The sequence below is a fragment of the Leptodactylus fuscus genome, unplaced genomic scaffold (genome assembly GCF_031893055.1).
Source record: "Leptodactylus fuscus isolate aLepFus1 unplaced genomic scaffold, aLepFus1.hap2 HAP2_SCAFFOLD_145, whole genome shotgun sequence".
NCBI lineage: Eukaryota > Metazoa > Chordata > Amphibia > Anura > Leptodactylidae > Leptodactylus > Leptodactylus fuscus.
This window is the reverse complement of record NW_027440167.1, coordinates 63,406-207,584: the sequence shown is the minus strand read 5'-3', so window position 1 is coordinate 207,584 and position 144,179 is coordinate 63,406. Positions and strand designations below refer to the sequence as shown.

General features: G+C 49.8%; 4 protein-coding genes across 5 annotated transcripts; all 4 read right to left on the bottom strand.

Moving 5' to 3' along the window:
• Positions 1–52,003: 52,003 nt before the first annotated feature.
• ENTREP3 (endosomal transmembrane epsin interactor 3) lies at positions 52,004–70,447 on the bottom strand. Its single transcript, XM_075261491.1, has 12 exons — positions 69,822–70,447; positions 62,775–62,831; positions 62,376–62,486; positions 62,178–62,303; positions 61,785–61,892; positions 61,527–61,687; positions 61,341–61,440; positions 61,176–61,260; positions 59,677–60,225; positions 59,276–59,344; positions 58,216–58,457; positions 52,004–52,265 (listed from the first exon to the last, which is right to left on the bottom strand). The coding sequence occupies exons 1-12, from the start codon at positions 70,038–70,040 to the stop codon at positions 52,092–52,094; spliced, it is 2,001 nt and encodes a 666-aa protein (XP_075117592.1). The 5' UTR covers positions 70,041–70,447; the 3' UTR covers positions 52,004–52,091.
• A 1,321-nt stretch (positions 70,448–71,768) lies between these two features.
• SCAMP3 (secretory carrier membrane protein 3) lies at positions 71,769–89,880 on the bottom strand. The gene is made up of 9 exons (XM_075261482.1): positions 89,802–89,880; positions 79,307–79,384; positions 79,060–79,197; positions 78,839–78,959; positions 78,392–78,520; positions 78,143–78,302; positions 72,688–72,789; positions 72,480–72,600; positions 71,769–72,390 (listed from the first exon to the last, which is right to left on the bottom strand). Exons 1-9 carry the CDS (start codon positions 89,838–89,840, stop codon positions 72,247–72,249), a joined length of 1,032 nt encoding a protein of 343 aa, XP_075117583.1. The 5' UTR covers positions 89,841–89,880; the 3' UTR covers positions 71,769–72,246.
• A 12,041-nt stretch (positions 89,881–101,921) lies between these two features.
• On the bottom strand, positions 101,922–102,660 carry LOC142187223 (complexin-3-like). The gene is made up of 3 exons (XM_075261478.1): positions 102,460–102,660; positions 102,206–102,287; positions 101,922–102,129 (listed from the first exon to the last, which is right to left on the bottom strand). Exons 1-3 carry the CDS (start codon positions 102,624–102,626, stop codon positions 101,935–101,937), a joined length of 444 nt encoding a protein of 147 aa, XP_075117579.1. The 5' UTR covers positions 102,627–102,660; the 3' UTR covers positions 101,922–101,934.
• A 5,643-nt stretch (positions 102,661–108,303) lies between these two features.
• On the bottom strand, positions 108,304–119,518 carry CLK2 (CDC like kinase 2). 2 transcript variants are annotated; one of them, XM_075261479.1, is made up of 13 exons: positions 119,388–119,518; positions 112,369–112,544; positions 112,057–112,285; positions 110,897–110,990; positions 110,512–110,578; positions 110,315–110,431; positions 110,064–110,230; positions 109,898–109,992; positions 109,551–109,680; positions 109,357–109,439; positions 109,191–109,270; positions 109,021–109,111; positions 108,304–108,796 (listed from the first exon to the last, which is right to left on the bottom strand). In XM_075261479.1, the coding sequence occupies exons 2-13, from the start codon at positions 112,542–112,544 to the stop codon at positions 108,614–108,616; spliced, it is 1,512 nt and encodes a 503-aa protein (XP_075117580.1). In that variant the 5' UTR covers positions 119,388–119,518; the 3' UTR covers positions 108,304–108,613. The 2 variants fall into 2 exon arrangements, with proteins under 2 accessions (XP_075117580.1, XP_075117581.1); XM_075261480.1 differs by having other exon boundaries at positions 109,551–109,677.
• Between the last annotated feature and the right edge of the window lie 24,661 nt (positions 119,519–144,179).

Below are 144,179 nucleotides of genomic sequence, written 5' to 3'. Positions count from 1 at the left end.
GGAGTGTACATGTATACAGCCTGAGGAGAGGAGTGTACATGTATACAGTCTGAGGAGAGGAGTGTACCTGTATACAGCCTGAGGAGAGGAGTGTACATGTATACAGCCTGAGGAGAGGAGTGTACCTGTATACAGCCTGAGGAGAGGAGTGTACATGTATACAGCCTGAGGAGAGGAGTGTACCTGTATACAGCCTGAGGAGAGGAGTGTACATGTATACAGCCTGAGGAGAGGAGTGTACCTGTATACAGCCTGAGGAGAGGAGTGTACATGTATACAGCCTGAGGAGAAGAGTGTACCTGTATACAGAGAGGAGTGTACCTGTATACAGCCTGAGAAGAGGAGTGTACCTGTATACAGCCTGAGGAGAGGAGTGTACCTGTATACAGCCTGAGGAGAGGAGTGTACCTGTATACGGCCTGAGGAGAGGACAGTACATGTATACAGCCTGAGGAGAGGACAGTACATGTATACAGCCTGAGGAGAGGAGTGTACATGTATACAGCCTGAGAAGAGGAGTGTACCTGTATACAGCCTGAGGAGAGGAGTGTACCTGTATACAGCCTGAGGAGAGGAGTGTACCTGTATACAGCCTGAGGAGAGGAGTGTAGCTGTATACAGCCTGAGGAGAGGAGTGTACCTGTATACAGCCTGAGGAGAGGAGTGTACATGTATACAGCCTGAGGAGAGGAGTGTACATGTATACAGCCTAAGGAGAGGAGTGTACCTGTATACAGCCTGAGGAGAGGAGAGCACCTGTATACAGCCTGAGGAGAGGAGTGTACATGTATACAGCCTGAGGAGAGGAGTGTACCTGTATACAGCCTGAGGAGAGGAGTGTACCTGTATACAGCCTGAGAAGAGGAGTGTACCTGTATACAGCCTGAGAAGAGGAGTGAACCTGTATACAGCCTGAGGAGAGGACAGTACATGTATACAGTCTGAGGAGAGGAGTGTACCTGTATACAGCCTGAGGAGAGGAGTGAACCTGTATACAGCCTGAGGAGAGGACAGTACATGTATACAGCCTGAGGAGAGGAGTGTACCTGTATACAGCCTGAGGAGAGGAGTGTACCTGTGTACAGCCTGAGGAGAGGAGTGTACCTGTATACAGCCTGAGGAGAAGAGTGTACATGTATACAGCCTGAGGAGAGGAGAGCACCTGTATACAGCCTGAGGAGAGGAGTGTACCTGTGTACAGCCTGAGGAGAGGAGTGTACCTGTATACAGCCTGAGGAGTGGAGTGTACCTGTGTACAGCCTGAGGAGAGGAGTGTACATGTATACAGCCTGAGGAGAGGAGAGCACCTGTATACAGCCTGAGGAGAGGACAGTACATGTATACAGCCTGAGGAGAGGAGTGTACAAGTAAAAAGCCTGAGGAGAGGACAGTATATGTATACAGCGTGAGGAGAGGAGTGTACCTGTATACAGCCTGAGGAGAGGAGTGTACCTGTATACAGCCTGAGGAGAGGTGTGTACCTGTATACAGCCTGAGGAGAGGAGTGTACCTGTATACAGCCTGAGGAGAGGAGTGTACAAGTATACAGCCTGAGGAGAGGACAGTACATGTATACAGCCTGAGGAGAGGGCAGTACATGTATACAGCCTGAGGAGAGGAGTGTACATGTATACAGCCTGAGGAGAGGAGTGTACATGTATACAGCCTGAGGAGAGGAGTGTACCTGTATACAGCCTGAGGAAAGGAGTGTACCTGTATACAGCCTGAGGAGAGGAGTGTACCTGTATACAGCCTGAGGAGAGGAGTGTACCTGTATACAGCCTGAGGAGAGGAGTGTACCTGTATACAGCCTGAGGAGAGGAGTGTACCTGTATACAGCCTGAGGAGAAGAGTGTACATGTATACAGCCTGAGGACAGGAGTGTACCTGTATACAGCCTGAGGAGAGGACAGTACATGTATTCAGCCTGAGGAGAGGAGTGTACGTGTATACAGCCTGAGGAGAGGAGTGTACCTGTATACAGCCTGAGGAGAGGAGTGTACCTGTATACAGCCTGAGGAGAGGAGTGTACGTGTATACAGCCTAAGGAGAGGAGTGTACCTGTATACAGCCTGAGGAGAGGACAGTACATGTATACAGCCTGAGGAGAGGAGAGTACCTGTATACAGCCTGAGGAGAGGAGTGTACCTGTATACAGCCTGAGGAGAGGAGTGTACATGTATACAGCCTGAGGTGAGGAGTGTACATGTATACAGCCTGAGGAGAGCACAGTACCTGTATACAGCCTGAGGAGAGGAGTGTACAAGTATACAGCCTGAGGAGAGGACAGTACATGTATACAGCCTGAGGAGAGGAGTGTACCTGTATACAGCCTGAGGAGAGGAGTGTACCTGTATACAGCCTGAGGAGAGGAGTGTACCTGTATACAGCCTGAGGAGAAGAGTGTAACTGTATACAGCCTGAGGAGAGGAGTGTACATGTATACAGCCTGAGAAGAGGAGTGTACATGTATACAGCCTGAGGAGAGGAGTGTACATGTATACAGCCTGAGGAGAGGAGTGTACCTGTATACAGCCTGAGGAGAAGAGTGTACCTGTATACAGCCTGAGGAGAGGAGTGTACATGTATACAGCCTGAGAAGAGGAGTGTACATGTATACAGCCTGAGGAGAGGAGTGTACATGTATACAGCCTGAGGAGAGGAGTGTACCTGTATATAGCCTGAGGTGAGGAGTGTTCCTGTATACAGCCTGAGGAGAGAAGAGCACCTGTATACAGCCTGAGGAAAGGACAGTACATGTATACAGCCTGAAGAGAGGAGAGCACCTGTATACAGCCTGAGGAGAGGACAGTACATGTATACAGCCTGAGGAGAGGAGTGTACCTGTATACAGCCTGAGGAGAGGAGTGTACAAGTAAAAAGCCTGAGGAGAGTACAGTACATGTATACAGCCTGAGGAGAGGAGTGTACCTGTATACAGCCTGAGGAGAGGAGTGTACCTGTATACAGCCTGAGGAGAGGAGTGTACCTGTATACAGCCTGAGGAGAGGAGTGTACCTGTATACAGCCTGAGGAGAGGAGTGTACCTGTATACGGCCTGAGGAGAGGACAGTACATGTATACAGCCTGAGGAGAGGACAGTACATGTATACAGCCTGAGGAGAGGAGTGTACATGTATACAGCCTGAGAAGAGGAGTGTACCTGTATACAGCCTGAGGAGAGGAGTGTACCTGTATACAGCCTGAGGAGAGGAGTGTACCTGTATACAGCCTGAGGAGAGGAGTGTAGCTGTATACAGCCTGAGGAGAGGAGTGTACCTGTATACAGCCTGAGGAGAGGAGTGTACATGTATACAGCCTGAGGAGAGGAGTGTACATGTATACAGCCTAAGGAGAGGAGTGTACCTGTATACAGCCTGAGGAGAGGAGAGCACCTGTATACAGCCTGAGGAGAGGAGTGTACCTGTATACAGCCTGAGGAGAGGAGTGTACGTGTATACAGCCTGAGGAGAGGAGTGTAGCTGTATACAGACTGAGGAGAGGAGTATACCTGTATACAGCCTGAGGAGAGGAGTGTACATGTATACAGCCTGAGGAGAGGAGTGTACATGTATACAGCCTGAGGAGAGGACAGTACATGTATACAGCCTGAGGAGAGGAGTGTACATGTATACAGCCTGAGGAGAGGAGTGTACATGTATACAGCCTGAGGAGAGGACAGTACATGTATACAGCCTGAGGAGAGGAGTGTACCTGTATATAGCCTGAGGAGAGGAGTGTACATGTATACAGCCTGAGGAGAGGACAGTACATGTATACAGCCTGAGGAGAGGAGTGTACCTGTATACAGCCTGAGGAGAGGAGTGTACCTGTATACAGCCTGAGGAGTGTACCTGTATACAGCCTGAGGAGAGCAGTGTACTTGTATACAGCCTGAGGAGTGGAGTGTACATGTATACAGCCTGAGGAGAGGAGTGTACATGTATACAGAGAGGAGTGTACATGTATACAGCCTGAGGAGAGGAGTGTACATGTATACAGCCTGAGGAGAGGAGTGTACCTGTATACAGCCTGAGGAGAGGAGTGTACCTGTATACAGCCTGAGGAGAGGAGAGTACCTGTATACAGCCTGAGGAGTGTACCTGTATACAGCCTGAGGAGAGGAGTGTACATGTATACAGCCTGAGGAGAGGAGTGTACATGTATACAGTCTGAGGAGAGGAGTGTACATGCATACAGCCTGAGGAGAGGAGTGTACATGTATACAGCCTGAGGAGAGGAGTGTACCTGTATACAGCCTGAGGAGAGGAGTGTACATGTATACAGCCTGAGGAGAGGAGTGTACCTGTATACAGCCTGAGGAGAGGAGTGTACATGTATACAGCCTGAGGAGAGGAGTGTACCTGTATACAGCCTGAGGAGAGGAGTGTACATGTATACAGCCTGAGGAGAAGAGTGTACCTGTATACAGAGAGGAGTGTACCTGTATACAGCCTGAGAAGAGGAGTGTACCTGTATACAGCCTGAGGAGAGGAGTGTACCTGTATACAGCCTGAGGAGAGGAGTGTACCTGTATACGGCCTGAGGAGAGGACAGTACATGTATACAGCCTGAGGAGAGGACAGTACATGTATACAGCCTGAGGAGAGGAGTGTACATGTATACAGCCTGAGAAGAGGAGTGTACCTGTATACAGCCTGAGGAGAGGAGTGTACCTGTATACAGCCTGAGGAGAGGAGTGTACCTGTATACAGCCTGAGGAGAGGAGTGTAGCTGTATACAGCCTGAGGAGAGGAGTGTACCTGTATACAGCCTGAGGAGAGGAGTGTACATGTATACAGCCTGAGGAGAGGAGTGTACATGTGTACAGCCTAAGGAGAGGAGTGTACCTGTATACAGCCTGAGGAGAGGAGAGCACCTGTATACAGCCTGAGGAGAGGAGTGTACATGTATACAGCCTGAGGAGAGGAGTGTACCTGTATACAGCCTGAGGAGAGGAGTGTACCTGTATACAGCCTGAGGAGAGGAGTGTACCTGTATACAGCCTGAGGAGAGGAGTGTACCTGTATACAGCCTGAGGAGAGGAGTGTACCTGTATACAGCCTGAGGAGAGGAGTGTACATGTATACAGCCTGAGGAGAGGAGTGTACCTGTATACAGCCTGAGGAGAGGAGTGAACCTGTATACAGCCTGAGGAGAGGAGTGTACCTGTATACAGCCTGAGGAGAGGAGTGTACCTGTATACAGCCTGAGAAGAGGAGTGTACCTGTATACAGCCTGAGGAGAGGAGTGAACCTGTATACAGCCTGAGGAGAGGACAGTACATGTATACAGTCTGAGGAGAGGAGTGTACCTGTATACAGCCTGAGGAGAGGAGTGAACCTGTATACAGCCTGAGGAGAGGACAGTACATGTATACAGCCTGAGGAGAGGAGTGTACCTGTATACAGCCTGAGGAGAGGAGTGTACCTGTGTACAGCCTGAGGAGAGGAGTGTACCTGTATACAGCCTGAGGAGAAGAGTGTACATGTATACAGCCTGAGGAGAGGAGAGCACCTGTATACAGCCTGAGGAGAGGACAGTACCTGTATACAGCCTGAGGAGAGGAGTGTACCTGTGTACAGCCTGAGGAGAGGAGTGTACCTGTATACAGCCTGAGGAGTGGAGTGTACCTGTGTACAGCCTGAGGAGAGGAGTGTACATGTATACAGCCTGAGGAGAGGAGAGCACCTGTATACAGCCTGAGGAGAGGACAGTACATTTATACAGCCTGAGGAGAGGAGTGTACAAGTAAAAAGCCTGAGGAGAGGACAGTATATGTATACAGCGTGAGGAGAGGAGTGTACCTGTATACAGCCTGAGGAGAGGAGTGTACCTGTATACAGCCTGAGGAGAGGTGTGTACCTGTATACAGCCTGAGGAGAGGAGTGTACCTGTATACAGCCTGAGGAGAGGAGTGTACAAGTATACAGCCTGAGGAGAGGACAGTACATGTATACAGCCTGAGGAGAGGGCAGTACATGTATACAGCCTGAGGAGAGGAGTGTACATGTATACAGCCTGAGGAGAGGAGTGTACATGTATACAGCCTGAGGAGAGGAGTGTACCTGTATACAGCCTGAGGAGAGGAGTGTGCCTGTATACAGCCTGAGGAAAGGAGTGTACCTGTATACAGCCTGAGGAGAGGAGTGTACGTGTATACAGTCTGAGGAGAGGAGTGTACCTGTATACAGCCTGAGGAGAGGAGTGTACCTGTATACAGCCTGAGGAGAGGAGTGTACCTGTATACAGCCTGAGGAGAGGAGTGTACCTGTATACAGCCTGAGGAGAAGAGTGTACATGTATACAGCCTGAGGACAGGAGTGTACCTGTATACAGCCTGAGGAGAGGACAGTACATGTATTCAGCCTGAGGAGAGGAGTGTACGTGTATACAGCCTGAGGAGAGGAGTGTACCTGTATACAGCCTGAGGAGAGGAGTGTACGTGTATACAGCCTAAGGAGAGGAGTGTACCTGTATACAGCCTGAGGAGAGGACAGTACATGTATACAGCCTGAGGAGAGGAGAGTACCTGTATACAGCCTGAGGAGAGGAGTGTACCTGTATACAGCCTGAGGAGAGGAGTGTACATGTATACAGCCTGAGGTGAGGAGTGTACATGTATACAGCCTGAGGAGAGCACAGTACCTGTATACAGCCTGAGGAGAGGAGTGTACAAGTATACAGCCTGAGGAGAGGACAGTACATGTATACAGCCTGAGGAGAGGAGTGTACCTGTATACAGCCTGAGGAGAGGAGTGTACCTGTATACAGCCTGAGGAGAGGAGTGTACCTGTATACAGCCTGAGGAGAAGAGTGTAACTGTATACAGCCTGAGGAGAGGAGTGTACATGTATACAGCCTGAGAAGAGGAGTGTACATGTATACAGCCTGAGGAGAGGAGTGTACATGTATACAGCCTGAGGAGAGGAGTGTACCTGTATACAGCCTGAGGAGAAGAGTGTACCTGTATACAGCCTGAGGAGAGGAGTGTACATGTATACAGCCTGAGAAGAGGAGTGTACATGTATATAGCCTGAGGAGAGGAGTGTACATGTATACAGCCTGAGGAGAGGAGTGTACCTGTATATAGCCTGAGGTGAGGAGTGTTCCTGTATACAGCCTGAGGAGAGAAGAGCACCTGTATACAGCCTGAGGAAAGGACAGTACATGTATACAGCCTGAAGAGAGGAGAGCACCTGTATACAGCCTGAGGAGAGGACAGTACATGTATACAGCCTGAGGAGAGGAGTGTACCTGTATACAGCCTGAGGAGAGGAGTGTACAAGTAAAAAGCCTGAGGAGAGTACAGTACATGTATACAGCCTGAGGAGAGGAGTGTACCTGTATACAGCCTGAGGAGAGGAGTGTACCTGTATACAGCCTGAGGAGAGGAGTGTACCTGTATACAGCCTGAGGAGAGGAGTGTACCTGTATACAGCCTGAGGAGAGGAGTGTACCTGTATACGGCCTGAGGAGAGGACAGTACATGTATACAGCCTGAGGAGAGGACAGTACATGTATACAGCCTGAGGAGAGGAGTGTACATGTATACAGCCTGAGAAGAGGAGTGTACCTGTATACAGCCTGAGGAGAGGAGTGTACCTGTATACAGCCTGAGGAGAGGAGTGTACCTGTATACAGCCTGAGGAGAGGAGTGTAGCTGTATACAGCCTGAGGAGAGGAGTGTACCTGTATACAGCCTGAGGAGAGGAGTGTACATGTATACAGCCTGAGGAGAGGAGTGTACATGTATACAGCCTAAGGAGAGGAGTGTACCTGTATACAGCCTGAGGAGAGGAGAGCACCTGTATACAGCCTGAGGAGAGGAGTGTACCTGTATACAGCCTGAGGAGAGGAGTGTACGTGTATACAGCCTGAGGAGAGGAGTGTAGCTGTATACAGACTGAGGAGAGGAGTATACCTGTATACAGCCTGAGGAGAGGAGTGTACATGTATACAGCCTGAGGAGAGGACAGTACATGTATACAGCCTGAGGAGAGGAGTGTACATGTATACAGCCTGAGGAGAGGAGTGTACCTGTATACAGCCTGAGGAGAGGAGTGTACATGCATACAGCCTGAGGAGAGGAGTGTACATGTATACAGCCTGAGGAGAGGAGTGTACCTGTATACAGCCTGAGGAGAGGACAGTACCTGTATACAGCCTGAGGAGAGGAGTGTACATGTATACAGCCTGAGGAGAGGAGTGTACATGTATACAGCCTGAGGAGAGGACAGTACATGTATACAGCCTGAGGAGAGGAGTGTACCTGTATATAGCCTGAGGAGAGGAGTGTACATGTATACAGCCTGAGGAGAGGACAGTACATGTATACAGCCTGAGGAGAGGAGTGTACCTGTATACAGCCTGAGGAGAGGAGTGTACCTGTATACAGCCTGAGGAGTGTACCTGTATACAGCCTGAGGAGAGCAGTGTACTTGTATACAGCCTGAGGAGTGGAGTGTACATGTATACAGCCTGAGGAGAGGAGTGTACATGTATACAGAGAGGAGTGTACATGTATACAGCCTGAGGAGAGGAGTGTACATGTATACAGCCTGAGGAGAGGAGTGTACCTGTATACAGCTGAGGAGAGGAGTGTACCTGTATACAGCCTGAGGAGAGGAGTGTACCTGTATACAGCCTGAGGAGAGGAGTGTACCTGTATACAGCCTGAGGAGAGGAGTGTACCTGTATACAGCCTGAGGAGAGGAGAGTACCTGTATACAGCTTGAGGAGTGTACCTGTATACAGCCTGAGGAGAGGAGTGTACATGTATCTAGCCTGAGGAGAGGAGTGTACATGTATACAGTCTGAGGAGAGGAGTGTACATGTATACAGCCTGAGGAGAGGAGTGTACCTGTATACAGCCTGAGGAGAGGAGTGTACCTGTATACAGCCTGAGGAGAGGAGTGTACATGTATACAGCCTGAGGAGAGGAGTGTACCTGTATACAGCCTGAGGAGAGGAGTGCACCTGTATACAGCCTGAGGAGAGGAGTGTACCTGTATACAGCCTGAGGAGAGGAGTGTACGTGTATACAGCCTGAGGAGAGGAGTGTACGTGTATACAGCCTGAGGAGAAGAGTGTACGTGTATACAGCCTGAGGAGAAGAGTGTACCTGTATATAGCCTGAGGAGAGGACAGTACATGTATACAGCCTGAGGAGAGGACAGTACCTGTATACAGCCTGAGGAGAGGAGTGTACGTGTATACAGCCTGAGGAGAGGAGTGTACGTGTATATAGCCTGAGGAGAGGAGTGTACGTGTATACAGCCTGAGGAGAGGACAGTACGTGTATACAGCCTGAGGAGAGGAGTGTACGTGTATACAGCCTGAGGAGAGGAGAGCACCTGTATACAGCCTGAGGAGAGGACAGTACGTGTATACAGCCTGAGGAGAGGAGTGTACGTGTATACAGCCTGAGGAGAGGAGTGTACCTGTATACAGCCTGAGGAGAGGACAGTACCTGTATACAGCCTGAGGAGAGGACAGTACCTGTATACAGCCTGAGGAGAGGACAGTACCTGTATACAGCCTGAGGAGAGGAGTGTACGTGTATACAGCCTGAGGAGAGGACAGTACGTGTATACAGCCTGAGGAGAGGAGTGTACCTGTATACAGCCTGAGGAGAGGACAGTACCTGTATACAGCCTGAGGAGAGGACAGTACCTGTATACAGCCTGAGGAGAGGAGTGTACCTGTATACAGCCTGAGGAGAGGAGTGTACCTGTATACAGCCTGAGGAGAGGAGTGTACCTGTATACAGCCTGAGGAGAGGAGTGTACCTGTATACAGCCTGAGGAGAGGAGTGTACATGTATACAGCCTGAGGAGAGGAGTGTACATGTATACAGCCTGAGGAGAGGAGTGTACATGTATACAGCCTGAGGAGAGGAGTGTACATGTATACAGCCTGAGGAGAGGAGTGTACCTGTACACAGCCTGAGGAGAGGAGTGTACATGTATACAGCCTGAGGAGAAGAGTGTACCTGTATACAGAGAGGAGTGTACCTGTATACAGCCTGAGAAGAGGAGTGTACCTGTATACAGCCTGAGGAGAGGAGTGTACCTGTATACAGCCTGAGGAGAGGACAGTACATGTATACAGCCTGAGGAGAGGAGTGTACCTGTATACGGCCTGAGGAGAGGACAGTACATGTATACAGCCTGAGGAGAGGACAGTACATGTATACAGCCTGAGGAGAGGAGTGTACATGTATACAGCCTGAGAAGAGGAGTGTACCTGTATACAGCCTGAGGAGAGGAGTGTACCTGTATACAGCCTGAGGAGAGGAGTGTACCTCTATACAGCCTGAGGAGAGGAGTGTAGCTGTATACAGCCTGAGGAGAGGAGTGTACCTGTATACAGCCTGAGGAGAGGAGTGTACATGTATACAGCCTGAGGAGAGGAGTGTACATGTATACAGCCTAAGGAGAGGAGTGTACCTGTATACAGCCTGAGGAGAGGAGAGCACCTGTATACAGCCTGAGGAGAGGAGTGTACATGTATACAGCCTGAGGAGAGGAGTGTACCTGTATACAGCCTGAGGAGAGGAGTGTACCTGTATACAGCCTGAGGAGAGGAGTGTACCTGTATATAGCCTGAGGAGAGGAGTGTACCTGTATACAGCCTGAGGAGAGGAGTGTACCTGTATACAGCCTGAGGAGAGGAGTGTACATGTATACAGCCTGAGGAGAGGAGTGTACCTGTATACAGCCTGAGGAGAGGAGTGAACCTGTATACAGCCTGAGGAGAGGAGTGTACCTGTATACAGCCTGAGGAGAGGAGTGTACCTGTATACAGCCTGAGAAGAGGAGTGTACCTGTATACAGCCTGAGGAGAGGAGTGAAACTGTATACAGCCGGAGGAGAGGACAGTACATGTATACAGTCTGAGGAGAGGAGTGTACCTGTATACAGCCTGAGGAGAGGAGTGAACCTGTATACAGCCTGAGGAGAGGAGTGTACCTGTATACAGCCTGAGGAGAGGAGTGTACCTGTATACAGTCTGAGGAGAGGATTGTACCTGTATACAGCCTGAGGAGAGGAGTGAACCTGTATACAGCCTGAGGAGAGGACAGTACATGTATACAGCCTGAGGAGAGGAGTGTACATGTATACAGCCTGAGGAGAGGAGTGTACATGTATACAGCCTGAGGAGAGGAGTGTACCTGTATACAGCCTGAGGAGAGGAGTGTACCTGTGTACAGCCTGAGGAGAGGAGTGTACCTGTATACAGCCTGAGGAGATGAGTGTACATGTATACAGCCTGAGGAGAGGAGAGCACCTGTATACAGCCTGAGGAGAGGACAGTACCTGTATACAGCCTGAGGAGAGGAGTGTACCTGTGTACAGCCTGAGGAGAGGAGTGTACCTGTATACAGCCTGAGGAGAGGAGTGTACCTGTGTAGAGCCTGAGGAGAGGAGTGTACATGTATACAGCCTGAGGAGAGGAGAGCACCTGTATACAGCCTGAGGAGAGGACAGTACATGTATACAGCCTGAGGAGAGGAGTGTACAAGTAAAAAGCCTGAGGAGAGGACAGTATATGTATACAGCGTGAGGAGAGGAGTGTACCTGTATACAGCCTGAGGAGAGGAGTGTACCTGTATACAGCCTGAGGAGAGGAGTGTACCTGTATACAGCCTGAGGAGAGGAGTGTACAAGTATACAGCCTGAGGAGAGGAGTGTACAAGTATACAGCCTGAGGAGAGGACAGTACATGTATACAGCCTGAGGAGAGGGCAGTACATGTATACAGCCTGAGGAGAGGAGTGTACATGTATACAGCCTGAGGAGAGGAGTGTACATGTATACAGCCTGAGGAGAGGAGTGTACCTGTATACAGCCTGAGGAGAGGAGTGTGCCTGTATACAGCCTGAGGAAAGGAGTGTACCTGTATACAGCCTGAGGAGAGGAGTGTACCTGTATACAGCCTGAGGAGAGGAGTGTACCTGTATACAGCCTGAGGAGAGGAGTGTACCTGTATACAGCCTGAGGAGAGGAGTGTACCTGTATACAGCCTGAGGAGAAGAGTGTACATGTATACAGCCTGAGGACAGGAGTGTACCTGTATACAGCCTGAGGAGAGGACAGTACATGTATTCAGCCGGAGGAGAGGAGTGTACCTGTATACAGCCTGAGGAGAGGAGTGTACCTGTATACAGCCTGAGGAGAGGAGTGTACCTGTATACAGCCTGAGGAGAGGAGTGTACGTGTATACAGCCTAAGGAGAGGAGTGTACCTGTATACAGCCTGAGGAGAGGACAGTACATGTATACAGCCTGAGGAGAGGAGTGTACCTGTATACAGCCTGAGGAGAGGAGTGTACCTGTATACAGCCTGAGGAGAGGAGTGTACATGTATACAGCCTGAGGTGAGGAGTGTACATGTATACAGCCTGAGGAGAGCACAGTACCTGTATACAGCCTGAGGAGAGGAGTGTACAAGTATACAGCCTGAGGAGAGGACAGTACATGTATACAGCCTGAGGAGAGGAGTGTACCTGTATACAGCCTGAGGAGAGGAGTGTACCTGTATACAGCCTGAGGAGAGGAGTGTACCTGTATACAGCCTGAGGAGAAGAGTGTAACTGTATACAGCCTGAGGAGAGGAGTGTACATGTATACAGCCTGAGAAGAGGAGTGTACATGTATACAGCCTGAGGAGAGGAGTGTACATGTATACAGCCTGAGGAGAGGAGTGTACCTGTATACAGCCTGAGGAGAAGAGTGTACCTGTATACAGCCTGAGGAGAGGAGTGTACATGTATACAGCCTGAGAAGAGGAGTGTACATGTATACAGCCTGAGGAGAGAAGTGTACATGTATACAGCCTGAGGAGAGGAGTGTACCTGTATATAGCCTGAGGTGAGGAGTGTTCCTGTATACAGCCTGAGGAGAGAAGAGCACCTGTATACAGCCTGAGGAAAGGACAGTACATGTATACAGCCTGAAGAGAGGAGAGCACCTGTATACAGCCTGAGGAGAGGACAGTACATGTATACAGCCTGAGGAGAGGAGTGTACCTGTATACAGCCTGAGGAGAGGAGTGTACAAGTAAAAAGCCTGAGGAGAGTACAGTACATGTATACAGCCTGAGGAGAGGAGTGTACCTGTATACAGCCTGAGGAGAGGAGTGTACCTGTATACAGCCTGAGGAGAGGAGTGTACACGTATACAGCCTGAGGAGAGGAGTGTACACGTATACAGCCTGAGGAGAGGAGTGTACCTGTATACAGCCTGAGGAGAGGAGTGTACCTGTATACAGCCTGAGGAGAGGAGTGTACCTGTATACAGCCTGAGGAGAGGAGTGTACCTGTATACAGCCTGAGGAGAGGAGTGTACACGTATACAGCCTGAGGAGAGGAGTGTACCTGTATACAGCCTGAGGAGAGGAGTGTACATGTATACAGCCTGAGGAGAGGAGTGCACCTGTATACAGCCTGAGGAGAGGAGTGTACCTGTATACAGCCTGAGGAGAGGACAGTACATGTATATAGCCTGAGGAGAGGAGTGTACCTGTATACAGCCTGAGGAGAGGAGTGTAGCTGTATACAGCCTGAGGAGAGGAGTGTACCTGTATACAGTCTGAGGAGAGGATTGTACCTGTATACAGCCTGAGGAAAGAAGAGCACCTGTATACAGCCTGAGGAGAGGACAGTACATGTATACAGCCTGAGGAGAGGAGTGTAGCTGTATACAGCCTGAGGAGAGGAGTGTACATGTATACAGCCTGAGGAGAGGACAGTACATGTATACAGCCTGAGGAGAGGAGTGTACCTGTATACAGCGTGAGGAGAGGAGTGTACCTGTATACAGCCTGAGGAGAGGAGTGTACCTGTATACAGCCTGAGGAGAGGAGTGTACCTGTATACAGCCTGAGGAGAGGAGTGTACCTGTATACAGCCTGAGGAGAGGAGTGTACCTGTATACAGCCTGAGGAGAGGAGTGTACCTGTATACAGCCTGAGGAGAGGAGTGTACATGTATACAGCCTGAGGAGAGGAGTGTACATGTATACAGCCTGAGGAGAGGAGTGTACCTGTATACAGCCTGAGGAGAAGAGTGTACCTGTATACAGCCTGAGGAGAGGACAGTACATGTATACAGCCTGAGGAGAGGAGTGTACCTGTATACAGCCTGAGGAGAGGAGTGTACCTGTATACAGCCTGAGGAGAGGAGTGTACCTGTATACAGCCTGAGGAAAGGAGTGTACCTGTATACAGCCTGAGGAGAGGAGTGTACATGTATACAGCCTGAGGAGAGGAGTGTACCTGTATATAGCCTGAGGTGAGGAGTGTACCTGTATACAGCCTGAAGAGAGAAGAGCACCTGTATACAGCCTGAGGAGAGGACAGTACATGTATACAGCCTGAGGAGAGGAGTGTACCTGTATACAGCCTGAGGAGAGGAGTGTACCTGTATACAGCCTGAGGAGAGGAGTGTACATGTATACAGCCTGAGGAGAGAAGAGCACCTGTATACAGCCTGAGGAGAGGACAGTACATGTATACAGCCTGAGGAGAGGAGTGTACGTGTATACAGCCTGAGGAGAGGAGTGTACATGTATACAGCCTGAGGAGAGGAGTGTACCTGTATACAGCCTGAGGAGAGGACAGTACATGTATACAGCCTGAGGAGAGTTGTGTACCTGTATACAGCCTGAGGAGAGGACAGTACATGTATACAGCCTGAGGAGAGGAGTGTACCTGTATACAGCCTGAGGAGAGGAGTGTACCTGTATACAGCCTGAGGAGAGGAGTGTACCTGTACACAGCCTGAGGAGAGGAGTGTACCTGTATACAGCCTGAGGAGAGGAGTGTACCTGTATACAGCCTGAGGAGAGGACAGTACATGTATACAGCCTGAGGAGAGGAGTGTACCTGTATACAGCCTGAGGAGAGGAGTGTACCTGTATACAGCCTGAGGAGAGGAGTGTACCTGTATACAGTCTGAGGAGAGGATTGTACCTGTATACAGCCTGAGGAGAGAAGAGCACCTGTATACAGCCTGAGGAGAGGACAGTACATGTATACAGCCTGAGGAGAGGAGTGTACCTGTATACAGCGTGAGGAGAGGAGTGTACCTGTATACAGCCTGAGGAGAGGAGTGTACCTGTATACAGCCTGAGGAGAGGAGTGTACCTGTATACAGCCTGAGGAGAGGAGTGTACATGTATTCAGCCTGAGGAGAGAAGAGCACCTGTATACAGCCTGAGGAGAGGACAGTACATGTATACAGCCTGAGGAGAGGAGTGTACATGTATACAGCCTGAGGAGAGGAGTGTACCTGTATACAGCCTGAGGAGAGGAGTGTACATGTATTCAGCCTGAGGAGAGAAGAGCACCTGTATACAGCCTGAGGAGAGGACAGTACATGTATACAGCCTGAGGAGAGGACAGTACATGTATACAGCCTGAGGAGAGGAGTGTACCTGTATACAGCCTGAGGAAAGGAGTGTACATGTATACAGCCTGAGGAGAGGAGTGTACCTGTATACAGCCTGAGGAAAGGAGTGTACATGTATACAGCCTGAGGAGAGGAGTGTACATGTATACAGCCTGAGGAGAGGACAGTACATGTATACAGCCTGAGGAGAGGAGTGTACCTGTATACAGCCTGAGGAGAGGAGTGTACACGTATACAGCCTGAGGAGAGGAGTGTACACGTATACAGCCTGAGGAGAGGAGTGTACCTGTATACAGCCTGAGGAGAGGAGTGTACCTGTATACAGCCTGAGGAGAGGAGTGTACCTGTATACAGCCTGAGGAGAGGAGTGTACCTGTATACAGCCTGAGGAGAGGAGTGTACACGTATACAGCCTGAGGAGAGGAGTGTACACGTATACAGCCTGAGGAGAGGAGTGTACCTGTATACAGCCTTAGGAAAGGAGTGTACATGTATACAGCCTGAGGAGAGGAGTGTACATGTATACAGCCTGAGGAGAGGAGTGTACCTGTATACAGCCTGAGGAGAGGAGTGCACCTGTATACAGCCTGAGGAGAGGAGTGTACCTGTATACAGCCTGAGGAGAGGACAGTACATGTATATAGCCTGAGGAGAGGAGTGTACCTGTATACAGCCTGAGGAGAGGAGTGTACCTGTATACAGTCTGAGGAGAGGATTGTACCTGTATACAGCCTGAGGAAAGAAGATCACCTGTATACAGCCTGAGGAGAGGACAGTACATGTATACAGCCTGAGGAGAGGAGTGTACCTGTATACAGCGTGAGGAGAGGAGTGTACCTGTATACAGCCTGAGGAGAGGAGTGTACGTGTATACAGCCTGAGGAGAGGAGTGTACCTGTATACAGCCTGAGGAGAGGAGTGTACATGTATACAGACTAAGGAGGGGAGTGTACATGTATACAGCCTGAGGAGAGGAGTGTACATGTATACAGCCTGAGGAGAGGACAGTACATGTATACAGCCTGAGGAGAGGAGTGTACCTGTATACAGCCTGAGGAGAGGAGTGTACCTGTATACAGCCTGAGGAGAGGAGTGTACCTGTATACAGTCTGAGGAGAGGATTGTACCTGTATACAGCCTGAGGAGAGAAGAGCACCTGTATACAGCCTGAGGAGAGGACAGTACATGTATACAGCCTGAGGAGAGGAGTGTACCTGTATACAGCCTGAGGAGAGGAGTGTACCTGTATACAGCCTGAGGAGAGGAGTGTACCTGTATACAGCCTGAGGAGAGGAGTGTACCTGTATACAGCCTGAGGAGAGGAGTGTACACGTATACAGCCTGAGGAGAGGAGTGTACACGTATACAGCCTGAGGAGAGGAGTGTACCTGTATACAGCCTTAGGAAAGGAGTGTACATGTATACAGCCTGAGGAGAGGAGTGTACATGTATACAGCCTGAGGAGAGGAGTGTACCTGTATACAGCCTGAGGAGAGGAGTGCACCTGTATACAGCCTGAGGAGAGGAGTGTACATGTATACAGCCTGAGGAGAGGAGTGTACCTGTATACAGCGTGAGGAGAGGAGTGTACCTGTATACAGCCTGAGGAGAGGACAGTACATGTATATAGCCTGAGGAGAGGAGTGTACCTGTATACAGCCTGAGGAGAGGAGTGTACCTGTATACAGCCTGAGGAGAGGAGTGTACCTGTATACAGCCTGAGGAGAGGAGTGTACATGTATACAGCCTGAGGAGAGGAGTGTACCTGTATACAGCCTGAGGAGAGGAGTGTACATGTATACAGCCTGAGGAGAGAAGAGTACCTGTATACAGCCTGAGGAGAGGACAGTACATGTATACAGCCTGAGGAGAGGAGTGTACGTGTATACAGCCTGAGGAGAGGAGTGTACATGTATACAGCCTGAGGAGAGTTGTGTACCTGTATACAGCCTGAGGAGAGGACAGTACATGTATACAGCCTGAGGAGAGGAGTGTACCTGTATACAGCCTGAGGAGAGGAGTGTACCTGTATACAGCCTGAGGAGAGGAGTGTACCTGTACACAGCCTGAGGAGAGGAGTGTACCTGTATACAGCCTGAGGAGAGGAGTGTACCTGTATACAGCCTGAGGAGAGGACAGTACATGTATACAGCCTGAGGAGAGGAGTGTACCTGTATACAGCCTGAGGAGAGGAGTGTACCTGTATACAGCCTGAGGAGAGGAGTGTACCTGTATACAGTCTAAGGAGAGGATTGTACCTGTATACAGCCTGAGGAGAGAAGAGCACCTGTATACAGCCTGAGGAGAGGACAGTACATGTATACAGCCTGAGGAGAGGAGTGTACCTGTATACAGCGTGAGGAGAGGAGTGTACCTGTATACAGCCTGAGGAGAGGAGTGTACCTGTATACAGCCTGAGGAGAGGAGTGTACCTGTATACAGCCTGAGGAGAGGAGTGTACATGTATTCAGCCTGAGGAGAGAAGAGCACCTGTATACAGCCTGAGGAGAGGACAGTACATGTATACAGCCTGAGGAGAGGAGTGTACCTGTATACAGCCGGAGGAGAGGAGTGTACCTGTATACAGCCTGAGGAGAGGAGTGTACCTGTATACAGCCTGAGGAGAGGAGTGTACCTGTATACAGCCTGAGGAGAGGAGTGTACACGTATACAGCCTGAGGAGAGGAGTGTACACGTATACAGCCTGAGGAGAGGAGTGTACACGTATACAGCCTGAGGAGAGGAGTGTACACGTATACAGCCTGAGGAGAGGAGTGTACATGTATACAGCCTGAGGAGAGGACAGTACATGTATACATCCTGAGGAGAGGAGTGTACCTGTATACAGCCTGAGGAGAGGAGTGTACCTGTATACAGCCTGAGGAGAGGAGTGTACCTGTATACAGCCTGAGGAGAGGAGTGTACATGTATACAGCCTGAGGAGAGGAGTGTACCTGTATACAGCCTGAGGAAAGGAGTGTACATGTATACAGCCTGAGGAGAGGAGTGTACATGTATACAGCCTGAGGAGAGGACAGTACATGTATACAGCCTGAGGAGAGGAGTGTACCTGTATACAGCCTGAGGAGAGGAGTGTACCTGTATACAGCCTGAGGAGAGGAGTGTACCTGTATACAGTCTGAGGAGAGGATTGTACCTGTATACAGCCTGAGGAGAGAAGAGCACCTGTATACAGCCTGAGGAGAGGACAGTACACGTATACAGCCTGAGGAGAGGAGTGTACCTGTATACAGCGTGAGGAGAGGAGTGTACCTGTATACAGCCTGAGGAGAGGAGTGTACACGTATACAGCCTGAGGAGAGGAGTGTACACGTATACAGCCTGAGGAGAGGAGTGTACACGTATACAGCCTGAGGAGAGGAGTGTACATGTATACAGCCTGAGGAGAGGACAGTACATGTATACATCCTGAGGAGAGGAGTGTACCTGTATACAGCCTGAGGAGAGGAGTGTACCTGTATACAGCCTGAGGAGAGGAGTGTACCTGTATACAGCCTGAGGAGAGGAGTGTACATGTATACAGCCTGAGGAGAGGAGTGTACCTGTATACAGCCTGAGGAAAGGAGTGTACATGTATACAGCCTGAGGAGAGGAGTGTACATGTATACAGCCTGAGGAGAGGACAGTACATGTATACAGCCTGAGGAGAGGAGTGTACCTGTATACAGCCTGAGGAGAGGAGTGTACCTGTATACAGCCTGAGGAGAGGAGTGTACCTGTATACAGTCTGAGGAGAGGATTGTACCTGTATACAGCCTGAGGAGAGAAGAGCACCTGTATACAGCCTGAGGAGAGGACAGTACACGTATACAGCCTGAGGAGAGGAGTGTACCTGTATACAGCGTGAGGAGAGGAGTGTACCTGTATACAGCCTGAGGAGAGGAGTGTACCTGTATACAGCCTGAGGAGAGGAGTGTACCTGTATACAGCCTGAGGAGAGGAGTGTACATGTATACAGCCTGAGGAGAGAAGAGCACCTGTATACAGCCTGAGGAGAGGACAGTACATGTATACAGCCTGAGGAGAGGAGTGTACCTGTATACAGCCGGAGGAGAGGAGTGTACCTGTATACAGCCTGAGGAGAGGAGTGTACCTGTATACAGCCTGAGGAGAGGAGTGTACCTGTATACAGCCTGAGGAGAGGAGTGTACACGTATACAGCCTGAGGAGAGGAGTGTACACGTATACAGCCTGAGGAGAGGAGTGTACACGTATACAGCCTGAGGAGAGGAGTGTACATGTATACAGCCTGAGGAGAGGACAGTACATGTATACATCCTGAGGAGAGGAGTGTACCTGTATACAGCCTGAGGAGAGGAGTGTACCTGTATACAGCCTGAGGAGAGGAGTGTACATGTATACAGCCTGAGGAGAGGAGTGTACATGTATACAGCCTGAGGAGAGGAGTGTACATGTATACAGCCTGAGGAGAGGACAGTACATGTATACAGCCTGAGGAGAGGAGTGTACCTGTATACAGCCTGAGGAGAGGAGTGTACATGTATACAGCCTGAGGAAAGGAGTGTACCTGTATACAGCCTGAGGAGAGGAGTGTACCTGTATACAGCCTGAGGAAAGGAGTGTACCTGTATACAGCCTGAGGAGAGGAGTGTACATGTATACAGCCTGAGGAGAGGAGTGTACCTGTATATAGCCTGAGGTGAGGAGTGTACCTGTATACAGCCTGAGGAGAGAGGAGCACCTGTATACAGCCTGAGGAGAGAACAGTACATGTATACAGCCTGAGGAGAGGAGTGTACCTGTATACAGCCTGAGGAGATGAGTGTACCTGTATACAGTCTGAGGAGAGGAGTGTACCTGTATACAGCCTGAGGAGAGAAGAGCACCTGTATACAGCCTGAGGAGAGGACAGTACATGTATACAGCCTGAGGAGAGGAGTGTACCTGTATACAGCGTGAGGAGAGGAGTGTACCTGTATACAGCCTGAGGAGAGGAGTGTACCTGTATACAGCCTGAGGAGAGGAGTGTACCTGTATAAAGCCTGAGGAGAGGAGTGTACATGTATACAGCCTGAGGAGAGGAGTGTACCTGTATACAGCCTGAGGAAAGGAGTGTACATGTATACAGACTGAGGAGAGGAGTGTACATGTATACAGCCTGAGGAGAGGAGTGTACCTGTATACAGCCTGAGGAGAGGAGTGTACCTGTATACAGCCTGAGGAGAGGAGTGTACCTGTATATAGCCTGAGGTGAGGAGTGTACCTGTATACAGCCTGAGGAGAGGAGTGTACCTGTATACAGTCTGAGGAGAGGATTGTACCTGTATACAGCCTGAGGAGATGAGTGTACCTGTATACAGTCTGAGGAGAGGAGTGTACCTGTATACAGCCTGAGGAGAGAAGAGCACCTGTATACAGCCTGAGGAGAGGAGTGTACCTGTATACAGCCTGAGGAGACGAGTGTACCTGTATACAGCCTGAGGAGAGGAGTGTACCTGTATACAGCCTGAGGAGAGGAGTGTACACGTATACAGCCTGAGGAGAGGAGTGTACACGTATACAGCCTGAGGAGAGGAGTGTACCTGTATACAGCCTGAGGAGAGGACAGTACACGTATACAGCCTGAGGAGAGGAGTGTACCTGTATACAGCCTGAGGAGAGGAGTGTACCTGTATACAGCCTGAGGAGAGGAGTGTACCTGTATACAGCCTGAGGAGAGGAGTGTACATGTATACAGCCTGAGGAGAGGAGTGTACATGTATACAGCCTGAGGAGAGGAGTGTACCTGTATACAGCCTGAGGAGAAGAGTGTACCTGTATACAGCCTGAGGAGAGGACAGTACATGTATACAGCCTGAGGAGAGGAGTGTACCTGTATACAGCCTGAGGAGAGGAGTGTACATGTATACAGCCTGAGGAGAGAAGAGCACCTGTATACAGCCTGAGGAGAGGACAGTACATGTATACAGCCTGAGGAGAGGAGTGTACCTGTATACAGCCTGAGGAGAGGAGTGTACCTGTATACAGCCTGAGGAGAGGAGTGTACCTGTATACAGCCTGAGGAGAGGAGTGTACCTGTATAGAGCCTGAGGAGAGGAGTGTACATGTATACAGCCTGAGGAGAGGAGTGTACCTGTATACAGCCTGAGGAGAGGAAGGTACATGTATACAGCCTGAGGAGAGGACAGTACATGTATACAGCCTGACGAGAGGACAGTACATGTATACAGCCTGAGTAGAGGAGTGTACATGTATGTGAGGGGAGGAGTGTACATGTATGTGAGGGGAGGACTGTACATGTATGTGAGGGGAGGAGTGTACATGTATGTGAGGGGGGGAGTGTACATGTATGTGAGGGGAGGAGTGTACATGTATGTGAGGGGGCAGTGTACTTGTATGTGAGGGCAGGACTGTACATGTATGTGAGGGGAGGAGTGTACATGTATGTGAGGGGAGGAGTGTATGTGAGGGGGGGACTGTACATGTATGTGAGGGGGAGTGTACATGTATGTGAGGGGAGGAGTTTACATGTATGTGAGGGGAGGACTGTACATGTATGTGAGGGGAGGACTGTACATGTATGTGAGGGGAGTGTACATGTATGTGACGGGAGGAGTGTACATGTATGTGAGGGGGCAGTGTACATGTATGTGAGGGCAGGACTGTACATGTATGTGAGGGGAGGAGTGTATGTGAGGGGAGGAGTGTACATGTATGTGAGGGGAGGAGTGTATGTGAGGAGAGGAGTGTACATGTATGTGGGGGGGGGCTGTACATGTATTTGAGGGGAGGAGTGTACATGTATGTGAGGGGAGGAGTGCATGTGAGGGGAGGACTGTACTTGTATGTGAGGGGGGAGTGTATGTGAGGGGAGGACTGTACATGTATGTGAGGGTTGGACTGTACATGTATGTGAGGAGAGGACTGTATGTGAGGGGAGGAGTGTACATGTATGTGAGGGGAGGAGTGTATGTGAGGGGAGGACTGTACAAGTATGTGAGGGGAGGAGTGTACATGTATGTCAGGGGAGGACTGTACGTGTATGTGAGTAGAGGACTGTACATGTATGTGAGGGGAGGAGTGTATGTGAGGAGAGGAGTGTGCATGTATGTGAGGGGGGGCTGTACATGTATGTGAGGGGAGGAGTGTGCATGTATGTGAGGGGGGCTGTACATGTATGTGAGGGGAGGAGTGTACATGTATGTGAGGGGAGGAGTGTACGTGTATGTGAGGGGAGGACTACGTGTATGTGAGGGGAGGACTGTATGTGAGGGGAGGAGTGTATGTGAGGGGAGGACTTTACATGTATGTGAGGGGAGGAGTGTACATGTATGTGAGGGGGGCAGTGTACATGTATGTGAGGGGAGGAGGTTTTGTGAGGGGAGGACTGTACATGTATGTGAGGGGAGGACTCTTTGTGAGGGGAGGACTGTACATGTATGTGAGGGGAGGACTGTATATGTATGTGAGGGGAGGAGTGTACATGTATGTGAGGGGGGGTGTACATGTATGTGAGGGGAGAACAGGACATGTATGTGAGGGGAGAGTGTACATGTATGTGAGGGGAGGAGTATACGTGTATGTGAGGGGAGGTCTGTACGTGTATGTGAGGGGAGGACTGTACGTGTATGTGAGGGGAGGACTGTACGTGTATGTGAGGGGAGGACTGTACGTGTATGTGAGGGAAGGACTGTACGTGTATGTGAGGGGAGGACTGTACGTGTATGTGAGGGGAGGACTGTACGTGTATGTGAGGGGAGGACTGTACGTGTATGTGAGGGGAGGACTGTACGTGTATGTGAGGGGAGGACTGTATGTGTATGTGAGGGGAGGACTGTACGTGTATGTGAGGGGAGGACTGTACGTGTATGTGAGGGGAGGACTGTATGTGTATGTGAGGGGAGGAGTGTGCATGTATGTGAGGGGAGGAGTGTATGTGAGGGGGGAGTGTACTTGTATGTGAGGGGAGGAGTGTACATGTATGTGAGGGGAGGAGTGTACATGTATGTGAGGGGAGGACTGTACATGTATGTGAGGGGGGTGTACATGTATGTGAGGGGAAGAGTGTACATGTATGTGAGGGGAGGAGTGTACATATATGTGAGGGGAGGAGTGTATGTGAAAGGAGGAGTGTACATGTATGTGAGGGGAGGACTGTACATGTATGTGAGGGGAGGAGTGTATGTGAGGGGAGGACTGTACATGTATGTGAGGGGAGGAGTGTACATGTATGTGAGGGGAAGATTGTACATGTATGTGAGGGGAGGAGTATATTTGTGAGGGGAGGAGTGTATTTGAAGGGAGGAGTGTACATTTATGTGAGGGGAGGACTGGTCATGTATGTGAGGGGGGAGTGTACATATTTGTGAGGGGAGGAGTGTACATGTATGTGAGGGGAAGAGTGTACATGTATGTGAGGGGAGGAGTGTACATATATGTGAGGGGAGGAGTGTATGTGCGGGGAGGAGTATACATGTATGTGATGGGAGAACTGTACGTGTATGTGAGGGAAAGAGTGTACATGTATGTGAGGGGAGGACTGTACATGTATGTGAGGGGAGGACACAGGACTGTACATATATGTGAGGGGAGGAGTGTAGATGTATGTGAGAAGAGGACTTTACATGTATGTGAGGGGAGGACACAGGACTATACATGTATGTGAGGGGAGGAGTGTACATGTATGTGAGGAGTGTACATTTATGTGAGTGGAGTACTGTACATGTATTTGAGGGGAGGAGTGTATATGTATGTGAGGAGAGGACTTTACATGTATGTGAGGGGAGGACACAGGACTATACATGTATGTGAGGGGAGGAGTGTACATGTATGTGAGGAGTGTACATTTATGTGAGTGGAGTACTGTACATGTATTTGAGGGGAGGAGTGTATATGTATGTGAGGGGAGGACTGTACATGTATGTGAGGGAAGGAGTGTATGTGAGGGGAGGAGTGTATGTGAGGAGTGTACATTTATGTGAGTGGAGGAGTGTATGTGAGGGAAGAAGTGTATGTGAGGGGAGGAGTGTACATTTATGTGAGGGGAGGAGTGTACATGTATGTGAGGGGAGGAGTGTATGTGAGGGGAGGAGTGTACATGTATGTGAGGGGAGGAGTGTATATGTATGTGAGGGGAGGAGTGTACATGTATGTGAGGGGAGGACACAGGACTGTACATGTATGTGAGGGGAGGAGTGTACATGTATGTGAGGGGAGGAGTGTACATGTATGTGAGGGGAGGACTGTACATGTATGTGAGCGGAGCACTGTACATGTATGTGAGGGTGGACTGTAGATGTATGTGAGGGGAGGACTGTAGATGTATGTGAGGGGAGGACTGTACATGTATGTGAGGGGAGGACTGTACATGTATGTGAGGGGAGAACATGTGTTTATGACAGGACTGTACATGTATGTGAGGTGGAGGACCGATGTGTAGGACAGAACTGTATGTACATTTTAGTTACCACTGTCATATATGTGCCCAAACAGCAGTTTATAAAAGGTATGACATTAAGTACATGAGCTGCTGCTTGTGTGTCCGGTCACTGTCCTTCTATCACGTGGTCAGTGTATAAGCTGCCTCTGTGTGGTCAGTGTATGAGCTGCCTCTTGTGTGTCCAGTCACTGTCCTTCTATCACGTGGTCAGTGTATGAGCTGCCTCTTGTGTGTCCGGTCACTGTCCTTCTATCACGTGGTCAGTGTATGAGCTGCCTCTTGTGTGTCCGGTCACTGTCCATCTATCACGTGGTCAGTGTATGAGCTGCCTCTTGTGTGTCCGGTCACTGTCCATCTATCACGTGGTCAGTGTATGAGCTGCCTCTTGTGTGTGCGGTCACTGTCCATCTATCACGTGGTCAGTGTATGAGCTGCCTCTTGTGTGTCCGGTCACTGTCCATCTATCACGTGGTCAGTGTATGAGCTCCCTCTTGTGTGTCCGGTCACTGTCCATCTATCATGTGGTCAGTGTATGAGCTGCCTCTTGTGTGTGCGGTCACTGTCCATCTATCACGTGGTCAGTGTATGAGCTGCCTCTTGTGTGTCCGGTCACTGTCCATCTATCACGTGGTCAGTGTATGAGCTCCCTCTTGTGTGTCCGGTCACTGTCCATCTATCACGTGGTCAGTGTATGAGCTGCCTCTTGTGTGTGTGGTCACTGTCCATCTATCACGTGGTCAGTGTATGAGCTGCCTCTTGTGTGTCCGGTCACTGTCCATCTATCACGTGGTCAGTGTATGAGCTGCCTCTTGTGTGTCCAGTCACTGTCCATCTATCACGTGGTCAGTGTATGAGCTGCCTCTTGTGTGTCCGGTCACTGTCCTTTTATCACCTGGTCAGTGTATGAGCTCCCTCTTGTGTGTCCGGTCACTGTCCATCTATTACGTGGTCAGTGTATGAGCTCCCTCTTGTGTGTCCGGTCACTGTCCATCTATCACGTGGTCAGTGTATGAGCTCCCACTTGTGTGTCCGGTCACTGTCCATCTATTACGTGGTCAGTGTATGAGCTCCCTCTTGTGTGTCCGGTCACTGTCCTTCTATCACGTGGTCTGTGTATGAGCTGCCTCTTGTGTGTCCGGTCACTGTCCTTCTATCACGTGGTCTGTGTATGAGCTGCCTCTTGTGTGTCCGGTCACTGTCCTTCTATCACATGGTCAGTGTATGAGCTCCCTCTTGTGTGTCCGGTCACTGTCCATCTATCACGCTGTCAGTGTATGAGCTGCCTCTTCTGTGTCCGGTCACTGTCCATCTATCACGTGGTCAGTGTATGAGCTCCCTCTTGTGTGTCCGGTCACTGTCCATCTATCACGTGGTCAGTGTATGAGCTGCCTCTTGTGTGTCCGGATACTGTCCTTCTATCATGTGGTCAGTGTATGAGCTCCCTCTTGTGTGTCTGGTCACTGTCCATCTATCACGTGGTCAGTGTATGAGCTGCCTCTTGTGTGTCCGGTCACTGTCCTTCTATCATGTGGTCAGTGTATGAGCTCCTTCTTGTGTGTCCGGTCACTGTCCATCTATCACGTGGTCAGTGTATGAGCTGCCTCTTGTGTGTGCGGTCACTATCCTTCTATCACCTTGTCAGTGTATGAGCTGCCTCTTGTGTGTCCGGTCACTGTCCTTCAATCACGTGGTCAGTGTATGAGCTGCCTCTTGTGTGTCCGGTCACTGTCCTTCTATCACGTGGTCAGTGTATGAGCTCCCTCTTGTGTGTCCGGTCACTGTCCATCTATCACGTGGTCAGTGTATGAGCTGCCTCTTGTGTGTCCGGTCACTATCCTTCTATCACGTGGTCAGTGTATGAGCTGCCTCTTGTGTGTCCGGTCACTGTCCTTCAATCACGTGGTCAGTGTATGAGCTGCCTCTTGTGTGTCCGGTCACTATCCTTCTATCACGGGGTCAGTGTATGAGCTGCCTCTTGTGTGTCCGGTCACTGTCCTTATATCACGTGGTCAGTGTATGAGCTCCTTCTTGTGTGTCCAGTCACTGTCCTTCTATCACGTGGTCAGTGTATGAGCTGCCTCTTGTGTGTCCGGTCACTGTCCTTCTATCACGTGGTCAGTGTATGAGCTGCCTCTTGTGTGTCCGGTCACTGTCCATCTATCACGTGGTCAGTGTATGAGCTGCCTCTTGTGTGTCCGGTCACTGTCCTTCTATCACGTGGTCAGTGTATGAGCTGCCTCTTGTGTGTCTGGTCACTGTCCTTCTATCACATGGTCAGTGTATGAGCTGCCTCTTGTTTGTCCGGTCACTGTCCTTCTATAACGTGGTCAGTGTATGAGCTGCCCCTTGTGTGTGCGGTCACTGTCCATCTATCACGTGGTCAGTGTATGAGCTGCCTCTTGTGTGTCCGGTCACGTCACTGTTCTTCTATAACGTGGTCAGTGTATGAGCTGCCTCTTGTGTGTCCGGTCACTGTCCTTCTATCACGTTGTTTAGTGTATGAGCTGCCTCCTGTGTGCCCGGTCACTGTCCATCTATCATGTGGTCAGTGTATAAGCTGCCTCTTGTGTGTCCGGTCACTGTCCTTCTATTACGTGGTCAGTGTATGAGCTGCCTCTTGTGTGTCCAGTCACTGTCCTTTTATCACGTGGTCAGTGTATGAGCTGCCTCTTGTGTTTCCGGTCACTGTCCATCTATCACGTGGTCAGTGTATGAGCTGCCTCTTGTGTGTGCGGTCACTGTCCATCTATCACGTGGTCAGTGTATGAGCTGCCTCTTGTGTGTCCGGTCACTGTCCTTCAATCACGTGGTCAGTGTATGAGCTGCCTCTTGTGTGTCCGGTCACTGTCCTTCAATCACGTGGTCAGTGTATGAGCTGCCTCTTGTGTGTCCGGTCACTATCCTTCTATCACGAGGTCAGTGTATGAGCTGCCTCTTGTGTGTCCGGTCACTGTCCTTATATCACATGGTCAGTGTATGAGCTCCTTCTTGTGTGTCCAGTCACTGTCCTTCTATCACGTGGTCAGTGTATGAGCTGCCTCTTGTGTGTCCGGTCACTGTCCTTCTATCACGTGGTCAGTGTATGAGCTGCCTCTTGTGTGTCCGGTCACTGTCCTTCTATCATGTGGTCAGTGTATGAGCTGCCTCTTGTGTGTCCGGTCACTGTCCTTCTATCACGTGGTCAGTGTATGAGCTGCCTCTTGTGTGTCCGGTCACTGTCCTTCTATTACGTGGTCAGTGTATGAGCTGCCTCTTGTGTGTCCAGTCACTGTCTTTTTATCACGTGGTCAGTGTATGAGCTGCCTCTTGTGTGTCTGATCACTGTCCTTCTATCATGTGGTCAGTGTATGAGCTGCCTCTTGTGTTTCCGGTCACTGTCCATCTATCACGTGGTCAGTGTATGAGCTGCCTCTTGTGTGTGCGGTCACTATCCTTCTATCGCGTGGTCAGTGTATGAGCTGCCTCTTGTGTGTCCGGTCACTGTCCTTATATCACGTGGTCAGTGTATGAGCTCCTTCTTGTGTGTCCAGTCACTGTCCTTCTATCACGTTGTCAGTGTATGAGCTGCCTCTTGTGTGTCCGGTCACTGTCCTTCTATCACGTGGTCAGTGTATGAGCTGCCTCTTGTGTGTCCGGTCACTGTCCATCTATCACGTGGTCAGTGTATGAGCTGCCTCTTGTGTGTCCGGTCACTGTCCTTCTATCACGTGGTCAGTGTATGAGCTGCCTCTTGTGTGTCCGGTCACTGTCCTTCAATCACGTGGTCAGTGTATGAGCTGCCTCTTGTGTGTCCGGTCACTGTCCTTCAATCACGTGGTCAGTGTATGAGCTGCCTCTTGTGTGTGCGGTCACTGTCCATCTATCACGTGGTCAGTGTATGAGCTGCCTCTTGTGTGTCCGGTCACTATCCTTCTATCACGTGGTCAGTGTATGAGCTGCCTCTTGTGTGTCCGGTCACTGTCCTTATATCACGTGGTCAGTGTATGAGCTCCTTCTTGTGTGTCCAGTCACTGTCCTTCTATCACGTGGTCAGTGTATGAGCTGCCTCTTGTGTGTCCGGTCACTGTCCTTCTATCACGTGGTCAGTGTATGAGCTGCCTCTTGTGTGTCCGGTCACTGTCCATCTATCACGTGGTCAGTGTATGAGCTGCCCCTTGTGTGTGCGGTCACTGTCCATCTATCACGTGGTCAGTGTATGAGCTGCCTCTTGTGTGTCCGGTCACGTCACTGTCCTTCTATAACGTGGTCAGTGTATGAGCTGCCTCTTGTGTGTGCGGTCACTGTCCATCTATCACGTGGTCAGTGTATGAGCTGCCTCTTGTGTGTCCGGTCACTGTCCTTCAATCACGTGGTCAGTGTATGAGCTGCCTCTTGTGTGTCCGGTCACTATCCTTCTATCGCGTGGTCAGTGTATGAGCTGCCTCTTGTGTGTCCGGTCACTGTCCTTATATCACGTGGTCAGTGTATGAGCTCCTTCTTGTGTGTCCAGTCACTGTCCTTCTATCACGTTGTCAGTGTATGAGCTGCCTCTTGTGTGTCCGGTCACTGTCCTTCTATCACGTGGTCAGTGTATGAGCTGCCTCTTGTGTGTCCGGTCACTGTCCATCTATCACGTGGTCAGTGTATGAGCTGCCTCTTGTGTGTCCGGTCACTGTCCTTCTATCACGTGGTCAGTGTATGAGCTGCCTCTTGTGTGTCCGGTCACTGTCCTTCTATCACGTGGTCAGTGTATGAGCTGCCTCTTGTTTGTCCGGTCACTGTCCTTCTATAACGTGGTCAGTGTATGAGCTGCCCCTTGTGTGTGCGGTCACTGTCCATCTATCACGTGGTCAGTGTATGAGCTGCCTCTTGTGTGTCCGGTCACGTCACTGTCCTTCTATAACGTGGTCAGTGTATGAGCTGCCTCTTCTGTGTCCGGTCACTGTCCTTCTATCACGTTGTTTAGTGTATGAGCTGCCTCCTGTGTGCCCGGTCACTGTCCATCTATCATGTGGTCAGTGTATGAGCTGCCTCTTATGTGTCCGGTCACTGTCCTTCTATTACGTGGTCAGTGTATGAGCTACCTCTTGTGTGTCCAGTCACTGTCCTTTTATCACGTGGTCAGTGTATGAGCTGCCTCTTGTGTGTCCGATCACTGTCCTTCTATCATGTGGTCAGTGTATGAGCTCCCTCTTGTGTGTCCGGTCACTGTCCATCTATCACGTGGTCAGTGTATGAGCTGCCTCTTGTGTGTCCAGTCTCTGTCCTTTTATCACGTGGTCAGTGTATGAGCTGCCTCTTGTGTGTCCGGTCACTGTCCTTCTATAACGTGGTCAGTGTATGAGCTGCCTCTTGTGTGTCCGGTCACTGTCCTTCTATCAGGTGGTCAGTGTATGAGCTGCCTCTTGTGTGTCGGGTCACTGTCCTTCTATAACGTGGTCAGTGTATGAGCTGCCTCTTGTGTGTCCGGTCACTGTCCTTCTATCACGTGGTCAGTGTATGAGCTGCCTCTTGTGTGTCGGGTCACTGTCCTTGTATCACGTTGTCAGTGTATGAGCTGCCTCTTGTGTGTCGGGTCACTGTCCTTCTATCACGTGGTCAGTGTATGAGCTGCCTCTTGTGTGTCGGGTCACTGTCCTTCTATCACGTGGTCAGTGTATGAGCTGCCTCTTGTGTGTCGGGTCACTGTCCTTCTATCACGTGGTCAGTGTATGAGCTGCCTCTTCTGTGTCCGGTCACTGTCCTTCTATAACGTGGTCAGTGTATGAGCTGCCTCTTGTGTGTGCGGTCACTGTCCATCTATCACGTGATCAGTGTATGAGCTGCCTCTTGTGTGTCCGGTCACTGTCCTTCTATAACGTGGTCAGTGTATGAGCTGCCTCTTGTGTGTCCGGTCACTGTCCTTGTATCACGTTGTCAGTGTATGAGCTGCCTCTTCTGTTTCCGGTCACTGTCCTTCTATCACGTGGTCTGTGTATGAGCTGCCTCTTGTGTATGCAGTCACTGTCCATCTATCACGTGGTCAGTGTATGAGCTGCCTCTTGTGTGTCCGGTCACTGTCCTTCTATCACGTGGTCAGTGTATGAGCTGCCTCTTGTGTGTCCGGTCACTGTCCTTCTATCACGTGGTCAGTGTATGAGCTGCCTCTTCTGTTTCCGGTCACTATCCTTCTATCACGTGGTCTGTGTATGAGCTGCCTCTTGTGTATGCGGTCACTGTCCATCTATCACGTGGTCAGTGTATGAGCTGCCTCTTGTGTGTCCGGTCACTGTCCTTCTATCACGTGGTCAGTGTATGAGCTGCCTCTTGTGTGTCCGGTCACTGTCCTTCTATCACGTGGTCAGTGTATGAGCTGCCTCTTGTGTGTCGGGTCACTGTCCTTCTATCACGTGGTCAGTGTATGAGCTGCCTCTTGTGTGTCCGGTCACTGTCCTTCTATCACGTGGTCAGTGTATGAGCTGCCTCTTGTGTGTCCGGTCACTGTCCTTCTATCACGTGGTCAGTGTATGAGCTGCCTCTTGTGTGTCGGGTCACTGTCCTTCTATCACGTGGTCAGTGTATGAGCTCCCTCTTGTGTGTCCGGTCACTGTCCATCTATCACGTAGTCAGTGTATGAGCTTCCTCTTGTGTGTCCGGTCACTGTCTTTGTATCACGTTGTCAGTGTATGAGCTGCCTCTTCTGTGTCCGGTCACTGTCCTTCTATAACGTGGTCAGTGTATGAGCTGCCTCTTGTGTGTGCGGTCACCATCCATCTATCACGTGGTCAGTTTATGAGCTGCCTCTTGTGTGTCCGGTCACTGTCCTTGTATAACGTGGTCAGTGTATGAGCTGCCTCTTGTGTGTCCGGTCACTGTCCTTGTATCATGTTGTCAGTGTATGAGCTGCCTCTTGTGTGTCCGGTCACTGTCCTTGTATCACGTTGTCAGTGTATGAGCTGCCTCTTCTGTGTCCGGTCACTGTCCTTCTATGACGTGGTCAGTGTATGAGCTGCCTCTTGTGTGTCCGGTCACTGTCCATCTATCACGTGGTCAGTGTATGAGCTGTCTCTTGTGTGTCCGGTCACTGTCCATCTATCACGTGGTCAGTGTATGAGCTGCCTCTTGTGTGTGCGGTCACTGTCCATCTATCACGTTGTCAGTGTATGAGCTGCCTCTTGTGTGTCCGGTCACTGTCCATCTATCACGTGGTCAGTGTATGAGCTGCCTCTTGTGTGTCCGGTCACTGTCCATCTATCACGTGGTCAGTGTATGAGCTGCCTCTTGTGTGTCCGGTCACTGTCCTTCTATCACGTGGTCAGTGTATGAGCTGCCTCTTGTGTGTCCGGTCACTGTCCATCTATCACGTGGTCAGTGTATGAGCTGCCTCTTGTGTGTGCAGTCACTGTCCATCTATCATGTGGTCAGTGTATGAGCTGCCTCTTGTGTGTCCGGTCACTGTTTATCTATCACGTGGTCAGTGTATGAGCTGCCTCTTGTGTGTCCGTCACTGTCCATCTATTACGTGGTCAGTGTATGAGCTGCCTCTTGTGTGTCCGGTCACTGTCCTTCTATCACATGGTCAGTGTATGAGCTGCCTCTTGTGTGTCCGGTCACTGTCCATCTATTACGTGGTCAGTGTATGAGCTGCCTCTTGTGTGTCCGGTCACTGTCCTTCTATCACATGGTCAGTGTATGAGCTGCCTCTTGTGTGTCCGGTCACTGTCCATCTATCACGTGGTCAGTGTATGAGCTGCCTCTTCTGTGTCCGGTCACTGTCCTTCTATCACGTGGTCAGTGTATGAGCTGCCTCTTGTGTGTCCGGTCACTGTCCATCTATCACGTGGTCAGTGTATGAGCTGTCTCTTGTGTGTCCGGTCACTGTCCATCTATCACGTGGTCAGTGTATGAGCTGCCTCTTGTGTGTGCGGTCACTGTCCATCTATCACGTGGTCAGTGTATGAGCTGCCTCTTGTGTGTCCGGTCACTGTCCATCTATCACGTGGTCAGTGTATGAGCTGCCTCTTGTGTGTCTGGTCACTGTCCTTCTATCACGTGGTCAGTGTATGAGCTGCCTCTTGTGTGTCCGGTCACTGTCCATCTATCACGTGGTCAGTGTATGAGCTGCCTCTTGTGTGTCCGGTCACTGTCCATCTATCACATGGTCAGTGTATGAGCTGCCTCTTGTGTGTCCGGTCACTGTCCTTCTATCACGTGGTCAGTGTATGAGCTGCCTCTTGTGTGTCCAGTCACTGTCCTTTTATCACGTGGTCAGTGTATGAGCTGCCTCTTGTGTGTCCGGTCACTGTCCTTCTATAACGTGGTCAGTGTATGAGCTGCCTCTTGTGTGTCCGGTCACTGTCCTTCTATCAGGTGGTCAGTGTATGAGCTGCCTCTTGTGTGTGCGGTCACTGTCCATCTATCACGTGGTCAGTGTATGAGCTGCCTCTTGTGTGTCCGGTCACTGTCCTTCTATAACGTGGTCAGTGTATGAGCTGCCTCTTGTGTGTCCGGTCACTGTCCTTGTATCACGTTGTCAGTGTATGAGCTGCCTCTTCTGTTTCCGGTCACTGTCCTTCTATCACGTGGTCTGTGTATGAGCTGCCTCTTGTGTATGCGGTCACTGTCCATCTATCACGTGGTCAGTGTATGAGCTGCCTCTTGTGTGTCCGGTCACTGTCCTTCTATCACGTGGTCAGTGTATGAGCTGCCTCTTGTGTGTCCGGTCACTGTCCTTCTATCACGTGGTCAGTGTATGAGCTGCCTCTTCTGTTTCCGGTCACTGTCCTTCTATCACGTGGTCTGTGTATGAGCTGCCTCTTGTGTATGCGGTCACTGTCCATCTATCACGTGGTCAGTGTATGAGCTGCCTCTTGTGTGTCCGGTCACTGTCCTTCTATCACATGGTCAGTGTATGAGCTGCCTCTTGTGTGTCCGGTCACTGTCCTTCTATCACGTGGTCAGTGTATGAGCTGCCTCTTGTGTGTCGGGTCACTGTCCTTCTATCACGTGGTCAGTGTATGAGCTGCCTCTTGTGTGTGCGGTCACTGTCCATCTATCACGTTGTCAGTGTATGAGCTGCCTCTTGTGTGTCCGGTCACTGTCCATCTATCACGTGGTCAGTGTATGAGCTGCCTCTTGTGTGTCCGGTCACTGTCCATCTATCACGTGGTCAGTGTATGAGCTGCCTCTTGTGTGTCCGGTCACTGTCCTTCTATCACGTGGTCAGTGTATGAGCTGCCTCTTGTGTGTCCGGTCACTGTCCATCTATCACGTGGTCAGTGTATGAGCTGCCTCTTGTGTGTCCGTCACTGTCCATCTATTACGTGGTCAGTGTATGAGCTGCCTCTTGTGTGTCCGGTCACTGTCCTTCTATCACATGGTCAGTGTATGAGCTGCCTCTTGTGTGTCCGGTCACTGTCCATCTATTACGTGGTCAGTGTATGAGCTGCCTCTTGTGTGTCCGGTCACTGTCCTTCTATCACATGGTCAGTGTATGAGCTGCCTCTTGTGTGTCCGGTCACTGTCCATCTATCACGTGGTCAGTGTATGAGCTGCCTCTTCTGTGTCCGGTCACTGTCCTTCTATCACGTGGTCAGTGTATGAGCTGCCTCTTGTGTGTCCGGTCACTGTCCATCTATCACGTGGTCAGTGTATGAGCTGTCTCTTGTGTGTCCGGTCACTGTCCATCTATCACGTGGTCAGTGTATGAGCTGCCTCTTGTGTGTGCGGTCACTGTCCATCTATCACGTGGTCAGTGTATGAGCTGCCTCTTGTGTGTCCGGTCACTGTCCATCTATCACGTGGTCAGTGTATGAGCTGCCTCTTGTGTGTCTGGTCACTGTCCTTCTATCACGTGGTCAGTGTATGAGCTGCCTCTTGTGTGTCCGGTCACTGTCCATCTATCACATGGTCAGTGTATGAGCTGCCTCTTGTGTGTCCGGTCACTGTCCTTCTATCACGTGGTCAGTGTATGAGCTGCCTCTTGTGTGTCCAGTCACTGTCCTTTTATCACGTGGTCAGTGTATGAGCTGCCTCTTGTGTGTCCGGTCACTGTCCTTCTATAACGTGGTCAGTGTATGAGCTGCCTCTTGTGTGTCCGGTCACTGTCCTTCTATCAGGTGGTCAGTGTATGAGCTGCCTCTTGTGTGTCGGGTCACTGTCCTTCTATAACGTGGTCAGTGTATGAGCTGCCTCTTTTGTGTCCGGTCACTGTCCTTCTATCACGTGGTCAGTGTATGAGCTGCCTCTTGTGTGTCGGGTCACTGTCCTTGTATCACGTTGTCAGTGTATGAGCTGCCTCTTGTGTGTCGGGTCACTGTCCTTCTATAACGTGGTCAGTGTATGAGCTGCCTCTTGTGTGTCCGGTCACTGTCCTTCTATCACGTGGTCAGTGTATGAGCTGCCTCTTGTGTGTCCGGTCACTGTCCTTCTATCACGTGGTCAGTGTATGAGCTGCCTCTTGTGTGTCGGGTCACTGTCCTTCTATCACGTGGTCAGTGTATGAGCTGCCTCTTCTGTGTCCGGTCACTGTCCTTCTATAACGTGGTCAGTGTATGAGCTGCCTCTTGTGTGTGCGGTCACTGTCCATCTATCACGTGGTCAGTGTATGAGCTGCCTCTTGTGTGTCCGGTCACTGTCCTTCTATAACGTGGTCAGTGTATGAGCTGCCTCTTGTGTGTCCGGTCACTGTCCTTGTATCACGTTGTCAGTGTATGAGCTGCCTCTTCTGTTTCCGGTCACTGTCCTTCTATCACGTGGTCTGTGTATGAGCTGCCTCTTGTGTATGCGGTCACTGTCCATCTATCACGTGGTCAGTGTATGAGCTGCCTCTTGTGTGTCCGGTCACTGTCCTTCTATCACGTGGTCAGTGTATGAGCTGCCTCTTGTGTGTCCGGTCACTGTCCTTCTATCACGTGGTCAGTGTATGAGCTGCCTCTTGTGTGTCCGGTCACTGTCCATCTATCACGTGGTCAGTGTATGAGCTGCCTCTTGTGTGTGCAGTCACTGTCCATCTATCATGTGGTCAGTGTATGAGCTGCCTCTTGTGTGTCCGGTCACTGTTTATCTATCACGTGGTCAGTGTATGAGCTGCCTCTTGTGTGTCCGTCACTGTCCATCTATTACGTGGTCAGTGTATGAGCTGCCTCTTGTGTGTCCGGTCACTGTCCTTCTATCACATGGTCAGTGTATGAGCTGCCTCTTGTGTGTCCGGTCACTGTCCATCTATTACGTGGTCAGTGTATGAGCTGCCTCTTGTGTGTCCGGTCACTGTCCTTCTATCACATGGTCAGTGTATGAGCTGCCTCTTGTGTGTCCGGTCACTGTCCATCTATCACGTGGTCAGTGTATGAGCTGTCTCTTGTGTGTCCGGTCACTGTCCATCTATCACGTGGTCAGTGTATGAGCTGCCTCTTGTGTGTGCGGTCACTGTCCATCTATCACGTGGTCAGTGTATGAGCTGCCTCTTGTGTGTCCGGTCACTGTCCATCTATCACGTGGTCAGTGTATGAGCTGCCTCTTGTGTGTCTGGTCACTGTCCTTCTATCACGTGGTCAGTGTATGAGCTGCCTCTTGTGTGTCCGGTCACTGTCCATCTATCACGTGGTCAGTGTATGAGCTGCCTCTTGTGTGTCCGGTCACTGTCCATCTATCACATGGTCAGTGTATGAGCTGCCTCTTGTGTGTCCGGTCACTGTCCTTCTATCACGTGGTCAGTGTATGAGCTGCCTCTTGTGTGTCCAGTCACTGTCCTTTTATCACGTGGTCAGTGTATGAGCTGCCTCTTGTGTGTCCGGTCACTGTCCTTCTATAACGTGGTCAGTGTATGAGCTGCCTCTTGTGTGTCCGGTCACTGTCCTTCTATCAGGTGGTCAGTGTATGAGCTGCCTCTTGTGTGTCAGGTCACTGTCCTTCTATAACGTGGTCAGTGTATGAGCTGCCTCTTTTGTGTCCGGTCACTGTCCTTCTATCACGTGGTCAGTGTATGAGCTGCCTCTTGTGTGTCGGGTCACTGTCCTTGTATCACGTTGTCAGTGTATGAGCTGCCTCTTGTGTGTCGGGTCACTGTCCTTCTATAACGTGGTCAGTGTATGAGCTGCCTCTTGTGTGTCCGGTCACTGTCCTTCTATCACGTGGTCAGTGTATGAGCTGCCTCTTGTGTGTCCGGTCACTGTCCTTCTATCACGTGGTCAGTGTATGAGCTGCCTCTTGTGTGTCGGGTCACTGTCCTTCTATCACGTGGTCAGTGTATGAGCTGCCTCTTCTGTGTCCGGTCACTGTCCTTCTATAACGTGGTCAGTGTATGAGCTGCCTCTTGTGTGTGCGGTCACTGTCCATCTATCACGTGGTCAGTGTATGAGCTGCCTCTTGTGTGTCCGGTCACTGTCCTTCTATAACGTGGTCAGTGTATGAGCTGCCTCTTGTGTGTCCGGTCACTGTCCTTGTATCACGTTGTCAGTGTATGAGCTGCCTCTTCTGTTTCCGGTCACTGTCCTTCTATCACGTGGTCTGTGTATGAGCTGCCTCTTGTGTATGCGGTCACTGTCCATCTATCACGTGGTCAGTGTATGAGCTGCCTCTTGTGTGTCCGGTCACTGTCCTTCTATCACGTGGTCAGTGTATGAGCTGCCTCTTGTGTGTCCGGTCACTGTCCTTCTATCACGTGGTCAGTGTATGAGCTGCCTCTTCTGTTTCCGGTCACTGTCCTTCTATCACGTGGTCTGTGTATGAGCTGCCTCTTGTGTATGCGGTCACTGTCCATCTATCACGTGGTCAGTGTATGAGCTGCCTCTTGTGTGTCCGGTCACTGTCCTTCTATCACGTGGTCAGTGTATGAGCTGCCTCTTGTGTGTCCGGTCACTGTCCTTCTATCACGTGGTCAGTGTATGAGCTGCCTCTTGTGTGTCGGGTCACTGTCCTTCTATCACGTGGTCAGTGTATGAGCTGCCTCTTGTGTGTCCGGTCACTGTCCTTCTATCACGTGGTCAGTGTATGAGCTGCCTCTTGTGTGTCCGGTCACTGTCCTTCTATCACGTGGTCAGTGTATGAGCTGCCTCTTGTGTGTCGGGTCACTGTCCTTCTATCACGTGGTCAGTGTATGAGCTCCCTCTTGTGTGTCCGGTCACTGTCCATCTATCACGTGGTCAGTGTATGAGCTTCCTCTTGTGTGTCCGGTCACTGTCTTTGTATCACGTTGTCAGTGTATGAGCTGCCTCTTCTGTGTCCGGTCACTGTCCTTCTATAACGTGGTCAGTGTATGAGCTGCCTCTTGTGTGTGCGGTCACCATCCATCTATCACGTGGTCAGTTTATGAGCTGCCTCTTGTGTGTCCGGTCACTGTCCTTGTATAACGTGGTCAGTGTATGAGCTGCCTCTTGTGTGTCCGGTCACTGTCCTTGTATCATGTTGTCAGTGTATGAGCTGCCTCTTGTGTGTCCGGTCACTGTCCTTCTATCACGTGGTCAGTGTATGAGCTGCCTCTTCTGTGTCCGGTCACTGTCCTTCTATCACGTGGTCAGTGTATGAGCTGCCTCTTGGGTGTCCGGTCACTGTCCATCTATCACGTGGTCAGTGTATGAGCTGTCTCTTGTGTGTCCGGTCACTGTCCATCTATCACGTGGTCAGTGTATGAGCTGCCTCTTGTGTGTGCGGTCACTGTCCATCTATCACGTGGTCAGTGTATGAGCTGCCTCTTGTGTGTCTGGTCACTGTCCTTCTATCACGTGGTCAGTGTATGAGCTGGCTCTTGTGTGTCCGGTCACTGTCCATCTATCACGTGGTCAGTGTATGAGCTGCCTCTTGTGTGTCCGGTCACTGTCCTTCTATCACGTGGTCAGTGTATGAGCTGCCTCTTGTGTGTCCGGTCACTGTCCATCTATCACGTGGTCAGTGTATGAGCTGCCTCTTGTGTGTGCAGTCACTGTCCATCTATCATGTGGTCAGTGTATGAGCTGCCTCTTGTGTGTCCGGTCACTGTTTATCTATCACGTGGTCAGTGTATGAGCTGCCTCTTGTGTGTCCGTCACTGTCCATCTATTACGTGGTCAGTGTATGAGCTGCCTCTTGTGTGTCCGGTCACTGTCCTTCTATCACATGGTCAGTGTATGAGCTGCCTCTTGTGTGTCCGGTCACTGTCCATCTATTACGTGGTCAGTGTATGAGCTGCCTCTTGTGTGTCCGGTCACTGTCCTTCTATCACATGGTCAGTGTATGAGCTGCCTCTTGTGTGTCCGGTCACTGTCCATCTATCACGTGGTCAGTGTATGAGCTGCCTCTTCTGTGTCCGGTCACTGTCCTTCTATCACGTGGTCAGTGTATGAGCTGCCTCTTGTGTGTCCGGTCACTGTCCATCTATCACGTGGTCAGTGTATGAGCTGTCTCTTGTGTGTCCGGTCACTGTCCATCTATCACGTGGTCAGTGTATGAGCTGCCTCTTGTGTGTGCGGTCACTGTCCATCTATCACGTGGTCAGTGTATGAGCTGCCTCTTGTGTGTCCGGTCACTGTCCATCTATCACATGGTCAGTGTATGAGCTGCCCCTTGTGTGTCCGGTCACTGTCCTTCTATCACGTGGTCAGTGTATGAGCTGCCTCTTGTGTGTCCGGTCACTGTCCATCTATCACGTGGTCAGTGTATGAGCTGCCTCTTGTGTGTGCGGTCACTGTCCATCTATCATGTGGTCAGTGTATGAGCTGCCTCTTGTGTGTCCGGTCACTGTTTATCTATCACGTGGTCAGTGTATGAGCTGCCTCTTGTGTGTCCGTCACTGTCCATCTATCACGTGGTCAGTGTATGAGCTGCCTCTTGTGTGTGCGGTCACTATCCTTCTATCACGTGGTCAGTGTATGAGCTGCCTCTTGTGTGTCCGGTCACTGTCCTTGTATAACGTGGTCAGTGTATGAGCTGCCTCTTGTGTGTCCGGTCACTGTCCTTGTATCATGTTGTCAGTGTATGAGCTGCCTCTTGTGTGTCCGGTCACTGTCCTTTTATCACGTTGTCAGTGTATGAGCTGCCTCTTCTGTGTCCGGTCACTGTCCTTCTATCACGTGGTCAGTGTATGAGCTGCCTCTTGTGTGTCCGGTCACTGTCCATCTATCACGTGGTCAGTGTATGAGCTGCCTCTTGTGTGTCCGTCACTGTCCATCTATCACGTGGTCAGTGTATGAGCTGCCTCTTGTGTGTCCGGTCACTGTCCATCTATCATGTGGTCAGTGTATGAGCTGCCTCTTGTGTGTCCAGTCACTGTCCATCTATCATGTGGTCAGTGTATGAGCTCCCTCTTGTGTGTCCGGTCACTGTCCATCTATCACGTGGTCAGTGTATGAGCTTCCTCTTGTGTGTCCGGTCACTGTCTTTGTATCACGTTGTCAGTGTATGAGCTGCCTCTTCTGTGTCCGGTCACTGTCCTTCTATAACGTGGTCAGTGTATGAGCTGCCTCTTGTGTGTGCGGTCACCGTCCATCTATCACGTGGTCAGTTTATGAGCTGCCTCTTGTGTGTCCAGTCACTGTCCTTGTATAACGTGGTCAGTGTATGAGCTGCCTCTTGTGTGTCCGGTCACTGTCCTTGTATCATGTTGTCAGTGTATGAGCTGCCTCTTGTGTGTCCGGTCACTGTCCTTGTATCACGTTGTCAGTGTATGAGCTGCCTCTTCTGTGTCCGGTCACTGTCCTTCTATCACGTGGTCAGTGTATGAGCTGCCTCTTGTGTGTCCGGTCACTGTCCTTCTATCACGTGGTCAGTGTATGAGCTGCCTCTTGTGTGTCCGGTCACTGTCCATCTATCACGTGGTCAGTGTATGAGCTGCCTCTTGTGTGTCCGGTCGCTGTCCATCTATCACATGGTCAGTGTATGAGCTGCCTCTTGTGTGTCCGGTCACTGTCCTTCTATCACGTGGTCAGTGTATGAGCTGCCTCTTGTGTGTCCGGTCACTGTCCATCTATCACGTGGTCAGTGTATGAGCTGCCTCTTGTGTGTGCGGTCACTGTCCATCTATCATGTGGTCAGTGTATGAGCTGCCTCTTGTGTGTCCGGTCACTGTTTATCTATCACGTGGTCAGTGTATGAGCTGCCTCTTGTGTGTCCGTCACTGTCCATCTATCACGTGGTCAGTGTATGAGCTGCCTCTTGTGTGTGCGGTCACTATCCTTCTATCACGTGGTCAGTGTATGAGCTGCCTCTTGTGTGTCCGGTCACTGTCCTTGTATAACGTGGTCAGTGTATGAGCTGCCTCTTGTGTGTCCGGTCACTGTCCTTGTATCATGTTGTCAGTGTATGAGCTGCCTCTTGTGTGTCCGGTCACTGTCCTTTTATCACGTTGTCAGTGTATGAGCTGCCTCTTCTGTGTCCGGTCACTGTCCTTCTATCACGTGGTCAGTGTATGAGCTGCCTCTTGTGTGTCCGGTCACTGTCCATCTATCACGTGGTCAGTGTATGAGCTGCCTCTTGTGTGTCCGTCACTGTCCATCTATCACGTGGTCAGTGTATGAGCTGCCTCTTGTGTGTCCGGTCACTGTCCATCTATCATGTGGTCAGTGTATGAGCTGCCTCTTGTGTGTCCAGTCACTGTCCATCTATCATGTGGTCAGTGTATGAGCTCCCTCTTGTGTGTCCGGTCACTGTCCATCTATCACGTGGTCAGTGTATGAGCTTCCTCTTGTGTGTCCGGTCACTGTCTTTGTATCACGTTGTCAGTGTATGAGCTGCCTCTTCTGTGTCCGGTCACTGTCCTTCTATAACGTGGTCAGTGTATGAGCTGCCTCTTGTGTGTGCGGTCACCGTCCATCTATCACGTGGTCAGTTTATGAGCTGCCTCTTGTGTGTCCAGTCACTGTCCTTGTATAACGTGGTCAGTGTATGAGCTGCCTCTTGTGTGTCCGGTCACTGTCCTTGTATCATGTTGTCAGTGTATGAGCTGCCTCTTGTGTGTCCGGTCACTGTCCTTGTATCACGTTGTCAGTGTATGAGCTGCCTCTTCTGTGTCCGGTCACTGTCCTTCTATCACGTGGTCAGTGTATGAGCTGCCTCTTGTGTGTCCGGTCACTGTCCATCTATCACGTGGTCAGTGTATGAGCTGTCTCTTGTGTGTCCGGTCACTGTCCATCTATCACGTGGTCAGTGTATGAGCTGCCTCTTGTGTGTCCGGTCACTGTCCTTCTATCACGTGGTCAATGTATGAGCTGCCTCTTGTGTGTCCGGTCACTGTCCATCTATCACGTGGTCAGTGTATGAGCTGCCTCTTGTGTGTCCGGTCACTGTCCATCTATCACGTGGTCAGTGTATGAGCTGCCTCTTGTGTGTCTGGTCACTGTCCTTCTATCACATGGTCAGTGTATGAGCTGCCTCTTGTGTGTCCGGTCACTGTCCTTCTATCACGTGGTCAGTGTATGAGCTGCCTCTTGTGTGTCCGGTCACTGTCCATCTATCACGTGGTCAGTGTATGAGCTGCCTCTTGTGTGTGCGGTCTCTGTCCTTCTATCACGTGGTCAGTGTATGAGCTGCCTCTTGTGTGTCCGGTCACTGTCCTTCTATCACGTGGTCAGTGTATGAGCTGCCTCTTGTGTGTCCGGTCACTGTCCATCTATCACGTGGTCAGTGTATGAGCTGCCTCTTGTGTGTGCGGTCACTGTCCATCTATCATGTGGTCAGTGTATGAGCTGCCTCTTGTGTGTCCGGTCACTGTTTATCTATCACGTGGTCAGTGTATGAGCTGCCTCTTGTGTGTCCGGTCACTGTCCATCTATCACGTGGTCAGTGTATGAGCTGCCTCTTGTGTGTCCGGTCACTGTCCATCTATCACGTGGTCAGTGTATGAGCTGCCTCTTGTGTGTCCGGTCACTGTCCTTCTATCACGTGGTCAGTGTATGAGCTGCCTCTTGTGTGTCCGGTCACTGTCCATCTATCACGTGGTCAGTGTATGAGCTGCCTCTTGTGTGTGCGGTCACTGTCCATCTATCATGTGGTCAGTGTATGAGCTGCCTCTTGTGTGTCCGGTCACTGTTTATCTATCACGTGGTCAGTGTATGAGCTGCCTCTTGTGTGTCCGTCACTGTCCATCTATCACGTGGTCAGTGTATGAGCTGCCTCTTGTGTGTGCGGTCACTATCCTTCTATCACGTGGTCAGTGTATGAGCTGCCTCTTGTGTGTCCGGTCACTGTCCTTGTATAACGTGGTCAGTGTATGAGCTGCCTCTTGTGTGTTCGGTCACTGTCCTTGTATCATGTTGTCAGTGTATGAGCTGCCTCTTGTGTGTCCGGTCACTGTCCTTGTATCACGTTGTCAGTGTATGAGCTGCCTCTTCTGTGTCCGGTCACTGTCCTTCTATCACGTGGTCAGTGTATGAGCTGCCTCTTGTGTGTCCGTCACTGTCCATCTATCACGTGGTCAGTGTATGAGCTGCCTCTTGTGTGTCCAGTCACTGTCCATCTATCATGTGGTCAGTGTATGAGCTGCCTCTTGTGTGTCCGGTCACTGTCCATCTATCATGTGGTCAGTGTATGAGCTGCCTCTTGTGTGTCCGGTCACTGTCCATCTATCATGTGGTCAGTGTATGAGCTGCCTCTTGTGTGTCCGGTCACTGTCCATCTATCACGTGGTCAGTGTATGAGCTGCCTCTTGTGTGTCCGGTCACTGTCCATCTATCACGTGGTCAGTGTATGAGCTGCCTCTTGTGTGTCCGGTCACTGTCCTTCTATCATGTGGTCAGTGTATGAGCTGCCTCTTGTGTGTCCGGTCACTGTCCATCTATCACGTGGTCAGTGTATGAGCTGCCTCTTGTGTGTGCGGTCACTGTTTATCTATCACGTGGTCAGTGTATGAGCTGCCTCTTGTGTGTCCGGTCACTGTCCATCTATCACGTGGTCAGTGTATGAGCTGCCTCTTGTGTGTCCGGTCACTGTTTATCTATCACGTGGTCAGTGTATGAGCTGCCTCTTGTGTGTCCGGTCACTGTCCATCTATCACGTGGTCAGTGTATGAGCTGCCTCTTGTGTGTCCGGTCTCTGTCCTTCTATCACGTGGTCAGTGTATGAGCTGCCTCTTGTGTGTCCGGTCACTGTCCTTCTATCACGTGGTCAGTGTATGAGCTGCCTCTTGTGTGTCCGGTCACTGTCCATCTATCACGTGGTCAGTGTATGAGCTGCCTCTTGTGTGTGCGGTCACTGTCCATCTATCATGTGGTCAGTGTATGAGCTGCCTCTTGTGTGTCCGGTCACTGTTTATCTATCACGTGGTCAGTGTATGAGCTGCCTCTTGTGTGTCCGGTCACTGTCCATCTATCACGTGGTCAGTGTATGAGCTGCCTCTTGTGTGTCCGGTCACTGTCCATCTATCACGTGGTCAGTGTATGAGCTGCCTCTTGTGTGTCCGGTCACTGTCCTTCTATCACGTGGTCAGTGTATGAGCTGCCTCTTGTGTGTCCGGTCACTGTCCATCTATCACGTGGTCAGTGTATGAGCTGCCTCTTGTGTGTGCGGTCACTGTCCATCTATCATGTGGTCAGTGTATGAGCTGCCTCTTGTGTGTCCGGTCACTGTTTATCTATCACGTGGTCAGTGTATGAGCTGCCTCTTGTGTGTCCGTCACTGTCCATCTATCACGTGGTCAGTGTATGAGCTGCCTCTTGTGTGTGCGGTCACTATCCTTCTATCACGTGGTCAGTGTATGAGCTGCCTCTTGTGTGTCCGGTCACTGTCCTTGTATAACGTGGTCAGTGTATGAGCTGCCTCTTGTGTGTTCGGTCACTGTCCTTGTATCATGTTGTCAGTGTATGAGCTGCCTCTTGTGTGTCCGGTCACTGTCCTTGTATCACGTTGTCAGTGTATGAGCTGCCTCTTCTGTGTCCGGTCACTGTCCTTCTATCACGTGGTCAGTGTATGAGCTGCCTCTTGTGTGTCCGTCACTGTCCATCTATCACGTGGTCAGTGTATGAGCTGCCTCTTGTGTGTCCAGTCACTGTCCATCTATCATGTGGTCAGTGTATGAGCTGCCTCTTGTGTGTCCGGTCACTGTCCATCTATCATGTGGTCAGTGTATGAGCTGCCTCTTGTGTGTCCGGTCACTGTCCATCTATCATGTGGTCAGTGTATGAGCTGCCTCTTGTGTGTCCGGTCACTGTCCATCTATCACGTGGTCAGTGTATGAGCTGCCTCTTGTGTGTCCGGTCACTGTCCATCTATCACGTGGTCAGTGTATGAGCTGCCTCTTGTGTGTCCGGTCACTGTCCTTCTATCATGTGGTCAGTGTATGAGCTGCCTCTTGTGTGTCCGGTCACTGTCCATCTATCACGTGGTCAGTGTATGAGCTGCCTCTTGTGTGTGCGGTCACTGTCCATCTATCACGTGGTCAGTGTATGAGCTGCCTCTTGTGTGTCCGGTCACTGTCCATCTATCACGTGGTCAGTGTATGAGCTGCCTCTTGTGTGTCCGTCACTGTCCATCTATCACGTGGTCAGTGTATGAGCTGCCTCTTGTGTGTCCGGTCACTGTCCATCTATCACGTGGTCAGTGTATGAGCTCCCTCTTGTGTGTCCGGTCACTGTCCATCTATCATGTGGTCAGTGTATGAGCTGCCTCTTGTGTGTCCGGTCACTGTCCATCTATCACGTGGTCAGTGTATGAGCTGCCTCTTATGTGTCCGGTCTCTGTCCTTATATCACGTGGTCAGTGTATGTAACATGCGCTCATTGTTTTGGTCATGTTGTGATTCCGGAGCACAGTTTCACCTTCTCTGACGTTGCACCATTATATAGGTTCTAATGACATTTCCACCACCAGAAGTTCCCCCGACATACTCTAGATGTCAGTGTCTGCCTGTAGATCACACGCACCGCCGGCTGTATGTCCGCCCCGTGTGCACCGGCTCCCTCTGGATCCCACTTCCTCCATAATCATTTACTTTCATTTTCTGATGTTTCTAGGGTGATGGCCTGTGATGGGAGCATCTTCTGTGCCTGCCGCAACGTAACCAGCCTGCCGCAACGTAACCATCCCACTGTAATCATCCCGCCGCACCGTAACCATCCCACTGTAACCAGCCTTCCGCACCGTAACCATCCCACCGTAACCAGCCCTCCGCAACGTAACCATCCCACCGTAACCAGCCCTCCGCAACGTAACCATCCCACCGTAACCAGCCCTCCGCAACGTAACCATCCCACTGTAACCAGCCCGCCGCACCATAACCATCCCACTGTAATCATCCCTCCGCAACGTAACCATCCCACCGTAACCAGCCCTCCGCACCGTAACCATCCCACCGTAACCAGCCCTCCGCAACGTAACCAGCCCACCGCACTGTAACCATCCCACCGTAACCAGCCCTCCGCAACGTAACCATCCCACCGTAACCAGCCCTCCGCAACGTAACCATCCCACCGTAACCAGCCCTCCGCAACGTAACCATCCCACTGTAATCATCCCGCCGCACCATAACCATCCCACTGTAACCAGCCCTCCCGCCGCAACGTAACCATCCCACCGTAACCAGCCCTCCGCACCGTAACCATCCCACCGTAACCATCCCTCCGCAACGTAACCATCCCACCGTAACCAGCCCTCCGCAACGTAACCATCCCACTGTAATCATCCCGCCGCACCATAACCATCCCACTGTAACCAGCCCTCCCGCCGCAACGTAACCATCCCACCGTAACCAGCCCTCCGCACCGTAACCATCCCACCGTAACCATCCCTCCGCAACGTAACCATCCCACCGTAACCAGCCCTCCGCAACGTAACCATCCCACCGTAACCAGCCCTCCGCAACGTAACCATCCCACTGTAATCATCCCGCCGCACCATAACCATCCCACTGTAACCAGCCCTCCCGCCGCAACGTAACCATCCCACCGTAACCAGCCCTCCGCACCGTAACCATCCCACCGTAACCAGCCCTCCGCAACGTAACCATCCCACCGTAACCAGCCCTCCGCAACGTAACCAGCCCACTGTAATCATCCCTCCGCAACGTAACCATCCCACCGCACTGTAACCATCCCACCGTAACCAGCCCTCCACAACGTAACCATCCCACCGTAACCAGCCCTCCGCACCGTAACCATCCCACTGTAATCATCCCGCCGCACCGTAACCATCCCACTGTAACCAGCCCTCCCGCCGCAACGTAACCATCCCACCGTAACCAGCCCTCCGCAACGTAACCATCCCACCGTAACCAGCCCTCCGCAACGTAACCATCCCACCGTAACCAGCCCTCCGCAACGTAACCATCCCACCGTAACCAGCCCTCCGCAACGTAACCAGCCCACTGTAATCATCCCTCCGCAACGTAACCATCCCACCGCACTGTAACCATCCCACTGTAACCGGCCCTCCGCACCATAACTAGCCCATTCCATCTTAATCAGTCCTCCTTATTGTAACCAGTCCACACCACCATAACCAGCCCTATTCCTATTGTAACTAACCCACCTCACTGTAACGAGCCCACCCCACCGTAACCAGTATATCCCATTTAAACCAGCCTGCCATACCGTAACCAACCCATCCCACTGTAATCTGTCCACCCTACCATAACCAAACCGGCTCACCGTAACCAGTCCGGCCCACTGTAACCAACCCATCCCACTGTAATTAGTCCACCCCACTGTAATCAGTCCACCCCACCGTAACCAACCCATCGCACTGTAACCAACCCATCCCACTGTAATCAGTCCGCCCTACCATAACCAGTCCGGCTCACCGTAACCAGTCCGGCCCACTGTAACCAACCCATCCCACTGTAACCAACCCATCCCACTGTAACCAACCCATCCCACTGTAATTAGTCCACCCCACTGTAATCAGTCCACCCCACCGTAACCAACCCATCGCACTGTAACCAACCCATCCCACTGTGATCAGTCCGCCCTACCATAACCAGTCCGGCTCACCGTAATCAGTCCACCCCACCATAATCAGTACACCCCACTGTAACCAACCCATCCCACCGTAACCAACCCATCCCACTGTAATTAGTCTACCCCACTGTAATCAGTCCACCCTACCGTAACCAGTCCGGCCCACTGTAACCAACCCATCCCACTGTAATCAGTCCACCCCACCGTAACCAACCCACCCCACTGTAACCAACCCATCCCACTGTAATTAGTCTACCCCACTGTAATCAGTCCGCCCTCCGTAATCAGTCCACCCCACCGTAATCAGTACACCCCACTGTAACCAACCCATCCCACCGTAACCAACCCATCCCACTGTAATCAGTCCGCCCTACCGTAACCACTCCACCCCACTGTAACCAGCCCCATCCCAACCGTAACTAGCCCACCCCACTATAACCAGTCCACCCCATGCAGCCCATCCCACTGTAGCCCGTCCACCCTACCGTAACCAAACCCATCCCAACTGTAATTAGCCCACCTCACAGTAACCAGCCCTCCCCACCATAACCAGTCCACCCCACTGTAACAAGTCCTTCTCACCGTATCCATCCAATAATCAGTCCACCCTTACCATAACCAGTCCACAGAAGTATGGGCCCCAACTCCACCCTCCGAATAGTCCTTCTTACTGCTGCGTAATCTTCATGGATCCCGTACCTTCCGGTCATATTCCAGCCTTGCCGCCATTTGGGGTCCTCTCCGTGTCCGTTTCCGGCAGCCACGTGTCTGTTTTGCATCCGGTATTTACAAGCCACTGAATAAATGGGGGGATTTCATTGTTTTCTTTGACCCGAGCCATTTTTTTACAGATGTACCTCAGGTTTTATGTCCAATCACAATGTGTGAATACAACCTTAGAATGGAGCTCTGGTGTTTATGCTCTACTGCCACGTTACGCTCTACCGCCACACCATTCATCCTCCTGTGCTGTGTTTAGGAATAGGGGCCCTATCCTGTGGATGAATGATGACGGTGTACGCCTCTAGGGGGGGTCACACATGTCTGAGGCAGACCTAGGGTAGAATAGAGGGGCTTTTCTTCTGCCGGAGGGGCATTTTCTGACCACTATGTGTTGTGTTTTTCAGATACCCCTGGAATGGGACTTATCAGGGGGCTGAGGTAAGATAATCCTCCCTTATAGAAGTATCCACCAGATGGGGGGTAACTGCTGGATCGGTGGGGGTCTGACCAGTCACAAGAACCGGCACTCCAAGTTCCGACCTTGTTCGCTGCGGCTACATGCAGAGTCCATTGGACCACTAAACACAGTCACGTGTTTTACTTGGCAAGTGCCCGGCGGCCCTGTGATGGGGGACCCTGGACCATGGGGGTGCAATTCACGTATCTCAGGAACATCCCTTTAAATATTGTACTAGTATCCCTGAGGGTAAGTCCTCACAGCTGTGGATTCCACCGCCATGTTCTCTTACCCTTAAAGGGGATAGCCGCTGTTTATAGAAGATTGACTACTATGTGGGAGAAAGGGAGGTGTCCGGTTTATTCACAAGGTTAGCTAAGTTTCCTGATAGCCCCGACCCTCCCGCCCGCCGGTGGCAGGTTATGGGCCGACCCCTGACCATTTGTACTCTTCTGTAAGCTCCATAGAAACATTGCGCATGCGCTGGTTTTCTTGGTCGTAGGTTGTCGTCTGTGCCTGTTGTCCAGTTATTAGCACATGTGCAATACCTTCTATGGAGAATCCATGGGATTCATGGCACGGGGGGACATCACATGACCCACCCGTGGCGGCCATGTTATGGGTGGGAGTGGCGGGTAGCATTGATTGTCAGTGTGACCTGGTCGCGACGTTATATACAGAGGAGCCAGCATAGAAGCATTAAAGGGATACTATATATATGAAAGATACTCTAAATAGCTCGTGGGTCCCAAGGCCTGGAAATAAATGGCGGGGGGCCACGCATGCGCATGTCTATCCAGGCACTTGTACAGGAGTTGTGGACACAGCCAAGTGGGCAGCATCAGGTATTTCCGAAACTCCCGCATCCATGACTGCGATAGTAATGCCCCTTTAAGAAAACAGTGATGACCAAAACCTTCAGATCAAAGCCGAGAAAATTAGTGAGATGTCTGTGACCTGCCCACGTGAGTCAGCACTGTGGGGGGATGGGCACGGTGGTCGGCTGACCGATAGGACTCTGTGCACACTAGTTTGAGTGCACCGCTGTATTCCCATGTGACGTCCACCAGGGCTGAATACTGTGCTAATCTGTGTTGTAGCTGTAGGGGGAGCACTCACCACCAGGCCCTAAAGCCTCAGGGGGGGCCCATTGCTTTTGTATTATTCGCCTTGGACAGATTTCCTACTTTCGTAGGACATGGAGCAGAAAACTTGGCCCTGACATGATCTGCTAATGACTCAGGATTAGGGTTGAGCCAGGGGTGACCCCCCCCCCCCGAGGAGGGGCGGGGCTGAGGGGGCGGGATCACAAGAAAGGGGTGGGGCCGTGCGGAAAGGGGGCGTGGTCGAGCGGAGCGAGCGACGTTCGCAGGCAGAGAGCAGGCAAGGAGAGGACCTGCTCTCTGCCTGAGTGTGAGGGGCAGCCGCTGGAGCAGCGCTGCGTCCAGCAGGGCCGCCCCAATACACCGCTCGCTTCCCGTGTCGGGCTGCAGACACGGTGACGCTAAGCCAGTCCAGGACAGCTTGTCCTGGACTGGCTTAGGTCAGCAAAAATGCCGCCCTCCCGAGGCCCTGGCATAGCGCCGCCTGAAGCGGTCGCTTCAGGTCGCCTCATGGGAGGTGCAGCGCTGGGTTGAGCGATTGGGATCGGGGATCCCGATCTTTTCCGGCGGGATCGAGGTCAGAGGTTATTTCCCACAATGCTTGGTTATTGGCCAATCATTGTGGGACGAGTTATAGTATCAGATAAGCGAGCACACACACATAAGAATGAATGGAAGCGGCCGGCACGCAGACTTTGCCGGCGTCCGGCCGCTTAACCCTCTGCGTGGCAGCTGCGTCCATTCATTCCTATGGGAGCGTACTACTCTTCTGTTTCCTCCCTGCTGTGCCATATACTCGGCTCTGCTACATCTCAGATGTGGCAAAGCTGAGTTTACGGTAAAACAGGGACGAAGCGGAAGAGTGGCAGGCTGTGATAAATCACTCTGTGGCGCTCAACTTACCTGCACAGATCCGCTGCCGCTCCCTGTTCTTCTCGCTCCTCTTCTCTCTCATTCCCACGCCTTCAGAGCACCGTGCACGCCCCCGCCTCCCTAGACTAGTGTTAGAGATGCTGGGAGAAGGCGGGGCTTGTTGTGGCTCAGGAGAGTGTGGGCGGGTACTGAGAGGGGAGACGTGAGTGATGCAATCACAGTCTCCTAAGCCACAACAAGGTGCGCACGGCGCTCTGAAGGCGTGGGAATCGGAGAGAACCGGACCGAGAAGAACGGGGAGCGGCAGCAGATCTGTGCAGGTAAGTGGACACGGGGGGGACTAAGTAGCCAGGAGATTTTTTTTAATCACTACACAGTGTGGAGTCCAGAAATTGAAACAATTTTTGGACTCCATGCTGTGTAGTGAATAGGATCGTTTTTAAAATCAGATCTTTGATTATTAAAAAAAAAACATGGACTTGCATTGGGCTTGGGATCGAATGGAAAATGATTGTAAATCGACTCTCCAGCACTCTCTCAGGGTCGTCTTCCGGGCTTTGATTGGGCCACAGTGATTACATAGGGTGTCACCTCCGAGGTCCAATCACAGCCCGGAAGAGTGGTCCACTGGGACATGTGACATCAACCAAGAGTCTAGAAGGGGACCCCAAAGGAGCTGCCCAGGAGGGGTGGGGGAGGGGAGTATACTGGTTTATTATGTTTCCGCACCTCCCGGGACGCCACTTATTATACTCAGGGGTGTGCAGAGATCCCAACATATAATAGTGGTACATGGGTGACAACCTCCAGAGCTTAGGGTTCAATTTGACCCTGAAACTTTTGGAAAACTGCGCCCGAATCCAGTGTGACCCATATGGTATCCTCCACGGATCTCACACACCTGCCACAGTACAGTCTGCCCAGTCCCCTACACCCCAACCCTTACCCCATAGCACAGACACCTCACAAGGCTGGATTCATCAGATGGATTTAGTGAAAATACGACACGCTCCAACACAAAAACATATTCCTCATTGGAACCGATTGTGGTCGGGGCATGGAACATCTCGGTGTTAGCCCTTATACTGCAGAAGGTGCGGACTCTGAGCACAGCAAGAAATCAACATGCAAAGCAAATGGGTGAGACCCCAGACCGAACGGACGCAGCTGAGGACCAAACCAGTCCACGGTCCAGGGGGCTTGTGCTGTAAGGTCACTTCTTGTGCTTTTATGGAGGCATGGAGCCCACCACCCATGGTCTGTGAGTCTCTAGGTGAGCCGTCTCCTTACTCGGGGCTCTCTTTATACGTGCCGTTCATGCTGTGAGGACGTTGGCTCCCTCGCCGGCTAGTAGACAGAAGACGACGTAGAGAAGAAGTGGAGCTGAGGTCTCCGCAGCTCTGCATGGGCGTCCCAACCTGACGTCTCTCGTGATCAAAGGAAAGTGGACTTTTGGGAGCCTGGAAAATGACAGAATGACATGAAACAGACTCTACACGGGCAGAAGGAGCGCCATCATGATGTACGGAGGGAGATACAACTGTATACAGCGGTTATACCTCTTATAGATGTGAAAGCAGGACAACATGGGAGGACATTAAAAAGTCATGAAGACCAAGAAGATTGTGAAAGTCTCGTGAATAGTAAAGCAAATTGTGGTGAGACCGGCCGGGGAAGAAAGTACTTAGGGTGAGATGAAGGTGAATAGTCTATTGGCTCTAATGGATGGAGAGAAAACAGTGCTGTCTACTAAAGGAGGCTCCAGCCATGGAAATCCTCTCCTGCTATCACCACCCACTGAGATAACCATATACTGCTATAACCATATACTGCTATCACCATATACTGCTATCACCACCCACTGAGATAACCATATACTGCTATCACCATATACTGAGATAACCACCTACTGAGATAACCATATACTGCTCTCACCATGTACTGCTCTCACCACCTACTGAGATAACCATATACTGCTCTCACCATGTACTGCTATCACCATATACTGCTATCACCATATACTGCTCTCACCATGTACTGCTATCACCACCTACTGAGATAACCATATACTGCTATCACCATGTACTGCTATCACCACCCACTGAGATAACCATATACTGCTATCACCATGTACTGAGATAACCACCTACTGAGATAACCATATACTGCTCTCACCATGTATTGCTATCACCATATACTGCTATCACCACCTACTGAGATAACCATATACTGCTATAACCATATACTGCTATCACCATATACTGAGATAACCACCTACTGAGATAACCATATACTGCTATAACCATATACTGCTATCACCATGTACTGAGATAACCATATACTGCTATCACCATATACTGAGATAACCACCTACTGAGATAACCATATACTGCTATAACCATATACTGCTATCACCATGTACTGCTATCACCATATACTGCTATCACCACCTACTGAGATAACCATATACTGCTATAACCATATACTGCTATCACCATGTACTGAGATAACCATATACTGCTATCACCATATACTGCTATCACCATGTACTGAGATAACCATATACTGCTGTCACCATATACTGAGATAACCACCTACTGAGATAACCATATACTGCTATAACCATATACTGCTATCACCATGTACTGCTATCACCATATACTGCTATCACCACCTACTGAGATAACCATATACTGCTATAACCATATACTGCTATCACCATATACTGAGATAACCATATACTGCTATCACCATATACTGCTATCACCACCCACTGAGATAACCATATACTGCTATAACCATGTACTGAGATAACCACCTACTGAGATAACCATGTACTGCTCTCACCACCTACTGAGATAACCATATACTGCTATCACCATGTACTGCTATCACCACCTACTGAGATAACCATATACTGAGATAACCATATACTGCTATCACCATGTACTGCTATCACCATGTACTGGGATAACCATATACTGCTATCACCATGTACTGCGCTCACCATGTACTGCTATCACCATGTACTGCTATCACCACCCACTGAGATAACCATATACTGCTATCACCATATACTGAGATAACCATATACTGCTATCACCATGTACTGCTATCACCATGTACTGCTATCACCATATACTGCTCTCACCATGTACTGCTATCACCATATACTGAGATCACCATGTACTGCTATCACCATGTACTGCTATCACCATATACTGCTCTCACCATGTACTGCTATCACCACCCACTGAGATAACCATGTACTGCTATCACCACCCACTGAGATAACCATATACTGCTATAACCATATACTGCTATAACCATATACTGCTATCACCATATACTGAGATAACCATATACTGAGATAACCATATACTGAGATAACCATGTACTGCTATCACCATGTACTGAGATAACCATATACTGCTATCACCACACACTGAGATAACCATATACTGCTATAACCATATACTGCTATCACCATATACTGAGATAACCATATACTGCTATAACCACCCACTGAGATAACCATATACTACTATCACCATGTACTGCTATCACCATATACTGCTCTCACCATGTACTGCTATCACCATATACTGCTCTCACCATGTACTGCTATCACCACCCACTGAGATAACCATGTACTGCTATCACCACCCACTGAGATAACCATATACTGCTATAACCATATACTGCTATAACCATATACTGCTATCACCACCCACTGAGATAACCATGTACTGCTATCACCACCCACTGAGATAACCATATACTGCTATAACCATATACTGCTATAACCATATACTGCTATCACCATATACTGCTATCACCATATACTGCTATAACCATATACTGCTATCACCATATACTGAGATAACCATATACTGCTATAACCACCCACTGAGATAACCATATACTACTATCACCATGTACTGTTATCACCACCTACTGAGATAACCATATACTGCTATCATCATATACTGCTATCACCACCTACTGAGATAACCATATACTGCTATCACCATATACTGCTATCACCACCCACTGAGATAACCATATACTGCTATCACCATGTACTGCTATCACCACCTACTGAGATAACCATATACTGCTATCACCATATACTGAGATAACCATATACTGCTATCACCATATACTGAGATAACCATGTACTGCTATCACCATGTACTGCTATCACCATGTACTGCTATCACCATATACTGCTCTCACCATATACTGCTATCACAACCCACTGAGATAACCATGTACTGCTATCACCACCCACTGAGATAACCATATACTGCTATAACCATATACTGCTATAACCATATACTGCTATCACCATATACTGTTATCACCATATACTGAGATAACCATATACTGCTATAACCACCCACTGAGATAACCATATACTACTATCACCATATACTGCTATCACCACCTACTGAGATAACCATATACTGCTATCACCATGTACTGCTATCACCACCTACTGAGATAACCATATACTGCTATCACCATGTACTGCTATCACCACCTACTGAGATAACCATATACTGCTATCACCATGTACTGCTATAACCATGTACTGCTATCACCACCCACTGAGATAACCATATACTGCTATCACCATGTACTGCTATCACCACCTACTGAGATAACCATATACTGCTATCACCATGTACTGCTATCACCACCTACTGAGATAACCATATACTGCTATCACCATATACTGCTATCACCACCCACTGAGATAACCATATACTGCTATCACCATGTACTGCTATCACCATATACTGCTATCACCACCCACTGAGATAATCATATACTGCTATCACCACCCACTGAGATAACCATATACTGCTATAACCATATACTGCTATCACCATGTACTCATGTACTGCTATCACCATGTACTGCTATCACCACCCACTGAGATAACCATATACTGCTATAACCACCCACTGAGATAACCATATACTGCTATAACCATATACTGCTATCACCATATACTGCTATCACCATGTACTGCTATCACCACCCACTGAGAAAACCATATACTGCTATAACCACCCACTGAGATAACCATATACTGCTATAACCATATACTGCTATCACCATGTACTGCTATCACCATGTACTGCTATCACCATATACTGCTATCACCATATACTGCTATCACCATATACTGCTATCACCATATACTGAGATAACCATATACTGAGATAACCATGTACTGCTATCACCATGTACTGAGATAACCATATACTGCTATCACCACACACTGAGATAACCATATACTGCTATAACCATATACTGCTATCACCATATACTGAGATAACCATATACTGCTATAACCACCCACTGAGATAACCATATACTACTATCACCATGTACTGCTATCACCATATACTGCTCTCACCATGTACTGCTATCACCATATACTGCTCTCACCATGTACTGCTATCACCACCCACTGAGATAACCATGTACTGCTATCACCACCCACTGAGATAACCATATACTGCTATAACCATATACTGCTATCACCACCCACTGAGATAACCATGTACTGCTATCACCACCCACTGAGATAACCATATACTGCTATAACCATATACTGCTATAACCATATACTGCTATCACCATATACTGCTATCACCATATACTGCTATAACCATATACTGCTATCACCATATACTGAGATAACCATATACTGCTATAACCACCCACTGAGATAACCATATACTGCTATAACCATATACTACTATCACCATGTACTGCTATCACCACCTACTGAGATAACCATATACTGCTATCATCATATACTGCTATCACCACCTACTGAGATAACCATATACTGCTATCACCATATACTGCTATCACCACCCACTGAGATAACCATATACTGCTATCACCATGTACTGCTATCACCATATACTGCTATCACCACCTACTGAGATAACCATATACTGCTATCACCATATACTGCTATCACCACCCACTGAGATAACCATATACTGCTATAACCATATACTGCTATAACCATATACTGCTATAACCATATACTGAGATAACCATATACTGAGATAACCACCCACTGAGATAACCATATACTACTATCACCATGTACTGCTATCACCATATACTGCTCTCACCATGTACTGCTCTCACCATATACTGCTCTCACCATGTACTGCTATCACCACCCACTGAGATAACCATGTACTGCTATCACCACCCACTGAGATAACCATATACTGCTATAACCATATACTGCTATCACCACCCACTGAGATAACCATGTACTGCTATCACCACCCACTGAGATAACCATATACTGCTATAACCATATACTGCTATAACCATATACTGCTATCACCATATACTGCTATCACCATATACTGCTATAACCATATACTGCTATCACCATATACTGAGATAACCATATACTGCTATAACCACCCACTGAGATAACCATATACTGCTATAACCATATACTACTATCACCATGTACTGCTATCACCACCTACTGAGATAACCATATACTGCTATCACCATATACTGCTATCACCACCCACTGAGATAACCATATACTGCTATCACCATGTACTGCTATCACCATATACTGCTATCACCACCTACTGAGATAACCATATACTGCTATCACCATGTACTGCTATCACCATATACTGCTATCACCACCCACTGAGATAACCATATACTGCTATAACCATATACTGCTATAACCATATACTGAGATAACCATATACTGAGATAACCACCCACTGAGATAACCATATACTACTATCACCATGTACTGCTATCACCACCTACTGAGATAACCATATACTGCTATCACCATATACTGAGATAACCATATACTGCTATCACCATATACTGCTATCACCATGTATCACCACCTATTGCCCAGAACCTAGAGATAGAGACGGGGCGATACAGGCAGACGTACAAGCCACAGGAGAAGAGACTGTGCCAGCACTGTGACCAGGGGGCCCTAGAAGACCAGACCCACTTCCTGCTACACTGCACCAAATACTCAGCTGTGAGGGCCGTCTACTACCAAAGACTCTCTGCCCACATCCCAGACTGGGAGAAGAGGAAACTCTACATCCTACTGGGAGAAGAAGAGGCCACTGTGGAGATCGCTGCCCAATACGTGTCCAGCTGTCACCAAACCAGAGGAAGATGAGACTATTATATCCCACCACCCACCACCCAAAGACCTTTATACCCCACCACCCACCACCCAAAGACCTTTATACCCCACCACCCACCCTACCACCATCTCCACCTTCCTAGCTGGGACAAGGATCTCTCCACATGACCCTCTCCTCCCAGCGAGCACTGCCTTCTGACTCCAAGCCTGGACCCCATTACCGGCTTTGTGTTGTCTCCTCCATCTCTGAGACTCCTCCGAGATCTATTGAGGAATCTGGCCACAAGCACCCGGGTATTGCGCCCTCCCTTCAGGTCTCCCAAAGACAACGCTCCGCTTCTGGAAAGTCGCTGAACAGTTTTGCGTGTAAAATGGATTCTTCTCTTTCCATCTGAATTTGTGCGAAGAAGTGTTGGTGATCCGGGCGTGTGCAGTCTGTGTAATGCGGCTCCTTCATACAGACCTGCAGCATAAGAACCATCAATGACCCCACGTGCCATCACCCAAAGACAAAGCCCCAAATACTATCAGAACTGTGTCGCCCTCATGGAGTCTCAGTAACACTATAGCTATGGATCCAGCAGTCACGGGGGACCTTACCCTAATCTCTGAATCTTCATAGAACCAGGAGACCTTTGGTGAACATTAGGCGAGGTTCACACAATGTATCTGTAGCCGATTTTGAGACAGATTCCTCAACCTCAGCACAAAATTCTGTCCGGAATCTTCCTGCTATTGTTTCCAATGGGAAGTGGGGACAGGATGCGGAAATAAAAGCGTCCTGCGCGACCTTCCTGCTGATTCCATGACTGGTTCAGCCACCGAATCCATGGTGGAAGGCCAAGGTCTGAGGATAATCTCTGCCGCAACTTTCCGCCATTGGATTCCAAGGACCAGAAAACTGTTCCTTATTAGGGTTGAGCGATCAGGATCGGAAAAGATCAGATTCCGATCGGCGATCGAGTAGATTTCATGATCGCGATCGGGATTCCGATGCCGATCTTTTCCGGCAGGATCGAGGTCAGAGGTTATCTCAAGATCGACTCAACCCTAATCATATATATATATATATCATGAATAGGGTTAAGCGATCGGGTTCGGGAAAGAATGGATACCGATCGGCGATCGAGAAAATTTCATGATTGGGATCGGCTGGAAAATGATCCAAAATCAGATTTTAAAAACCATCCTGAAATTTCAAGATGGGCTCCACCCTGACCATTATCTCTGCTGGCGGGATTACAGATTACATTACTGACTACTCCGAATTATTGGTCTGACCTGTGTCCACAGATGAAATGGAGACACTGTCCTCCTCTAGAACCTTGGTGTAATCCGGAACTCCAAAATCTGAGAAATATGAAGAGAAATAGATGATAGCGAGATGGGGTCGTGGTGGCATGACATTATATGACATCGGGATGACCGGTGTCCACTAGCCAAGTGGGTGGTGCTTGACACCAGCACAGAGATACTGAAGCGTTACCACCCACTTGTCTAATAGACTCTAATTACATCAACACTAAAGGCCTATATCTTTGGAATGGCTGAACCCATTTGGAAAAAGAAGAATCAAAACTGCTCGGGGTGTTGGCGCCGATCAGATGACGGAAGACATATTGGACATTTCACCCCTGGTCCTCCTTAAAGAAGATGAAAGAAGAATGAGGTCTGCAGCTCACCTGTACCGAGCAGCAAGGAGATCCCCGGGTCGCTGTGTGAGCGGATGACAAGTCGTGGAGTCACGTCTACAGACAAAGCCTTGGGTCGGGTGTTCTCGCTGTACCTGCGGTGTGGACAGTCTGGAGTCTGGCAGGGAGAGCTGTGATGGAGAGAACACCCCGAACCTCTGTTCACTTCTCCTCCATGAGGAACCTTTCCTTTTACACGTAATTCTGGGAAACAGGGACCAATGGTGCACCCAATGGTCTCCAGCCTGTTACAGCTTCGCGTGGCACCACTCGCTACATGGGAAGAAGGCTCAGTGCAATCACTGGCCGTAGAACAGGAGAAAGAGCGCCCCCCTTTAACACGAGGAACCGCCACTTCCTCAAAAGGCCCCTGCAGGCTGATAGTCGGGCTCTGGAGGTGGTGTCCACACTGTCCACAGTCAGCGCTCAGACAGTAGTCGGCCCGGCTGCGCTTGATGAAACGATACTGGACATAACCCACAGATCCGGCAGAACCCTGCATCTCCAACAAGACCGAGTCTTCAGAGGGGCTGCTGTCCTCTGTAACGCAGAATGATTGAGGTCAGCGGAGAGGAGAGGACATCCATTCACAGTGCTACACCTAAACCGTCAGGTCAGACTGGATCGCACAGTATTGGTAACCAGAGCCGGCCTCTGGGTCAGATCCACAAAAATCCAAAGAGATAGTAGGCCCCAAGTACTTTAGTCAACAAATCAGCTGCTATGTCAACACTACCACCATGGCCACTGTCCTATCTCTACCAAATTACCATTACCACAATGGCCACTGTCCTATCTCTACCAAATTACCATTACCACCATGGCCACTGTCCTATCTCTACCAAATTACCATTACAACCATGGTCACTGTCCTATCTCTACCAAATTACCATTACAACCATGGCCACTGTCCTATCTCTACCAAATTACCATTACAACCATGGTCACTGTCCTATCTCTACCAAATTACCATTACAACCATGGCCACTGTCCTATCTCTACCAACTCCCAATTACCACCATGGCCACTGTCCTATCTCTACCAAATTACCGTTACCACAATGGCCACTGTCCTATCTCTACCAAATTACCGTTACCACCATGGTCACTGTCCTATCTCTACCAAATTACCGTTACCACCATGGCCACTGTCCTATCTCTACCAACTCCCAATTACCACCATGGTCACTGTCCTATCTCTACCAAATTACCATTACCACCATGGCCACTGCCCTATCTCTACCAAATTACCATTACCACCATGGCCACTGCCCTATCTCTACCAACTCCCAATTACCACCATGGCCACTGTCCTATCTCTACCAAATTACCATTACCACCATGGCCACTGTCCTATCTCTACCAAATTACCATTACCACCATGGTCACTGTCCTATCTCTACCAACTCCCAATTACCACCATGGCCACTGTCCTATCTCTGCCAACTCCCAATTACCACCATGGCCACTGTCCTATCTCTACCAACTCACCATTCCCACTATGGCCTGTAGAGTCGATTCGGTCTGATACACTGAGACATGAGACTTCATTGGCTTGGGCATCATATAATGTGGCCTGTAAAGAGGAAACACTTCAGGAGACAAATATCCAGCTAGCAAGGTGCAGGAGAATGGCTTGGTGACGATGAAGCCTACCTGGCTGTCTTCTCGGATCCCCATGACACTCTCGTATGATGGTGGGAAGTCTACTGGGTAGAGAGGGATGGGGCTGTCCATGGAGCCATTATATGTGATACTGTAACAATAAATGGACAATGTTGCAGCCACTAATGGAGAGTAAGTAGCATGATGGAGGTGCCATGGTGTATTGGGCAGCCGTACCTCTGGGCATCCGTCTCTGAGCTGCAGGTATACTCTGGAGGATAATATGGAGGTGGAGGAACCGGAGGCACAAACTCCTCACACTCCATCATACGCTGCAGGATGGTGTCCTGGGCAGAGAAGCACTCCAGGTTGACAGAAGTGGATCTCTGAGGGGCCAGCTGGGGACACAGAGAAGAATAGGTGACATACCCAACAGGGAAAGTGTCTGCACAAGTCATGTTTGTGCCTCCGTCTGCACACGGGTACAGAACTTACTACATGGGTGACATCCAATGAGAAAATCTGAATGCAGCAGATGACAGCGGACAAGGTGCAGATGATGGTGGAAAAGATGGTGAGGCCACAGACACTGAACAACAGGTCCTAGGACACACAGAGAGCCGTCAGTAAGAAAAGAACATACCACCTCCGGCAGCCGAAGACGACCTGCTCGCGGCAAAACTAGCCGGAAAGCCAAGTGGTGGAACCCAAGGTAGGAAGGCAAGACATGAAGATCGTGTAAGAAAACCAGAGACATAAAGCATGGCCCTACTAATAATGAGGCGCCCCTCAGGGGACACAAGGTCCCACCTACCTGGAGCTAAGGCTGAAGTGGTCTTCACTGCGTTCCCTACACCCAATACATGGAGCCGGTGAGGGGTCACTAACCTTCAGAGCGATGCGGATGCTGTCACATTGGTGGTTGGGGTACAGGGTCAGCTTCTCCAGCTCTCTGCAGTCAGGCAAGGCTTCCTGCTGCCCAACAGGGTGACAGCAAATGCACCAATTGTTCTCCTGAAGAAAGTAAGAGCCGCGTCAGATGAGAGCGGGGAAGGAATATACTCAGGGTATACAGTATACACTCACCTTCTTACAGGAATTAAAGGATTTCACCAGCTGCCCATTCTGACAGGAGAGGATGGAGCCGGCCAGACTGAGCATGACACTCAGGGCACTGACTAGTGTGAAGGCAGTCACCTGAAAGATGGAGTCACCATCACTGTCAGCACCCGCACCGCGCCGGGACAGTCACACACAGCTCCATGGCCTTCCCTCTAATCTATATACATCATTCTATGTCTCTGGTTCACCTTCCCCCTGTCTGTATACACCTTCTATATCTCCAGTTAACTCTATCACCTTCTCCCCCCCATCTGTATACATCATTGTACATCTCCGGTTCAGCTCTATGACCTCCCCTCCCACCCGTGTCTTCTCTTCATGGTCGGAGCAGTGACCCAGCCGTTGCCTCGTTCCTATACTTACCACCAGGGTGATCGGCTTCTTCCATGAGATGCAGCCAATAAGACCAGAAACAGCCAACTGAGCAGCAAGAAGAGAGAAAGGAGACAAGGAAAAGCAGGACATGAGCGAGAGAGGAGAGCGACGGGAGAGGGAAGAAGACCACAAGACAGGTGGAGAGGTGGGAGAAGAGCCGTGACAATGGGGCAATGGTGGGAGAAGACTTAGTCAATGATTTAGAACGTGGAAAGAGAAGGAAACGTGCTGTCGATTTCACGGATTTACACAGTCCATCTCACTTTGCAGTATTCGGGTCTCCATACATATGGACCATACCATCTGATTGTTTTTATTGGGCATCATAGTAGAGTAGCCTACAAGACCCAAACACCTCAGCTCTCCATATGGAGGCAAAGGAACAAAACATGTATAGGTTGGCCAGTTACCGCATGTATGGAGACTTCTGTAAAACTGGACAAGTCCTAAAGGTCAATAAGATGAGGCCGAAGAAGAAGAAGACAAGTCACCAATATGTCCTCCACCATAAGTACAACTCTCCTACTACTCTCTCCTAGGATACAGTCACTGGCCCTGGCTACACACCCGTCATACCCCGTCACGTCCTTCCTCCATTACCTGAGCTCAACCTTCCCAGACACGTCAGGTAGAAATCGGCTGAAACAGTTTTAGATGTTCGGTTTGAAATAGGACTTGTATGGTGAGGACAGACCTGAGCTCGGCCGAGGCTACCATTAATTTGGTCAGTCTTTGCAGATTTGCACAACCTGTCTATAGGATCTGTAACTCTCATAGGCCAGTTTGGTCACATTGCTGGTAGGACAGTTGTGCATGGCCCACTCCACACCGCTCTTGGCCTTCCATACTTGACTAGAGCTTGTCCACATGTCCATCCATTGAGTGTAATGTGAATGTGCAGACGTCCCTTCGGATCTCATGGACCAATGGTCCCTGTAATAAGAATGGTGACATGTTCTACTTCGGTCCATTCTGTGGAATACAGAGCTCCACTGACGTCACAGACAGTACACATGGTGACTATAGAGCTCAGGTAAGGACTCGTCTGACCTATAAGATATCCATGGTGAGGATAGAGCTCAGGTAAGGACTCGTCTGACCTATAAGATATCCATGGTGACTATAGAGCTCAGGTAAGGACTCGTCTGACCTATAAGATAACCACGGTGACTATAGAGCTCAGGTAAGGACTCGTCTGACCTATAAGATATCCATGGTGACTATAGAGCTCAGGTAAGGACTCGTCTGACCTATAAGATATCCATGGTGAGGATAGAGCTCAGGTAAGGACTCGTCTGACCTATAAGATATCCATGGTGAGGATAGAGCTCAGGTAAGGACTCGTCTGACCTATAAGATAACCATGGTGACTATAGAGCTCAGGTAAGGACTCGTCTGACCTATAAGATAACCATGGTGAGGATAGAGCTCAGGTAAGGACTCGTCTGACCTATAAGATATCCATGGTGACTATAGAGCTCAGGTAAGGACTCGTCTGACCTATAAGATAACCATGGTGAGGATAGAGCTCAGGTAAGGACTCGTCTGACCTATAAGATAACCATGGTGAGGATAGAGCTCAGGTAAGGACTCGTCTGACCTATAAGATATCCATGGTGAGGATAGAGCTCAGGTAAGGACTCGTCTGACCTATAAGATATCCATGGTGAGGATAGAGCTCAGGTAAGGACTCGTCTGACCTATAAGATATCCATGGTGACTATAGAGCTCAGGTAAGGACTCGTCTGACCTATAAGATATCCATGGTGAGGATAGAGCTCAGGTAAGGACTCGTCTGACCTATAAGATATCCATGGTGACTATAGAGCTCAGGTAAGGACTCGTCTGACCTATAAGATATCCATGGTGACTATAGAGCTCAGGTAAGGACTCGTCTGACCTATAAGATATCCATGGTGACTATAGAGCTCAGGTAAGGACTCGTCTGACCTATAAGATATCCATGGTGACTATAGAGCTCAGGTAAGGACTCGTCTGACCTATAAGATATCCATGGTGACTATAGAGCTCAGGTAAGGACTCGTCTGACCTATAAGATAACCATGGTGAGGATAGAGCTCAGGTAAGGACTCGTCTGACCTATAAGATATCCATGGTGAGGATAGAGCTCAGGTAAGGACTCGTCTGACCTATAAGATATCCATGGTGAGGATAGAGCTCAGGTAAGGACTCGTCTGACCTATAAGATATCCATGGTGAGGATAGAGCTCAGGTAAGGACTCGTCTGACCTATAAGATATCCATGGTGACTATAGAGCTCAGGTAAGGACTCGTCTGACCTATAAGATATCCATGGTGACTATAGAGCTCAGGTAAGGACTCGTCTGACCTATAAGATATCCATGGTGACTATAGAGCTCAGGTAAGGACTCGTCTGACCTATAAGATAACCATGGTGAGGATAGAGCTCAGGTAAGGACTCGTCTGACCTATAAGATATCCATGGTGAGGATAGAGCTCAGGTAAGGACTCGTCTGACCTATAAGATATCCATGGTGAGGATAGAGCTCAGGTAAGGACTCGTCTGACCTATAAGATATCCATGGTGAGGATAGAGCTCAGGTAAGGACTCGTCTGACCTATAAGATATCTATGGTGAGGATAGAGCTCAGGTAAGGACTCGTCTGACCTATAAGATATCCATGGTGAGGATAGAGCTCAGGTAAGGACTCGTCTGACCTATAAGATATCCATGGTGACTATAGAGCTCAGGTAAGGACTCGTCTGACCTATAAGATATCCATGGTGAGGATAGAGCTCAGGTAAGGACTCGTCTGACCTATAAGATATCCATGGTGAGGATAGAGCTCAGGTAAGGACTCGTCTGACCTATAAGATAACCACGGTGAGGATAGAGCTCAGGTAAGGACTCGTCTGACCTATAAGATAACCATGGTGAGGATAGAGCTCAGGTAAGGACTCGTCTGACCTATAAGATAACCACGGTGAGGATAGAGCTCAGGTAAGGACTCGTCTGACCTATAAGATAACCACGGTGAGGATAGAGCTCAGGTAAGGACACGTCTGACCTATAAGATATCCATGGTGAGGATAGAGCTCAGGTAAGGACTCGTCTGACCTATAAGATATCCATGGTGAGGATAGAGCTCAGGTAAGGACTCGTCTGACCTATAAGATATCCATGGTGAGGATAGAGCACAGGTAAGGACTCGTCTGACCTATAAGATATCCATGGTGAGGATAGAGCTCAGGTAAGGACTCGTCTGACCTATAAGATATCCATGGTGACTATAGAGCTCAGGTAAGGACTCGTCTGACCTATAAGATATCCATGGTGAGGATAGAGCTCAGGTAAGGACTCGTCTGACCTATAAGATAACCATGGTGAGGATAGAGCTCAGGTAAGGACTCGTCTGACCTATAAGATATCCATGGTGAGGATAGAGCTCAGGTAAGGACTCGTCTGACCTATAAGATAACCATGGTGAGGATAGAGCTCAGGTAAGGACTCGTCTGACCTATAAGATATCCATGGTGACTATAGAGCTCAGGTAAGGACTCGTCTGACCTATAAGATATCCATGGTGAGGATAGAGCACAGGTAAGGACTCGTCTGACCTATAAGATATCCATGGTGAGGATAGAGCTCAGGTAAGGACTCGTCTGACCTATAAGATATCCACGGTGAGGATAGAGCTCAGGTAAGGACTCGTCTGACCTATAAGATAACCACGGTGACTATAGAGCTCAGGTAAGGACTCGTCTGACCTATAAGATATCCATGGTGAGGATAGAGCTCAGGTAAGGACTCGTCTGACCTATAAGATATCCATGGTGAGGATAGAGCTAAGGTAAGGACTCGTCTGACCTATAAGATAACCATGGTGAGGATAGAGCTCAGGTAAGGACTCGTCTGACCTATAAGATATCCATGGTGAGGATAGAGCACAGGTAAGGACTTGTCTGACCTATAAGATATCCATGGTGAGGATAGAGCTCAGGTAAGGACTCGTCTGACCTATAAGATAACCATGGTGAGGATAGAGCTCAGGTAAGGACTCGTCTGACCTATAAGATATCCATGGTGAGGATAGAGCTCAGGTAAGGACTCGTCTGACCTATAAGATATCCATGGTGAGGATAGAGCTCAGGTAAGGACTCGTCTGACCTATAAGATATCTATGGTGAGGATAGAGCTCAGGTAAGGACTCGTCTGACCTATAAGATATCCATGGTGAGGATAGAGCTCAGGTAAGGACTCGTCTGACCTATAAGATATCCATGGTGACTATAGAGCTCAGGTAAGGACTCGTCTGACCTATAAGATATCCATGGTGAGGATAGAGCTCAGGTAAGGACTCGTCTGACCTATAAGATAACCACGGTGAGGATAGAGCTCAGGTAAGGACTCGTCTGACCTATAAGATAACCACGGTGAGGATAGAGCTCAGGTAAGGACACGTCTGACCTATAAGATATCCATGGTGAGGATAGAGCTCAGGTAAGGACTCGTCTGACCTATAAGATATCCATGGTGACTATAGAGCTCAGGTAAGGACTCGTCTGACCTATAAGATAACCATGGTGAGGATAGAGCTCAGGTAAGGACTCGTCTGACCTATAAGATATCCATGGTGAGGATAGAGCTCAGGTAAGGACTCGTCTGACCTATAAGATAACCATGGTGACTATAGAGCTCAGGTAAGGACTCGTCTGACCTATAAGATAACCATGGTGAGGGTAGAGCTCAGGTAAGGACTCGTCTGACCTATAAGATAACCATGGTGAGGGTAGAGCTCAGGTAAGGACTCGTCTGACCTATAAGATATCCATGGTGACTATAGAGCTCAGGTAAGGACTCGTCTGACCTATAAGATAACCATGGTGAGGATAGAGCTCAGGTAAGGACTCGTCTGACCTATAAGATAACCATGGTGAGGGTAGAGCTCAGGTAAGGACTCGTCTGACCTATAAGATATCCATGGTGACTATAGAGCTCAGGTAAGGACTCGTCTGACCTATAAGATAACCATGGTGAGGATAGAGCTCAGGTAAGGACTCGTCTGACCTATAAGATAACCATGGTGAGGGTAGAGCTCAGGTAAGGACTCGTCTGACCTATAAGATAACCATGGTGACTATAGAGCTCAGGTAAGGACTCGTCTGACCTATAAGATATCCATGGTGAGGATAGAGCTCAGGTAAGGACTCGTCTGACCTATAAGATATCCATGGTGAGGATAGAGCTCAGGTAAGGACACGTCTGACCTATAAGATATCCATGGTGAGGATAGAGCTCAGGTAAGGACTCGTCTGACCTATAAGATATCCATGGTGAGGATAGAGCTCAGGTAAGGACTCGTCTGACCTATAAGATATCCATGGTGAGGATAGAGCTCAGGTAAGGACTCGTCTGACCTATAAGATAACCATGGTGAGGATAGAGCTCAGGTAAGGACTCGTCTGACCTATAAGATATCCATGGTGACTATAGAGCTCAGGTAAGGACTCGTCTGACCTATAAGATATCCATGGTGAGGATAGAGCTCAGGTAAGGACTCGTCTGACCTATAAGATATCCATGGTGACTATAGAGCTCAGGTAAGGACTCGTCTGACCTATAAGATATCCATGGTGACTATAGAGCTCAGGTAAGGACTCGTCTGACCTATAAGATAACCATGGTGAGGATAGAGCTCAGGTAAGGACTCGTCTGACCTATAAGATATCCATGGTGACTATAGAGCTCAGGTAAGGACTCGTCTGACCTATAAGATATCCATGGTGAGGATAGAGCTCAGGTAAGGACTCGTCTGACCTATAAGATATCTATGGTGACTATAGAGCTCAGGTAAGGACTCGTCTGACCTATAAGATATCCATGGTGAGGATAGAGCTCAGGTACGGACTCGTCTGACCTATAAGATATCCATGGTGACTATAGAGCTCAGGTAAGGACTCGTCTGACCTATAAGATATCCATGGTGAGGATAGAGCTCAGGTAAGGACTCGTCTGACCTATAAGATATCCATGGTGACTATAGAGCTCAGGTAAGGACTCGTCTGACCTATAAGATAACCATGGTGACTATAGAGCTCAGGTAAGGACTCGTCTGACCTATAAGATATCCATGGTGAGGATAGAGCTCAGGTAAGGACTCGTCTGACCTATAAGATAACCATGGTGAGGATAGAGCTCAGGTAAGGACTCGTCTGACCTATAAGATATCCATGGTGAGGATAGAGCTCAGGTAAGGACTCGTCTGACCTATAAGATAACCATGGTGAGGATAGAGCTCAGGTAAGGACTCGTCTGACCTATAAGATATCTATGGTGAGGATAGAGCTCAGGTAAGGACTCGTCTGACCTATAAGATAACCATGGTGAGGATAGAGCTCAGGTAAGGACTCGTCTGACCTATAAGATATCCACGGTGAGGATAGAGCTCAGGTAAGGACTCGTCTGACCTATAAGATAACCATGGTGACTATAGAGCTCAGGTAAGGACTCGTCTGACCTATAAGATATCCATGGTGACTATAGAGCTCAGGTAAGGACTCGTCTGAACTATAAGATAACCATGGTGAGGATAGAGCTCAGGTAAGGACTCGTCTGACCTATAAGATATCCATGGTGAGGATAGAGCTCAGGTAAGGACTCGTCTGACCTAAAGGATAACCATGGTGAGGATAGAGCTCAGGTAAGGACTCGTCTGACCTATAAGATATCCATGGTGAGGATAGAGCTCAGGTAAGGACTCGTCTGACCTATACGATATCCATGGTGAGGATAGAGCTCAGGTAAGGACTCGTCTGACCTATAAGATAACCATGGTGAGGATAGAGCTCAGGTAAGGACTCGTCTGACCTATAAGATATCCATGGTGAGGATAGAGCTCAGGTAAGGACTCGTCTGACCTATAAGATAACCACGGTGAGGATAGAGCTCAGGTAAGGACTCGTCTGACCTATAAGATAACCACGGTGAGGATAGAGCTCAGGTAAGGACTCGTCTGACCCATAAGACATACCCGGAGTAGAACCAGAACTTACAGAGAATCCAGCCCACGATGGACACGAGTGTTTGATTTTGGTGTTTGTGGTGATAGAGGCCGTTACCAGACTGAAGGTGACTATCAGGACCCCCAGAATCACCTGCACAAACCCCAGAGCCAGCAGCACATGTGTCCAAGCCCGGTGTAGCCTCAGCTGGGACAGACTGCGGGAGGTCCGACCAGTAAGAGAAAAACTGGAATCTGTTGGGGAGGGCATCTCTACACAGGGCTCCAATGACAGCGCTCATCGAGAGGACTCTCCCAGTCTACCATTACAGGGAGTTCAGTCAGGAGATGCCTAGTCTGCGTGGGTCAATGCCGGATCTGCAGTACGCAATTCCCATGGGACAGAAGACAAGAGATTAACCCTTAATGTTCAATTAAACTCAGTCACATTATACTCATTCCAGAGAGCATAAAAGATTCAGAAGGTTCCACTTCAAGGGTTTGTTGGGAATATTAAGCATGGTCATCAGAGAAGGCAGCAGGAGGGCGGCCATACAGACGACTCAGCAAGAATCACGGCCAAGCAATGCAGGACAGACGGGCGCAGACCCTGGTCAAGGTCGAAGTACAACACTGGTAATAAATAGGATGGAAGGAAACATCAGTCATCCACACGAAAACTAGATAGAAAACTCCACCAGAGGTCCCTTCTCCGATACAAGAGACTGGACGCCATAGGACCCTCCACACACTGGGGGATGTAGATGAGAGGATACAGCCAAGTCTCAGCATTGGGCAGATGTCATGAGTGTTGGGTGGTGGGCAGCCAGCCAGGTAGGCATCACTGCAGACGCTAGACGAATGGAGCACCACGGATGATGGAGAGATGATTGTGGATGATGCTAGGACTGGGTCAATGAGGCATGGAGGTAAAAGGGTTAAATGGCAGACCGGTGAAGATGCTCGGGATCCTGGAGGTAATGACACAAGCGTAACACTCCAGGCTGTGGTCACTCACATGGCGGCCGGGAGGCTGGTGGTCCTTGGATTGTCGGCATGCCAGAGGATGAAAGTCTATCAGCAGAGTACAGAAGTGTCAGTGACAGAAGACCATATGGCCACGTCCAAGATCCTGACAGCCGCAGGTGATCGACAGGACGACTGCAACGGGCACCCGAATACGACCAGCAAAACCTGCGCAAAGAATGTTCGGTCTCCTCCGGCATCTGGTCAGCATCTTGACAGCTGCAGTACTGCACAGCCCTCCTCCCTCCACACTGCAAGGTAGGCTGGGAAATGTAGTCTGCAGGGGGATGGGGCCCTGTGATGTCACAGATTTAAAGGGACAGCAAGTCTTAACCCTTCACTTGCTGTACCGATCAGGCCACTAATGTGCTAGGAAGCGAGTGATGCACTAGACCGCCAGGCTCGCTGCGAAGCTGGGACTCTTGTGGCGAGGACCACGTGCTGCGAAATGGTCGCTTTCTGGATAATAAGGGCTGGCTATATATAACTGTCGACTTGATGGTTTGGATAGAAGAGCTAGCACTCACCAACATAGTCACTTGTGGTGTAATAAGAGGGCTAGTACTGCTCCCATCCCCCACCCCATGTCCCTGCGGAGCGGCGCTCTAATGGAACCCTTTTATCTGGATCCTGTAGGTCTGCTCGGGTTTCAGTCAGCAGAAAGGAAATGAACGTCAAACTCATCTTTTATTAATGCCTCCTATTCCTAAACAGCTACTGCGCCAAATGCAGCCAGCAACGCCTCCCCCCCCCACGCCCCGCGCGCTCTGCAGGACTCTACCCAGCCCAAAGAGGCCATCGCTGCCAGGCCGATAGCCATGCTGGGTAATACCGTGATAGTGCGGGGATCCTCCGAAGTGACGACAGAACGCCTGACCGTCCACCGCTGCACCCCCAGATGTGTATATATATATCTCCACATCTCGGAGGTGCCCCCCCACCCCGACACAAATGAAAGAAGACAACGCAGACATCGGCTTAATAAAATGGTTTAATTTGGCATCAGCTGGTCAACAGACCCCAACCCAGGATCAGTCGGCGACTACATGCATTACCCCTTTAACAGAACGTAAACATGAGGCATGCATACCCCCCTCCCACCATCACAGGGACACCCGGCATTAACTGAAAAGAGCCCTCCACAGGCAGAGAAGGGTTAATCCTGAGTGGGAAGGTGTTATGGCCTGGCGGGTAGGGTTATACCCCTACTCACCTACCAAGGAAACGCGCATGACACAACCACAGACATGGCCTGACGCAGACAACGTGTCACTCGCCCCGGTACAGTGTCACACTCACAGCTCTGACCACATGGTGTTAATACAGACACACAAGCATTAATGAAGAGCGGCCGGCACGGAGCGTCAGGACAACGTCTGTACAAGCTGCCGCAATACACTCCCACAGTGCAGGGATGTTGCAGATAGATGGCGCTCTGGTCACGTCCCATCCTAAGGCTTGAATGCACCTTGTGCGGCCCCTGCTGCTACGTTGCCCGCTGCTGTACGCACGGCCGGGTTGGAAAAAACACCAGCGGCAAATTCTTCCTGCGCCTTCTGGAAACTGGCACCGGTGCGGCGGTAAATGGAGTGGATCTGCCGGAGGAATCGGAGGGGTTAATACAGAGGAACCCACAATAAAACACACTATACATAGGAATATACCGCCCCGCGTCACCACTCACCCTCTTAAGCATGATGATGCCCATAGTGGCGGTGGCCGTGAGAAGCAGCGCGACTAGAATCATCAACACGGACACCCCGACATGACCCTGCCTCAAGGCAGCGAGCGCCGTGACCCAGCCGCTAGAAAGGGAAAAGGTATGGAGAAGAGAGCATTATAATCCAGGCCTGCCATACACGCGGGGTAAGACCACCCACCCACAACTGTACCTGAAGCCCCAGCCAGGGATCCCCACCGCCTCCAGCACGTAGACAACGTCTTGGACAAAGTAGATGAAGAAGAAGACAAAGAAATTGAAGGAACTGTCACTCCTGAGGAGAGAGAATCAAAGAGAGTTACAGCGCGCCAGTGGAGGACTACAAACCCCCGGAACGGGCAACGTGAAAGTGTCAGATTGTGGCCCAAAGAGGAGAACTCCGGAGTGTTCAGGATACATGGGGTTAAGCCTAGAGGTCGTCTCCTGGAGTCAGGGGCTCAGTCTCAGGATTACTCGCTACCTGGGCTCATCCATAAAGGACATTAATATCTTCTACTTCTTCGGATACTTGGAGGTATCTCAGCCTCCCACATGGCAGACGCCCTCTCTGAAATACTCTGCGGGCGAGTGCTCAGGCGTACCCCGACTTATCTGAAACGACACCGGCCTACAGAGTAATCCTAAAAGAACGTGAGGAGCGCTGCACTGCAGAGTACAGGAAAGGGAATTCTGCCGAGAGCCCGGGAAGGACTGAGATCTGATCACGAGAAAATAACTTCAAAGCCTCTGAAACCGCTCAAAATCAATCAGAAACAGAGTCATTTACTGTGCTCCATCTAGTCTATGACGGAGCCCGTGTATGTGTGCGCTCCGGATATACTGGGAGCCCAAGCTAGAGACCAGACAGGCACTAGAGAAGAGGAGGAGGAGACCAGACAGGCACTAGAGAAGAGAAGGAGGAGACCAGACAGGCTCTAGAGAAGAGAAGGAGGAGACCAGACAGGCACTAAAGAAGAGAAGGAGGAGACCAGACAGGCACTAGAGAAGAGGAGGAGGAGACCAGACAGGCACTAGAGAAGAGAAGGAGGAGACCAGACAGGCTCTAGAGAAGAGGAGGAGGAGACCAGACAGGCTCTAGAGAAGAGAAGGAGGAGACCAGACAGGCACTAGAGAAGAGGAGGAGGAGACCAGACAGGCACTAGAGAAGAGAAGGAGGAGACCAGACAGGCTCTAGAGAAGAGAAGGAGGAGACCAGACAGGCACTAAAGAAGAGAAGGAGGAGACCAGACAGGCACTAGAGAAGAGGAGGAGGAGACCAGACAGGCACTAGAGAAGAGGAGGAGGAGACCAGACAGGCACTAGAGAAGAGGAGGAGGAGACCAGACAGGCACTAGAGAAGAGGAGGAGGAGACCAGACAGGCACTAGAGAAGAGAAGGAGGAGACCAGACAGGCACTAGAGAAGAGAAGGAGGAGACCAGACAGGCTCTAGAGAAGAGAAGGAGGAGACCAGACAGGCACTAGAGAAGAGGAGGAGGAGACCAGACAGGCTCTAGAGAAGAGAAGGAGGAGACCAGACAGACTCTAGAGAAGAGAAGGAGGAGACCCGACAGGCACTAGAGAAGAGAAGGAGGAGACCCGACAGGCACTAGAGAAGAGGAGGAGGAGACCCGACAGGCACTAGAGAAGAGGAGGAGGAGACCAGACAGGCTCTAGAGAAGAGAAGGAGGAGACCCGACAGGCACTAGAGAAGAGGAGGAGGAGACCAGACAGGCTCTAGAGAAGAGAAGGAGGAGACCAGACAGGCTCTAGAGAAGAGGAGGAGGAGACCCGACAGGCACTAGAGAAGAGGAGGAGGAGGAGGAGACCAGACAGGCTCTAGAGAAGAGAAGGAGGAGACCAGACAGGCACTAGAGAAGAGAAGGAGGAGACCAGACAGGCACTAGAGAAGAGAAGGAGGAGGAGGAGACCAGACAGGCTCTAGAGAAGAGAAGGAGGAGACCAGACAGACTCTAGAGAAGAGAAGGAGGAGACCCGACAGGCACTAGAGAAGAGGAGGAGGAGACCAGACAGGCACTAGAGAAGAGAAGGAGGAGACCAGACAGGCTCTAGAGAAGAGAAGGAGGAGACCAGACAGGCACTAGAGAAGAGGAGGAGGAGACCAGACAGGCACTAGAGAAGAGGAGGAGGAGACCAGACAGGCACTAGAGAAGAGGAGGAGGAGACCAGACAGGCACTAGAGAAGAGAAGGAGGAGACCAGACAGGCACTAGAGAAGAGGAGGAGGAGACCAGACAGGCACTAGAGAAGAGAAGGAGGAGACCAGACAGGCACTAGAGAAGAGGAGGAGACCAGACAGACTCTAGAGAAGAGGAGGAGGAGACCAGACAGGCACTAGAGAAGAGGAGGAGGAGACCCGACAGGCACTAGAGAAGAGGAGGAGGAGGAGACCAGACAGGCTCTAGAGAAGAGGAGGAGGAGACCAGACAGGCACTAGAGAAGAGGAGGAGGAGACCAGACAGGCACTAGAGAAGAGAAGGAGGAGGAGGAGGAAACCAGACAGGCACTAGAGAAGAGAAGGAGGAGGAGGAGACCCAACAGACTCTAGAGAAGAGGAGGAGGAGACCAGACAGGCTCTAGAGAAGAGGAGGAGGAGACCAGACAGGCACTAGAGAAGAGAAGGAGGAGACCAGACAGGCACTAGAGAAGAGAAGGAGGAGACCAGACAGGCACTAGAGAAGAGAAGGAGGAGACCAGACAGGCTCTAGAGAAGAGAAGGAGGAGGAGGAGACCCGACAGACTCTAGAGAAGAGGAGGAGGAGACCAGACAGGCTCTAGAGAAGAGGAGGAGGAGACCAGACAGGCACTAGAGAAGAGGAGGAGGAGACCAGACAGGCTCTAGAGAAGAGGAGGAGGAGGAGACCAGACAGGCACTAGAGAAGAGGAGAAGGAGACCAGACAGGCACTAGAGAAGAGGAGGAGGAGACCAGACAGGCACTAGAGAAGAGGAGGAGGAGACCAGACAGGCACTAGAGAAGAGGAGGAGGAGACCAGACAGGCACTAGAGAAGAGAAGGAGGAGACCAGACAGGCTCTAGAGAAGAGAAGGAGGAGACCAGACAGGCTCTAGAGAAGAGGAGGAGGAGACCCGACAGGCACTAGAGAAGAGGAGGAGGAGACCCGACAGGCACTAGAGAAGAGGAGGAGGAGGAGGAGACCAGACAGGCACTAGAGAAGAGGAGGAGGAGACCAGACAGGCACTAGAGAAGAGGAGGAGGAGACCAGACAGGCTCTAGAGAAGAGAAGGAGGAGACCAGACAGGCTCTAGAGAAGAGAAGGAGGAGACCAGACAGGCTCTAGAGAAGAGGAGGAGGAGACCCGACAGGCACTAGAGAAGAGGAGGAGGAGGAGGAGACCAGACAGGCTCTAGAGAAGAGAAGGAGGAGACCAGACAGGCACTAGAGAAGAGAAGGAGGAGACCAGACAGGCACTAGAGAAGAGAAGGAGGAGGAGGAGACCAGACAGGCTCTAGAGAAGAGAAGGAGGAGACCAGACAGACTCTAGAGAAGAGAAGGAGGAGACCCGACAGGCACTAGAGAAGAGGAGGAGGAGACCAGACAGGCACTAGAGAAGAGAAGGAGGAGACCAGACAGGCTCTAGAGAAGAGAAGGAGGAGACCAGACAGGCACTAGAGAAGAGGAGGAGGAGACCAGACAGGCACTAGAGAAGAGGAGGAGGAGACCAGACAGGCACTAGAGAAGAGGAGGAGGAGACCAGACAGGCACTAGAGAAGAGAAGGAGGAGACCAGACAGGCACTAGAGAAGAGGAGGAGGAGACCAGACAGGCACTAGAGAAGAGAAGGAGGAGACCAGACAGGCACTAGAGAAGAGGAGGAGACCAGACAGACTCTAGAGAAGAGGAGGAGGAGACCAGACAGGCACTAGAGAAGAGGAGGAGGAGACCCGACAGGCACTAGAGAAGAGGAGGAGGAGGAGACCAGACAGGCTCTAGAGAAGAGGAGGAGGAGACCAGACAGGCACTAGAGAAGAGGAGGAGGAGACCAGACAGGCACTAGAGAAGAGAAGGAGGAGGAGGAGGAAACCAGACAGGCACTAGAGAAGAGAAGGAGGAGGAGGAGACCCAACAGACTCTAGAGAAGAGGAGGAGGAGACCAGACAGGCTCTAGAGAAGAGGAGGAGGAGACCAGACAGGCACTAGAGAAGAGAAGGAGGAGACCAGACAGGCACTAGAGAAGAGAAGGAGGAGACCAGACAGGCACTAGAGAAGAGAAGGAGGAGACCAGACAGGCTCTAGAGAAGAGAAGGAGGAGGAGGAGACCCGACAGACTCTAGAGAAGAGGAGGAGGAGACCAGACAGGCTCTAGAGAAGAGGAGGAGGAGACCAGACAGGCACTAGAGAAGAGGAGGAGGAGACCAGACAGGCTCTAGAGAAGAGGAGGAGGAGGAGACCAGACAGGCACTAGAGAAGAGGAGAAGGAGACCAGACAGGCACTAGAGAAGAGGAGGAGGAGACCAGACAGGCACTAGAGAAGAGGAGGAGGAGACCAGACAGGCACTAGAGAAGAGGAGGAGGAGACCAGACAGGCACTAGAGAAGAGAAGGAGGAGACCAGACAGGCTCTAGAGAAGAGAAGGAGGAGACCAGACAGGCTCTAGAGAAGAGAAGGAGGAGACCCGACAGGCACTAGAGAAGAGAAGGAGGAGACCAGACAGGCTCTAGAGAAGAGAAGGAGGAGACCAGACAGGCTCTAGAGAAGAGAAGGAGGAGACCCGACAGGCAGTAGAGAAGAGAAGGAGGAGACCCGACAGGCACTAGAGAAGAGAAGGAGGAGACCCGACAGGCACTAGAGAAGAGAAGGAGGAGACCCGACAGACTCTAGAGAAGAGAAGGAGGAGACCAGACAGGCTCTAGAGAAGAGAAGGAGGAGACCAGACAGGCTCTAGAGAAGAGAAGGAGGAGACCAGACAGACTCTAGAGAAGAGGAGGAGGAGGAGACCAGACAGGCTCTAGAGAAGAGAAGGAGGAGACCCGACAGGCACTAGAGAAGAGAAGGAGGAGACCCGACAGGCACTAGAGAAGAGAAGGAGGAGACCCGACAGGCACTAGAGAAGAGAAGGAGGAGACCCGACAGACTCTAGAGAAGAGAAGGAGGAGACCAGACAGGCACTAGAGAAGAGGAGGAGACCCGACAGACTCTAGAGAAGAGAAGGAGGAGACCAGACAGACTCTAGAGAAGAGGAGGAGGAGACCAGACAGGCTCTAGAGAAGAGGAGGAGGAGACCAGACAGGCTCTAGAGAAGAGAAGGAGGAGACCCAACATAATCTAGAAAAGAGGAGCAGGAGACCAGGCAGGCACTAGAGAAGAGGAGCAGGAGACCCAATAGGCTCTAGAAAAGAGAAGGGGGTGGGGAGACCTGACAGGCACTACATAGCTAAAGAAGTTGGAGACTTGACAGACTCTAGAAAAGAGGAGCGGGAGACCCAACAGGCACTAGAAAAGAGGAGGAGAGCCAACACACACTACATATCTAGAAAAGGGAGACATCGAAGGAGATGTAGCAGGAGACTGTACATATCTAGAGAGATAAGCCATCTAGGGAGGAGGTGCAGGAGACACCTGGCTGTATTCTCTGTATAAGGGTCACATCAGGTCATCTGTGGACATCTTACCTGAAAGCCTTGTACAGTGGTCTGTACCAACATACAAATGAGCAAGGGGTAAAGAGGATAGCCCAGAGGATGGACATGCCAAAGCCAGAGCCTTGATTTCCATCTACACAGAACAAGGCCAGACAGGCCAGGAAATTCAGCAGCAGAGTTCCTGCACTAACTGGAAGAAGAACATGGAGAAACATCAATGGACCAAGCAGGAGCGGGCCGCACATATATATTAAACACAAAGAAGGTCTGTACACGCACCAAGCCACAGGTAGTACATGATGGACACCGTCTTCTGGAATTCTTGGGGAATGTCCACACCTATGTCCTGGTAGAAGCAAGGCTTGACCGGACAGAACGATGGCAGTGGCGGCCAGTTATTCTGTCTCGCTAGGACCATACAAGAGAAAGCAAGGATGAGTTGACAAATAAGCCCAGTTAGGGGTGAGAGATGTCTACGGCCAAACCTCAGCGTGATCCAGGAAAGCTACAAAACCTAACATGTCCTACAAGCCTTCCACCTACTAGACACGGAGATCTAACGCAACCCATGGAAGTCCCAATACCTACCAGCCCACATCAATCTAGTTCATCCCTCACATTGCCTGCCAATATTCATCCCTCTCACCCAGACCCTCGGGGTCCCCGTATCCTCCGTCTACCTGACCCATTACTGTCCTCCATTAGCCGAATAGTTAGAGTTCATACATGTGCCTCCACCAAGCGCAGCGTTCTGGAGCTCTCGTTCTCTCCGGTCCAACTCTTCTGCCTTGCGGTTCAGTTCCTCCTGGCGACGTAATAAATCTGCGGTGGCAGCCGCTGTAGATTCCTTCAAACGTTGCAAGAAGAATAAGCACAATAAGAGCAAAGTGCGTAGAAACATCACCACACAAGAAGATGCGCCGTCATGGGTCACGCTGGATCTCTACCTGTGTCCCGTAGGAGCCGTAGTTCTTGGGTTCGGTGGGACTTTGTTTCTTGACTGGTGGAGTAACAGTTGGCTGGATTGTAGCGGCAGGCATAGTGGCAGCTGGTTGGACTGATGGCTCGTGGTAAGGTGGAGGTACCTGAAACCAACAACACATCTTCAGAATTCGTGTAGCCCTAAGAAAACAACCAATGGGACCAGAGAGGGAGAGGAGATGGACGCTCTACACTGATTAACAGCATTCTCACCCCTAGGTTGTCGAATGGATTGTAGACATCCAGTGTGGCATACTGACTGGTGGGCCGATGCTCCATCACCGCAGGGTCCTGGGGGCAACAAAGAAACAGACTGGAATTAGTGAAGAATATATTAAGACTGCCAGCGGAAAAAATTGTGTACCGGAGAGTAGCGGACAGTCCCCGGTAATCCATGTACCGGAGAGTAGCAGACAGTCCCCGGTAATCCATGTACCGGAGAGTAGCAGACAGTCCCGAGAATCCATGTACCGGAGAGTAGCGGACAGTCCCCGGTAATCCATGTAACGGAGAGTAGCGGACAGTCCCGAGAATCCATGTACCGGAGAGTAGCGGACAGTCCAGAGAATCCATGTACCGGAGAGAAGCGGACAGTCCAGAGAATCCATGTACCGGAGAGTAGTGGACAGTCCCGAGAATCCATGTACTGGAGAGTAGCGTACAGTCCCCGGTAATCCATGTACCGGAGAGTAGCGGACAGTCCCCGGTAATCCATGTACCGGAGAGTAGCGGACAGTCCCCGGTAATCCATGTAGTGGACAGTCTCCGGTAATCCATGTACCGGAGAGTAGTGGACAGTCTCAGTAATCTCAATGTACCGGAGAGTAGCGGACAGTCCCCGGTAATCCATGTACCGGAGAGTAGTGGACAGTCCCTGGTAATCCATGTACCGGAGAGTAGCGGACAGTCCCCGGTAATCCATGTACCGGAGAGTAGTGGACAGTCCCCGGTAATCCATGTACCGGAGAGTAGTGGACAGTCCCCGGTAATCCATGTACCGGAGAGTAGCGGACAATCCAGAGAATCCATGTACCGGAGAGTAGCGGACAGTCCCCGGTAATCCATGTACCGGAGAGTAGCGGACAGTCCCCGGTAATCCATGTACCGGAGAGTAGCGGACAGTCCCCGGTAATCCATGTAACGGAGAGTAGCGGACAGTCCCCGGTAATCCATGTAACGGAGAGTAGCGGACAGTCCCCGGTAATCCATGTACCGGAGAGTAGTGGACAGTCCCCGGTAATCCATGTACCAGAGAGTAGTGGACAGTCCCGAGAATCCATGTACCGGAGAGTAGTGGACAGTCCCGAGAATCCATGTACCGGAGAGTAGTGGACAGTCCCTGGTAATCCATGTACCGGAGAGTAGCGGATAGTCCCCGGTAATCCATGTACCAGAGAGTAGCAGATAGTCCCGAGAATACATGTACCAGAGAGTAGTGGACAGTCCCCGGTAATCCATGTACCGGAGAGTAGTGGACAGCCCCCGGTAATCCATGTAACGGAGAGTGGTGGACAGTCCCGAGAATCCATGTACTGGAGAGTAGTGGACAGTCCCTGGTAATCCATGTACCGGAGAGTAGCGGATAGTCCCCGGTAATCCATGTACCAGAGAGTAGCAGATAGTCCCGAGAATACATGTACCAGAGAGTAGTGGACAGTCCCCGGTAATCCATGTACCGGAGAGTAGTGGACAGTCCCCGGTAATCCATGTACCGGAGAGTAGTGGACAGTCCCGAGAATCCATGTAGTGGACAGTCCCCGGTAATCCATGTACCGGAGAGTAGTGGACAGTCCCGAGAATCCATGTACTGGAGAGTAGCGGACAGTCCCCGGTAATCCATGTACTGGAGAGTAGCGGACAGTCCCCGGTAATCCATGTACAGGAGAGTAGCGGACAGTCCCCGGTAATCCATGTACCGGAGAGTAGCGGACAGTCCCCGGTAATCCATGTACCGGAGAGTAGCAGGACAGTCCCCGGTAATCTCCATGTACCCGGTAATTTGTGTAACGGAGAGTAGTGGAGAGTCCCCGGTAATCCATGTACCGGAGAGTAGTGGACAGTCCCCGGTAATCCATGTACCGGAGAGTAGCGGACAGTCCCCGGTAATCCATGTACCGGAGAGTAGCGGACAGTCCCCGGTAATCCATGTACCGGAGAGTAGCGGACAGTCCCCGGTAATCCATGTACCAGAGAGTAGCGGACAGTCCCCGGTAATCCATGTACCGGAGAGTAGCGGACAGTCTCAGTAATCTCAATGTACCGGAGAGTAGCGGACAGTCCCCGGTAATCCATGTACCGGAGAGTAGCGGACAGTCCCCGGTAATCCATGTACCGGAGAGTAGTGGACAGTCCCCGGTAATCCATGTACCGGAGAGTAGTGGACAGTCCCCGGTAATCCATGTACCGGAGAGTAGTGGACAGTCCCCGGTAATCCATGTACCGGAGAGTAGTGGACAGTCCCCGGTAATCCATGTACCGGAGAGTAGTGGACAGTCCCCGGTAATCCATGTACCGGAGAGTAGTGGACAGTCCCCGGTAATCCATGTACCGGAGAGTAGTGGACAGTCTCAGTAATCTCAATGTACCGGAGAGTAGCGGACAGTCCCCGGTAATCCATGTACCGGAGAGTAGTGGACAGTCCCTGGTAATCCATGTACCGGAGAGTAGCGGACAGTCTCAGTAATCTCAATGTACCGGAGAGTAGCGGACAGTCCCCGGTAATCCATGTACCGGAGAGTAGTGGACAGTCCCCGGTAATCCATGTACCGGAGAGTAGTGGACAGTCCCCGGTAATCCATGTACCGGAGAGTAGTGGACAGTCCCCGGTAATCCATGTACCAGAGAGTAGTGGACAGTCCCGAGAATCCATGTACCGGAGAGTAGCGGACAGTCCCCGGTAATCCATGTACCGGAGAGTAGCGGACAGTCCCCGGTAATCCATGTACCGGAGAGTAGTGGACAGTCCCCGGTAATCCATGTACCGGAGAGTAGTGGACAGTCCCGAGAATCCATGTACCGGAGAGTAGCGGACAGTCCCCGGTAATCCATGTACCGGAGAGTAGTGGACAGCCCCCGGTAATCCATGTAACGGAGAGTGGTGGACAGTCCCGAGAATCCATGTACTGGAGAGTAGTGGACAGTCCCTGGTAATCCATGTACCGGAGAGTAGCGGATAGTCCCCGGTAATCCATGTACCAGAGAGTAGCAGATAGTCCCGAGAATACATGTACCAGAGAGTAGTGGACAGTCCCCGGTAATCCATGTACCGGAGAGTAGTGGACAGTCCCCGGTAATCCATGTACCGGAGAGTAGTGGACAGTCCCGAGAATCCATGTAGTGGACAGTCCCCGGTAATCCATGTACCGGAGAGTAGTGGACAGTCCCGAGAATCCATGTACTGGAGAGTAGCGGACAGTCCCCGGTAATCCATGTACTGGAGAGTAGCGGACAGTCCCCGGTAATCCATGTACAGGAGAGTAGCGGACAGTCCCCGGTAATCCATGTACCGGAGAGTAGCGGACAGTCCCCGGTAATCCATGTACCGGAGAGTAGCAGGACAGTCCCCGGTAATCTCCATGTACCCGGTAATTTGTGTAACGGAGAGTAGTGGAGAGTCCCCGGTAATCCATGTACCGGAGAGTAGTGGACAGTCCCCGGTAATCCATGTACCGGAGAGTAGCGGACAGTCCCCGGTAATCCATGTACCGGAGAGTAGCGGACAGTCCCCGGTAATCCATGTACCGGAGAGTAGCGGACAGTCCCCGGTAATCCATGTACCAGAGAGTAGTGGACAGTCCCCGGTAATCCATGTACCGGAGAGTAGCGGACAGTCTCAGTAATCTCAATGTACCGGAGAGTAGCGGACAGTCCCCGGTAATCCATGTACCGGAGAGTAGTGGACAGTCCCCGGTAATCCATGTACCGGAGAGTAGTGGACAGTCCCCGGTAATCCATGTACCGGAGAGTAGTGGACAGTCCCCGGTAATCCATGTACCGGAGAGTAGTGGACAGTCCCCGGTAATCCATGTACCGGAGAGTAGTGGACAGTCCCCGGTAATCCATGTACCGGAGAGTAGTGGACAGTCCCCGGTAATCCATGTACCGGAGAGTAGTGGACAGTCCCCGGTAATCCATGTACCGGAGAGTAGTGGACAGTCTCAGTAATCTCAATGTACCGGAGAGTAGCGGACAGTCCCCGGTAATCCATGTACCGGAGAGTAGTGGACAGTCCCTGGTAATCCATGTACCGGAGAGTAGCGGACAGTCTCAGTAATCTCAATGTACCGGAGAGTAGCGGACAGTCCCCGGTAATCCATGTACCGGAGAGTAGTGGACAGTCCCCGGTAATCCATGTACCGGAGAGTAGTGGACAGTCCCCGGTAATCCATGTACCGGAGAGTAGTGGACAGTCCCCGGTAATCCATGTACCAGAGAGTAGTGGACAGTCCCGAGAATCCATGTACCGGAGAGTAGCGGACAGTCCCCGGTAATCCATGTACCGGAGAGTAGCGGACAGTCCCCGGTAATCCATGTACCGGAGAGTAGTGGACAGTCCCCGGTAATCCATGTACCGGAGAGTAGTGGACAGTCCCGAGAATCCATGTACCGGAGAGTAGCGGACAGTCCCCGGTAATCCATGTACCGGAGAGTAGTGGACAGCCCCCGGTAATCCATGTAACGGAGAGTGGTGGACAGTCCCGAGAATCCATGTACTGGAGAGTAGTGGACAGTCCCTGGTAATCCATGTACCGGAGAGTAGCGGATAGTCCCCGGTAATCCATGTACCAGAGAGTAGCAGATAGTCCCGAGAATACATGTACCAGAGAGTAGTGGACAGTCCCCGGTAATCCATGTACCGGAGAGTAGTGGACAGTCCCGAGAATCCATGTAGTGGACAGTCCCCGGTAATCCATGTACCAGAGAGTAGTGGACAGTCCCGAGAATCCATGTACTGGAGAGTAGCGGACAGTCCCCGGTAATCCATGTACTGGAGAGTAGCGGACAGTCCCCGGTAATCCATGTACCAGAGAGTAGTGGAGTGTCCACGGTAATCCATGTACTGGAGAGTAGTGGACAGTCCCCGGTAATCCTTGTACCGGAGAGTAGTGGACAGTCCCTGGTAATCCATGTACCGGACAGTAGTGGACAGTCCCCGGTAATCCATGTACCAGAGAGTAGTGGAGAGTCCACAGTAATCCATGTACCGGAGAGTAGTGGACAGTCCCCGGTAATCCATGTACCGGAGAGTAGCAGGACAGTCCCCGGTAATCTCCATGTACCCGGTAATTTGTGTAACGGAGAGTAGTGGAGAGTCCCCGGTAATCCATGTACCGGAGAGTAGTGGACAGTCCCCGGTAATCCATGTACCGGAGAGTAGCGGACAGTCCCCGGTAATCCATGTACCAGAGAGTAGTGGAGTGTCCACGGTAATCCATGTACTGGAGAGTAGCGGACAGTCCCCGGTAATCCATGTACCGGAGAGTAGTGGACAGTCCCCGGTAATCCATGTACCGGAGAGTAGTGGACAGTCCCCGGTAATCCATGTACCGGAGAGTAGCGGACAGTCCCCGGTAATCTCCATGTACCCGGTAATTCGTGTACCGGAGAGTAGTGGAGAGTCCCCGGTAATCCATGTACCGGAGAGTAGTGGACAGTCCCCGGTAATCCATGTACCGGAGAATAGCGGACAGTCTCAGTAATCTCAATGTACCGGAGAGTAGCGGACAGTCCCCGGTAATCCATGTAGTGGACAGTCCCCGGTAATCCATGTACCGGAGAGTAGCGGACAGTCCCCGGCAATCCGTGTACCGGAGAGTAGTGGACAGTCCCCGGTAATCTCCATGTACCCGGTAATTCGTGTACCGGAGAGTAGTGGAGAGTCCACGGTAATGCATGTACCAGAGAGTAGTGGACAGTCCCCGGTAATCCATGTACCGGAGAGTATCGGACAGTCTCAGTAATCTCAATGTACCGGAGAGTAGCGGACAGTCCCCGGTAATCCATGTAGTGGACAGTCCCCGGTAATCCATGTACCGGAGAGTAGCGGACACTCTCAGTAATCTCAATGTACCGGAGAGTAGCGGACAGTCCCCGGTAATCCATGTAGTGGACAGTCCCCGGTAATCCATGTACCGGAGAGTAGCGGACAGTCCCCGGTAATCCATGTACCGGAGAGTAGTGGACAGTCCCCGGTAATCTCCATGTACCCGGTTATTCGTGTACCGGAGAGTAGTGGAGAGTCCACGGTAATCCATGTACCGGAGAGTAGTGGACAGTCTCAGTAATCTCAATGTATCGGAGAGTAGTGGACAGGTCCCGGTAATCCATGTACCGGAGAGTAGTGGACAGTCCCCGGTAATCCATGTACCGGAGAGTAGTGGACAGTCCCCGGTAATCCATGTACCGGAGAGTAGTGGACAGTCCCCGGTAATCCATGTACCGGAGAGTAGTGGACAGTCCCCGGTAATTCATGTACCGGACAGTAGTGGAGAGTCCACGGTAATCCATGTACCGGAGAGTAGTGGACAGTCCCCGGTAATCCATGTACCGGAGAGTAGCGGACAGTCCCCGGTAATCCATGTACCGGAGAGTAGTGGACAGTCCCCGGTAATCTCCATGTACCCGGTTATTCGTGTACCGGAGAGTAGTGGAGAGTCCACGGTAATCCATGTACCGGAGAGTAGTGGACAGTCTCAGTAATCTCAATGTATCGGAGAGTAGTGGACAGGTCCCGGTAATCCATGTACCGGAGAGTAGCAGACAGTCCCTGGTAATCCATGTACCGGAGAGTAGTGGACAGTCCCCGGTAATCCATGTACCGGAGAGTAGTGGACAGTCCCCGGTAATTCGTGTACCGGACAGTAGTGGAGAGTCCACGGTAATCCATGTACCGGAGAGTAGTGGACAGTCCCCGGTAATCCATGTACCGGAGAGTAGCGGACAGTCTCAGTAATCTCAATGTACCGGAGAGTAGCGGACAGTCCCCGCTAATCCGTGTACCGGAGAGTAGTGGACAGTCCCCGGTAATCTCCATGTACCTGGTAATTCGTGTACCGGAGAGTAGTGGAGAGTCCACGGTAATCCATGTAGTGGACAGTCCCCAGTAATCCATGTACCGGAGAGTAGCGGACAGTCCCCGGTAATCCATGTAGTGGACAGTCCCCGGTAATCCATGTACCGGAGAGTAGCGGACAGTCCCCGGTAATCTCCATGTACCCGGTAATTCGTGTACCGGAGAGTAGTGGAGAGTCCACGGTAATCCATGTACCGGAGAGTAGTGGACAGTCCCTGGTAATCCATGTACCGGAGAGTAGCGGACAGTCCCCGGTAATCCATGTAGTGGACAGTCCCTGGTAATCCATGTACCGGAGAGTAGTGGACAATCCCGAGAATCCATGTACCGGAGAGTAGCGGACAGTCCCTGGTAATCCATGTACCGGAGAGTAGCGGACAGTCCCCGGTAATCTCCATGTACCCGGTAGTTCGTGTAGCGGAGAGTAGTGGACAATCCCGAGAATCCACGTACTAGACAGTGCAGAACAGTCCCTGGTAATCAACATACTGGATCGTTTGGTCTGGGGTCTATAGGAGATCTTTAGGGGGTTCTAGTTTAGGGTCTATGGGTGCATTCACACTACGTAACGCCGGGCGTGTATGAGAGCCGTACACGCCGGCGTTACAGCAGGGCTGCCGAGCACTTCCCATTCACTTCAATGGGAGCGCTCGTAACAGCGGCGTTTACGAGCGCTCCCATTGAAGTGAATGGGAAGTGTTCGGCAGTCTGCTGTAATGCCGGCGTGTACGGCTCTCATACACGCCCGGCGTTACGTAGTGTGAATGCACCCTATCAGAGATTCCTAAAGTGGTCCAGGTGGACTCCCAGTGGTCCACAAGAGACTCGACGGGGTCTATGTTGGATCTAAACTTCACACTTTTGGATGAGTTTTGGGAATATGGTAGAAATGTAGCAGCAGGGGGTCCACCCAAACCAGTAACACTGTGAAAGTGGTCTACAAGGGAAAAAAAGTTTGTGAATCTGTGGTCTGTATGAAGGCTTATTAGGCAGTCTAGTCTGGCATCTATAGGAGGTCCTTATTCAGGAGGTCTGGGGCTTATAGGAGGTCTGGTCTGGGGTCTGTAAGAGGTCTTTATTTTAGGGTTCTGGTCCTGGGTTGATAGGAGGTCTTTATTTTGGAGATATTTACTTAGACAATTTGGCTCTGGGTCTATAGGAGGTCTGGGGTCTATAGGAGGTCTGGGGTCTATAGGAGGTCTGGTCTGGGGTCTATAGGAGGTCTGGTCTGGGGTCTATAGGAGGTCTGGTCTGGGGTCTATAGGAGGTCTGGTCTGGGGTCTATAGGAGGTCTGGGGTCTATAGGAGGTCTGGTTTGGGGTCTATAGGAGGTCTGGTTTGGGGTCTATAGGAGGTCTGATCTGGGGTCTATAGGAGGTCTGGTTTGGGGTCTATAGGAGGTCTGATCTGGGGTCTATAGGAGGTCTGGTTTGGGGTCTATAGGAGGTCTGGTTTGGGGTCTATAGGAGGTCTGATCTGGGGTCTATAGGAGGTCTGGTCTGGGGTCTATAGGAGGTCTGGTCTGGGGTCTATAGGAGGTCTGGTCTGGGGTCTATAGGAGGTCTGGTCTGGGGTCTATAGGAGGTCTGATCTGGGGTCTATAGGAGGTCTGGTCTGGGGTCTATAGGAGGTCTGGTCTGGGGTCTATAGGAGGTCTGGTTTGGGGTCTATAGGAGGTCTGGGGTCTATAGGAGGTCTGGGGTCTATAGGAGGTCTGGTCTGGGGTCTATAGGAGGTCTGGTCTGGGGTCTAAAGGAGGTCTGATCTGGGGTCTATAGGAGGTCTGATCTGGGGTCTATAGGAGGTCTGATCTGGGGTCTATAGGAGGTCTGGGGTCTATAGGAGGTCTGGGGTCTATAGGAGGTCTGGGGTCTATAGGAGGTCTGGGGTCTATAGGAGGTCTGGGGTCTATAGGAGGTCTGGGGTCTATAGGAGGTCTGGGGTCTATAGGAGGTCTGGGGTCTATAGGAGGTCTGGGGTCTATAGGAGGTCTGGTCTGGGGTCTATAGGAGGTCTGGTCTGGGGTCTATAGGAGGTCTGGTCTGGGGTCTATAGGAGGTCTGGTCTGGGGTCTATAGGAGGTCTGGTCTGGGGTATAGAAGGAGGTCTGGTCTGGGGTATAGAAGGAGGTCTGGTCTGGGGTATAGAAGGAGGTCTGGTCTGGGGTATAGAAGGAGGTCTGGTCTGGGGTATAGAAGCAGGTCTGGTCTGGGGTATAGAAGGAGGTCTGGGGTCTATAGGAGGTCTGGGGTCTATAGGAGGTCTGGGGTCTATAGGAGGTCTGGGGTCTATAGGAGGTCTGGGGTCTATAGGAGGTCTGGGGTCTATAGGAGGTCTGGGGTCTATAGGAGGTCTGGGGTCTATAGGAGGTCTGGGGTCTATAGGAGGTCTGGGGTCTATAGGAGGTCTGGGGTCTATAGGAGGTCTGGGGTCTATAGGAGGTCTGGGGTCTATAGGAGGTCTGGGGTCTATAGGAGGTCTGGGGTCTATAGGAGGTCTGGGGTCTATAGGAGGTCTGGGGTCTATAGGAGGTCTGGGGTCTATAGGAGGTCTGGGGTCTATAGGAGGTCTGGGGTCTATAGGAGGTCTGGGGTCTATAGGAGGTCTGGGGTCTATAGGAGGTCTGGGGTCTATAGGAGGTCTGGGGTCTATAGGAGGTCTGGGGTCTATAGGAGGTCTGGGGTCTATAGGAGGTCTGGGGTCTATAGGAGGTCTGGGGTCTATAGGAGGTCTGGTCTGGGGTCTATAATTGGTCCTTTCTTAGTGGGTCTGGGGTCTATAGGAGGTCTGTACTTCAGGGATCTGGTCCTACATCTATAGGGGGGTCTGGTCCTGGGTCTATAGGGGGTTTTCTTATTTACAGGGTCTGGTCCTGGTCTGTACCAGGTGGTTATTTGGAGCAGGGTCTGGTTGGGGTCTCAGTTACGCCCCTTCTGTGTCCTGTGAGGTGGAGGAAGTGACTGAGCCCTGGAGCTGCGGAGATTACTGCTACCATAGTGTGAACACGGCCTTATACACGGGGTCTCCCCTCACATTACAGAGAAACAGGGAGACCCCGACATGTCTGACAATGCTCCCAATATCAGTGCTGGATAGCCAGCGCCGTTACGTTACCCCCGTCGGCCCCCAGCGCCGTTACGTTACCCCCGTTGGCCCCCAGCGCCGTTACGTTACGCCCCCCGTCGGCCCCCGGCGCCGTTACATTACCCCCGTTGGCCCCCAGCGCGGTTACATTACCCCAGTCGGCCCCCAGCGCCAATACGTTACCCCAGTCGGCCCCCAGCGCCATTACGTTACCCCCGTCGGCCCCCGGCGCCGTTACGTTACACCCGTCATCCCCCGGCGCCATTACGTTACCCCCGTCGGCCCCCAGCGCCGTTACGTTACCCCCCATCGGCCCCCAGCGCCGTTACGTTACCCCCGTCGGCCCCCAGCACCATTACGTTACCCCCCATCGGCCCCCATACATTACACATACAGCACTGCCATCATGTACAGCTCGGGTGGTCAGTGGCAGGATCTTATCGCATCTGTGCGGCCACTTCTCCCAGCACTAATACAATCCACTACAGGACAGACTGGAGATCACGAGACAGATCGGTCCCCATCGCCTGTACAATCACATCGTCTCACTACCTGGAAGGGGTTGTCGATCTCGCTGTACGGCGCCGCCATCTCTCTGCTCTGCTCTGATTGGCGGAAGAACAACCCGGAAGCGTCGGGAAAAGCCGGTCACATGCGGAACCCGTGACCGTGACGTCACCACACCCCGTGACAGCGGCGCAGCGGCTGGATGACGTCATCTGTGCCCGCCTCTGTATATAGTCAGATAAGCAGACTCCTCCCCCTAATCTGCATATATTATAGAATAAGCCTATAGGTGCATGAGGGGGAGGAGCTACAGAGGACCTATATATAACTACATCTGCATATACTCCTCCCCTCATGTATATACCTCACTGTACAGTATATATACTCCTCCCCTCATGTATACACCTTACTGTACAGTATATATACTCCTCCCCTCATGTATATACCTCCCTGTACAGTATATATACTCCTCCCCTCATGTATATACCTCCCTGTACAGTATATATACTCCTCCCCTCATGTATATACCTCCCTGTACAGTATATATACTCCTCCCCTCATGTATATACCTCCCTGTACAGTATATATACTCCTCCCCTCATGTATATACCTCCCTGTACAGTATATATACTCCTCCCCTCATGTATATACCTCCCTGTACAGTATATATACTCCTCCCCTCATGTATATACCTCCCTGTACAGTATATATACTCCTCCCCTCATGTATATACCTCCCTGTACAGTATATATACTCCTCCCCTCATGTATATACCTCCCTGTACAGTATATATACTCCTCCCCTCATGTATATACCTCACTGTACAGTATATATACTCCTCCCCTCATGTATATACCTCCCTGTACAGTATATATACTCCTCCCCTCGTGTATATACCTCCCTGTACAGTATATATACTCCTCCCCTCATGTATATACCTCACTGTACAGTATATATACTCCTCTCCTCATGTATATACCTCCCTGTACAGTATATATATATACTCCTCCCCTCATGTATATACCTCCCTGTACATATATACCTCCCTGTACAGTATATATACTCCTCCCCTCATGTATAAACCTCCCTGTACAGTATATATACTCCTCCCCTCATGTATATACCTCCCTGTACAGTATATATACTCCTCCCCTCGTGTATATACCTCACTGTACAGTATATATACTCCTCCCCTCATGTATATACCTCCCTGTACAGTATATATACTCCTCCCCTCATGTATATACCTCCCTGTACAGTATATATACTCCTCCCCTCGTGTATATACCTCCCTGTACAGTATATATACTCCTCCCCTCGTGTATATACCTCCCTGTACAGTATATATACTCCTCCCCTCATGTATACACCTCCCTGTACAGTATATATACTCCTCCCCTCATGTATACACCTCCCTGTACAGTATATATACTCCTCCCCTCATGTATATACCTCCCTGTACAGTATATATACTCCTCCCCTCGTGTATATACCTCCCTGTACAGTATATATACTCCTCCCCTCGTGTATATACCTCCCTGTACAGTATATATACTCCTCCCCTCATGTATATACCTCCCTGTACAGTATATATACTCCTCCCCTCATGTATACACCTCCCTGTACAGTATATATACTCCTCCCCTCATGTATATACCTCACTGTACAGTATATATACTCCTCCCCTCATGTATATACCTCACTGTACAGTATATATACTCCTCCCCTCATGTATACACCTCCCTGTACAGTATATATACTCCTCCCCTCATGTATATACCTCCCTGTACAGTATATATACTCCTCCCCTCATGTATATACCTCACTGTACAGTATATATACTCCTCCCCTCATGTATATACCTCCCTGTACAGTATATATACTCCTCTCCTCATGTATATACCTCCCTGTACAGTATATATACTCCTCCCCTCATGTATATACCTCACTGTACAGTATATATACTCCTCCCCTCATGTATATACCTCCCTGTACAGTATATATACTCCTCTCCTCATGTATATACCTCCCTGTACAGTATATATACTCCTCCCCTCATGTATATACCTCCCTGTACAGTATATATACTCCTCCCCTCATGTATACACCTCCCTGTACAGTATATATATATACTCCTCCCCTCATGTATACACCTCCCTGTACAGTATATATACTCCTCCCCTCATGTATATACCTCCCTGTACAGTATATATACTCCTCCCCTCATGTATATACCTCACTGTACAGTATATATACTCCTCCCCTCATGTATATACCTCACTGTACAGTATATATACTCCTCCCCTCATGTATATACCTCACTGTACAGTATATATACTCCTCTCCTCATGTATATACCTCCCTGTACAGTATATATACTCCTCCCCTCATGTATATACCTCACTGTACAGTATATATACTCCTCCCCTCATGTATATACCTCCCTGTACAGTATATATACTCCTCCCCTCATGTATACACCTCCCTGTACAGTATATATACTCCTCCCCTCATGTATACACCTCACTGTACAGTATATATACTCCTCCCCTCATGTATATACCTCCCTGTACAGTATATATACTCCTCCCCTCATGTATATACCTCACTGTACAGTATATATACTCCTCCCCTCATGTATACACCTCCCTGTACAGTATATATACTCCTCCCCTCATGTATACACCTCCCTGTACAGTATATATACTCCTCCCCTCATGTATATACCTCCCTGTACAGTATATATATACTCCTCCCATCATGTATACACCTCCCTGTACAGTATATATACTCCTCCCCTCATGTATATACCTCACTGTACAGTATATATACTCCTCTCCTCATGTATATACCTCACTGTACAGTATATATACTCCTCCCCTCATGTATATACCTCCCTGTACAGTATATATACTCCTCTCCTCATGTATATACCTCCCTGTACAGTATATATACTCCTCCCCTCATGTATATACCTCCCTGTACAGTATATATACTCCTCCCCTCATGTATATACCTCCCTGTACAGTATATATACTCCTCTCCTCATGTATATACCTCACTGTACAGTATATATACTCCTCCCCTCATGTATTCACCTCCCTGTACAGTATATATACTCCTCCCCTCATGTATATACCTCACTGTACAGTATATATACTCCTCCCCTCATGTATATACCTCCCTGTACAGTATATATACTCCTCCCCTCATGTATATACCTCACTGTACAGTATATATACTCCTCCCCTCATGTATATACCTCACTGTACAGTATATATACTCCTCCCCTCATGTATACACCTCCCTGTACAGTATATATACTCCTCCCCTCATGTATATACCTCCCTGTACAGTATATATATACTCCTCCCCTCATGTATATACCTCCCTGTACAGTATATATACTCCTCTCCTCATGTATATACCTCACTGTACAGTATATATACTCCTCCCCTCATGTATATACCTCCCTGTACAGTATATATACTCCTCCCCTCATGTATACACCTCCCTGTACAGTATATATACTCCTCCCCTCATGTATATACCTCACTGTACAGTATATATACTCCTCCCCTCATGTATATACCTCCCTGTACAGTATATATACTCCTCTCCTCATGTATATACCTCCCTGTACAGTATATATACTCCTCTCCTCATGTATATACCTCCCTGTACAGTATATATACTCCTCCCCTCATGTATATACCTCCCTGTACAGTATATATACTCCTCCCCTCATGTATACACCTCCCTGTACAGTATATATACTCCTCCCCTCATGTATATACCTCCCTGTACAGTATATATACTCCTCCCCTCATGTATATACCTCCCTGTACAGTATATATACTCCTCCCCTCATGTATATACCTCCCTGTACAGTATATATACTCCTCCCCTCATGTATATACCTCACTGTACAGTATATATACTCCTCCCCTCATGTATATACCTCCCTGTACAGTATATATACTCCTCCCCTCATGTATATACCTCCCTGTACAGTATATATACTCCTCCCCTCATGTATACACCTCCCTGTACAGTATATATACTCCTCCCCTCATGTATACACCTCCCTGTACAGTATATATACTCCTCCCCTCATGTATATACCTCCCTGTACAGTATATATACTCCTCCCCTCATGTATACACCTCCCTGTACAGTATATATACTCCTCCCCTCATGTATATACCTCCCTGTACAGTATATATACTCCTCCCCTCATGTATATACCTCACTGTACAGTATATATACTCCTCCCCTCATGTATACACCTCCCTGTACAGTATATATACTCCTCCCCTCATGTATATACCTCCCTGTACAGTATATATATACTCCTCCCCTCATGTATACAACTCACTGTACAGTATATATACTCCTCCCCTCATGTATATACCTCACTGTACAGTATATATACTCCTCCCCTCATGTATATACCTCCCTGTACAGTATATATACTCCTCCCCTCATGTATATACCTCACTGTACAGTATATATACTCCTCTCCTCATATATATACCTCACTGTACAGTATATATATACTCCTCCCCTCATGTATATACCTCACTGTACAGTATATATACTCCTCCCCTCATGTATATACCTCACTGTACAGTATATATACTCCTCCCATCATGTATATACCTCCCTGTACAGTATATATGCTCCTCCCCTCATGTATATACCTCCCTGTACAGTATATATACTCCTCCCCTCATGTATACACCTCCCTGTACAGTATATATACTCCTCCCATCATGTATATACCTCCCTGTACAGTATATATACTCCTCCCCTCATGTATATACCTCACTGTACAGTATATATACTCCTCCCCTCATGTATATACCTCCCTGTACAGTATATATACTCCTCCCCTCATGTATATACCTCCCTGTACAGTATATATACTCCTCCCCTCATGTATACACCTCCCTGTACTGTATATATACTCCTCCCCTCATGTATACACCTCCCTGTACAGTATATATACTCCTCTCCTCATGTATATACCTCCCTGTACAGTATATATACTCCTCCCCTCATGTATATACCTCCCTGTACAGTATATATACTCTTCCCCTCATGTATATACCTCCCTGTACAGTATATATATATACACTCCTCCCCTCATGTATATACCTCACTGTACAGTATATATACTCCTCCCCTCATGTATATACTTCACTGTACAGTATATATACTCCTCCTCTCATGTATATACCTCCCTGTACAGTATATATACTCCTGCCCTCATGTATATACCTCACTGTACAGTATATATACTCCTCCCCTCATGTATATACCTCCCTGTACAGTATATATACTCCTCCCCTCATGTATATACCTCCCTGTACAGTATATATACTCCTCCCCTCATGTATATACCTCCCTGTACAGTATATATACTCCTCCCCTCATGTATATACCTCCCTGTACAGTATATATACTCCTCCCCTCATGTATATACCTCACTGTACAGTATATATACTCCTCCCCTCATGTATATACCTCCCTGTACAGTATATATACTCCTCCCCTCATGTATATACCTCACTGTACAGTATATATACTCCTCCCCTCATGTATACACCTCCCTGTACAGTATATATACTCCTCCCCTCATGTATACACCTTACTGTACAGTATATATACTCCTCCCCTCATGTATATACCTCAATGTACAGTATATATACTCCTCCTCTCATGTATATACCTCCCTGTACAGTATATATACTCCTCCCCTCATGTATATACCTTCCTGTACAGTATATATATATATACTCCTCCCCTCATGTATATACCTCCCTGTACAGTATATATACTCCTCTCCTCATGTATATACCTCACTGTACAGTATATATACTCCTCCCCTCACGTATATACCTCACTGTATAGTATATATACTCCTCCCCTCACGTATATACCTCCCTGTACAGTATATATACTCCTCCCCTCATGTATATACCTCACTGTACAGTATATATACTCCTCCCCTCATGTATATACCTCACTGTACAGTATATATACTCCTCCCCTCATGTATATACCTCCCTGTACAGTATATATACTCCTCCCATCATGTATATACCTCACTGTACAGTATATATATATACTCCTCCCCTCATGTATACACCTCCCTGTACAGTATATATATATACTCCTCCCCTCATGTATATATCTCCCTGTACAGTATATATACTCCTCTCCTCATGTATATACCTCCCTGTACAGTATATATACTCCTCCCCTCATGTATATACCTCACTGTACAGTATATATACTCCTCCCCTCATGTATATACCTCACTGTACAGTATATATACTCCTCCCCTCATATATATACCTCACTGTACAGTATATATACTCCTCCCCTCATGTATAAACCTCCCTGTACAGTATAAATACTCCTCCCCTCATGTATATACCTCCCTGTACAGTATATATACTCCTCCCCTCATGTATACACCTCCCTGTACAGTATATATACTCCTCCCCTCATGTACATACCTCCCTGTACAGTATATATACTCCTCCCCTCATGTATATACCTCCCTGTACAGTATATATATACTCCTCCCCTCATGTATATACCTCCCTGTACAGTATATATATATACTCCTCCCCTCATGTATATACCTCCCTGTACAGTATATATACTCCTCCCCTCATGTATATACCTCCCTGTACAGTATATATACTCCTCCCCTCATGTATACACCTCCCTGTACAGTATATATATACTCCTCCCCTCATGTATACACCTCCCTGTACAGTATATATACTCCTCCCCTCATGTATATACCTCACTGTACAGTATATATACTCCTCCCCTCATGTATATACCTCACTGTACAGTATATATACTCCTCCCCTCATGTATATACCTCCCTGTACAGTATATATACTCCTCCCCTCATGTATATACCTCCCTGTACAGTATATATATACTCCTCCCCTCATGTATACACCTCACTGTACAGTATATATACTCCTCCCCTCATGTATATACCTCCCTGTACAGTATATATACTCCTCCCCTCATGTATACACCTCCCTGTACAGTATATATACTCCTCTCCTCATGTATATACCTCACTGTACAGTATATATATACTCCTCCCCTCATGTATATACCTCACTGTACAGTATATATACTCCTCCCCTCATGTATACACCTCCCTGTACAGTATATATACTCCTCCCCTCATGTATATACCTCCCTGTACAGTATATATATACTCCTCCCCTCATGTATACACCTCACTGTACAGTATATATACTCCTCCCCTCATGTATATACCTCCCTGTACAGTATATATACTCCTCTCCTCATGTATATACCTCACTGTACAGTATATATATACTCCTCCCCTCATGTATATACCTCACTGTACAGTATATATACTCCTCCCCTCATGTATATACCTCCCTGTACAGTATATATACTCCTCTCCTCATGTATATACCTCCCTGTACAGTATATATACTCCTCCCCTCATGTATATACCTCCCTGTACAGTATATATACTCCTCCCCTCATGTATATACCTCCCTGTACAGTATATATACTCCTCCCCTCATGTATATACCTCCCTGTACAGTATATATACTCCTCCCCTCATGTATACACCTCCCTGTACAGTATATATACTCCTCTCCTCATGTATATACCTCACTGTACAGAATATATATACTCCTCCCCTCATGTATACACCTCACTGTACAGTATATATACTCCTCCCCTCATGTATACACCTCCCTGTACAGTATATATACTCCTCCCCTCATGTATACACCTCCCTGTACAGTATATATACTCCTCCCCTCATGTATATACCTCACTGTACAGTATATATACTCCTCCCCTCATGTATATACCTCACTGTACAGTATATATACTCCTCCCCTCATGTATACACCTCCCTGTACAGTATATATACTCCTCTTCTCATGTATATACCTCCCTGTACAGTATATATACTCCTCTCCTCATGTATATACCTCACTGTACAGTATATATACTCCTCCCCTCGTGTATATACCTCCCTGTACAGTATATATACTCCTCCCCTCATGTATATACCTCCCTGTACAGTATATATACTCCTCCCCTCATGTATATACCTCCCTGTACAGTATATATACTCCTCCCCTCATGTATATACCTCCCTGTACAGTATATATACTCCTCTCCTCATGTATATACCTCACTGTACAGTATATATACTCCTCCCCTCACGTATATACCTCACTGTACAGTATATATACTCCTCCCCTCACGTATATACCTCCCTGTACAGTATATATACTCCTTCCATGTATATACTTCCCTGTACAGTATATATATATACTCCTCCCCTCATGTATATACCTCCCTGTACAGTATATATACTCCTCTCCTCATGTATATACCTCCCTGTACAGTATATATACTCCTCCCCTCATGTATATACCTCCCTGTACAGTATATATACTCCTCTCCTCATGTATATACCTCCCTGTACAGTATATATACTCCTCTCCTCATGTATATACCTCCCTGTACAGTATATATACTCCTCCCCTCATGTATATACCTCCCTGTACAGTATATATACTCCTCCCCTCATGTATATACCTCCCTGTACAGTATATATACTCCTCCCATCATGTATATACCTCCCTGTACAGTATATATACTCCTCCCCTCATGTATATACCTCACTGTACAGTATATATACTCCTCCCCTCATGTATATACCTCCCTGTACAGTATATATACTCCTCCCCTCATGTATATACCTCACTGTACAGTATATATACTCCTCCCCTCACGTATACACCTCCCTGTACAGTATATATACTCCTCCCCTCATGTATATACCTCCCTGTACAGTATATATACTCCTCTCCTCATGTATATACCTCCCTGTACAGTATATATACTCCTCCCCTCATGTATATACCTCCCTGTACAGTATATATACTCCTCCCCTCACGTATACACCTCCCTGTACAGTATATATACTCCTCCCCTCATGTATACACCTCCCTGTACAGTATATATACTCCTCCCCTCACGTATATACCTCCCTGTACAGTATATATACTCCTCCCCTCATGTATATACCTCCCTGTACAGTATATATATATACACTCCTCCCCTCATGTATATACCTCACTGTACAGTATATATACTCCTCTCCTCATGTATATACCTCCCTGTACAGTATATATACTCCTCCCCTCATGTATATACCTCCCTGTTCAGTATATATACTCCTCCCCTCATGTATATACCTCACTGTACAGTATATATACTCCTCCCCTCATGTATACACCTCCCTGTACTGTATATATACTCCTCCCCTCATGTATACACCTCCCTGTACAGTATATATACTCCTCCCCTCATGTATACACCTCCCTGTACAGTATATATATATACTCCTCCCCTCATGTATATACCTCCCTGTACAGTATATATACTCCTCTCCTCATGTATATACCTCACTGTACAGTATATATACTCCTCCCCTCACGTATATACCTCCCTGTACAGTATATATACTCCTCCCCTCATGTATATACCTCCCTGTACAGTATATATATATACTCCTCCCCTCATGTATATACCTCCCTGTACAGTATATATACTCCTCTCCTCATGTATATACCTCCCTGTACAGTATATATACTTCTCCCCTATATGTGTATACCTCCCTGTACAGTATATATACTTCTCCCCTATATGTGTATACCTCCCTGTACAGTATATATATATACTCCTCCCCTCATGTATATACCTCCCTGTACAGTATATATACTCCTCTCCTCATGTATATACCTCCCTGTACAGTATATATACTTCTCCCCTATATGTGTATTGACCCCATAAACCCAGGAGGCTGACAAGGCCATATATGTGAGGATTTATATTTAATAGTAGAAGAGCCTATAGAGTCATGTACCAGGTGGAGCAGTTCTGGGGGTTCTCTTGTATATTAGAGATAAGATAAGATAATCCTTTAATAGTCCCACATTGGGGAAATTTCAGCGTGTTACAGCAGCATAGTAATACAGATACAGGATAATACAGAGTAATATATTACAGACGTAGACACTGATAAGCTGAGAAGAGAAGATATACTAGGAGTCCATGGCAGCTAAGGAAAAACAGAAGAGAAAGAGGAAGACCTCATGGTCATCCTCATAATCATTAGTTCTCTGTGCGGAGAGCTCTTCGTTTGGTCTGATGTAGATTATACAGCCTGGTCGCGGTTGGAAGGAAGGACCTGCGATACCTCCTTCTCACACTTGGGGTGAAGCAGACGGTCACTTACAGTGCTGCCAAGTCCCATCAGGGTCCCATACATGGGGTGGGAGATGTTCTCCAGCATGGAGGTCACCACAGACAGTCTCCTTCTGTCACCCACCACCTGTACTGGGTCCAGGGGGCTCCCCAGGACAGAGCTGGCCCTCCTGATCAGCCTGTCAAGTCTATTTCTATCCCTGGCTGGTATACAGCGCCCCCAGCAGGCCACACCGAAAAAGATGGCTGAGGCAACCACAGAGTTGAAGAAGGCCCTAAGAAGTGTCCCCTGGACTCCGAAGGCCCTAAGAAGTGGCCCCTGGACTCCGAAGGCCCTAAGAAGTGTCCCCTGGACCCTCAGCCCTAAGAAGTGTCCCTTGGACCCCCGGCCCTAAGAAGTGGCCCCTGGACTCCGAAGGCCCTAAGAAGTGTCCCCTGGACTTCGAAGGCCCTAAGAAGTGGCCCCTGGACCCCCGCCCCTCAGCCTCCTGAGCAGGTAGAGTCTACTGTGGCCCTTTCTGTGCAGCGCCTCCAGGTGATCAGCCCAGTCTAGTTTATTATTGAGGAGCACGCCCAGATACTTATAGGTCCTGACTATCTCCATACATGTCCCCTGGATCTCCACCAGGGTCGGAGCACCTCTCCGCTTACTAAAGTCCACCACCATCTCCTTGGTCTTCCCAGCATTAATCCTGAGCTGGTTCTGCTGACCCCAGTCCACACAGTCCCGGTATAAGTCTCTGTATTCCCTATCGTCGCCATCAGTGATAAGGCCGACTATAGCAGAGACATCGGAGGACTTCTGTAAGTAACAGCTGGAGGAGTTGTGCCTAAAGTCAGCAGTGTACAGTGTGAAGAGGAATGGGGCAAGAGCTGGACCTTGTGGTGCCCCCGTACTACAGATCACAGTGTCAGACACACAGTCCTGGGCTCGCACATACTGAGGGCGGTTTGTCAGGTAGTCTAGGATCCAGTTGGACAGGTGATGGTCCGCACCACCAAGGTTCAGCTTCTCCCTCAGTAGTCCTGGCTGAATGGTGTTGAACGCACTGGAGAAATCAAAGAACATTATTCTCACAGTGTTCCCGGGTTTCTCCAGGTGAGAGAGAGCTCTATGAAGAAGGTGGATGATGGCGTCATCTACCCCAATGCCTGGCCGGTAGGCAAACTGGAGGGGGTCCAGAGCGGAGCTCACTAGGGGGCGTAGGTGTGTCAAGACCAGTCTCTCTAGGACCTTCATCAGGTGAGATGTCAGTGCTACAGGTCGGTAGTCATTGTAGTCCATCGGGTTGGGTTTCTTTGGGACTGGTACCACGCAAGATGTTTTCCACAGTTGAGGTCCCACTCCCAGCTTTAGACTCATATTGTACATGCGCGTAATAATGTCACACAGCTGGTCACTGCACATTGTAAGAACTCTTGCGCTTATACCATCAGGTCCGCCGGCCTTGTCTGCTTTGATCTTCTATATTTCCCGACACACTAGAGACTCCTTAAGGATCAGATAGTCATATTGCAGTTTACCACCGGTCAGTGGGGGTTGGTCTTGGTGTGTGAGGAGAGGGGGGTTGGCTGACATACTGATGGAGGGAGCATTGGCTTGGAGTCGAATCTATTGAAGAATAGATTAAGCTCGTTAAGCCACTTCCTGTCCCCTACTGTTCGATGCCCTGTATTTTATTGTGTCCTGATATTGCCTTAAGGCTGTCCCACACCTCCGAGATTCTACCCTCCCCCATCTGTAGCTCCATCTTCCGCCTGTAGTTGGCTTTCCCTTCTCTGATTACACAGTTCTGGGGGTCCTCTCAGAGCCCCGCTCCTCTAGTAGCTCTCTGTACAATGTAATTTGGTTAGTAGTAGTGAGTGGTCACATGACAAGGCAGCGGGCCCCTGGTTGTAGTGGCCCTGCTGTACTGGGGGCGCTTTTCTTTAGGTCAGCTAGTAAATCTGCAATGGAGTAGGCCTGGGTGTCTGTCTGCTCCTGTCGCACTACGACTCGCAGCTCCCGTGAGAGGCGGATGTTTCCTCCGGTCGCTTTCACTTGCTGTTGGTCGTGGGTGTTCTGCGGAGGAGACACAAGAAGTTAGGGGAGACCTTTACCTCTTATGGCCAGTTACCGGGCCCTCACTCACACTTACTTTAGCCAGATGGTATTTCTCTCGGAAGTGCTCCCTCATCAGCGCCCTCTCTGCTTTCTGCTGTGCATACAGCGTGTTCCTCCTGCTACAGACAAAATGGCAGACACGGTGAGCTGGGAACCTAGCCGTCAATTATCATCTGACCATACAGGATAATTGTGGGATATAGTGGAGGGACCTGGTGCAGGAGGTAATGGCGGGACGTGGTCAGTGCGGGATGTGGTGGTGATTACAAGATACCCCCCAAGGCTCACGTGTCTGGCTGCAGAACTCTTCGTTGCTGGTCGTCTGAGCTCCATCTTCTTATGATGTTTGGTCTGGACTCTGGCTGAGGCCACCGTTCCTGCGGGGCCCCTCCAGATGTACAGCAGGATATACTTTTCACTGGCCCTGCAAATAGCATCTTAGTAACAGAGGCCATGATTGGCTCCGAACTCAGGTCATAGAATACACAGCCTGAAACCACAAAAGGCAGGGAGAGCTGGTGAGCACATGATCTGCAGGGAGAGCTGGTGACTACACGATGAGCAGGGAGAGCTGGTGACTACACGATGAGCAGGGAGAGCCAGTGAGCACATGATCTGCAGGGAGAGCTGGTGACTACAGGAGGAGCAGTGAGAGCCGGTGAGCACATGATCTGCAAGGAGAGTCGGTGACTTCACGATGAGCAGGGAGAACCGGTGAGCACATGATCTGCAGGGAGAGCTGGTGACTACACGATGAGCAGGGAGAGCCAGTGAGCACATGATCTGCAGGGAGAGCTGGTGACTACAGGAGGAGCAGGGAGAGCTGGTGACCACATGATCTTCAGGGAGAGCTGGTGAGCACATGATCTGCAGGGAGAGCTGGTGACTACACGATGATCAGGGAGAGCCAGGAACCACATGATCTTCAGGGAGAGCTGGTGAGCACATGATCTGCAAGGAGAGCCGGTGACTACAGGAGGAGCAGGGAGAGCTGGTGACCACATGATCTTCAGGGAGAGCTGGTGAGCACATGATCTGCAGGGAGAGCTGGTGACTACACGATGATCAGGGAGAGCCAGGAACCACATGATCTTCAGGGAGAGCCAGTGAGCACATGATCTGCAGGGAGAGCAGGTGACTACACGATGATCAGGGAGAGCCAGGAACCACATGATCTTCAGGGAGAGCCGGTGACTACAGGAGGAGCAGGGAGAGCTGGTGAGCACATGATCTGCAAGGAGAGCCGGTGACTACAGGAGGAGCAGGGAGAGTCAGTGAGCACATGATCTGCAAGGAGAGCCGGTGACTACAGGAGGAGCAGGGAGAGCTGGTGAGCACATGATCTGCAGGGAGAGCCAGTGAGCACATGATCTGCAGGGAGAGCCGGTGAGCACATGATCTGCAGGGAGAGCCGGTGACCACATGATCTGCAGGGAGAGCCGGTGACTACAGGAGGAGCAGGGAGAGCTGGTGACTACACGATGAGCAGGGAGAGCTGGTGAGAACTTGATCTGCAAGGAGAGCCGGTGACTACAGGACGAGCAGGGAGAGCCAGTGACCACATGATCTGCAGGGAGAGCTGGTGACTACAGGAGGAGCAGGGAGAGCTGGTGACCACATGATCTTCAGGGAGAGCTGGTGAGCACATGATCTGCAGGGAGAGCTGGTGACTACACGATGATCAGGGAGAGCCAGGAACCACATGATCTTCAGGGAGAGCTGGTGAGCACATGATCTGCAAGGAGAGCCGGTGACTACAGGAGGAGCAGGGAGAGCTGGTGACCACATGATCTTCAGGGAGAGCTGGTGAGCACATGATCTGCAGGGAGAGCTGGTGACTACACGATGATCAGGGAGAGCCAGGAACCACATGATCTTCAGGGAGAGCCAGTGAGCACATGATCTGCAGGGAGAGCAGGTGACTACACGATGATCAAGGAGAGCCAGGAACCACATGATCTTCAGGGAGAGCCGGTGACTACAGGAGGAGCAGGGAGAGCTGGTGAGCACATGATCTGCAAGGAGAGCCGGTGACTACAGGAGGAGCAGGGAGAGTCAGTGAGCACATGATCTGCAAGGAGAGCCGGTGACTACAGGAGGAGCAGGGAGAGCTGGTGAGCACATGATCTGCAGGGAGAGCCAGTGAGCACATGATCTGCAGGGAGAGCCGGTGAGCACATGATCTGCAGGGAGAGCCGGTGACCACATGATCTGCAGGGAGAGCCGGTGACTACAGGAGGAGCAGGGAGAGCTGGTGACTACACGATGAGCAGGGAGAGCTGGTGAGAACTTGATCTGCAAGGAGAGCCGGTGACTACAGGACGAGCAGGGAGAGCCAGTGACCACATGATCTGCAGGGAGAGCCGGTGACTACAGGAGGAGCAGATGTGAACGAGCCCTGACCCGATTGCCTTTACTTGGCAGTGAGTTACATGCACCCTCCATCTCACTACTCCTCAGATGGTGGCATATGCTTACATTGTCATTACACATTGTCCATTGTCTTCACTGTACAGTGGGTTACACGCTCTCTCCATCTTACTACTCCTGTTTCCATTATACAGTCATGGCCAAAAGTTTTGAGAATGCTACAAATAGTAATCGTTACAAAGTCTACGGCTTCAGTTTTCCTAATGGCAATTTGCATATACTCCAGAATGTTATAAAGAGTGATCAGCTTAACAGCAATTACTTGTAAAGTCAATATTTGCCTAGAAAATGAACTTTATCCCCCAAAACACATTTCAACATCATTGCAGCCCTGCCTTAAAAGGACCAGCTAACATGGTTTCAGTGATTGCTCCAGTAACACAGGTGTGGGTGTTGATGAGGACAGGGCTTGAGATCAATCTGTCATGATTAAGTAAGAATGACACCACTGGACACTGTAAAAGGAGGCTGGTGCTTGGCATCATTGTTTCTCTTCTGTTAACCATGGTTATCTCTAAAGAAACACGTGCAGTCATCATTGCACTGCACAAAAATGGCCTAACAGGGAAGAGTATCGCAGCTAGAAAGATTGCACCTCAGTCACCAATCTATCGCATCATCAAGAACTTCAAAGGAGAGAGGTTCCATTGTTGGCAAAAAGGCTCCAGGGCGCCCAAGAAAGACCAGCAAGCGCCAGGACCGTCTCTTAAAAGTGTTTCAGCTGCGGGATCGGGCTACCAGCAGTGCAGAGCTTGCTCAGGAATGGCAGCAGGCAGGTGTGAGTGCATCTGCACGCACTGTGAGGCGGAGACTCTTGGAGCAAGGCCTGGTCTCAAGGAGGGCAGCAAAGAAGCCACTTCTCTCCAGAAAAAACATCAGGGACAGACTGATATTCTGCAGAAGGTCCAGGGAGTGGACTGCTGAGGACTGGGGGAAAGTCATTTTCTCTGATGAATCCCCTTTTCGATTGTTTGGGACATCTGGAAAACAGCTTATTGGGAGAAGAGGAGGTGAGCGCTACCACCAGTCTTGTCTCATGCAACTGTAAAGCATCCTGAAACCATTCATGTGTGGGGTGGCTTCTCAGCCAAGGGAATCGGCTCTCTCACAGTCTTGCCTAAAAACACAGCCATGAATAAAGAATGGGACCAGAATGTCCTCCAAGGCCAACTTCTCCCAACCGTCCAAGAGCAGTTTGGCCATCAACAATGCCTTCTCCAGCATGATGGAGCACCTTGCCATAAAGCAAAGGGGAGAACTAAATGGCTCAGGGAACAAAACAGAGAGATTTTGGGTCCATGGCCTAGAAACTCCCCAGATCTTAATCCCATTGAGAACTTGTGGTCAATCAGCAAGAGACTGGTGGACAAACAAAAACCTACAAATTCTGACAAAATGCAAGCATTGATTGTGCAAGAATGGACGGCTATCAGTCAGGATTTGTCCAGAAGGTGATTGAGAGCTGCCAGGGAGAATTGCAGAGGTCCTGAAGAAGAAGGGGCAACACTGCAAATATTACAACGCTGCAGTAACTCCTGTCACTATAAGCTTTTATTACTCAGAATATGATTGCAATTCTATTTCTGTATGTGATAAAAACATCTGACAAACACACAGAAACCAGAGGGAGCAGATCATGTGACAAGAGGAGATTTGTGGCAGTCTCTAAACTTTTGGCCATGACTGTACATTGCCTTCACTGTACAGTGGGTTACTCGCTCCCTCCATCTTACTACTCCCGCGTTTCCATTATACATTGCCCTCACTGTACAGTGGGTTACTCGCTCCCTCCATCTTACTACTAGGTTTCCATTATACATTGCCCTCACTGTACAGTGGGTTACTCGCTCCCTTCTTCTTACTACTCCCGTGTTTCCATTATACGTTGCCCTCACTGTACAGTGGGTTACTCGTTCCCTCCATCTTACTACTTCTGCGTTTCCATTATACGTTGCCTTCACTGTACAGTGGGTTACTCGCTCCCTCCATCTTACTACTCCTGCGTTTCCATTATATGTTGCCTTCACTGTACAGTGGGTTACTCGCTCCCTCCATCTTACTACTAGGTTTCCATTATACATTGCCCTCACTGTACAGAGGGTTACTGGCTCCCTCCATCTTACTACTCCCGCGTTTCCATTATACGTTGCCCTCACTGTACAGTGGGTTACTCGCTCCCTCCATCTTACTACTCCTGCGTTTCCATTATACGTTGCCTTCACTGTACAGTGGGTTACTCGCTCCCTCCATCTTACTACTAGGTTTCCATTATACATTGCCCTCACTGTACAGAGGGTTACTGGCTCCCTCCATCTTACTACTCCCGCGTTTCCATTATACGTTGCCCTCACTGTACAGTGGGTTACTCGCTCCCTCCATCTTACTACTCCCGCGTTTCCATTACACATTGCTTTTGCATGCTATACCCATTATCAGTAGAACTTCCTGTGTCCCCTGTTTTGTCTATGTACATTCAATGTTTTTTTCTAGAGCTGTTTTGGTTCTTCCAGGTAATCTCCATGTTTTCTGGTGTGCGGAATCAGATAACGGCCTCCATTTTGTCCTTGGACATCGCATTTCCTGACAATGATGTAGGTAACTGTGGTAAATAAGGCAAAACCGCAAAAAAATTTTTTATACCAAAAATATAAATTTTTGGTATATTTTTTATATTTTGGGTTTTTAACCAAAGTTAAAGTCTGCATTCCAATTAATGAAATAAGAAAAGACCTTCCAGAGAGCGAATAGATAAGACGTCAGAGACTCCAGACGCCGCTCACAGGTGTAACCGCACTGAGAGAACCAGGAAAGCCAAATAACCCCGATGGTCATGGCAAGGAATCACTTTGTACTACGATGCCTGTACTAGTGAGCACCACAACTACGCTGTATCCCAGTAGAGGACAAGCATTTCCCAGTAAGAGCTCACATCTCTGTATGGGGTCTAATGTATGAGCAGAGACCCCTGGACCTCGCTGCCACACTAGTCAGTCATGCCTGCAGGATGTGTTTTCCCGGACTTGTGTCGGACTGTGTGCGAGGCTCCGACACCGATCGGATCATAGTCATATATAAAGCAGGCAGCACACTAAGCTCCAGTGTGAACAAGCAAGAACACGTCCCTAGCAATGTGAGCGATCTCACGGACAAACCCTGTCCCAGAGGCTGCAAGTAGTCGGCGGAGAGTCTGGGACATGTCCCAAGCAGCTGGAGAAGGGACAGGCAGGAACCTGTGCAGTGCGGTCATATGGGAGAACTGGCAGGGACCAAAGGGCAAGCAGAAGAGAAGACAGGACCTGCCCCAAGTGGTACAAGCAGTCAGCGGAGGAACAAGCAGTCACTTATTGCCTTCATACAGAGGAAGGAGAAGCAGACAGACCCTCGAGACTATGCAGACTCCTACTCAGTGCCCACTCACAGACCCTTCCCTCGCCCCAGTGTATCACGTACCTGAAGAGTCGCCCGCAGTCCATGGTGTACCTGTGAGCGCAGCTCTGGCCAGATAAAGCTTCAACCTAATCCTTTAAGTTGGGATGAATCAGAGTCACAATCCTGACTTATCCGCAGTGACCGCGCTGCCTGGAGATTACAGCCACACAGCCCGCAATGTGACACCGGCCGCAGCGACCACATGGCTGGATATCAGGGGCTGCCATATGTCACCTGGCTCAGCAGGATACTTCACACGGTCACAGCATCACGTACAAACAGATTGTGTTTTATTTCTCACAAATCACTGTACAAAACGTTTTATATAAAAACACTGCGAAATGTAGCGCCCCGCCCGCTGCCGTAACACTGACATCATAAATAAAGGACAACTGTACAGGCGCAGTGTAACCCACCCACCACCGGCGAGCTCGTCTATGTACACGGCAGGCACCGCGCTCGCTCCTTTACACTATATATATATATATATTTATAGACTATTTCACATATCAACAGATGAAGCAAATCCCAAGCTTTCAGTTCATGGCAATAGAGAAAGCACCGAGATGTGGCGGCCCGGCCCTCATCGGCTGATGTCCCGGCCCATGTCCCAATTCTTGGTGCTGTGGTCGCTCCTCAGCGGGTTGAAGAAGGGGTGCTTCAGGGCCTGAGACAGCGTGTAGCGCTTGGACGGCTCATACGCCAACATGGCTTCAATCAGGTTGAACAATTGGCGATGCTCTTCTGTGTCACACAGCATGTATCTCTGTAGGGAAGAGACACGTCAGCGGGCTCTGGCCACACCCAGCACATGTATGTATGCAAGGCTCACAACACGCCTAGCTGTTCATGCAGTACATCATACAAACCACCCATGTACATGTAGTACATCATACAGACCACCCCCTGAACATGTAGTACATGATACAGACCACCCATGTACGTGTAGTAAGTCACACAGACCACCCCCTGTACTGCACCTCCCCTTACCCTCAATGGCTTGCAGTTGTCTCTCACGTATCTGCCTGCAGACGTGTTTTCATCCCAGTCGAGCTCGCTATGATAGAAGTATTTCTGTTTCCTGGACATAGAGAGAGATGCTGAGTAAGTATGTGATCCCCGAAGCAGGAGGGGGTGCCAGATAACGGCCATACACTCACCTGGTCTTCCTGATCATCCGAGATGGGATGGGGCCCAGAATTCGTTCCATCATGGCCAGGTGCTCTCTGTTGTCATGTGTCTGTGGGTGACAGGAGAAGAGCTCAGGGTTATAATGGATTGTCTGTGCTAAGAGGAGCCGCCATGGCAGACTAGAGAAGACCTCACCTGGAAGAGCGTGAAGCCCACGTAATACTCAAAGATAATGCAGCCGATGCTCCAGACGTCACAGGGCTGACTCCATCCAAGCTCTGCAGACAGAGGAGGACAAGGTCAGGAGACATGAGGTCAGAGGATGAGGTCAGGAGACGCGAGGTCAGGAATAGAAGATCATCCTCACCCCAAGCAGAGCAATCACTCACCTAGAATCACCTCCGGAGCCCGGTAGTGCCGCGTGGACACAATAGTGCTGTGATGTTCATGATCGAATGTGGCACTGCCGAAGTCCACGACCCGGATATCTGTGTTCTTTACACACCTTTCATCTCTCTTCTTGGGTGGAGCGAGGTCACAGGAAGAGACCATATAGGTACAAGCATTAGGCAAAGGCTGAAGGGCACCCACACGGGTGTACAACAACTAGTGACAGCTGAGGGGAACCCACACGGGTGTACAACAACTAGCGACTGCTACAGGGCACCCATATGGGTGTACAAAAACTAGTGACAACTGAAGGACATCCGATACCAGAGAAACACCAACCACCCACCTTTTCCATGTTGTAGGTCAGCTCAAAGTCCGAGTTCACAAAGAGAATATTCTCGGGCTTCAGGTCGGTGTGTGTCAGCTTATTGTCATGAAGAACTGCAAAGAGAAGTGTGAAGTTACCACCTGAGCCTGCCCCGACTCCCCCTCCCCCCAGGCCTGGGACTTACACTTCACCGCGTGGCACACTTGGTAGGCCATGTGCCGCACTTGATGAATTGGGTACGGAAGGTAATTGTTTTCCTTGAGAAAATCGAATGTGCTGAGACCGAGAAGCTCGAAGGAGATGCACATGTGTCCGTGGTAGTCGAACCAGTCAAACATGCGGACGCAGAGGCTGTAGAGAGCACAGGACATGTCAGAGCCAAGCACAGGCCCTCAGGCCGGAGTAGTGAGCACAGACCCCCGGGGGAGCACTTACTGCTTATTATCGGGATCCTTCTCATTGATCTTCTCCAGCACGTTAATCTCCAGCCGTGCCGCTTCCTTGTATTTTTCCACGTTTTTAATGATTTTTAAAGCCACTCTGGCACCTCCCCTGCAGAGCCACGACAGGAATTCGTTAGAGATTGGGGGGACAATGCTGACGGCCAGCGTCAGACCACCCCCATCACTTACCTGCGGTGGTCTACACACTGCACGACTCGGCCAAAAGTCCCTTCTCCCAGAGTACTGATAATCTCATCTGTGAGAGGAAGCAGAGAGAAGAGGGTAAGGCCACGCCAGGGACGCCCTGCAACCATAGCCAGTGTAGGAGCCATACAATATGTCAGGCTGGGCGTGGAGCCATAAAGAGTTACTCTAACTTCCTGCCCCAGAACACTATATAACATGGGAGCGTTAATGAGAATAAAGGAGGAAGAGGAGGAGGAGGAGGAGGGGCTGCTCTGTGTCTTTAAAATAAAAATCAAATGAACACAAAAAGACAAGACAGGTCTGCAGCGTCTCTGGGGAGGGGGAGCTTAGAACTAGAGAGCTAAATTATGTTACGATTTGGCTGTACATCTTTCTTGTAGCCAGTCGCCGCTGCGATAGATCAGGTGACCCTCCACGTCGTCTTCCACACTCTTGGCCTGCCTGCTGCTCTGGCGACTCCTCTGTTGGGACGGGCCCGTCAATTCCCGGCAAAACACCACCATTCACCAGCCAATCAGATTTTCAAACCAGCGGCACATAGGTTGGTTGGTTTGGAAATTCACATTGTAGTTTGAGGTAGGAGGGTGTGCAGTAGATTCCCAGCCAATTCATACGGCACATAGGAATATATAACGATAGGGATATTGCAAGGGAACAGGTCAAGATACAAATACACTAACTCAGAAATAAAGAAATAAAAACCAAAAGAAAAACAAAAACATTCTGCTAATTGTCTTATATTGTAGCAAAAGCAGGAAAACAGGAGCACAAAGTAACAAAAAGGTCAACAAGTCTGAGGGTTACACTACAGCCCCCCCTATCTGCAGTCCTGGGGGTTACACTACACTACAGCCCCCCCTATCTGCAGTCCTGGGAGTTACACTACAGCCCCCCCCTATCTGCAGTCCTGGGGGTTACACTACACTACAGCCCCCCCACACTCCACAAGACACCCACACTCACAGGCCTCATGATACTTCACGTGCCCCCCCCCCCAGTCTTCAGTGGCCATACACACTATAGACAATTCGGCCAACAACTCCTCCCCTATCCCCCCCCCCAATCTGCTAGACTTGGGACACCCACATAAACATCACAGAGTTACGGGCCCTGCTCCATCTGAGTTCGGCTGACATTCCTCTAATGCGTATGGCCACCTACACACCATGCAATAGACGTCATCCACTCCTCAGAGGGTTCCCCTTTATAGGATCACCCATCCATGCCGCCAATCGTACACAGCTCATGGTGAGTAGTAACAGGGTAGCAGCAGGACATCGGGCCGCTCAGAAACCCTTAGTCCTCTGTACAGCATGCATACACTATATAGGTGAGGGCATTACACTACAACAGCATCTAAGAAGCCAGACTTCTATACTGATCCATATACACCTCTACCAGGACCTGCAGCCAAACCCCACCACTAGCCCCTAATAAACACAGCGGGGTGGAAGGGGTACACTTACCAAATCTTGCATTAAGAAAGAAAAGAAGGAAGATACGGGACGAGCCACAGGGAATACTCACCGATGAGGACTGGCTATAAGACCTTGTTCTACGCTTCCTGCGCTTCTGCTTGCGCCGACTACTCTTGCAGCTCCGGTAGCTGTCATCTCGGGACCTGCGGTAGTCATAGGAGTGGCGGTATTCTGCTTCGTAGTAGACGTCTCCCCGCTCTCTGCTGTAGCCGTTCCTTCTGTAGTTCTCACAGTATCTGCGGTCATACGCCCGTCTGTCAGATGATCGAGCTTCATAGCTGTAGGGGAAAAAAAATGGACCCCCATCAAGCCCCTGACGGGAGTGACGTTTGTAGCGCCCAAGTCTGAGGCTGCCACTCACCTGCGGGACCTCTCGTGATAACTGTCTCCGTGTCTGTAGCGCCGGTCACGACCCCTGCCACTGCTGCTGGACCTTGACCTGCTCCTTCTCCGTCGATGCTTGCGGCTTCTGTAGCGTTCGTGGTAGCTCCCTCTGCTGCCCCTCTCGGATGAACGGTACCGTCTGGAGTGCGGCATCTGCGTGAGGGGGTAGAAATAAAGAACTGGTCACCAGCGGCTCTACTACACCGTGTCAGTCTATCCTTGTCATCCGAGCCATGTAACAGACCAGAGCAGGTGCAAGTAACATCACGGAGATCCAAGGTCAGCGCCATCCTAATAAGGCCTTGCCCCATAAATGAGGCCTCCAGTCAGCACCTGGGATTACATTCCTCAGACATACCTACCGCACGATGATCACTCACCGGAGCAGGCCGTGCGCCCCAGCAGAAGCAGCACTCCGACCCAGTGACTGGAGTACACATTAGTATCCTACTCGGAAAGGGCTATCCCCGAAGCATATCTGCCAGTACAGAGCAATAGGACTGTGTCCACACCAATCGAGTGGATCCTCCCAGGGCTGCAGAGTCAGAAACGTTACGTAGAATTAAAGGTATTGTACAGCGCCGTGGGCCAGGCTCACCCCTGCACCTGGTGCAAAAGACCCTAAGAAAAACGACGCCATCAGAACCATTCTATGATGCACGGAGCCCAAGGGGTCCCACTGACAACTGCGTCCGCTCCCATCCAAAGATTAGCGAGGCTTTAGGACTTCAGTCGCTGGTGTTATACTCAGAGGTAGAGGCGCTTTATGGATGGTGACTGACCGCTATTAGTCATTTATGAGGAAAGTTACGCCAAAGTAGTGTCACCGACTCCACCGCCCGGGCCTTAACAGTCTGCACGAGGCCTTAATAGCCCTGTATTCGCGCCCGTTCAGGATCTGATGGGGCTTCAGCACAGATTGTGCACCAAAATCAGAGACGTCCAACCCTCAATACATGGGAATGTAGGCTCTAACCACAGTAACACCCCTCCCCCAAAACGCCACCAATTACCCCAAAGAACAGGGCTAATCCTCCAGCAGACCCGCTGGCACCTCTACAGATTATCTCACAAATACACGTCAGCCTTGTCGTCGAGCCAGAAAACCACAAATAATCCAACAAGTAATAGTCGTGTCCGGTCTGTGACCTCCTCCTGAATAATCTCATACGTACGTCACCACTAGGGCCGAGCGATTCATCAAAAAACAACCTGACCCAAATATCCACCCAGATAACTCGTCAACATGGTATCTACAAGCTATGCAGCCAAAGCGGAGCTGGTATTATACTGCGGGTTCTCCTCAGTCCCTGGAGTATATCGGAATCCTTGGGGTGGTCACAAACGGTGGTACTCCTCTCTCCTGGACTCCAGCGCGCATCCCTTCTCTCTTTGGCCTGACCATCAGGGATTGAGGCCTGTGATTGGGCCTCAGCAAGTCATGCCGCATAGAGGCAAGCGTTACGATGCTGCATGACCCATGTGACCACTGAGGCCCAATGACAAGCCTCAGCGTCGAGGAGAAGAGGGATCTGCGCTGGAGCTCAAGGGACGGGAGTTATGTTCAGTTCACACTAGCGTTCTGGTCTGGTGGGAAACCAAACAGAGATGGGCCGCTAAAACAGCAGTAACATGCCGAAACCGGCAGACCTCTGACTATAATGGGGTCCAGCAGTTACACATGGCAACGGGCAGAGAGCGGTCCTCCGTGCAGGACTTTTGTCTCCGTCAATTTTTGGTAGTTTCCGTGAAAATCTCAGGTGCAGATGTTGACCCAGCCTAAGGGCTAGTTCACACGGGGGAAAAAACGGTCAGCATTTTGATGCAGATTCCACGTCAAAATCCTGCTCAAACAATGCCTCCTGGTGAAACCAATGGGAGCCGGTCATCTCCTTCATCCGCGAGCGGTTTGTTCCCGCATGTGGAGAAAAAAAGAAGCAGCAGCGAGCTGAACTTTCCGCAGGAGGATTCCGAGGCCGATTCAGCCGTGGCGTCCGCCTTGCGACACCACCCTACGAACTAGGCCCATTCATTTGGGCCTAATCTGGAGCAGAATGCCACGACGGGGTGCCAGTGTCACGGAATATGTACACGCGGAACGCCATGTGAACTAGCCCTAACACTGGTCTTCATGTCCCCTCACCTCCAATCATTAGGGCTAGTTCACACGGAGTTCCACGTGTACACATTCCGTCAGGTCTTTCCGCTCTGGATTAGGCCCAAATGAATGAGCCTAGTCCGGAGGGAGGTGTCAGCCCAAGTCACAACCACGATAATCTGTATACAGTGACCACCACCATATCAGGATAACCTGTATATAACCAGGGTAATCTGTATACAGTGACCACCACCATATAAGGATAACCTGTATATAACCAGGGTAATCTGTATACAGTGACCACCACCATATCAGGATAACCTGTATATAACCAGGGTAATCTGTATACAGTGACCACCACCATATAAGGATAACCTGTATATAACCAGGGTAATCTGTATACAGTGACCACCACCATATAAGGATAACCTGTATATAACCAGGGTAATCTGTATACAGTGACCACCACCATATAAGGATAACCTGTATATAACCAGGGTAATCTGTATACAGTGACCACCACCATATCAGGATAGCCTGTATATAACCAGGGTAATCTGTATACAGTAACCACCACCATGTCAGGATAGCCTGTATATAACCAGGGTAATCTGTATACAGTAACCACCACCATGTCAGGATAACCTGTATATAACCAGGGTAATCTGTATACAGTAACCACCACCATATCAGGATAGCCTGTATATAACCAGGGTAATCTGTATACAGTAACCACCACCATATAAGGATAGCCTGTATATAACCAGGATAATCTGTATACAGTAACCACCACCATATAAGGATAGCCTGTATATAACCAGGGTAATCTGTATACAGTAACCACCACCATATCAGGATAACCTGTATATAACCAGGGTAATCTGTATACAGTAACCACCACCATATCAGGATAGCCTGTATATAACCAGGATAATCTGTATACAGTAACCACCACCATATAAGGATAGCCTGTATATAACCAGGGTAATCTGTATACAGTAACCACCACCATATCAGGATAACCTGTATATAACCAGGGTAATCTGTATACAGTAACCACCATATAAGGATAGCCTGTATATAACCAGGATAATCTGTATACAGTAACCACCACCATATCAGGATAACCTGTATATAACCAGGATAATCTGTATACAGTAACCACCACCATATAAGGATAACCTGTATATAACCAGGGTAATCTGTATACAGTAACCACCACCATATAACGATAGCCTGTATATAACCAGGGTAATCTGTATACAGTAACCACCACCATATAAGGATAGCCTGTATATAACCAGGATAATCTGTATACAGTAACCACCACCATATAAGGATAACCTGTATATAACCAGGGTAATCTGTATACAGTGACCACCACCATATAAGGATAGCCTGTATATAACCAGGGTAATCTGTATACAGTAACCACCACCATATATGGATAGCCTGTATATAACCAGGGTAATCTGTATACAGTAACCACCACCATATAAGGATAACCTGTATATAACCAGGGTAATCTGTATACAGTGACCACCACCATATCAGGATAGCCTGTATATAACCAGGGTAATCTGTATACAGTAACCACCACCATGTCAGGATAGCCTGTATATAACCAGGGTAATCTGTATACAGTAACCACCACCATATCAGGATAGCCTGTATATAACCAGGGTAATCTGTATACAGTAACCACCACCATGTCAGGATAACCTGTATATAACCAGGGTAATCTGTATACAGTGACCACCACCATATAAGGATAACCGGTATATAACCAGGGTAATCTGTATACAGTAACCACCACCATATATGGATAGCCTGTATATAACCAGGATAATCTGTATACAGTAACCACCACCATATCAGGATAACCTGTATATAACCAGGGTAATCTGTATACAGTAACCACCACCATATAAGGATAGCCTGTATATAACCAGGGTAATCTGTATACAATAACCACCACCATATAAGGATAGCCTGTATATAACCAGGATAATCTGTATACAGTAACCACCACCATATAAGGATAGCCTGTATATAACCAGGGTAATCTGTATACAGTAACCACCACCATATAAGGATAACCTGTATATAACCAGGGTAATCTGTATACAGTAACCACATCAGGATAACCTGTATATAACCAGGATAATCTGTATACAGTGACCACCACCATGTCAGGATAGCCTGTATATAACCAGGGTAATCTGTATACAGTAACCACCACCATATAAGGATAGCCTGTATATAACCAGGGTAATCTGTATACAGTAACCACCACCATATAAGGATAGCCTGTATATAACCAGGATAATCTGTATACAGTAACCACCACCATATAAGGATAACCTGTATATAACCAGGGTAATCTGTATACAGTAACCACCACCATATAAGGATAGCCTGTATATAACCAGGATAATCTGTATACAGTAACCACCACCATATAAGGATAGCCTGTATATAACCAGGATAATCTGTATACAGTAACCACCACCATATAAGGATAACCTGTATATAACCAGGATAATCTGTATACAGTAACCACCACCATATAAGGATAGCCTGTATATAACCAGGATAATCTGTATACAGTAACCACCACCATATAAGGATAGCCTGTATATAACCAGGGTAATCTGTATACAGTAACCACCACCATATCAGGATAGCCTGTATATAACCAGGGTAATCTGTATACAATAACCACCACCATATAAGGATAACCTGTATATAACCAGGGTAATCTGTATACAGTAACCACCACATCAGGATAGCCTGTATATAACCAGGGTAATCTGTATACAGTAACCACCACCATGTCAGGATAACCTGTATATAACCAGGATAATCTGTATACAGTAACCACCACCATATAAGGATAACCTGTATATAACCAGGGTAATCTGTATACAGTAACCACCACCATGTCAGGATAGCCTGTATATAACCAGGGTAATCTGTATACAGTAACCACCACCATATAAGGATAACCTGTATATAACCAGGGTAATCTGTATACAGTAACCACCACCATATAAGGATAGCCTGTATATAACCAGGATAATCTGTATACAGTAACCACCACCATATAAGGATAACCTGTATATAACCAGGGTAATCTGTATACAGTAACCACCACCATGTCAGGATAGCCTGTATATAACCAGGGTAATCTGTATACAGTAACCACCACCATATAAGGATAACCTGTATATAACCAGGGTAATCTGTATACAGTAACCACCACCATATCAGGATAACCTGTATATAACCAGGGTAATCTGTATACAGTAACCACCACCATATCAGGATAACCTGTATATAACCAGGGTAATCTGTATACAGTAACCACCACCATATCAGGATAACCTATACATAACCAGTCTAATATCTCTATATGACCAGTATATAATCTCTATATGCCCAGTATATACTCTCCCATATAACCAGTATATACTCTCTATATAATCTCCCATATGCCCAGTATATACACTGTATATAATTTCTATATAGCCAGTATATAATCTCTATATAACCAGTATATACTCTATATAATCCCTATATAACCAGTATAATCTTCTGTATATACTCTCTATATAACCAGTATATAATCTCTATATAACCAGTATAAACTCTATATGCCCAGTATATAATCTCTATATGCCCAGTATATAATCTCTATATACTCTCCCATATAACCAGTATATACTCTCTATATAATCTCCCATATGCCCAGTATATACACTGTATATAATCTCCCATATGCCCAGTAGTATAATCCCTATATAACCAGTATAATCGTCTGTATATACTCTCTCTATATAATCCCTATATAAAACAGTATACAATCTCCCATATGCCCAGTATATAATCTCCCATCTAACCAGTATATAATCTCCCATATGCCCAGTATATAATCTCTCATCTAACCAGTATATCTCTATATGCCCAGTATATAATCTCCCATATGCCCAGTATATACTCTGTATATAATCCCTATATAACCAGTATATCATCTCTATATGACCAGTATATACTCTCTATATACTCTGTATATAATCTCCCATATGCCCAGTATATACTCTCTATATAATCCCTATATAACCAGTATAATCGTCTGTATATAATCAGTATATACTCTCTCTATATAATCCCTATATAAAACAGTATATAATCTCCCATATGCCCAGTATATAATCTCCCATCTAACCAGTATATAATCTCCCATATGCCCAGTATATACTCTGTATATAATCCCTATATAACCAGTATATCATCTCTATATGACCAGTATATACTCTCTATATACTCTGTATATAATCTCCCATATGCCCAGTATATACTCTGTATATAATCTCCCATATGCCCAGTATATACTCTGTATATAATCTCCCATATGCCCAGTATATACTCTGTATATAATCCCTATATAACCAGTATTTCATCTCTATATGACCAGTAGATACTCTCTATATACTCTGTATATAATCATCCATATGCCCAGTATATACTCTGTATATAATCCCTATATAACCAGTATATCATCTCTATATGACCAGTATATAATCTGTATAACCAGTAGATACTCTCTATATAGCCAGTATATTATCTCCCATATACCCAGTATATACTCTTTATATAATCTCAGTATATACTCTCCAGTATATAATCTCTATATCACCAGTATAATCTGTCCCAATAATCCGCCTCTTCCCTCCTATTCTTCTGCGGGCGGCCCGGAGACTTCTGGGATCGGCCGCCATTTTGTGCCCGTCTCCTACCTCAGCCGCCGCCATCTTACAGGTCCTTGTCCCCGTCGGCCTCGGCCTCCCTTGCTCCCCTCCCCCGGGGCCCCCCGCGGCTCTCCGGCGCCCTCTTACCGTCCTCGCAGCCAGGCCGGTTCTCTTGTCCCACAAGAAGTCCGTGTTTGCGGTGAGTCAGTGCGGGCCGCCCGTCGCCCTCTTCCCGCTCCTCTCTCCGACTAGTCTGCGTGTGCGCGCTCCCGACCAACGTTCACGAGCACGTCAGTATGCGCCCCTCCCACTGCGCCCGCTCTGATTTGTCAGTCAGCCGTCGGGGGCGTGGAGTGGGCGTGGCGAAGAGTGCCAGCTGAAAGCCGCTGTCACGTAGTGTGAGGGACAGAGCCGCCATCTTGTGTCCGCCATAGAGGTTGTGTGAGCGGGGCTGGATACCTGCCCCACCCCAATTATACTACCCCTGTGTGGTCACTGTATGGGGTAATGTCTCCTCAGTGACCCCACCCCAATTATACTACCCCTGTGTGGTCACTGTATGGGGTAATGTCTCCTCAGTGACCCCACCCCAATTATACTACCCCTGTGTGGTCACTGTATGGGGTAATGTCTCCTCAGTGACCCCACCCCAATTATACTACCCCTGTGTGGTCACTGTATGGGGTAATGTCTCCTCAGTGACCCCACCCCAATTATACTACCCCTGTGTGGTCACTGTATGGGGTAATGTCTCCTCAGTGACCCCACCCCAATTATACTACCCCTGTGTGGTCACTGTATGGGGTAATGTCTCCTCAGTGACCCCACCCCAATTATACTACCCCTGTGTGGTCACTGTATGGGGTAATGTCTCCTCAGTGACCCCACCCCAATTATAATACCCCAGTGTGGTCACTGTATGGGGTAATGTCTCCTCAGGGGTCCCCACATAGTATAATGTCCCCTCAGTGACCCCCATACACTATAATATCCCACATAGTATAATGCCCCCCCCCCCCCCTGGTCACTGTATAGTATAATGTCCCCTCAGTGACCCCACCCCAATTATAATACCCCTGTGTGGTCACTGTATAGTATAATGTCCCCTCACTGACCCCACCCCAATTATAATACCCCTGTGTGGTCACTGTATGGGGTAATGTCTCCTCAGTGACCCCACCCCAATTATATTACCCCTGTGTGGTCACTGTATGGGGTAATGTCTCCTCAGGGGTCCCCGCATAGTATAATGTCCCCTCAGTGACCCCCATACACTATAATATCCCACATAGTATAATGCCCCCCCCCCCCCCCCCCTGGTCACTGTATAGTATAATGTCCCCTCAGTGACCCCACCCCAATTATAATACCCCTGTGTGGTCACTGTATGGGGTAATGTCTCCTCAGTGACCCCACCCCAATTATAATACCCCAGTGTGGTCACTGTATGGGGTAATGTCTCCTCAGGGGTCCCCACATAGTATAATGTCCCCTCAGTGACCCCCATACACTATAATATCCCACATAGTATAATGCCCCCCCCCCCCTGGTCACTGTATAGTATAATGTCCCCTCAGTGACCCCACCCCAATTATAATACCCCTGTGTGGTCACTGTATAGTATAATGTCCCCTCAGTGACCCCACCCCAATTATAATACCCCTGTGTGGTCACTGTATGGGGTAATGTCTCCTCAGTGACCCCACCCCAATTATACTACCCCTGTGTGGTCACTGTATGGGGTAATGTCTCCTCAGGGGTCCCCGCATAGTATAATGTCCCCTCAGTGACCCCCATACACTATAATATCCCACATAGTATAATGCCCCTCCCCCTGGTCACTGTATAGTATAATGTCCCCTCAGTGACCCCACCCCAATTATAATACCCCAGTGTGGTCACTGTATGGGGTAATGTCTCCTCAGGGGTCCCCGCATAGTATAATGTCCCCTCAGTGACCCCCATACACTATAATATCCCACATAGTATAATGCCCCCCCCCCCCCTGGTCACTGTATAGTATAATGTCCCCTCAGTGACCCCACCCCAATTATAATACCCCAGTGTGGTCACTGTATGGGGTAATGTCTCCTCAGTGACCCCACCCCAATTATAATACCCCAGTGTGGTCACTGTATGGGGTAATGTCTCCTCAGTGACCCCACCCCAATTATAATACCCCAGTGTGGTCACTGTATGGGGTAATGTCTCCTCAGTGACCCCACCCCAATTATAATACCCCAGTGTGGTCACTGTATGGGGTAATGTGTCCTCAGGGGTCCCCGCATAGTATAATGTCCCCTCAGTGACCCCCATACACTATAATATCCCACATAGTATAATGCCCCCCCCTGGTCACTGTATAGTATAATGTCCCCTCAGTGACCCCACCCCAATTATAATACCCCTGTGTGGTCACTGTATGGGGTAATGTGTCCTCAGGGGTTCCCGCATAGTATAATGTCCCCTCAGTGACCCCCATACACTATAATATCCCACATAGTATAATGCCCCCCCCCCCTGGTCACTGTATAGTATAATGTCCCCTCAGTAACCCCACCCCAATTATAATACCCCTGTGTGGTCACTGTATAGTATAATGTCCCCTCAGTGACCCCACCCCAATTATAATACCCCTGTGTGGTCACTGTATGGGGTAATGTCTCCTCAGTGACCCCCATACACTATAATACCCCTGTGTGGTCACTGTATGGGGTAATGTCTCCTCAGGGGTCCCCGCATAGTATAATGTCCCCTCAGTGACCCCCATACACTATAATATCCCACATAGTATAATGCCCCCCCCCCCTGGTCACTGTATAGTATAATGTCCCCTCAGTGACCCCACCCCAATTATAATACCCCTGTGTGGTCACTGTATGGGGTAATGTCTCCTCAGTGACCCCCATACACTATAATACCCCTGTGTGGTTACTGTATGGGGTAATTTGTCCTCAGGGGTCCCCACATAGTATAATGCCCCCCCTCTGTGGTCACTATATAGTATAATGTGTCCTCAGTGACCCCCATACACTATAATACCCCTGTGTGGTCACTGTATAGTATAATGTCCCCTCAGTGGCCCCCACATAGTATAATGTCCCCTCTGTGGTCACTGTATAGTATAATGTCCCCTCAGGGGTCCCCATATAGTATAATGTGTCCTCAGGAGTCCCCACATAGTATAATGCCCCCCCTCTGTGGTCACTGTATAGTATAATGTCCCCTCAGGGGTCCCCATATAGTATAATGTGTCCTCAGGGGTCCCCACATAGTATAATGCCCCCCCTCTGTGGTCACTGTGTAGTATAATGTCCCCTCAGTGACCCCCACATAGTATAATGGCCCCTCAGTGACCCCCATACACTATACCTCCCCAGTGGTCCCAGAATACTATAATGTCTCCTCAGTGACCCCATACACTAAGCCAGGCCACAGAGAAATTATTAATTCATATATTGAAGCATCTTCTTCTGGAAGAAATTCTTCCTCATGTTCCACTGAACGAAGCTCTGGGTCATCTGCTGTGTAAAATGGTCAATGAGGATCCAGTTCAGCCCCTTCTACATTACCCTGTCTCACACATTTGGCAGGAGCTGAGGGATCTGCTGCATTATTTGATCATTCAATGTCCAAGTTCCCAGACATACAGCCGCCATCTGACGATGATGAAACACAAATTCCAGATGCGGCTCCTTCACCAGCGTCCAGGCCAGTCCATGCCATAGTGTGGAAGATTGTTCAGAAGAGCCAGTGGATGATGACTACGTGACAAAACTTGGTCTCCATGTGAAGAGGATCAGGGAACTACTTCTGAGGATGAGGTTCATGTTCCAGTGCCACCAAAACGTCCTCCAATTAATACACAAATCCCAGTTATAACACACAGACCAGTAAACACGACTCCCACCAGCATTGTGCAACCCAAAGCGCCTAAACGTGCTAATCCAAAAAAGAAAGGCTCCAAACGGTGTGGTTATATTTCACCAAGGATACAAATAACCCAACGAGGGTGATAGGCAAGACTTGTAAGCAGTCACTTAGCCGAGGCGAGGACACTGGGCACCTCCATACAAATGCTAGGCCTAGGCATCGGAAATCTGTACAAGAAAGTGAAGAGAGGGATGTGCCTGTGAATGTAGATTCACCACCAGCTTTGGCAAGTTCTTCCACCTACAGTGCCAGTACACACCAACGTCATGTGTGCCAGGCAGCAGTGCTGTCAAGCAATTGGCATAAAAGAATTACAGGAACCACTGGCCAAAGAGCCACGTCTGAATTTCGCATGCCAATTGCTCCAACATGTTCCTCTCTTTCTGGCTCTTAATATTCAGCCCACCCTCCAGCCACACATGAGCGTGCTAAGCGGCTTACCTCCAGCATCTCACAACTACTGGCCTTGGAAATGGTCCCTTTCCACTTTGTTCACTCCCTGATGGCCCATGCTGTGCCCCAATATGTTGTACCCAGTCGCCATTACTTTTCACGAAAGGCAGGAGCATGTCAAGCAACAGATCAAGCGTGCCCTAAAGCAACCTGTTAGTGGATGTGTGCATTTGACAACGGGCACATGGGCAGGGCCACTACCTATCTCTGACCACACATTGGGCCAACATGTTTGACCCTTGTCAGAGTGTTGAGGGCAGTTTGTCGTCTGTTCTTCCAACACCAAGAAGGGTCGTTCATAAGTCAATGAGAGTTCCAACTTCCCCTTCAAAAAATTCTGAAACTTCATTTCCTGAGAGTTCCGGGGACGGAATGACTTCCACACCAGAACCTCCATCACATCATGGGGCTGGAAATGCACCTAATTTGTACTAGCTAGCCGTGCTAGCAGGCGAAGGCAGCAAGCAGTACTGAAATTAATTAGTTTGGGGGAACTGAGTCACACTGCCGAAAACATCAAAGATGCTATAATTGCTGAAACTGAGTTATGGTTTGGTCCACTAGACCTCAAAATAGGCAACGTGGTCTGCAACAATGGTAGAAATTTGGTGGCGGCCCTGAATTTGTTCCCATTGGCACATATACCTTGCCTTGGGCATGTATTCAATTTGGTGTTGCAAGCGTTCCTGAAACACTATCCCGATCTTGCACCCCTGATTGACAAAGTACGAACATTGTGTGCCCATATACGGTGGTACAAGGTAGCTTCAGCTCTCAGGGCTCAGTTTCAGCGCAAACACCACTTGCCCCTTCACAGGCTCATATGTGATGTCCCCACCAGGTGGAATTCGACATTGAATATGTTGCAGAGGTTTGTTGAGCAGTAGCCAGCAATAATCAATCTTTTGATGACGAGAGGAGCCCGACGTACAAATGCTCCCCCGGTGGACCTCCATCTTATGGCTGTGGAGTGGGCACAGCTACATGACGTCTGTTTGGTTCTTCAGTGTCTGGAATACTGCACAAAAGTGGTTAGCGCAAACAACACCAGCGTCAGCATGACTGGGCCGCTGTTCTGCACATTGAAGGACAGCCTCATAACTTTGAGGGATCAGGCGCGTGCAACAGAGGAAGAGGAGATTTACTTTGAAGAGAGCCAGGACTTAGAAGACAACCATGGCCACCATGACTCCAGGGCTGGATGGATCAGGCAATGGTTGGAGACTGGGTCACAGACTCGTATAGCCTCTGTGGGTCCTTATTTAGAGGAGGAGGATTTGGATCAGTAGATTGATGTCACTGAGGAGGAGTCATTCCAGCAGTCCCAGTCAACAGACATTGTGCGTGGATGGGGGAATGCAGAAGAGACTATAGTCAGCTTAGATGAGTCGGACAGTCATGAATCGCCACCAGGTACATTGGCACACGTGTCATTTCATGCTATATTGTGTTCTGGAAGATAAACGTGTGAGAAACATCCTGGCAGATCCTGAATACTGGGTGGCAACCCTACTTGGTCCTCGCTTCAGGGATAAAGTTCCGGGCTTCATTTCCATCACACCACAGGCTTATGGGGATATCCATATGGACCATCAAAAACTGTTGGGACGACTTAATGGACACATTTCCTACAGAAAGCAGTGAGTCAAGATCATCTCCAACTCCTGCACACCTTTCACAACGCCATGGTGGTCCCAGAGACAGAAGCACAGTCCGTGGTGAGGGAAGTGTGGGCATAATGGCTAGTGCTTGGCTGTCTTTGTTGAGGCCACGACAGCAACATTAAATGTAGAGATATCAGACCAGAGACAGCATTTGTTGTTGCAGGTGAAAGACTATATGAAAACGGGTAAATAATATGCAAATTTGTTCTCCAGGATGTAATTAGGAGAACAGTGCCTCTGTATGCTGCCCTCTACCTAGATGCTGACATCTTACCACAAGATTCTTTCCTGCGGGACTACTGGGTGTCGAAGATGGAAATGTGGCCTGAACTTGCCCAGTCTGCTCTGGGGTTACATTCCTGTCCAGCAGCTCGTGTCTTCTCAGAACGACTGTTCAGCACTGCTGGTGGTGTCGCTGAGCTACGGACAAGACTCTCTGCTGACAATGTCCATCGCCTGAGTTTCATAAGGAACGAGTCCTGGATTGAGAAGGGCTATAACACACCGATGGCAGGTATGCAAAATGTCTCATCAATTTTCTGTAGCTCCTTCTGCACATAAAATTTTTTAGTATAGGTTACTATTTTTCAGAGGCTCATGTGCTTCAATTTTTGGAGTCCACGCTGTGTAGTCATGAAAATACTATATTTTACTGGCTATGCTTACAGTTGAAGAGGTCGTTCATGTGACTGAGGCTCATGTGCTTCAATTTTTGGACTCCACACTACTAAAAAAAATATATTTTAAGGCCTATGCTTCCTTAGGGAAAGGTCACTCCTATGACTGAGGCTCATGTGCTTAAATTTTTGGGCTCCACGCTGTGTAGTGATTAAAAAACAATGTTTTATGGCCATGTAAGTGTCCCTCGCTCTTTCTATGCATTCTAAGAACTTGCATGGATTTTTTGGTAACTTTTCATAGCTTTTGAAAACGATCTTAAAAAAAAAATTGACTTGCATTGGGATCGGCTGGAAAATGATTGGAAATCGGATTTTTAAAAACGATCCTGAAATTTCAAGATCGGCTCATCCCTACCCCTCAGTGGTCTCCACATAGCATAATGTGTCTTCAGGGACCCCATACACTATAATGCCCCATCAGTGGTCCCCACATAGTATAATGCTCCCTCAGTGGCCACCACATAGTATAATGCCCCCTCAGTGGTCCCCACATAGTATAATGTGTCCTCAGTGACTCCCATACACTATAATGCCCCCTCAGTGGTCCCCACATAGTATAATGTGTCCTCAGTGACTCCCATACACTATAATGTCCCCTCAGTGGTCCCCACATAGTATAATGTGTCCTCAGTGACTCCCATACACTATAATATCCCCTCAGTGGTCCCCACATAGTATAATGTGTCCTCAGTGACCCCATACACTATAATGCCCCCTCAGTGGTCCCCACATAGTATAATGTGTCCTCAGTGACCCCATACACTATAATGCCCCCTCAGTGGTCCCCACATAGTATAATGTGTCCTCAGTGACCCCATACACTATAATGCCCCCTCAGTGGTCCCCACATAGTATAATGTGTCCTCAGTGACTCCCATACACTATAATGTCCCCTCAGTGGTCCCCACATAGTATAATGTGTCCTCAGTGACTCCCATACACTATAATGTCCCCTCAGTGGTCCCCACATAGTATAATGTGTCCTCAGTGACTCCCATACACTATAATGTCCCCTCAGTGGTCCCCACATAGTATAATGTGTCCTCAGTGACTCCCATACACTATAATGTCCCCTCAGTGGTCCCCACATAGTATAATGTGTCCTCAGTGACTCCCATACACTATAATGTCCCCTCAGTGGTCCCCACATAGTATAATGTGTCCTCAGTGACTCCCATACACTATAATGTCCCCTCAGTGGTCCCCACATAGTATAATGTGTCCTCAGTGACTCCCATACACTATAATGTCCCCTCAGTGGTCCCCACATAGTATAATGTGTCCTCAGTGACTCCCATACACTATAATGTCCCCTCAGTGGTCCCCACATAGTATAATGTGTCCTCAGTGACTCCCATACACTATAATGTCCCCTCAGTGGTCCCCACATAGTATAATGTGTCCTCAGTGACTCCCATACACTATAATGTCCCCTCAGTGGTCCCCACATAGTATAATGTGTCCTCAGTGACTCCCATACACTATAATGTCCCCTCAGTGGTCCCCACATAGTATAATGTGTCCTCAGTGACTCCCATACACTATAATGTCCCCTCAGTGGTCCCCACATAGTATAATGTGTCCTCAGTGACTCCCATATACTATAATGCCCCCTCAGTGGTCCCCACATAGTATAATGTGTCCTCAGTGACCCCATACACTATAATGCCCCCTCAGTGGTCCCCACATAGTATAATGTCTCCTCAGTGACCTCATACATTATAATGCCCCCTCAGTGGTCCCCACATAGTATAATGTCTCCTCAGTGACCCAGCACTGATGCAACATAAAACTTAACATTTAATGAACATATGTTAAAAAAAGGCCCCTTAAAATAGCAAATATACGTAATGTCCTACAGTGATAGTCATCAACAACATAACCCCACCCAAGTAGGAAAAATACACCAATGATTATATACCTTAGGTATTCGCTGCAATACAGAAATATGGTAATAAGAACGGTCTTACCAGTTCTGAGGACGGGAGACACGCCATAGGGGCAAAGGACTCACCCTATTACCATCCTAGTGCCATAGAGGTTGTGTCAGCAGAGCTGGATACCTGCCCCAGTGGCGTAACTACCGGGGTAGCAGCTGCCACAGGGCCCGGGACATTAGGGGCCCGACGACAGCCGTTACTGCTATGTTTTTGTTTTTTTTTTAATAGGCCTTACTTACTTACGGATCCTGGCAAGGTTCTATTATAGGGGGTTACTGTTCTGGGGGATCAGAGGAAGGGCATAATAATCAGTGACATCACCACAAACTTACTGCTGACCCCTCTCCACTCTGTCAGGGGGGCGCTACTTGTATAAGCATTTACTAGAACAGGTTCTGTAGATATCTACAGTGGATTCGGAAAGTCTTCAGACCCCGTTACATGCAGCCATGTTATGTCTCAGTAATGGACACTCGGCCCCATCTTTACAGAAAAAAAAACAGAAATGTCAATATTTTTGCAAATTTATTAAAAAAGAAAAACTGAACTATCACATGGTCATAAGTATCTGGAGCCTTTGCTGTGACGCTCATATATAACTCACAGGTGTCCATTTCCTTCTGATCCTCCTTGAGATGGTTCTTCTCCTTCCTTGGAGTCCGGCTGTGTGTAATGAACCTGATTGGACGTGATTAGGAGGCGCAGACCTGTCTATATAAGAGCTCACAGCGCAGGTCACAGCAAAGGAGAAGGTCAAAGGAACTGCCCAAGGAGCTCAGAGACAGGATTGTGGCAAGGCCCAGATCTGGCCAAGGTTCCTCAGAGCACAGTGGTCTCCATAATTCTTGCATGGAAGAAGTTTGGGGTGACCAGGACTCTTCCTAGACCTGGCCGTCCAGCCAAACTGAGCAATGGTGGGAGAAGAGCCTTGGTGAGAAGTAAAGAAGAAGTCAAAGATCACTGTGGCCGAGCTCCTGAGATACAGGAGGGGGATGGGAGAACTTTCCACAAAGTCACCAATCACTGCGGCCTACACCAGTCAGGGCTTTATGACAGAGGGGCCCGAAGGAAGCCTCACCTCAGTGCAAGACATAGGAAAGCCAAAAATACATGAAGGACTCCCAGACTATGAGAAATAAGATTTTCTGCTCTGATGAGACCAAGATGGAACTTTTTGGCGTTAATTCTAAGCGGTCTGTGTGGAGACAACCAGGCCCGGGCTCTCACCCGCCCAATACAATCCCAACAGTGACACATGGCTTTGGCAGCATCAGGCTATGGGACAGGACAATGGAAGGAAAGATGAATGCGGCCAAGTACAGAGATATCCCTCAGCACACAGCGAAAATAACAAAGGAGCGGCTGCGGAACATCTCTGTGACTATTCCTGACCGGCCCAGCCAGAGCCCCGACCTCAACCCAATGGAGCATCTCTGGAGAGACCTGAAAATGGCTCCACCATTAACATCGACGTGTAAGGCTGAGTTCACACTTGAGTTATTTGGTCAGTTCTGGCCCCGTAAGTAGCCATATAAGTGAGGTGTGCCGCGGTTCTAAGAGCGAAGCCTGTCATGTGCGTGTCATACTGACTCACTGTATTGTATCACTACCCCAGCAGACTCTCCGTGTGTTACTACAAGGCCCGGCGTTCTCACCACTATACGAGCTCTCTGCAGCACAGCGGGAAATAGCGGGTTTTTAATGCAATTTGCTGCAAATTATTTCGGATCAAATCGTTTTGAAAAATTAGCTCATCTCTACATAGTATAATATCACCTTAGTGGCCCCATAGTATGCTAGCATTACAGATGCTGGGAGAAGGCGGGGCTTGTGGCTTAGGAGAGTGTCTAAACCACAACAAGCCCCTCCTACTCCCAACCTCCGTAACACTAGCCTGGGAGGCGGGGGCACGTACGGCGCTCTGCAGGTGTGTGAATTAGAGAGAAGAGGAGCGAGAACAACGTGGAGCGGCAGCGGTTCTCTGTGCGGGTAATAATAATAGGATTGTTTTTAAAATCCGATTTTCGATCATTAAAAAATCCCATTGACTTGCATTAGGATTGGAATCGGGATCGGATGGATTTTAAAAATGATCCTGAAATCTCAAGATCGCCCAACCCTAGTCCTGATCCTTAACATTAGCATCACTGTCCTCACCAAGGCCTTGTCGTATCACGGTTCTGAGGCCAAGCCAGAGCTCTATTCTCACCGAGGCCATGTCATACCACATAGAGATGAGCGAGTAGTGAAATATTCGAGATTCAATATTCGTTTCGAGTAGAGCCTCATTATTCGGCTACTCGATCCAATATCGAATCCCATTATAGTCTACACTCACCGGCCACTTTATTAGGTACACCTGTCCAACTGCTCGTTAACACTTAATTTCTAATCAGCCAATCACATGGCGGCAACTCAGTGCATTTAGGCATGTAGACATGGTCAAGACAATCTCCTGCAGTTCAAACCGAGCATCAGTATGGGGAAGAAAGGTGATTTGAGTGCCTTTGAACGTGGCATGGTTGTTGGTGCCAGAAGGGCTGGTCTGAGTATTTCAGAAACTGCTGATCTACTGGGATTTTCACGCACAACCATCTCTAGGGTTTACAGAGAATGGTCCGAAAAAGAAAAAACATCCAGTGAGCGGCAGTTCTGTGGGCGGAAATGCCTTGTTGATGCCAGAGGTCAGAGGAGAATGGCCAGACTGGTTCCAGCTGATAGAAAGGCAACAGTGACTCAAATAGCCACCCGTTACAACCAAGGTAGCCAGAAGAGCATCTCTGAACGCCGCACAGTACGTCCAACTTTGAGGCTACAGATGGGCTACAGCAGCAGAAGACCACACCGGGTGCCACTCCTTTCAGCTAAGAACAGGAAACTGAGGCTACAATTTGCACAAGCTCATCGAAATTGGACAATTGAAGATTGGAAAAACGTTGCCTGGTCTGATGAGTCTCGATTTCTGCTGCGACATTCGGATGGTAGGGTCAGAATTTGGCGTCAACAACATGAAAGCATGGATCCATCCTGCCTTGTATCGGTAACGGTTCAGGCTGGTGGTGGTGGTGTCATGGTGTGGGGAATATTTTCTTGGCACTCTTTGGGCCCCTTGGTACCAATTGAGCATCGTTGCAACGCCAAAGCCTACCTGAGTATTGTTGCTGACCATGTCCATCCCTTTATGACCACAATGTACCCAACATCTGATGGCTACTTTCAGCAGGATAATGCAATGCCATGTCATAAAGCTGGAATCATCTCAGACTGGTTTCTTGAACATGACAATGAGTTCACTGTACTCCAATGGCCTCCACAGTCACCAGATCTCAATCCAATAGAGGAGCATCTTTGGGATGTGGTGGAACGGGAGATTCGCATCATGGATGTGCAGCCGACAAATCTGCGACTGCAACTGTGTGATGCCATCATGTCAATATGGAGCAAAATCTCTGAGGAATGCTTCCAGCACCTTGTTGTATCTATGCCACGAAGAATGGAGGCAGTTCTGAAGGCAAAAGGGGGTCCAACCCGTTACTAGCATGGTCTACCTAATAAAGTGGCCGGTGAGTGTATGTGAAAAAATGCGCGTTTCAGAGGAAACCAGTATTCGACTAAAGAGAGTCACCAAGTCCACGAATAGCAGGAAGAGAGTGTTTAGGAGGAGCACTGTGCAGTTAAAGCGCACGGACCCCATAGACCAGTGATGGCGAACCTATGGCACGCGTGCCAGAGAGGGCACGCAGAGCCCCCTCTGCTGGCACGCGTGCTGTCGCCCTGATCGCTCACTAACGGCGAATCCGATGCAGGATTCCCCGTTAGTGAGCGATCGCTGCCTTCAGCTGGTTGTGCAAATGCGCATCCAGCTGAAAGCTGTCAGTGTAGCTCAGTGTAGGCCACGCGTACTACGCGGCCTACACTGACTACAGAGTGTGACCTCTGAACAAGTGCGGGCGTGATGACGTAAGTCATCAGCGCGCGCAGTGAACAGAAGAGAGAACACCCGGCAGCTCTTCAGGTAACTATATTGTGTTTGTTTGCACTGTCAGGGGAGGGGGGCAACGGTGGACATTTCATGTTGTGTAGGAGGGGGCTACTGTAGACTTTCATGCTGTGTGGGTAGGGGGCTACTGTGGACCATTTCATGTTGTGTGGGAGGGGGCTATTGTGGACCATTTCATGTGTGGGAGGGGGCTACTGTGGACCAGTTCATGTTGTGTGGGAGGGGGCTACTGTGGACCAGTTCATGTTGTGTGGGAGGGGGCTACTGTGGACCAGTTCATGCTGTGTGGGAGGGGGCTACTGTGGACCAGTTCATGCTGTGTGGGAGGGGGCTACTGTGGACCAGTTCATGCTGTGTGGGAGGGGGCTACTGTGGAGTATACAGGTATAATCCTGTGTGGGGGCCACTGTGGGCCAGATTGTACTGTGTGGGGGGCCACTGAGGGGCAGATTGTACTGTGTGGGGTCCCCTCACTATGTATATCACACAGTATTTGTTTTATAGCAGACGTGAAATTAGTACAGGATGTAATAACATTGCACGGTAACTATAAAACAGATCCTGTGCGATGTAAATAGTGAAAATTAATTGTTTAAAAGTACAGAATGCAGAGACCTTTACCTTTCAGTACAAGATCTGTAAAGCCCCAGTCACATGACTGTAATTTGTGGGTCCGCAATTGTGGACCCACAGAGTTTTAAGGTTAAATTGCCATGTTGGCACTCCGTGATAATTTATTTGGTTTTGGGTTGCAGTTTAGGCACTCGGTCTCAAAAAGGTTCGCCATCACTGCCATAGACTATAACGGGTCTGTGCACTTTAACTGCGCTGATATTCCATTCGGTGGGGTGTTCTCCTGCAGACTCCTTTCGGACGGGAGGCAAGCGCTAATGTGAACTTACTCCTCCTGCAGAACCAGCATTGATTGGCCGAATGCTATACAGTGTATATACCCCCACATATCGCAAGCTGACACCTCTCCCAACTAGCAAGGACAAGCCTGCTGCAGGCCTACTGATTAGTTATGATGAGAGGACCCCAGGTTACGTAATCTTCTTTGATACAAGTGTATATACAAATTCCCTAATCTTGATCGTCCTATACTGTGTTTACAACGTCGGTCAATTTGCTTCGGTGGTTTTATGTGTATATGAGTGGCAATTTGCCCTTTCTGGCTCCAGCCAAACAATTTTATTACCCCTGGACAAACAGATATCAAAGGAGGGAGGAAGAGCTACTGACCCAGAGCACTTTCCAGCAGTGGGGAGTGAATAGAATAGAGGTGGGTACCCTGGCAGGGAGGTATGGCTGGGCACAGAGAGGAAGCCCTAGATTCTTTGTCATACTTGTGGAGTCAGCTAAGAGCGCTGCGTGTGTCCACTACAGAAGACCTCCAAGCTTCCCGGACCCATAGACTTCAGTATTAGCGTGTTCTGGTTTATTCCTTTTTATAACTGTTTGTATTGTGTGTCATCCCTCTATGTCTGTAGCACTGAACCATCTGGGTATTAAAATGTTAAGGTTATTTTACGTACGCTCTATGAACCCATTATCTCTGTGAAAGTGTATATGTGCACAAGGTTTCTGCTGGAACGGAATCAGCAGTGGTGGCAGTGGTGTGTATTTGGGGTGTGTGGACTGTGTTGGGGCGCAGCTTGCACTCGCCCTTCACTCAGGCTGTAAATTGAGCGCGTTTGACTGAATGGAGTTAGCGACCACTGAGCCGCACCCACGTCCCGAGCTAGGAAGGCCCATACGTGACGTGATTTATCTCTAATATCGTAAGAGCCTCATTGTGCTATACAGATCGCTGCTGCTGCCTTAAGGTTATAGTGAAGCTTCTTCAGTTTTCGGATCCAATCAGCCACTGTGGAGGGATATCTAAGTTCTGTCCATCCAGGGGTTCGCGTTGGATTCCTAACTCTTGACCTTTACTAGAAATTCGCCTGTCTTCTGATTTTGGCTCTGACGATACCCATCACATTGACGTGAACACTTTCACTCTTCTGATTCGTCCCTCCGGTTCGATCTGTCTCGTAAATTTGTGGTGACTTCTGTGAAGTCTTTATTTCCTATACAAGTTTCTGTGGTGATAACTTAGGTTTTTGCTGAATTTGGACCCATCTGGTGGTTTAGGGGTCATTGTGTGAGATTTACATAAGTTATCTTATTACTCTCTGTTGTCAGCCAGATGTTTGATATTTGCGCCAGGGATAATTTCATAAGCGAAGGTTTCATCCACCTCTTTGGTAGATCTGACCGTTCCTATCATTGTGCAGTGTAAACCTGCCATGAGCTGCCACAACTTAGTCGTAGCCACTGATTCCATCATTTAGGTTGTATCTCCACGTTGTGACAACCCCACACTCAGCCACAGTGGCTGCACAATGTCACAGGTAATGTAGCAGGTTACTATCCGTTTACCCAGTACCCCATTGTTACCCTATAATCCATGTGACAAGGTCTCACCTCAGGGAACACGTGGGCTCAGCATTTATTAGATGCTACATATGTGAATACTTTGGGGCACATGTAATCTTCAGGTTCCATCGTTATTTTCCAGCAAGCAGTTCAAGGAATTTTTGAAGAGGCGCAAACACATGGGTGACCTCAGACTTCTGTCCTCCGCTCCAGGTCATCAGCCATAGAGGAGGCAGGGCCACTGCGCAGTTCAGCTCTTTGTCTGGCTAAACTTTCAATGTTCTCCATCCATGAGCACTGAAAGAAGACGACGGAAAAGGCTGTGAGGTGGGGAAAGGAGCGGACGACGGAAAAGGCTGTGAGGTGGGGAAAGGAGCGGACGACGGAAAAGGCTGTGAGGTGGGGAAAGGAGCGGACGACGGAAAAGGCTGTCAGGTGGGGAAAGGAGCGGACGACGGAAAAGGCTGTGAGGTGGGGAAAGGAGCGGACGACGGAAAAGGCTGTGAGGTGGGGAAAGGAGCGGACGACGGAAAAGGCTGTGAGGTGGGGAAAGGAGCGGACGACGGAAAAGGCTGTCAGGTGGGGAAAGGAGCGGACGACGGAAAAGGCTGTCAGGTGGGGAAAGGAGCGGACGACGGAAAAGGCTGTCAGGTGGGGAAAGGAGCGGACGACGGAAAAGGCTGTCAGGTGGGGAAAGGAGCGGACGACGGAAAAGGCTGTCAGGTGGGGAAAGGAGCGGACGACGGAAAAGGCTGTCAGGTGGGGAAAGGAGCGGACGACGGAAAAGGCTGTCAGGTGGGGAAAGGAGCGGACGACGGAAAAGGCTGTCAGGTGGGGAAAGGAGCGGACGACGGAAAAGGCTGTCAGGTGGGGAAAGGAGCGGACGACGGAAAAGGCTGTCAGGTGGGGAAAGGAGCGGACGACGGAAAAGGCTGTCAGGTGGGGAAAGGAGCGGACGACGGAAAAGGCTGTCAGGTGGGGAAAGGAGCGGACGACGGAAAAGGCTGTCAGGTGGGGAAAGGAGCGGACGACGGAAAAGGCTGTCAGGTGGGGAAAGGAGCGGACGACGGAAAAGGCTGTCAGGTGGGGAAAGGAGCGGACGACGGAAAAGGCTGTCAGGTGGGGAAAGGAGCGGACGACGGAAAAGGCTGTCAGGTGGGGAAAGGAGCGGACGACGGAAAAGGCTGTCAGGTGGGGAAAGGAGCGGACGACGGAAAAGGCTGTCAGGTGGGGAAAGGAGCGGACGACGGAAAAGGATGTCAGGTGGGGAAAGGAGCGGACGACGGAAAAGGCTGTCAGGTGGGGAAAGGAGCGGACGACGGAAAAGGATGTCAGGTGGGGAAAGGAGCGGACGACGGAAAAGGATGTCAGGTGGGGAAAGGAGCGGACGACGGAAAAGGATGTCAGGTGGGGAAAGGAGCGGACGACGGAAAAGGATGTCAGGTGGGGAAAGGAGCGGACGACGGAAAAGGATGTCAGGTGGGGAAAGGAGCGGACGACGGAAAAGGATGTCAGGTGGGGAAAGGAGCGGACGACGGAAAAGGATGTCAGGTGGGGAAAGGAGCGGACGACGGAAAAGGATGTCAGGTGGGGAAAGGAGCGGACGACGGAAAAGGATGTCAGGTGGGGAAAGGAGCGGACGACGGAAAAGGATGTCAGGTCGGGAAAGGAGCGGATGACGGAAGAGGCGAGGTCGGGAAAGGAGCAGAAGACGGAAGAGGCGAGGTCGGGAAAGGAGCAGAAGACGGAAGAGGCGAGGTCGGGAAAGGAGCAGAAGACGGAAGAGGCGAGGTCGGGAAAGGAGCCGAAGACGGAAGAGGCGAGGTCGGGAAAGGAGCAGAAGACGGAAGAGGCGAGGTCAGGAAAGGAGCGGATGACGGAAGAGGCGAGGTCAGGAATGCAGCAGATGATGGAAGAGGAGAGGTCGGAGTTATCGCTCCTGGAATTAGCAGCACTATTTTCTCGAGGGAGACTTACCAGCACTTTAGTGACTCTGAAGACCTGCGCCTGGTACTGGGTCACATCCCGGACATTGCAACTTAATCTTTCCAGTTCCACATTCAGCTCCTTCACAGTCTCCTCAAATTCTAGAGGATGGAACTACAATAAGATGATTGCTGTGCAAACTCCGCCTCCTACTGCCCATTAAACTCCACCCCGTAATCTCTTAGACAGTGACGAGGTGGAATAAACTGGATAACCATTATACCCCTTTACTACCCATCCAGTATAACCCCTTACCTACAACCCATAATAAACTCACCCCTTGTCCACCCCACACTCACCTACTAATCAGTATAGTTCATCCCCTAAGCCACTATACCCCACCCCCCCAATCCAGTATACCCTCTTACAGCTCATTAAATCCTGCCCACTTACCTACGACCCATAACAAACTCACCCCCTTTCCAGATTACCTCGCCCGCACCAACTAGTCTGTATACTCTATGCCCTATAGCCCACACCTCCTAGACAGTCTACCTCGCCCCCTCAATTCCTATCAAATGTAAGGTTGGTAGACCCGTGACAAGGGGACGTCCTCTACACCTAGACCAGTGACAGTGACAAGGGGACGTCCTCTACACCTAGACCAGTGACAGTGACAAGGGGACGTCCTCTACACCTAGACCGGTGACAAGGGGACGTCCTCTACACCTAGACCGGTGACAAGGGGACGTCCTCTACACCTAGACCGGTGACAAGGGGACGTCCTCTACACCTAGACCACTGACACGGGGACGTCCTCTACACCTAGACCACTGACACGGGGACGTCCTCTACACCTAGACCACTGACACGGGGACGTCCTCTACACCTAGACCACTGACACGGGGACGTCCTCTACACCTAGACCACTGACAAGGGGACGTCCTCTACACCTAGACCACTGACAAGGGGACGTCCTCTACACCTAGACCACTGACAAGGGGACGTCCTCTACACCTAGACCACTGACAAGGGGACGTCCTCTACACCTAGACCACTGACACGGGGACGTCCTCTACACCTAGACCACTGACAAGGGGACGTCCTCTACACCTAGACCACTGACAAGGGGACGTCCTCTACACCTAGACCACTGACAAGGGGACGTCCTCTACACCTAGACCACTGACAAGGGGACGTCCTCTACACCTAGGCCAGTGACAAGGAGACGTCCTCTACACCTAGACCGGTGACCGTGACAAGGAGACGTCCTCTACACCTAGACCGGTGACAAGGAGACGTCCTCTACACCTAGACCACTGACAAGGGGACGTCCTCTACACCTAGACCACTGACAAGGGGACGTCCTCTACACCTAGACCACTGACAAGGGGACGTCCTCTACACCTAGACCACTGACAAGGGGACGTCCTCCACACCTAGACCACTGACAAGGGGACGTCCTCCACACCTAGACCACTGACAAGGGGACGTCCACTACACCTAGACCACTGACAAGGGGACGTCTTCTACACCTAGACCAGTGACTAGGGGGCGTCCTCTACACCTAGACCACTGACAAGGGGACGTCCGCTACACCTAGACCACTGACAAGGGGACGTCCTCTACACCTACACCGGTAACAGCGACAAGGGGACGTCCTCTAAACCTAGTCCAGTGACAAGGGGACGCCCTCTACAGCTAGACCGGAAAAGTGACAAGGGGACCTTCTCTACACCTAGACCGGTGACAGTGACAAGGAGACGTTCTCTACACCTAGACCGGTCACAGTGACACGTTCTCTACACCTAGACCGGTGACAGCGACAAGGGGACTTCCTCTACACCTAGACCAGTGACAAGGGGACGCCCTCTACACCTAGACCGGTGACAGTGACAAGGGGACATCCTCTACACCTAGACCGGTGACAGTGACACGTCCTCTACACCTAGACCGGTGACAGCGACAAGGGGACGTCCTCTAAACCTAGTCCAGTGACAAGGGGACGTCCTCTACACCTAGACCAGTGACAAGGGGACGTCCTCTACACCTAGACCACTGACAAGGGGACGTCCACTACACAGAGACCACTGACAAGGGGACGTCCGCTACACCTAGACCACTGACAAGGGGACGTCCGCTACACCTAGACCACTGACAAGGGGGCGTCCTCTACACCTAGACCGGTGACAGTGACACGTCCTCTACACCTAGACCGGTGACAGCGACAAGGGGACGTCCTCTAAACCTAGTCCAGTGACAAGGGGACGTCCTCTACACCTAGACCAGTGACAAGGGGACGTCCTCTACACCTAGACCACTGACAAGGGGATGTCCACTACACAGAGACCACTGACAAGGGGACGTCCGCTACACCTAGACCACTGACAAGGGGACGTCCGCTACACCTAGACCACTGACAAGGGGGCATCCTCTACACCTAGACCGGTGACAGTGACACGTCCTCTACACCTAGACCGGTGACAGCGACAAGGGGACGTCCTCTAAACCTAGTCCAGTGACAAGGGGACGTCCTCTACACCTAGACCAGTGACAAGGGGACGTCCTCTACACCTAGACCACTGACGAGGGGACGTCCACTACACAGAGACCACTGACAAGGGGACGTCCGCTACACCTAGACCACTGACAAGGGGACGTCCGCTACACCTAGACCACTGACAAGGGGACGTCCTCTACACCTAGACCGGTGACAGTGACAAGGGGACGTCCTCTACACCTAGACCAGTGACAAGGGCACATCCTCTACACCTAGACCGGTGACAGCGACAAGGGGACGTCCTCTACACCTAGACCAGTGACAAGGGCACATCCTCTACACCTAGACCGGTGACAATGACAAGAGGACGTCCTCTACACCTAGACCGGTGACAAGGGGACGTCCTCTACACCTAGACCAATGACGAGGGGACGTCCACTACACAGAGACCACTGACAAGGGGACGTCCGCTACACCTAGACCAGTGACTAGGGGGCGTCCTCTACACCTAGACCAGTGACAAGGGGGCATCCTCTACACCTAGACCAGTGACAAGGGGGCATCCTCTACACCTAGACCAGTGACAAGGGGGCGTCCTCTACACCTAGACAGGTGACAATGACAAGAGGACGTCCTCTACACCTAGACCAGTGACAGTGACAAGGAGACGTCCTCTACACCTAGACCGGTGACAGCGACAAGGGGACGTCCTCTAAACCTAGTCTAGTGACAAGGGGACGTCCTCTACACCTAGACCAGTGACAAGGGGACGTCCTCTACAGCTAGATCGGTAACAGTGACAAGGGGACGTCCTCTACACCTAGACCGGTGACAGTGACAAGGGGTAGTCCTCTACACCTAGACCAGTCACAGTGACAAGGGGACGTCCTCTACACCTAGACCGGTGACAAGGGAGTGTTCTCTACACCTAGACCGGTGACCGTGACAAGGGGACGTCCTCTACACCTAGACCAGTGACATTGACAAGGGGACGTCCCCTACACCTAGACCGGTGACAAGCGGACGTCCTCTACACCTAGACCGGTGACAAGCGGACGTCCTCTACACCTAGACCGGTGACGTCCTCTACACCTAGACCAGTGACAGTGACAAGGGGACGTCCTCTACACCTAGACCGGTGACAGTGACAAGGGGACGTCCTCTATGTCTGGAGAAGAGAAAGTTTCACCAACAATATAGAAGGGAATTCTTTACAGTAAGAACAGTGAGGCGATGGAACTCTCTGCCCCAGGAAGTGGTGACAGTCTGGATGCCTTTCTTAAAGAGGACCTTTCATCAGATTGGGCACAGGCAGTTCTATATACTGCTGGAAAGTCGACAATGCGCTGAATTCATCGGCTTTCCCGATCTGTGCCCTGGGTAAAGCGCTATCGGTCCCAGTACCGTAGTGCTTTACAGTCAGAAGGGCGTTTCTGACAGTCAGTCAGGGACGCCCTCCTGCCCAGCAGCGCCTATCGCTTTGTACTGTGAGCGGGGAGGAACGCCCCCTCCCCTCCTGATAATACTCGTCTATGGACGAGCACTGTGAGCAGAGGGAGGGGGCGTTCCTCCCCACTCACACTGTACAGTGCGATAGGCGCTGCTGGGCAGAAGGGCGTCCCTGACTGACTGTCAGAAATACCCTTCTGACTGTAAAGCGGTACCGCTTTACTGGACATCGGGGGCGTCTTTTACAGTCCGTGTCTGTCCTTAACTGTCCGCTCCCAATGATGTACATGTAGGTTTTTGCTGTCCGCTTGAAAAATCGGACATCTTTGGGAACGGACAGTTATGGACAGTAAAAGACGCCCCCGATCTCCATTTATATCAATGCAGAATGTCACGGACATGGCAAGTGCTAATGCTGCACAAGATTGTTCACCGACGGTAGTGTGAACGCTCCCTTAGAGTGAAGTCTTCCTTCAAACCTCATCTGCTATGTATCTACACTCACCGGCCACTTTATTAGGTACACCTGTCCAACTGCTCGTTAACACTTAATTTCTAATCAGCCAATCACGTGGCGGCAACTCAGTGCATTTAGGCATGTAGACATGGTCAAGACAATCTCCTGCAGTTCAAACCGAGCATCAGTATGGGGGGGGAAGAAAGGGTGATTTGAGTGCCTTGAACGTGGCATGGTTGTTGGTGCCAGAAGGGCTGGTCTGAGTATTTCAGAAACTGCTGATCTACTGGGATTTTCACGCACAACCATCTCTAGGGTTTACAGAGAATGGTCCGAAAAAGAAAAAACATCCAGTGAGCGGCAGTTCTGTGGGGGGCGGAAATGCGTTGTTGATGCCAGAGGTCAGAGGAGAATGGCCAGACTGGTTTCAGCTGATAGAAAGGCAACAGTGACTCAAATAGCCACCAGTTACAACCAAGGTAGCCAGAAGAGCATCTCTGAACGCCGCACAGTACGTCCAACTTTGAGGCTACAGATGGGCTACAGCAGCAGAAGACCACACCGGGTGCCACTCCTTTCAGCTAAGAACAGGGAAAACTGAGGCTACAATTTGCACAAGCTCATCGAAATTGGACAATTGAAGATTGGAAAAACGTTGCCTGGTCTGATGAGTCTCGATTTCTGCTGCGACATTCGGATGGTAGGGTCAGAATTTGGCGTCAACAACATGAAAGCATGGATCCATCCTGCCTTGTATCGGTAACGGTTCAGGCTGGTGGTGGTGGTGTCATGGTGTGGGGAATATTTTCTTGGCACTCTTGGGCCCCTTGGTACCAATTGAGCATCGTTGCAACGCCAAAGCCTACCTGAGTATTGTTGCTGACCATGTCCATCCCTTTATGAGCACAATGTACCCAACATCTGATGGCTACTTTCAGCAGGATAATGCAATGCCATGTCATAAAGCTGAATCATCTCAGACTGGTTTCTTGAACATGACAATGAGTTCACTGGACTCCAATGGCCTCCACAGTCACCAGATCTCAATCCAATAGAGGAGCATCTTTGGGATGTGTGGAACGGGAGATTCGCATCATGGATGTGCAGCCGACAAATCTGCGACTGCAACTGTGTGATGCCATCATGTCAATATGGAGCAAAATCTCTGAGGAATGCTTCGCGCACCTTGTTGTATCTATGCCACGAAGAATTGAGGCAGTTCTGAAGGCAAAAGGGGGTCCAACCCGTTACTAGCATGGTCTACCTAATAAAGTGGCCGGTGAGTGTATGTCTATATGTTACAGTACAGCAGTGTTCCTCTTGTGTGGCGCCCCCTATACACTGAGCCCACTCCTCACTTCCCTTTATGTACTGCGCCCCCTATATACTGAGTCAGCTCCTCACCTCCCGCTGTGTGGCACCCCCTATACACTGAGCTCCCTCCTCACCTCCCCCTGTGTGGCGCCCCCTATGTACTGCGCCCTCTCCTCACCTCCCCCTGTGTGGCGGCCCCCTATGTACTGCGCCCTCTCCTCACCTCCCCCTGTGTGGCGCCCCCCTATGTACTGCGCCCTCTCCTCACCTCCCCCTGTGTAGCGCCCCCTATGTACTGCGCCCCTCTCCTCACCTCCCCCTGTGTGGCGCCCCCTATGTACTGCGCCCTCTCCTCACCTCCCCCTGTGTGGCGCCCCCTATGTACTGCGCCCTCTCCTCACCTCCCCCTGTGTAGCGCCCCCTATGTACTGCGCCCTCTCCTCACCTCCCCCCTGTGTGGCGCCCCCTATGTTCTGCGTCCGCTTCCTCATCTCCCTCTGTGTGGCGCCCCCTAAGTACTGAGCCCTCTCCTCACCTCCCCCTGTGTAGCGCCCCCTATGTACTGCGCCTCTCCTCACCTCCCCCGTGTGGCGCCCCCTATGTTCTGCGTCCGCTCCTCATCTCCCTCTGTGTGGGCGCCCCCTATGTACTGAGCCCTCTCCTCACCTCCCCCCTGTGTGGCGCCCCCTATGTACTGAGCCCTCTCCTCACCTCCCCGTGTGGCGCCCCCTATGTACTGAGCCCTCTCTCCTCACCTGCCCCCTGTGTGGCGCCCCCTATGTACTGAGCCCTCTCCTCACCTGCCCCCTGTGTGGCGCCCCCTATATACTGAGCCCTCTCCTCACCTCCCCCTGTGTGGCGCCCCCTATGTACTGCGCCCTCTCCTCACCTCCCCCTGTGTGGCGCCCCCTATGTACTGCGCCCTCTCCTCACCTCCTCCCTGTGTGGCGCCCCCTATATACTGAGCCCTCTCCTCACCTCCCCCCTGTGTGGCGCCCCCTATGTACTGAGCCCTCTCCTCACCTCCCCCTGTGTGGCGCCCCCTATGTACTGCGCCCTCTCCTCACCTGCCCCCTGTGTGGCGCCCCCTATATACTGAGCCCTCTCCTCACCTCCCCCTGTGTGGCGCCCCCTATGTACTGCGCCCTCTCCTCACCTCCCCCTGTGTGGCGCCCCCTATGTACTGCGCCCTCTCCTCACCTCCCCCCTGTGTGGCGCCCCCTATATACTGAGCCCTCTCCTCACCTCCCCCCTGTGTGGCGCCCCCTATGTACTGAGCCCCCTCCTCACCTCCCCCTGTGTGGCGCCCCCTATGTACTGAGCCCCCTCCTCCCCCTGTGTGGTGCCCCCTATGTACTGAGCCCTCTCCTCACCTCCCCCCTGTGTGGCGCCCCCTATATACTGAGCCCCCTCCTCACCTCCCCCTGTGTGGCGCCCCCTATGTACTGAGCCCTCTCCTCACCTCCCCCTGTGTGGCGCCCCCTATGTACTGAGCCCCCTCCTCCCCCTGTGTGGCGCCCCCTATATACTGAGCCCTCTCCTCACCTCCCCCCTGTGTGGCGCCCCCTATGTACTTGCGCCCTCTCCTCACCTCCCCCTGTGTGGCGCCCCCTATGTACTGCGCCCTCTCCTCACCTCCCCCCCTGTGTGGCGCCCCCTATGTACTGAGCTCCCCTCCTCACCTCCCCCTGTGTGGCACCCCCTATATACTGAGCCCTCTCCTCACCTCCCCCCTGTGTGGCGCCCCCTATGTACTGCGCCCTCTCCTCACCTCCCCCCTGTGTGGCGCCCCCTATGTACTGAGCCCCCTCCTCACCTCCCCCTGTGTGGCGCCCCCTATGTACTGCGCCCTCTCCTCACCTCCCCCTGTGTGGCACCCCCTATGTACTAAGCCCCCTCCTCACCTCCCCCTGTGTGGCGCCCCCTATATACTGAGCCCTCTCCTCACCTCCCCCCTGTGTGGCGCCCCCTATGTACTGAGCCCCCTCCTCACCTCCCCCTGTGTGGCGCCCCCTATATACTGAGCCCTCTCCTCACCTCCCCCTGTGTGGCGCCCCCTCCTCCCCCTGTGTGGCGCCCCCTATGTACTGCGCCCTCTCCTCACCTCCCCCCTGTGTGGCGCCCCCTATATACTGAGCCCTCTCCTCACCTCCCCCTGTGTGGCGCCCCCTATGTACTGAGCCCTCTCCTCACCTCCCCCTG

What these genes read in the sequence shown, in the direction of transcription:
- ENTREP3 (XM_075261491.1), bottom strand. Translation starts at nt 70,040, where the DNA reads ATGCCCTCCCCAACAGATTCCAGTTTTTCTCTTACTGGTCGGACCTCC. An exon ending in TACAGGCCATAGTGGGAATG is followed by an intron (nt 60,226 to 61,175) that starts GTGAGTTGGTAG and finishes TCTGCGTTACAG; the next exon opens with AGGACAGCAGCCCCTCTGAA. An exon ending in CATTTCATCTGTGGACACAG is followed by an intron (nt 58,458 to 59,275) that starts GTCAGACCAATA and finishes CTTATGCTGCAG; the next exon opens with GTCTGTATGAAGGAGCCGCA.
- SCAMP3 (XM_075261482.1), bottom strand. Translation starts at nt 89,840, where the DNA reads ATGGCGGCGCCGTACAGCGAGATCGACAACCCCTTCCAG. An exon ending in TGCGCTTGGTGGAGGCACAT is followed by an intron (nt 78,521 to 78,838) that starts GTATGAACTCTA and finishes GTATGGTCCTAG; the next exon opens with CGAGACAGAATAACTGGCCG. An exon ending in CATGTACTACCTGTGGCTTG is followed by an intron (nt 78,303 to 78,391) that starts GTGCGTGTACAG and finishes TTCTTCTTCCAG; the next exon opens with TTAGTGCAGGAACTCTGCTG.
- CLK2 (XM_075261479.1), bottom strand. Translation starts at nt 112,544, where the DNA reads ATGCCGCACTCCAGACGGTACCGTTCATCCGAGAGGGGCAGCAGAGGG. An exon ending in TATCACGAGAGGTCCCGCAG is followed by an intron (nt 112,286 to 112,368) that starts GTGAGTGGCAGC and finishes TTTCCCCTACAG; the next exon opens with CTATGAAGCTCGATCATCTG. An exon ending in TGACCTACAACATGGAAAAG is followed by an intron (nt 109,681 to 109,897) that starts GTGGGTGGTTGG and finishes GCTCCACCCAAG; the next exon opens with AAGAGAGATGAAAGGTGTGT.
- LOC142187223 (XM_075261478.1), bottom strand. Translation starts at nt 102,626, where the DNA reads ATGGCCTCTGTTACTAAGATGCTATTTGCAGGGCCAGTGAAAAGTATA. An exon ending in AGAGTTCTGCAGCCAGACAC is followed by an intron (nt 102,288 to 102,459) that starts GTGAGCCTTGGG and finishes TGTCTGTAGCAG; the next exon opens with GAGGAACACGCTGTATGCAC. An exon ending in AGAAATACCATCTGGCTAAA is followed by an intron (nt 102,130 to 102,205) that starts GTAAGTGTGAGT and finishes TCTCCTCCGCAG; the next exon opens with AACACCCACGACCAACAGCA.